The sequence below is a fragment of the Lethenteron reissneri genome, chromosome 28 (genome assembly GCF_015708825.2).
Source record: "Lethenteron reissneri isolate LAM-NWPU_2019-01 chromosome 28, ASM1570882v1, whole genome shotgun sequence".
In the NCBI taxonomy this organism is placed as follows: domain Eukaryota; kingdom Metazoa; phylum Chordata; class Hyperoartia; order Petromyzontiformes; family Petromyzontidae; genus Lethenteron; species Lethenteron reissneri.
In genome coordinates, this window is record NC_083806.1 from 9,650,101 (window position 1) to 9,778,609 (window position 128,509).

Genomic DNA, 128,509 nt, shown 5'->3' on the forward strand with positions numbered 1-128,509 from the left:
GTTTGGCCGTGGTTGATTAACATAATTCATGATTCTATGTTTGGCCGTGGTCGATTAACATAATTTATTATTCGATGTTTGGCCGTGGTTGATTAACATAATTCATGATTTGATGTTTGGCCGTGGTTGATTAACATAATTCATGATTCTATGTTTGGCCGTGGTTGATTAACATAATTCATGATTTGATGTTTGGCCGTGGTTGATTAACATTATTCATGATTCGATGTTTGGCCGTGGTTGATTAACATAATTCATGATTCGATGTTTGGCCGTGGTTGATTAACATAATTCATGATTCGATGTTTGGCCGTGGTTGATTAACATAATTCATGATTCGATGTTTAGCCGTGGTCGATTAACATTATTCATGATTCGATGTTTGGCCGTGGTCGATTAACATATTTCATGATTTGATGTTTGGCCGTGGTTGATTAACATAATTCATGATTCTATGTTTGGCCGTGGTCGATTAACATAATTTATTATTCGATGTTTGGCCGTGGTCGATTAACATAATTTATTATATGGAGTTTTCCCGTGCTCGATTAACATAATTTATTATATGGAGTTTTCCCGTGCTCGATTAACATAATTTATTATTCGATGTTTCGTGAAAACGTTTAAAGCAGGCGCAGTTCGTTCTCGTCCACCAGGAAAGTTGTCAAAACGCTGGGTTGCAAATATAGCAGGGTCACAGTCTACACGCTCTCGACTTTTGGCAGTGTCAAAGGGACTCGTGTTGTTTAAGGTGCATGATCAGCCTTTCGTTGATAACTCAAATTGTGTTTGCGTTAACACATTTTTGAGAAAAGGACTGACAGTCACGTTGGCAGATAATTCGGTATTGCGAGTTCAAGGGCAAGTCCCTCTCTGTATAAGTGTGGGGGGGACAAAGATGTGATGCGATTTTTTAGCTGTCTCAGATTTATCATTGTAAATGGTTCTTGGGGTCGATTTTTTCTGTACTACGCGCTATGTTGTTGATGTGGCAATATGATTGTTGGTTTCGCCATTGAGCGTTACTTTTCCATTGCTGAAATATGGAAACAGCCCACTCCTATAAATGTTGATCAGGTTCGGCTTAAGATAGCGGGTGGAGAAAGCAAAGATTCCTTGTTGGAATTGCTCGGGCGTTTCCCTAATGTATTTTCTGAACAGACAGGGAAGGCGGTAACCCTGTGTCACACCATTGCATTGATGAACGAGACCCCTATAAGGTCCTGCCCATATTCTATGAAAGAAAGAATTCATAAGAGGGAATATCAAAGATGACAATGGAAGGGTTCATTGAGCACAGTCGTTCTCCATGAGCTTCTGTCGTTCTGGCACCGAAAAAGGATGGGTCTTGGCGCTTTTGTGTGTAATTTGCGTGAACATTAACTTTTTGAATGTCATATTCTTGACTTTTCACGTAGAAGGGAAATAATAAAATAATAATAATAAATTCTCTTTTTCTATGTTTTATATTTTTATTATTTTATTATTTCCCTTCTACGTGACTTTACCGAAAGAACCAATCATATGAATCCCTGCAGTCACGAAAGCTTTAAATCTTTGAATGCCGTCAACTTTTCTGAATGACTGAATGCTCCGAAGTTAAGATTGACTGAATACCGTCAACTTTTCTGAATGGGGCGTGGTCACGTGACGCCCAGGGGGGGGTGGGGCGGGTGGGGGGGGGTAGGGCTGGTGGGGGGGGGTGGGGGGAAGTGGGGCTGGTGGGGGTGGGGTGGGGCTGGTGGCGGGGTGTGGGGCTGGTGGGGGGTGTGGGGGGGTGGGGCTGGTGGGGGGGTGGGGGCTGGTGGGGGGGTGGGGGCTGGTGGGGGGGTGGGGGCTGGTGGGGGGGTGGTGAGAGGGGTGTGGGGGGGGCTGGGGGGGGGGTGGGGCGGGGCTGGTTGGGGCTGGTGGGGGGGGTGTGGGGCGGGGCTGGTGGGGGCTGGTGGGGGGGGTGTGGGGGGGGCTGGGGGGGGTGGGGCGGGGCTGGTGGGGGCTGGTGGGGGCTGGTGGGGGGGGTGTGGAGCTGGTGGGGGGGTGTGGAGATGGTGGCCGCCGCGTTGGACTTTGAAACTTTCTCCTTCACCGCCCCTCGGAGACGCAAAGAGATCTTACAATCAACGCTTGTTGGTCGATGTCTTTGATTTATCGCACTCGCTACGTCTCCACACACACGCCCCCCCCCTACCTACCACCACCACGTCGTTGAAAGTTGCGACAGCGACAGCAACAGCAACAACGACGGTCTCTCCCTTCTCTTCACGAACAACAACAACGACCCCGGGCCGGGTGAGTGAGTGCGGTCATCTTGATCACGTGAAGCTCCTCTCTCTCCCCTCAGCGCCCCCCTCTCTCTCCCCTCAGAGTCGTCGTTTTCCGAATCGATAAATCGTCGCGGACTCCCGAAACGACGCCCACGGAAATGTAACGCTTGGCATGCCCCATGCGACGTTTTTAATGCGCTAAATGTAACGTTAAGGTGGCCTAAGGCGGGTACGTATTGCATGGAATGTAACGTAACCCTGGCTACACGGTAACGTACGGAGTATAACGTAACCTAGTGTACATTGTACTGCACTAAATGTAACGTAACCTACGGAACATGGTACTGGACTCAATGTAACGTAACCTGGTGTACATTGTACTGCACTGAATGTAACGTTATCAAGTGTACACGGTAACGTACGAAATGTAACGTAACCTAGTGTACACGGTACTGCACTGAATGTAACGTAACGCATTCTACACGGTACTGCACTGAATGTAACGTCACCTAGTGTACACGGTACTGCACTGAATGTAACGTAGCCTAGTGTACATGGTACTGCACTGAATGTAACGTAACCTAGTGTACACGGTACTGCACTCAATGTAACGTAGCCTAGTGTACATGGTACTGCACTGAATGTAACGTAACCTAGTGTACATGGTACTGCACTGAATGTAACGTAACCTAGTGTACATGGTACTGCACTGAATGTAACGTAACCTAGTGTACACGGTACTGCACTGAATGTAACGTCACCTAGTGTACATGGTACTGCACTGAATGTAACGTAACCTAGTGTACACGGTACTGCACTGAATGTAACGTAGCCTAGTGTACATGGTACTGCACTGAATGTAACGTAACCTAGTGTACACGGTACTGCACTCAATGTAACGTAGCCTAGTGTACATGGTACTGCACTGAATGTAACGTAACCTAGTGTACATGGTACTGCACTGAATGTAACGTAACCTAGTGTACACGGTACTGCACTGAATGTAACGTAACCTAGTGTACATGGTACTGCACTCAATGTAACGTAACCTAGTGTACACGGTACTGCACTGAATGTAACGTAACCTAGTGTACATGGTACTGCACTGAATGTAACGTAACCTAGTGTACATGGTACTGCACTGAATGTAACGTAACCTAGTGTACACGGTACTGCACTGAATGTAACGTCACCTAGTGTACACGGTACTGCACTGAATGTAACGTAACCTAGTGTACAATGTACTGCACTGAATGTAACGTAACCTAGTGTACATGGTACTGCACTAAATGTAACGTAACCTAGTGTACATGGTACTGCACTGAATGTAACGTAACCTAGTGTACACGGTACTGCACTAAATGTAACGTCACCTAGTGTACACGGTACTGCACTAAATGTAACGTAACCTAGTGTACACGGTACTGCACTGAATGTAACGTCACCTAGTGTACACGGTACTGCACTGAATGTAACGTAACCTAGTGTACACGGTACTGCACTGAATGTAACGTAACCTAGTGTACATGGTACTGCACTCAATGTAACGTAACCTAGTGTACACGGTACTGCACTGAATGTAACGTAACATAGTGTACAAGGTACTGCACTGAATGTAACGTAACCTAGTGTACATGGTACTGCACTCAATGTAACGTAACCTAGTGTACACGGTACTGCACTGAATGTAACGTAACCTAGTGTACAAGGTACTACATGCACTGAATGTATATTTAATTAAGTAGAACGTGTTGTCTATATAGTATTTATTTAAAGTTGCGCATTTGGATGTGACGTCACATTTCTCAACCCCCCCCCCCCCCTAGGTGCGTGACGTCATTTATGGACGGCCCCTAATCCAGTTAAAATTTTAACACAGACTTAGACGTGTCCTGATTAAGTACTGTACTTAGCTGACGGGTACTGTACATACAGAATGTCACGGACACATACTTAACAGAAAAAAGGGGAAACCCTATTCTCACATAAACCTGTTAAACACATACCTAACACGAATGCAAACTTTACACATGTATATACACCTGGTTTGGGCACACAACTAAAAACAGTTGCATACGTGCCACTCTTAACAACCTTAAAGTTGACAGCCTGGCATAAGCACTTCAGCGATGTTCACCACCACCACCTAGTGGTGATTTGGTGGCTATTGCTGTTGTTGGGGATAAGCAAATGTTGTGAAATTCCTCATGCTATGATTGCAATGATTCGCACTGAACATCCACACCAGACCAGTTTCAGCCCCTCTCGTATGCGTCGGTATGTCTCCCAAGCAGCTTGCAAAGGATGGAATCGGTGCCACCCGTCAGCCGCGTGGCTATCTTTGGCGGCACACATGGAGACGAAATGTCCGGGGTGTGCTTGGCGCGCCACTGGCTGTCGGACGCTGGCGAGGCAGCTGCGGAGATATCTCGTCCGTCGTTCAGCAGCACGCCTGTCGTGGCCAACCCCCGTGCCGTGCAGCGCTGCACACGTTACATTGACACCGATCTCAACCGCTGTTTCACGCACGAACAGCTCGCGTAAGTGAGAGTGCCCGTCATCCCATCGTGTGCCTTGTTTTAGCCTGGTTATGTCTTTCCCGGGGGAATCCTTGTAAGCGTCAGAACACCTAGATACAAGGTATCTGCAATTGCAGCAGGAAGTATGTTTCCCACTTCTTGTTTGGAATCCAGACATTTTGATTCTATGAAGTATTGACTAGGATTAAGTGGTGGGCTTGCAGCAATTCGTCAATTAAAATGTATTGTTATGCTCATAATACATGCATGGAATTTTTTGTAAAGAAAAACTTTATGATTTATGTCTTATGAAAATTGACACAAGGTGAGTTGATATTTTCTGTGTGGAAAAGTAAGTGGGATTGGGCAAGACGGTTCGCTAGCAGGGGTTGATGGCCAATGGTCGAGAGTGGTAATGGTGGAGTGCCAGTCAAAGGAGAGTACATGCTAGAGAGGATAACCACCATGGAGATGGAAAAATAAGATCAGCTCATAGGATTGTGGCATCACTGGGCTATGAGGATGGAACCTGGCTTATGTCTAATAATGAAACTGCCTCAATTATTGGCTAATGATCACTTGATAAAATGTATTATCAAAGTGAATATCAACTTTTCATCTGGTCACATGAATTTCAGCTAGTTGAAACTATTAACATGACGCCTTTTTTGTATTTTGTGTTTTTGATTCACAAAGGGTGGAAGTAAAGGAGGACACCCCGTATGAGACTCTACGAGCACAAGAACTAAATCGCCTGTTTGGGCCCAAGGGCTCGGATCAAGCCTTTGACTTTATAATAGACATGCACAACACCACGTCGAACATGGGCAACTGCCTGATTGTGTCTAACTCCGCCGACATCTTGGCCTTGCACATGGCTCGATACATGCAGGTGATGCATCAAACATGAGCTGTTTTGTTTATTCCAAAATATCATGCAAGATTCAATATTTGTATATATTTGAGAAATATATATTTTACAATTAACAAATGTAATATACCTTCTTGGTCATGGAAAATGTCAATCAACCTACTCTTTGTTTTTTTCGGTAAAGTCACTTAGGTAAAAAATAAAATAAAATAAATGAAAACAACTAAATTAAATCACGACGTTTCGGGCGCAACACAAGCGTCCTTCAGTTTTCATTTATTTTATTTTTTACCTACGTGACTTTACCGAAAAAACCAAGGAGTATGAATCCTTGCAGTCACGAAAGCTTTAAATCTAGAATTAACGTCAATCAACTTTGAATTATTCTTGTCCACCGTAACTTTTAAACAATCAAGAAACCAGTTGTAAAGTAACTTGCCTATGGGTTCTCACCGATGCTAAGGTCCTGCCAATAAGTCAAGGCATTTTTCGAATCGTGATTATTTGAAAGAGGCTTTGATCACATGCAAACTCAACATAAAAAATTGTGGCTTGTGAAAAGCGTATTTAATTTTAGGTTCCCACACCACTTTGCACTGCAATTGAGATGCAGACGGGCAGTGGTTGGTCCAACTCTGGCCAGTTACGGAAGGATATTGGTTAAATATCTTTGGTTCTAATTTAAAGGATATCCTAAAGAATAACAATCATGTATGGCTTAATCGTCACTGGAAGATCACCAATTTTCTTCAAGGCACTGCTCCAAAATGTGTTTAATTTCTACCTTTATATTTACTTCTGACCTCCCACAGGACATCTGTAAGAGTGCAATCAGCCCAGTGTTCTTGAATGAGATGGCAGGTGTGGAGAGGTGTTATGCAACTAGTGTATCCAAACATGGCATAGGTAAGGATGTCTATTTGCAGACTACACAAGGCTTGTTTAGACTACCCAACTGGTTTCACGTAAACAGGTTTTGTGTGCACAGTTTTAATTTTAAATTAACTGCATTAGACAAATACATTTGTAATTATACACTCAAAGATGTTATGTTAGACCTCGTTGGTGAAACTGATTGTGGATGTATAAACAAGCTTAAGTATTTGAGTTCTCAAGTGCTGTACTGAGATTTGTGGCTTAAACCATTTGTTTGATTCTTTCGAAATCCCACCTGCCATTGTCCAATATCTGTTATTTTTTTAAAACTGGTTTTATTGTACTACTGTTGACTGGCTTACATTTTGATTATCTTTCACCTATCCACAATAAGTTGCCTTTTTTCAACTCTTTTATGTCTGCCTTTTTCATGTAATCGATTTTCTGGTAAGCACGCTCAACTACCTTGTGGCTTTTCGCAACACCAATCTTCTCTCTTTTATTGAAAACTACAGTCTACAGGATTATTATCACAAATCCAACTGACACACCAGTACCTAAAGGAACTTGCAACCCAAAACACAATTACTGTTGTAGTTACACATCTATACTGTGTGTTCCATGCTATCTTGAGACAAATTTAAAGCTTTTTTCAGTGAGGATTAAATTAAACTTTGCACACACCTGCAATAGTGTTACGCCTAATGTAAGCTGCAAACACATGTTGGCCAGCCAATGACATATGCGTAGGTATATGTCTACTATATTAAACCGATAGAATGTTAGGTTGCTTATTTAACTCACAACATGTAGTTGGTTATGCAATTGAAGGCAGTGTTGCTAGACGTATCAATTGTAAGGCTTATTTATAGGTAAAGGTGTTCGGATGTCCATTTTTGAGAGGCTGCTGACCATACATTGCGAGGCACTGCATTCCGTTGCTTTGTAATGCTTTTTATTTCACTTTCTGTTTCTCCATTTGATCTTCAGAGCAAGTGCCAACCCATGCCATGCCCTGTGCTACTCACAGAGCACCCTGTGCTGCAGTATGCCACAGGGAGATCTGTAGCCAAGCATAGCCTTGGTAAGCAAACCTGACGATCTTCTTCCACAAAGGGCCTTTTTTAGGTCACGTACAATACACCAACGTCTGCTTTCTTAAGGATGATACTATGGACACAATTGAGAAATTATTGAGTGTCATGTTTTTTGTTACTTATTCACCCAAAACCATGACGTGCATGGTAGTAAAGAAATTGAAGTCTGCTTACATTTCGATTGAAAGCTTTCGTGACTGCAGGGATTCATCTTCTTGGTTCTTTCGGTAAAGTCACGTAGAAGGGAAATAATAAAATGATAATAAAAAAAACATAATAAAATTATTAAATTTCGATTTAAAGCTTTCGTGACTGCAGGGATTCATCTTCTTGGTTCTTTCGATAAAGTCACGTAGAAGGGAAATAATAAAATAATAATAAATAATAAATAATAAAATTATTAAATTTCGATTGAAAGCTTTCGTGACTGCAGGGATTCATCTTCTTGGTTCTTTCGGTAAAGTCACGTAGAAGGGAAATAATAAAAATAAAACATAATAAAATAATTCTAACGACGTTTCGGCCACAACGCCTGTTCTTCGCCTGAGGACGACTGCTTGCATTGTGGCCGAAACGTCGTGAGAATTATTTTATTATGTTTTATTATTTTATTATTTCCCTTCTACGTGACTTTACCGAAAGAACCAAGAAGTCTGCTCACATGTTTTAAAAAATGCCGATCCACCTCTGAAACTTCGTCTTAATCGTTTCTTGGACTGAAGCGCCGCTATCACGGGTTCGATATTTTTTGGAGCACGCTGGCCATGGCTTAAATGTGATTGAAATGGACAGCTCGTTTGAATTTGCTAATTTTAAAAACAAGACACAAATGCAATGAAAAACCAAGCATTTGGAAATAGGACATGCGCGTATTGCAAAGTAACTGCATATATTTTATAGTGTGTACGAAAAAATAGATACAAATTTTTGCTATTAGTGTATACTATTGTAGACTATTAGGTATGTGTAATAATGTATTACAACTTGCAACGATCATCTCAAGGCTCTTCGTCATCTACGTCCACTCATTACCATCGATATTGCGAACACCCTCGCCTGGAGTATAGTCGGGTCTAGCATCGACGACTGTAATGCCATTCTCATCATCATCAAAGAAACATCCTCAAATTGCAACGATTAGAGAACAACCTTGCTCCTGTCGTCCTTGGTGTTCATCATCTATATGACTCGACTCAGCCACCGCTGTCCATACTCTTCATTGGCTCCCTTTCGCCAGCAGGACAAATTACAAAATCGCCTGCCTTTGTCACCGTGCCTTCACCGCCAGTTCCCCATCATACCTCGCCTCACTACTGAAGCTCAGTGTAGAACCCTAGGCAGCGTCACTCAATCTGCTTCGAACACCAAGATCTCGAACTGTTACAGGCTCACGTCGGTTCTCTGCTGTCGCCCCCTTGGTGTGGAACTCTTATCCCTTTGCAAATCTGCAACATTAAATGCACTCTGACTTTCAAGAAAACATCTAAAGGCCTATCGGTTTGGTCAGGCTTTGGAGCCGCCCTGGGTTTGGCTTCATGCCTCTGAGTTGTTGACTTGTGTGCAAAATCTGGACCGTTACAAATGTTATTATTCAACTCTTTTTGTACATTATTCGGTAGATTTTACAAATGTCACGTGCTGAGGGTTTGGCTTGATTTTGTATAGCTGCCAGTTCACATCTAAAGAGATGTGAAGTATTAAAGCCCCAAAGCGGTTTAAGAGAAATCAAAAAGTTACAGTGGCCCAACAATGGGTGTGCAGAGGACATGCACAACAACCTCATTTATCCACCAGCCTTTAAAAAATGGTAAAGCAACATGTGAAAAATGGCAACTCTAATCCACCATTAATTATTGAGGAACTATTACACAACCCCCTACAGGGTGTCCCGAATAATGTATAAACACTTGAATTAGCCAAACTAAATTTCAGAAAGGGATGATGCTCAATGTGACATGTACCTAACATGTTACCGTGTCATGGACTGATCACGTGTAGTCAGGCAAACTTACCCATGAGGCAGTGCAAAACGCAAGATGGTGCAAGCTCTCTTGACCTGAGAACAACGCTTACGCCTTGCCTCGACACGTGTGAGGAGAGAATTAGAGTTTTAATATATACCATCACGGCTTCCAAACACAATTTTCCTTTAATTATCTTCTGTTTTATACTTTTATGATGCGTGTTTTAGCACTAGAGCTTGGGCCTCAACCACAAGGTGTTGCACGGGCAGATGTTCTCATCCGCATGAGGAAGCTGGTCACAACGGCCCTTGACTTCCTGCATCTTTTCAACACAGGTTGGAAAATTCTGCATTTTTTTTCTTCCCACGCACGGGACACAAATAAAATAACTTAATCCAATTTATGTGGGAAAGATCTGATGGACTCGTGTAGAGTGTCAATAACATCATGCACTCATTGGAAATTATCCCCATTTTTGTGTGGCTTTATAAACCATGTGGCTGGACAAAGCACAAAGGTTTGCACGAAATATTTAAGCCAGTGTTTTCTCGCACAGTTGACAATTGGCATACACATGAGTTTTGCTCATTTTGCCCCTTTTCCCATTGGCACAACAACTTTGCATGCAGCGTCCATCTGCACTTGCACAGTAGCAGAGCTTGCAGCACCCACCCCCATTCTGTTCGCACGGTAACATCGCCAGCTCTACTGTCCCGTTGGGTGTCTTCGCTACTTGCACCTAGCAGTATATTTTCCCTCAGTTTCCCATGTCATTTTTTTATGTTATGTATTTGTCAACGACTGCCAATCCAGTCTCTGAATATACAGTAAAATTTTGGATTGCGAGAATAATTCGTTCTGGAAACGTGTTTGTAATCCAAAGCACTCGTATATCAGTTGTGATCACGTGACGCTCAGCAGACAAAGCGTATACACGTACTACTCGTATTGCAAGACCTCGCTCGTTTATCAAATGAATATTTATTTTAAAAATTGCTCGTCTTGCAAAATACTCGCAGACCAAGTTACTCGTAATCCTAAGGTTTTACTGTATATACATTACGTATTAACAGCCTACATTGCTTTAACGTTGTGACGTGGCTTCTTGTTGGCAATGCGTGACGTAGGACACGAGTTTCCGGCTGGCAACTTGGAGGTGTGCCGTGTCACTGAGCGCATTGATTACCCTCGGGACTCGCATGGGAATTTGACAGCCGTCATCCACCCTGATCTACAGGTCTCTACTGCCTACACACTGCATTGTCCATCATCAAAAGGGTGGTTTTGCTCTTTTCGTTAATTCGCCTCTAACTTAAAAAACCATTGCAAACATTTTACACCTTAATATCTATGCTTTTTTACCCTTGCAACCTGTATTTTTGTCTTTGCAGTAGTCCCATATCTCTTTTGTAAAATATCTCAAAATAGAAATCCAGGAATGTCTTATCAACACTTTATCGATTAGTATCTTAATTTATAACTGAGTTATGTTTTACATGTTGGTATTTATTAAATACAAATTTTAATTAAAAATTATAATTTACTTCATTACATTTTTAAGTTTGAATTCCCTTCAGTATGGAGTTTACTTATGAATCCTACACTATTTCCCTCAGCACTGCTGTTGTCTTTAACCTCAACACACATACCACCACCCCAATTAAAGACGAGTGGAGATGTAATTGCATTGGTGCATTTTCTCCTTCATCACCCTCGCAGGATCGTGACTGGGAGCCACTGCATCCAGGAAAGCCTGTATTCCTCACTCTGGATGGAGCAACCATTCCGTACAAGGGCCCTAGTGTCACTATCCCTGCCTTTATCAATGAGGCAGCCTACTATGAGAAAGGCCTGGCCTTCTGGGCAACCCAGCGTGAAATGCTACACTTCCCAGCTCTTCGCGTGGATGGGCAAGCCAGCCAGGCTCATATTTAATTGTTGTGCCTTAAGTTGCTCTGCACTGTTAACAATCAAATTGCATCACACGTACTTATAGATCTATTTTAAAACTAAAAGTAATTTTGTACTAGCATTCGAATATGTCGACAATATAAATTGCCTAAGGTGTATCAATAACTTAGAAAATCTGGCACCGTATTTGCAAAATGTTTTCTACTGTAAAGTTGAAGATGAAAGCTCTGGTACTTGGCCTAGATTAGGCATTACATGCTGATGTTGCCTTATTTTTCTAAATGTGTAAATTCCCCACAATAGCAATTGGGAAATAATGATTCTTGAGCTTTTTGGGGCTTGAAATGCACTGGTTTCTTGGGTTTATGCAGTAAAAATTATTTAGCAAATATGAATGAACGCTAATCGATGGACTTGGACTGACCGAGATAGTACTAACCGAGTGCCTCACATCTTTGGTTTTATCTCCTAGTAATAACTAGTCGGGATAAAAATATATATAGATTTGCAATGCATTGGATGTGCTTAGGGATTGTTCATTATGTATGTATGTTGAACTTCTTACGTAGCTAACTGTACTAATCAGAGGTCCGGGGAAGGACAACTAAACTAAACAAAAATCAGTGCTAAAGAAATGAGTTTTCAATAAAGACTTGAAATTGCTTACTCCAGTGGCTTCATAATAGGAAGAGCGTTCCAGACGGCTGCAGAAGCGCATCTGAAAGTGCTCGATGCAGTAGTCGTCTTTTGCTTGATGGCTCGCCAAAATCCGCTGCGAGGTTGATCGGAGTTCGTGTGGTTTATGCTCATTTGTGAGACCAGCAAGATACTGTGGTTCATTTGTGGCAAGCACTTTGTGTGTATGAGTGAGACCTTATAATGTATTCGTTTGGCAACCTGGAAGGCAATACAACTCGGCGAGCACTGGACAGACATGGTCGGATCTTGCAGTACCCGTCAGAGAATTTTATACATGCAGTGAGTAGCAATATTTTAGTCTTGTCGATACTATGGTAAACACCGCGTTATTGGCTATGTCATGACTCAATAGTGGTTGAATTTGTCGTAGAGCCTCGATATGAAAATTGCAGGACTTGACTACATTCTGCATGTCGTGAGCAAAGTACATATTCTGTTCGAGTATGGTGCCCGAGGCTCTTTAGATGAGTATAAAATTGTATCCTGAAGTCCATGACCGCCACACCTGATCCACAATTTGCCTGAGTCCCAACCAGCCGAACCTCCAATTTTTCTGGATTAAGCAGCATTTTGTTTCGTGCAAACTACACGTGTACCGCTCACATGCAATATACGAGGTTACCGAGGCTCTCCAAATCTAACTTTAACTTCACTATGGTGTACAATTGTGTATCATCAGCATATCGAAGGAATTTGATGTTATGGGATAAGATGACATCGGACAGATGTATGTTGAAAAAATTTACCCGTAAAAACAAAGTTTTTCACTATAAATCCTTTATATGCGTGGCGGCTAGAGTCCTCTCGTCCTCTGGCTTGAGATGGCTGCCACCTATGGGTCAGATGATTGTCTGCCACCATTAAGCAATTGGTAATTAAATATTTTTAAAAAATTCCCTAAACAGTGTAAAATTTTGGACATTTTTTTTCACGAAAATTAATTGTCATGCACAACGAGTCTGTGTGCAAAATGTCAGTTCGATTGGATCACGGGAAGTGGGTTAAAAAACGACCGAAAGATTTGCACGGTCGCAAGCAAGCAAGCAAGTGAACTTAATATAAAGGATTTAAAAAAGGAAGGGCCTGAGGATGGATCCCTGTGGTACGCAGACCAAGCACGGCATCGGCGATGACTGTTCGTCGCCCAGCTTGAACTGTGATCGACCTTTTAGGTATCCATCCTAGTGCCGTACCCGATACACCGAACCTTGACCTTAGCCGCCGGATGAGTATCTCGCGGTCAATAGTGTCGAAGGTGGCTGAGAGATCGAAGCCAATCAATGCTGATCTTGTAGAGGTCATCGGTCATCTTTAGTAGAGCTGTCTCAGTGCTGTGGAACTTCCAGTACGCCGACTACAACAGTTTGAATCTGCCCGTTGCAGCGACATGGGGAAGTAACCGCTTCGGACACAGGTGCCCTATGACCTTTGACATCGTACTCAGGTTTGAGATTGAGCAATAGTTTGCAGGATTACTGGCACAAGCCAGCTTTTTTCAGGAGTGGTGTTACCTGCGCCATTTTGAACCGGTCTGGGAAACAGCCCTGACTGAATGAAAGATGTGCCAAGTGGACAATTGGCGGCGCAAGCACTTCCAGAGCACATTGCTTCAACAAGGATCCTGGGAGGACGTCGAGTGGAGATGACTTCATGTGAAGTGATGGAATCAAAGAGAAAACGTCTTTTGAAGACACCGGCTTGAACGTGGTTAGAAAGGTGTCCGGGTGAGTGCTTACAATTTCAGAAAACGTGAGCGGGGTACGATGGTGCGATGCGAGGGAAGACGTGCAGGAGTTTGCGATGGTGATCGGCTTGTTGGTGAAGTAAGTTTTGTAAGAGGTGCCAAGTTTCAGTGAGGCCAGGGGATCGTGAAGGTGAGGGACCATGTTGCTACCAAGATGTAGAAGATCCTTGAGGGTTTTCCAAAGGATGTGTGGTTTTCCAAAGGATGTGTGGTTTTCCGGTAGCTGTTTTGATGCGTTCTTCAATTTAGAAGGAACGTGAGGCAAGGATAAGTTCGTTGGTTCTCCTACAGACAGCTCTGTAGGCAACTCGATCAGCAGGAAGACCACTGTGGGACGCGATCCTTTCAAGGCGCCTCCTGATTCGCTGAGCAAGGATGGCGTCTCTTGAGATCCAGCGAGTGTCGTGGGAAGACTGCCTCGTGGTTCGTGGTTTTAATGGTGCCAGCTTGCTCAGCACCACCCTCAGGTGAGCTTCCAGTTGAAGAGCGCGGACAGTTGGATCTGATGATGGGGATTAAATTGAAGGCGAATTTTCGAGGAGGTGCTGTAGAGTGCAAAACTTGATACCCTTGAAATTACGGGAGTGGTGGGTGATTTTTGACGGTGATTGGCTTGGGAATTAGAAGGGAAAATAGTATGAGGTGGTGGTCTGAGTAACCAGTTTGGAAAACTCTCAGTGCAGAGATGCGACGATCCAGGTCAGGTTCCAGAACCAGGTCGAGCATACTCTCAACATTTGTTGAGGAAGCTCCGGTAATTACCTGAGTTGGTGATGACCAGGTTTTGACAGGCCAAGGTTGACTCGATGTGGCTATCATTGGAGGCTGGAAATTGCCGGGGCAGTTAAAGTCTCCAGTAAGCACGAGCTTGTGAGATGGGTTGAGAATAAGGTAAATAAATTCGGAAAGCTCGTTTAAGAAGGTAGTGATGCTACCATCTGGAGGGCGACAGATGGAAATGAGGGAAAGCAATCGGTGTTAGTAGTGAGGAACACGGACTGGACCTCAAACGTGGTGGGAGCCATCGGTAAATAGATCTGGCAGGAAACGGACCTAAGGCGGCTGTTAATCCGCACCGCATGGACAGCAGCAGCCAGCGTCCTCCAGGCTCGCACGTGGGATCAGCTGGCCACGTTCACCCGCACAGCCCCTCCAGCTGTGCGAGGCGGCAGGCAAGCCGGGCTGTGTGGCACCGCAGCAGCCGGCGTTTGTCAGCTGTTGCAGCGCCGCGGGGCTGCAACAGCTGAATAAAACAACAAGAAAGATGTATTTCGATTTAAAGCTTTCGTGACTGCAGGGATTCATCTTCTTGGTTCTTTCGGTAGAATGGAAATAATAAAATAATAAAAATAAAACATTGTGTTTAAAAACATAATAATAAAAGAATACAATTTAAACATGATGTTTTTTATTTTATTACTTCCATTCTACGTGACTTTACCGAAAGAACCAAGAAGAAGAAAGATGTAGTGGAAGATGAAAGTAAGAAGCGCAGGGGATAGCTCAGAAGGACGTGGGTAAGGTACCGAGGGTGTGGTCATAGTAAACCCGCTCGAAGTCCCATCGACACTTCGACTCGAAACTCTAAGCCGGACTCGGTAAGGGGCCGTCCATAAATGACGTCACGCGATTTTGGAGGATTTTTCACCCCCCCCCCTCGTCATCACACGGCGTCACAAAGTCAGACCCCCCCCCCTAAAATATGACGTCACAAAGCTCTGCCCCCCCCCCCAAATATAAAACATGCTTCAAATCGTATTAATATATTGTCATTGTAGTGCGTATTTAATGTGCCGCTGCACTCTGATGTTGTAGGAAAAAAACATTGATCAAAAGGTCCATTTAATTAAGTAGAACGTGTTGTCTATATTTATTTAAAGTTGCGAATTTTGATGTGACGTCACATTTCTCAACCCCCCCCCCCCCCCTCGTCACACGTTTATAAATAACGCGATCTAAACCCAAAAACGTTGATTATGAAATATTTGAGTAGATATGTAATGATCTACATGCTTGTAACAATTCACTCCATCCCCCCTCCCACCTCTATTCTGCAATCTCACAATTATGATTCGGGGTGATGATTTTTTTTTTTTGCAAATAAGAATAAATGCAATGATTTCAGTCAACATTGAACTGTAGTGTCACGGTTTGCACAAAAACCTTGAATTTGAATACCAGCATCACTGTAAAGTCGAAAGTCCTTTCCACAATGTAATTCCTTCCCAAGCCGTGCAAGCGAGGCGTAACTAAAATATGGGGTACTCAGGGGTAAAGTTCCACAATATGGAACTGGCCCAGCACCTGTGAAGTGCCGTGTTAAAGTGTTGTGCTTCTACGTAGGGCAGAAATGCTCCCGTGTTTAGTTAGCAATAATCTCAGATCAGTCAACATTCACTTCACAAATAGAACATCCTGAAAATCCGAACTTTCATTTATTTCTGCCAGTTTCTTGTGTTTGCATGTGGTTTTATATACTGTACCGTACTTATAAAGTCCCCCAGTCAAATAAAAGTCTATAAGTTTGTATAAAACTTAAAACAATAACACTTACTCATGCCCTCTCTTCTTTGAGTTCAATATTTTGCCAAGATAGAAATTTGTTAATCGAAAATGTGTTCGTACAAAATCACATTTTCTACAAAAATTCGGAGTATATTGTTCATAGACTTTATTACCAAAGGATTGGGAGACACATGTAATCCTGCGTAAGCCTGCACGTAATGGAATCAAGTGATTGTTTCTGATAAGCCGGTTCATCGGTTCAAGCACCCATTGCTGCGTGCCACTGAAATTGGCCTGTGTGCACTATTTAAAAACTTGCTCTGGCCATGGAGAAAAGTACGTCTGCAAAATCTATACACTAACCTTTTTGATACATGTGTTAATCTGTGATGTATATTTGTACCAATATTAATATAACCCTGAATTAAAAACTCTGGCAATATTTATGGAATTGGGAAACTTCTCAACTCCACATCGTGTTTTTTTATTGCAATATTTAACCTGGATAATTCCTTGGGATGGAACATCGCATTTGCAAGGGTGTGCAGGGGTTGGTGAAGGAGAGACATAACTGGTTCGAATGTTAGTTTAACACGTATGGGCAACGGGCATAAAAGGGCACTTCCCCAGCCGATCGGGACCAGTTGAAGACCGAAGCCGAAGACCAGCAAGACCCTGAGACCCGTAGCCCCCGCTGTGCTTATCAGGGCCGGGACTCTGTGCGGCTCAGTGGTGAGAGCCTGCGAACCCCTGGCCCGACGTCCTTGTAAGGGCCGGGTCCAGTGGGTCAGTGGTCGGAACTCTCACCCTGGCAAGGGCGAGTTAGAATCGCCTCCCCCTAGGCACCCATAGGACCCTGAGTGTAGTCCTGTGTGTTAGGACATGTTCGCCCGGAGGCAGTACCTCCCCAGACAGTGGAGTTAGCGCTGAGTGTCCTGGGACTGTACTGCCGAGCGAGGTGTAATAATAGTGTTGCCTCTAAGAACTGTCCCCGGCGTCTCCTGAATCCACAACACTACACAGACAATAACAGGTAGTCCTATCTTATTGCAACGCAAACGACAGGATGTACAAGAGCAATGTACATGCATAATGTACCCTTCCCAAAATTGTCATTTATATTCATTCATTAATCCCCCCCCCCCTTCACAAGAAGGGCTCACAAGTGACGTCATCACATCTACCACTATTTAAGGAACGAAACAGGAGGATTTCTCCACTAATCTGGCAGTCGCCTGATGAAGCTAGTTGTAATTACTGGCGAAACGTCGTACTCTGTAAATGTTGTTGATTTGCTCTCCAACACGTCGGTGTGCTGTACTAGTAACCAGAGGTGGGACAAAGTCATTGTTATGCAAGTCCAAGTCGAGTCTCAAGTCATCAAATTCATGACTCGAGTCTGACTCGAGTCCAAGTCACATGACTCGAGTCCACACCTCAGAGGTGGGACAAAGTCATTGTTATGCAAGTCCAAGTCGAGTCTCAAGTCATCAAATTCATGACTCGAGTCTGACTCGAGTCCAAATCACATGACTCGAGTCCACACCTCTGCTAGTAACTAAATGGCACGTTCTGTTTACGTGACAACACTTACTAATTGGCTGCGTCGGGGGGTGGCGGGTTTAACGACACATATTTACACGTTCTAACCCAAAAAAAACTATAATGTGGCTGGTTTTAATGTTACATGCCACTGTAGTTCGCTTTAGCCAGGAATTGAACTCTGGTTGCTGGATACCTCGTGCAGTGTGCTAACCACTATGTCACTGTTCCTTTTCTGTAAATGGCTGTTTGAAATTTCAGTTCTCTTTTACAAAAGAAGGTGCCGATTTTTCAGATTTGCAGTTTTCTGCGTTTGACATGCAAGTGGGATAAAGTGCATTTCTCATTCCAATTCTTAGACGTGAATCTGAACAATGTTTGAGTATTGCTGATAAGTGGAGTTTACGGGGTTAATTGGAACCAATGATCAACTGAAGTCCTCTTGTACCACAGGACGAAACCTTTATGGTGGTCAAAAAATCTCGAAATAACAAATATATTTAACCAGCATACTAATAATATAATTTGACACGGATTGGTAAATCATACTATTTGGAGAAGATTGGTAGACATTGTTCTGCTTACTTAGATTATTACCAATATTGCATGACTGATAGATGAAGGCAAGGAAATATAAAATATCCACATTCAAATGTTTAAAAAATCTTGACAAACCTGGTTAGAAAACGAAATAGATCAGATGATTGATGCAACCAATATTTTCCGGTTATTATTTTGACTCAAAAACCACACAACCTGCACAAAACGTGATGTTCTCTGTGCCTTACAAAGATGCCGTTAACTGTGGTCACAAGGGTTTATTTTCACCCCATTCAAGTAGAGACAACCGGTTTTTGGTACGGCTCCAACCTGGTGATGTGGGACCAGATCAGTTGGACTGGCTTGAATTAGATCCAGCTGAAACCCGTTTTGCAAGGAACAACCCTGGGCTCAAGCACGGCTCAATAGGGAAAACGATTTCAACAATGTGAACATTCCTTAAAGTAAAGTGAGAGTGCTGAAAAATCCCATGATGATTGACACAACTTATGGTTTATTGTAAGAGGTGATAAAAACACGTAAACGTGGCAGCAGCATGGAATTAACTTCCACCTCTTATACGTTTCACCACTGTCAGATTGACTAACTTAACACTAAGGACAGGGCCTTACTTTTCACAGCTGTTACCGCTGGTCGCTTTACTGTGTATATGCAATCTTGTTAAATACGATCAGTGCAATTATGTTTCAATACCTGCGTGTGACAATACGCTCAGGAGGTAAGTGCCAATGTCGAGGCCTGCTAGCCATATGCCGTGCCCCCTCAAACACCTTCCAGGGTCCCTTTGGCTCCTCAACATGCACCCCCCTCCCCCATGGCCACGTGTTCCCCAGCTACAAAGGCCAACGTACTTGGAGGACATTTCGTACAATCGTGAAAGCTTTCAAACTGCTGCACGATACCTGCACAATACCTACGATAACAATCGTGGTAACGCAGGCCAGAATGCCAGAGTTGCTTGTTCAGTATTCAAAGGACACTTGAAATCTCACAAGTTAAATACATTGTCTGATCTAAAATCACTATTTGAACAATGTCAAACTGTTCTCGCTGGAAAGTCATCAGCTATTGCTCAGCCTGCTTCAAAGAGTTAGGGTGTGTTTGTTAATTAAGTTATGCTGGGGCTGAGTTAGAATATTTAATATAAAAACGTGCGGTTTGCCGTGGTGTGTTTCATTATTACTCTCAACGGTGAGAAATTTCAGGCCTCGGGACATGGGCGGGTTGAGGAAAGAGCCAATGAGGTCATTGGTAAAGGGACTTTGTTGAGAAGAAATCTTCAGTTCTTGTCTTGTCATAATTGCACATTTTCTGTCACGATCACAACAATACCATGTTCGTGTTATGATGTTACGTTACATCCTCGTAAAGTGCTGGACATATATAAGTACAGATATAATTTGTCAAATTTGCATTAACAAATTGTCACCGTCGGAAGGCACGTGTTTTTGATGATATGAACACACCCGTATGTAAATGAAGTCCTCTCGTTGTGTTGATATTTAATACATTTCAAGAGTAGGAAGTTCCTGTGTTACATTGTGTTGTGTGCCTTTCTGCACGATAGCTGCTGCTTCTGCAGCGGAGTGTAGGGCATTTATTAGCACGCTCGAGTGCTTAAGCACTGCAAAAGTATGCCCATATAGTATGTTAGACACATCGAGAGATGCGATGGTGAAAACCTGAACTTTCAAAAGGCACAGCGGTAAACTGCAGCGATTAAGATGGACAAATAGTATAATTTAACCGAGAGCACAATATACAAATGTATAATACCAATGTTGTGGAGCGTCATTATGGACGTCCACATTCAGCGATGGGTAAGAACAGCAAAGGCACCGTCTCGCAACCATCGACCGGCTCTAATGTGCTTAAGCTAACTCGGGTTTTCACTCGGCATGCAATGTGTTTCAATTTGATTCTCGGTGAAAATCGAGTCGCCAACAAAGAAGACGTACGGTCGCGGTGAAAGGTGCACAGGTAAATGTATTTCAGCAGTGCACATTTTGATTTTTAGTAGGCATCTAATTCATAATATAGGTTTTTGGGTCAGATCGCGTTATTTATAAATGTGTCGTAACCCTCCACCACCCGACACGGCCAAACAGTAAAAAAATGTGTAACGTTTTCAAAGGACAAATTAATTGACTTATTTAGCCCACCGGTGTGCTGAAGAGAGAATCAACAGCATTAAAAATTTGAGTAGTACGACGTTTCGCTGATAATTACAATCAGCATCAATCGTCCGCTCCAGCAATTCATAACTCCCTTCCCGTGTTTTGCCTCCATCCCAGGCAGCCAGACTTGTTTGTTTCCTTGGCTATAAAGTCTCCGCCTAATCTGCGATTTTTCACACACTTGTTTTAAAACAACATGGCATTTGAATGCAATACTGTCTGTCCTCCTATAACGCGCTAGTTGCGTTCCTGAAGAACACCGCGGTTATGGGGAAAAAAATCGTGTTACAATAAATCGCATAGGGGTAAAGCACAGTCCGCGATAAGACGCGAGATGCATACGCAGGCTAAATAAAAACTGAGGCGCATGGGTAGCATCTACAGGGTTTCCCATAAGTCTAGAATCGTAGGAAAAACACAGCTCTGAGTTATTGGCTCGTGGTCTGGATGCAGCCTGTTAAATTCAACAGTGACCTCCCTCTGACTCAGATTTCCTACGAGTAGAATTATCTGGACTCGTTCTTTCTTACTCAGAGGCATCCTGGGCCTGCAGAAACAAAAACATATCAATGAGTTTTTTTCCCCCTACGATTCAAAACTTATGGGCCACCCTGTAGAACTTATCCAGCAGTATCCCAATGGATTGTGCGATGCTGCATCGAGGAAGCCGCACAACCGCTTATTCCTACTCGCACTATGTAGTTCTGTTTGGTCAATCGCGTTATATCCAATTTGCATCCTGCGTTATAAAAACAAAAAGTGTTCCTCAATACATTCATCGCGTTATATCTAATTCGCGTTATTAAAACACGCGGCGTCATAGGAGAATACACTGTAGTATTCTAAACGCACACAAAACATCCCCTTACAAATGTTCCTTTAATTACTCATTTGGAAAGTACTGTACTTAACAATCATCGTCTCCAACTGAGAAATCTCTGCAGGACCATCCTGCAAAAAATATTCAAAATGAGCGTCCGGATGTCCTGGATAAACGATCATATTCATAATAATACTATTAATATATAAATGGTGTAGCATGTTTCAAGTTATCCCAAACGATATCACGTGCACGCAGTGATAAGTCACCAAGCAGAATGTTATTGCACAGTATCATAACGAGAGCATAATAAGGACGAATTATATTCATTAAAACGAGAAGAGAAGATCCGTTTGTTTGCAGCAGAAAACTATTCTCACAATCCCATTACTCGGGACCATCAAAAGTAATCAATTACACCTCTCCCCAACCTATTCCGAAGTCTAGGTGGCTACGGGCAGCAGCCAGTAACAACAGAGTTGTGGTGTAAAGGAGCCCAGCCAGCCAGAAAACTGGAGGCATAGATTTAGAAAAATATAAATACCGTAGTTAAGTCATGTATACATGGCTGTCAACCCATACGGTTTAGCAGTAGTCTTGTACAGGGAAATTGAGTTTTCAGGTCCATACGATGTACAGCCGTTTCAATACGGACAAACATTTTTTTGTCTATTTGTTTGTGTTTCTCACTTGTGATGGGACTTTGTAGGATGATATTTATAAGGGCACGGGGTGACCAATACGGTCTGCATTCTCTTGGTTCTTTCGGTAAAGTCACGTAGGTAAAAATAATAAAAAATAAATAATACAATAACAAATTTTTCCTTTTTTTTCTTTTCTTTACCTACGTGGACTTTACCGAAAGAACCAAGAGTATGGATCCTTGCAGTCACGAAAACTTCAAATCTAGAACGGTCTGCATTGGTCTGTAATAAGCTAGATCATTGGTCAGGGGTTGAGAGCTATGTGTATGCAGTAAAATCGAAACGTCGTGATAATTTTTTTTTAATTATTTTTCAATCTACGTGATTTTACCGAAAGACCCAAAGAATATGAATTCCTGATTTTACCGAAAGACCCAAAGAATATGAATTCCTGCAGTCACGAAAGCTTTAATCCATGCATTATTGTTAGGCCTCAGTGGGTAGTTTTAAGGAAGACGATGATCTTCTATGGCTTGATATCTTAAGGATGAGCATTAAAATCCCAAGAAAAACCTAACAAATCCCATCCCCCCAAAAAAATCCATTCCCAATGCATCCCAATACAGCTCTCATCCTACAACCATGACTCTTGTGAAACCCAAGAGTCGCGAAGGGGGCGTGTTGAGTAAGGGAGGGGGCGGGGCGTAGAGAGGTGGGCGGGGCGTAGAGAGGGGACGGGGCGTAGAGAGGGGGGCGGGGCGTAGGGAGGGGGCGTGGCGTAGAGAGGTGGCGGGGTGTAGAGAGGTGGGCGGGGCGTGTAGTGGTGGGCGGGGCATGTAGGGGGCGGGGCGTAGATAAGGGGGCGGGGCGTAGATAGGGAGCAGGGCGTAGAGAGGGGGGCGGGGCGTGGAGAGGGGGCGTGGCGTAGAGATGGTGGGCGGGGCGTAGAGAGGTGGGCGGGGCGTAGTAGGGGGCGGGGCGTAGGAGAAGGGGGCGGGGCGTAGAGGGGGGCGTCCCCACGATGGGCGTGTCCCGGTGGCCCCCAACTCCTTATAAGGTGAAGGGGGCATGAGCCTCGCGGGTGACGTCACGGCCTCCATGCTGGTGTCCGAGAGCTTTCGAACACGTGTGTTCAAGGGTATATCGTTGTGCGTGTGTCACCCGCCCGACCGCCCGCCCGCCTTGCTGCTGCCTTGCCTGTACGCACCGCACAACCACTTTACTCGTCGTCGGCCGTCTGTCACTCGCGTTCACCGCAACACACGCACACGCGGAAAAGCACCATGGTGAGCAAAACGGAGGACAAGAAGCCGCTCTCGAAGCGCACGAAAAGTGCGGAGAAGGACGCGAAAAAAGACGAGTTGCAAGCGAACGGCTGCTGCGGTAAGAACCCCACCGGGTCCCGGGTGCAAAGCGGTTCGCTCGTGTCCCTTACGAAGCGTTCGCGTTGCGTTACACGTGGAGTGTTCGTGTGTTCATCCGCTGCGGCACTGTGTGTGCTGTGCGTGTACTGTAGTTTGTTGTTGCTGTCGTATCGAGCTCAGGTGTTCTTGCACGAGATGCGGTGCGAGCTTTGCCACGGCGTGCTGGTGTTGACCTACCCCGTCGTGGTGTGTTGGTGGTGGGTTATTGGCCACACACGGTGGGATCGTTTTAACCACCGTGGGGGGTGATGATGGTTATAACATTCCGGCGTTACACCTGGGCGTTTGTGGGGGGGGAGCAAGGCACGAGAGGTCAGAAAAGACTGCAAGGCAAGTGTGTGTAGGTCTTGTCTCAAATGTGGAGCAATCCCCAGCCCCCCCCCCCACTTCTCGATGATGGAAGATAGATGATGGTGAAGATGTTTAATGAAGATCGTGGATGCTGCTGGTGGGTTTTGTAACCTCGGTTGCATAAGCAGGGATGGTGGGTTGGTGTTGTGCTGTGTTTAATAACCGACTGCAGCTGGGCACAATTATACGAATGTGGTGAACTTCTCCCATGCAAACAAAACATTCGCCTTTCTGAACAAAAACAACGTTGCGTGTGAATGCTGTGCACAATCACCCTCCAACTTGTCCATCGGAAAATGTGACTGGCAGCTCTGTCGTGATGAGACGAAACAAGCTTCCTTGGCTTGGTTGGGTCTCACTGTCGGGCCCATATCACCACATTGCATGTTAACCGTATGTTGAACTTCTTTTGCACCGTACGTAGCCAACCGTGACAATTAGGAGGTGCCATGGGGGGAGGGGCCGGGCAACAATCTAAAGACAAAAAATCCGTTCTAAAGAAATGAGTTTTCAATCTGGACTAGAAGATGAAAAACTCTAGTGGCGTCCAAATATCGGAAGGGAGAGATCACATGCACATAACCATACAGGTGTTTAATAAACCTCTTGAGACTCTAAGCTGAGAGCGAAACTCTCAGTCAGCTGAGACAAAGTCTTTTGTTTTTAAACGGGACCTTGATTTAAACAAGCCTATACTAATAATGTCTGGGTCATTTACAAATGCCTGGAGCTAGCTATTGCCACGCCACGTCGCTTGTGTGACTTGTTTGACCATACTTCCCCACACCACGGGATATTTTTTGTTTGTTTGGTGCCAGTATTAAAGTTCCAAAAATAAGAATGGGTTTCACCCCTTTCTGGCAATGCAACAGGTGTTAAGATGTTTCAGGTACGCATTAACCACACGTCAATTATCCGATAATAATAATATATGCATTAGACTTTCAAACCGATTGGCCTGCATCTGTTAAGATATCGCTCGCCACTGATGTTAGCCGTGAGCGGGCCCAAAGTGCAATGTGCCCTACCCCCTTACAACATAGTACTGTACAGGGAGGTCCAGATGTATTGTGACCCCCCCCCCCCCCCCATTTACCACATGAATATGCAAAGCAGAGGGGGGGGGGGGAATGTTAGGGGTCAATACAATTTTGGGGTCACAAGGCATCTGGACCACGCTGTACCAGTACTGTACTGCACGTGGCCACACTGATAATGTCACCCACGCAGACTGCCTGCAGTGGTGCTGTTGGGGATGTTGTTGGGGGTGCTGTGTGTGTGCGTGCTACTTCACGCATGGCCCTGACCTCGTGTCGGCACGCGGACCTCAAGGTCACCAACATACCTCAAGGTCACCAACATATCTCAAGGTCACCAACATTACCTGCTGTTTGAAAGGCGAGCCGCTGGGTAGGCACTGTGCCGCCTCACCTATCACGAGTCACGTGGTGGTACATCAGGTGTGTGCGGGCACACGTGGCATTAGTGTGTTTGACCTGCGGTTTGCTAACGGACACCGGTTTTCATATCGCGAGATATGTCGCCACTGCCGTTGCCCCTCTGAATCGCAGGTCTTTTGAGCATGCGCTTAGATCTTAGTTTATTTGTTAAAACACATGTCTTGCTAATACGCGTTATGCTTACCTGGTTTTTTTTTTACCTAACATTTATTCCACGCAAGCGAAATCAACGTTACCTTTTTATAAGGCAAGCGCGAATGTTGATGCACGGGAGGTGAGTCGTTATAATTGATGGCAGAGCGACTTTGATAACCACTCCACGGCAGATGAAAACATTAAATGCACAGACCGTTTTGTCAATCCAACACCGTCGTAGGTCAAGGGGGTTGTGTGACCACACTTCACTATGATGCTCGGTGCTCTGCATACGAACCCAGCGAGCCGAGTTCGATTCGCGCTCACGGCCAACACCATTGACAATTATCGGAATCGGTCCTGGGCCTCCCCAAGTTCGAATCGGTTTCCTCAAATGAGTACCTGGTTTCGGTGTGTAAACATCGCCACTGGGGAGACAAAGGCGGCCGGGCGTGGTGCAGGCCACTCGCCCCCTCGTGTGCCGTGCCGGCATTCATAGGGGCTCGCTAACAGCACTTGCCCTAACAGTCTGTTCAGGCTGTAGGGGGGATGTTTGTCTTTTATGATGTTGAGTGAAGTGGAGGGGGCCCAGGACCGGTTGGGATATCATTCACCACTGATGTGAGCCATGGCCCAGCAATCTAACTCGGGTTGCCGGGGTTCATAGTGCAGTGCGCGAACCTCTGCACCGATTCTTCACCCCGATAGCAGATCGGGTTTTCCTTAATTATTTTCGTGCACCAACAGCACCACTGTATTGAGCCATTCTTTCACACGAGTAGCAAAATGTCCCTAGCATGTGGGTTCAAAGTGTCTGAATGTACAGACAGGGTGGTCCAGATGTCTTGGGATACCCCCCCCCCCACCCTCCATATGAATTGACCCCTACCTTTTTTTAAATCCTTTATATTAAGTTTGCTTGCTTGCTTACGACCGTGCAAATCTTTCGGTCGTTTTTTAACCCACTTCCCGTGATCCAATCGAGCTGACATTTTTCACACAGACTCGTTGTGCGTGAAAAAAAAATTATATTTAATTACCAATTGCTTAATGGTGGCAGCCATTCATCTGACCCATAGGTGGCAGCCATCTCAAGCCAGAGGATGAGAGGACTCTAGCCGCTACGCATATAAAGGATTTATAGTGAAAAACTTTGTTTTTACGGGTAAATTTTTCTCCCCTTACATATTCATTTGTTTTAAATTAACGTTACTTTTTAAAAGTTAGTTTTAGATAATAAATGGGTGGTCACAAGACATCTGGACCACGCTGTATAAAAGTGTTCACTTAGAGGACCCACAAGGGCCATCTTTTCCCATGTCCCTGGAGTTGAAGATGTGTGTGTGTGTTCTTTGGCAGTTCACTGATTTTCTGTTCCAACTGGACCGAGCTGGTGTTAGAAATACATGTGAATTCCTGCATTAAAATGTCGCAACATAGAACGTATCTGGAATTCTGGAAATTAGTTTTTTTTTTATACGGACCAGATGCGATTCATGTCAGTAACCATACTGGCAATGAGTTTTAATTATCACAATCGGGGCCTATATGACGAACTCTACTGATCGTACAACACATTTGGTTTCTTTTCACAGGACAGCATATTTTGTCCACACTTGCTTACATGTCACACGTTTTGTGCAGTTGCAAGTCTAAAACAATGTTGATCGCATTGTTTTTTTTTTGGTTGTGATGTGGAAAATGTACAACATCGAATTTTGAGTATTAGGTTGTACTGTATCAAATTGCACAACATATACGGTGCTGCAATGGTTAAGTACTATAAACCGGGCAAATATGCATCGTTGAATAGTGTATTAAAATACTTAGCCTTGTGTACAGTAGTTTGTATCTCTTTAAGACTTTTATCCATTATAAAAGTGTCGGCGTTCCGTATGTCCGTTTTTTGTCCGTCAACTAAATCATGAGAGCCTTTCAGAAGGCCTCAATCAAAAAGTTACAGAAAGTGGACCCCTCCCCCCCCCCTCGGATGTGGGGGTAAAAAGTTGATCCAACAGATATACAACAATTGTCAACCCCCCCCCACCCCGCCCCATTTAATTTTGTTGTCATATATACCTACACACCCTTCATACACCCTACATACAATAGAGTCAGTAGTATCTACTTAGTCGGTAGTATCTACTATAGAGTCATATAGACCTACACACCCTACACACAAGAGTCCGTAGTATCTGGGGGGGGAGGACAACAGTGGTGGTGACTGCTAGATGAGCCCCTCTGCAGGAGCTAGAATAAGGCCACAGGCTGCCGAAATTCTAGTATAATAAAAAAATACAGTACACTATTATTGGCAAGAGGCATAGAGGTTTAAAAATAAGCAAAGTCGAAATGGCACAAACGGAATGAGTGTCATGTCATTCCTAAAAGTGAGGCCTCCTGGGGCTCCTGAATTATGTGAGCATGTTGATTTGCAGTTGAAGAATGACCGATTTTTGCTTTAGAAAGGACAAAAACCTCGTTACTGTAATGTAAACTACGTTAGTTACATTTTGTGGACAGGATGTACTGTAAATAATGTTGAGGATTTTTGTAAATAATGTTAAACAGTTTTTTTTATTTTACCAGGTAGGGCCCACTGAGCTGCATAGCTATTTTTCAGAAGCGACCTAGCCACAAATGAAAGGTCAACAAAGTGGCTTATCACGTGGAAATTTTTTGCAGCCAAATACTCTAAACTCATGTTTCTAAATATGGAGGGGGAAAAAAACTGCAGGACCCGGAGAAACATCCACGCGACTACGGAGAGAACATGTAAACTCCAAATATACAGGCGGCAGGGTCGGGATGGAACCCATGACCTCCTGTATACCAGGCAAGGGAGTTAACATCTCGCCACCGTGGCATCTATAATAATGTGACCAACTTGTGCAGCCAAATTTAGACAGAATTGATGGTATAATTGTGTGCTGTATTTCTAGAATGTTGAAGGGGGAAGTTGTGAATCCTTTACTTGTACTGTCTACTGTGACTAATCATTCAGAAACACGGGCATTGACCAACACATGTAACAAACTGAAAATTGTGCAAAGTAGCGTAGAGATAGGCACGCTTGGAATTACATTGAGAGACAGAAAAGAAGAAACGGTAATTAGAGAACGTAGCTTGATTACACAATTGAAAATGTTAAGAAAAGTATACTATGTATGTTGAACTTATTTTGCACTGTACGTAGCAAACCGTGCTAATCAGATGTGTGGGATGTGGGACAACAAACTAAACACAAAACAAGCGTTTCTAAAGAAACTAGTTTTCAATCTGGATTTAATTCCATGCGGGGAACTCTGTAAGAATGATCGTCCTGCTTGGGCAGGGACACTTCGTTGGAAGGGATGATGGGCGATATACAAGAATAATGACGGAGTGGTAGCCAAGGAATCAAATTGCAAAGAAGATGTCCACAGGTAAAAGTGGAGCGATTAAAAGTGAGCTCGGGTGCAGGTGCACCATGGATTTTTTGACGTCACGTGATCGTCAAAGATGGCGACGGCTTGGGTTTTTAGCAATTTTCTGAGATTGGAGCTGTTGACACAGAGGTTTGATAAGCAGAGTAAAAGCCACTACATTCGTGGCCTAGAGGTCAAAAGTGGACATTTAAGTCAACCTTACATATGTACATACCCACGCGGCTTTCTCATGGTCCACACGGCTTAGTATTAGGGTGCGCTAACTATGCTGAGTTGGTAGCTCTCGGCTCCATATCTCTGTCTTGGTATCCGACATCCAGTCTCTATAAACCTCTGTGGCACTGGTGCTTATCAAGAATGTAATGATTCACTCCTCACCGTGCTCTCAGTAGGAACAAATGAGGGTTACGATTTGATTCAAGGAATTAGTTTTTTGTCCTGATTTGTTATCCTGCTTTCTTTGTATTGTATTACCTGTCTTATATGTTTAGTGGTCTCATCTTCGTGTCTTGTTGAGTCTATTATCCGAAAAGTACTTTCGTGAGTAATTTGCGTAGATTATCTTTTAGACACGCTGTTGAAATTCTTTCGCACCGTACGTATCCAACCGTGTTATTCGGAGTTGCGGGGTAAGGACAGCAAACTAAACACAAAGAGCAGTTTGAAAGAAACGAGTTTTCATACTATCTTTAAAAGTGCGTAGCTCCAGTGGCTTCCTAATATCGGAAGGAAGAGCGTTCCAGACGGCTGCAGAAGCACATCTGAAAGCGCACGATGCAGTATCCTGAGCTTACGAATGGATTTAAATGGATTAATAGTTACATTCCGAGTACTTACTGCAAATAAGTATTTGAAGTCCCCTGTGTGGTATTAAGCAATAAGCGTTTATTTGTCCTGTTACTGTATGCCTGCATTTGTTCTATAATAGCTGCAGTATTGTGAACTCCACATACGCAGTGATGCCTGCCAGAGTGCTGTTTTCCACAAACCTGAACTGACCGGGTTGGTGAAGTATGGTCAAAAACAACCAGAAAGACTGAAGCCGTGCGGGGGGGGGGGGGGTCTTCATCCAGCAATTGATTGACAAAGGTTCATAAATTATTGTAATATTTATCGGTGCATCGATTCGTCAGTTGTAATCGATACGCTCGCAACACATGCACCGAACTGTGATTATAAAGACTTTTTACATTTTGACTTGGATACAAGCATCGTCTGGGCACGGGGTTGCCCTTTGTCCCAGTGCCTCCAGTGTCGTGCGTGTGCTGCTATCAAATCCACTCGCTTAAGTGGGTATCTTGCAAAGTGCTGCCAAGTGACAATGCATTGTTTTTGTGCAGGTGACCAGTTTAACCACATACCAAGTGAGTGTAAAAAACAAACTCGCTTGGTGTATGGCAAAGCAGCCTCAACATAATCCAGTGTAATATAAAATGTCACGCCATTGGGTTATCTCAACTTAGTTTGTGATGTTCTATTCCTGTTATTACACATTTAAAGTGCCCTTTTAGGACAGTGCTGTATGTTTAACTCTGCACCTCCCCATTGTACACGTGACCAAATTGCCTGGAATGCTCCCCAATCTCAACATCTCGGAAGCCAAGCTGGATTGTGGTGCCTGGATTCGTCCTTGGATGGGTGACCAAGGCTGCGCGAAATACTTGTGTGAATAGACATTGCAGGCAGTAGAGGGCAGCTACATCAGGCCCTTTTTTGCCAGTATCAAAAGTATGAAAAAATTAACCCGTAAAAACAAAGTTTTTCACTATAAATCCTTTATATGCGTGGCATCGGTTTTATTTTGAGTGTGTTGACACATATCCAGAATAATTTTCTGTGTTTAGGAAAAATATATGATTGTGTTAGTGAAAATTTTTTTTCCCTAAAAAGTATAAAATTTTGGAAAAAATGTTCACGAAAATTAATTGTCACGCACAACGAGTCTGTGTGGAAAATGTCAGCTCGATTGGATCACGGGAAGTGGGTTAAAAAACGACCGAAAGATTTGCACGGTCGTAAGCAAGCAAGCAAACTTAATATAAAGGATTTAATAAGTTTAACCCGTAAAAACAAAGTTTTTCACTATAAATCCTTTATATGCGTGGCGGCTAGAGTCCTCTCGTCCTCTGGCTTGAGATGGCTGCCACCTATGGGGTCAGATGATTGTCTGCCAGTATTAAGCAATTAGTAATTAAATATTTAATTTGTTTTCCCTAAACAGTGTAAAATTTTGGAAAATGTTTTTCAAGAACATTAATTGTCTCGCACAACGAGTCTGTGTGCAAAATGTCAGCTCGATTGGATCACGGGAAGTGGGTTAAAAAACGACCGAAAGATTTGCATGGTCGTAAGCAAGCAAGCAAGCACGTAAGCGAACTTAATATAAAGGATTTAAAAATGAGTCTTTGTATTCGCCTTTTTGGCGTTCTCTGGTCTGGCACTGGTGAGACTAGGCCATAAAGAAGGCTGTCTCTGGTGTAGGCCAATCAATTTCAAAGACAATGCCCATCTATTATTAGAGTTTGTTTGCATGTTCACCGCGAGTGCTGTGTGTGGATAATGCAGGCTTTATTCCTTGCAAAGAGGTTTCCATTTGGTGTTTGAACATCTAGGCGAAAGCCTACGTGTTAAACTGATCTTAAAACCTGTTTTATTGCCAGTAAGGGTAAAAGCTATTCTTAATTTTCATAGTAGAGAGTAGTGCGAGCAAAATACGTTCTGCTGCAGTTTGACCAACTCTACACTTGACCAGCACGGTCAGGAATGATCAAAATATCCCTCCAAGGCTTGGAGAGGCCCCTTATCCAGATGTGGATTGACAACAAAACAACTGGCAGCTCTCATTGTACCCCACCCCCTAATAAACAACAAAAAAAAGCTTTGATTTGTATAGCATCAGGATGCTGCTGCCTCTCGAGAAGATGTTACAGAAAGTCGGATATCCGCAGCCACGTGTGCCGTTTTATACTGGCTCCTAAAATTCCATCGATTTTTACGTTGGCATCTCATTTCCTGGGACTGGTTTCAGCCTTCTGGCACAGGGAGTACAGTACCGTGTTTAGTGAAGGAACGTTAAACATTTACTCCGTTGCTAGCAGGCAACTGAAGGTAATTTATCCATGGCAGGTAACATTTTGCCATGGGTAACACGCCCCGATTGAGTAATGGCTCAACAGTAAACTGGATAAACTGGAGAAAATCCTCAGCTTAATGGCCTCTAGAACACTGCTCACCACAGCACCAGCAGGAGTAGGTTTCATGTGTGTGCACGTTCTATTTTGTCGCGGGTTGCATGCTGTACCGCCTGCGGTTGTGCTTTTTGCATTGCAACTTTTCCAGTTGGGGAATGCGATTGTATAGGTAAAAGCGAAAAAAACTCCAAACTGAAACAAATTCCCGGGAGATGTTTCTGTGTTCACCCCAAAACGAACTGCCGGCAAACTCCTCTGTTGGCCGCGGATGAAAAAGCCAACGAGGGTTTGTTTGAGCGGTACACATCGAACGTGTTTTGAGAACCCTCGGTTTGTCAAAACAACTTGTGCTGATGGTTCGATGTAGCACCACAATCTGAAGCAACCCAATGGCTTGTCGGTTCGGCGTGACCAATACACCTTAATTCCGCTGTTGTGTCATTCGGTGGCATTACCCCTAAGCGCATTATGACTTCTCTCGGCGTTTAGCAATCCAATGGAAGTGACGCAAGGGAACGAGCAAGTGAAGGTCCCTTTTTCACGGCCGTAACGTACATCATTGCATCTACTCTCTGCAAAGAGGGTGGTACGAAGGGTAAGGTCGATGTAGCCATGGCCGTGTGCCAGGTGAGAGAACATGTCACACTCCTATGACAGAGACCAGTCTCCTCCATAGGAACAATCGAGTTTGACCCACCTTAGCCTGGTATTGTTTTTTAAACGTATCAGAAGAATGATTGATTTCATGTGGGACCCAACTGGAGATTTGAACTTGGGGTTCTACAATATGTGAGTCAAATGGTCCAACGACAGCTGCTACCTGGTTTGAGACTGCACGATCTTCATTCCCTTGTTTAATCCACCGCTGGTCTTAAATAGCTTTTGCTTGAAATACTTCACACACTGCGTGGAGCAATTCACAATACAGTGGACTTATTATCATTCTGTTATTCTTTATTCGCACGAAAAAAAAGACAAGCAGAGCAAATAAAAAAATAAGTAAAAACGGTGGTGTGTTTGAGGTTGGAATCCGAAGAGGGCGTTTGTGAAAACCAGACCAAAAACAAAAGAACAAAGTATCTACAACACAGATTTTGCAATTAATTAAACAAAGCATCCTAATTACAATTAAACATGTTAAAATCGCTGTTCCAAAAACCATGTCTGTTTTTTTGTGTGTGTGAGAGTTGGGCAATAATAACGAATCCATCCCAGCGATTCTGGATATTGTCTCGATTTAATTTTACTCCATTCAAGAATCATTAACAAAAAGTAAGTACAATAGTGTACATTGCAAATTACGGTACTGTGGTTGCACTTGTGAATAGGAGATACCACTGTTGTCAGAACACAGTAGATGATGATGTATATTTTAGCAACAAGCCCATGAGCCAATAATGTATTGCGTCAGATGCTAACAACACGCCTGACATTTCAAACGATCCTATCTTGGCCTCATTTTAATAACTCTCAGGCCTGAGAGAGGGGCACCCAGTTGATTTGAATCCCCATGCATTTGAAATGCTTTTTATTGTCTCGAATTAATTTTACCGCTCAGCCTTGGCCGTGACGTGCACGTACATTGTGTCACGTACGCGCTTTGCCTCCGAAATCGAGGGATAACGCCTGGTAATGCGGAGCGGATGGAGACGGGATTGAGGCGGGGGGCGGCCCCATGTGACCGCTAATATCACTTGACCCCCAAGCCGCCGTGTCGTACGTCGGCTTATTTGCGCGACCTCGTCTCCTTGCCCCGTCGATCGCCCCCTTTTCTGGGTCGCATCAAGAGTTCGGCTTTTGGCACGCACTGCGGCAAATCTCGCCTCGCCCATGTCTCGCGATCCCCACTCGGAAACCGAATAAAATGATGAACGTGCATTTTTAAAACTCGCGACCCTCCCGTTTTGTCGGTGCGCGCACTGGGATATTTGGCTGTTGTATTTAACTTTTAAATTAGTTCATGGCCTTGTATGTCGTGAGTGTACAGCTTGCGTTGCTGTTATTATTAACGTTGTTCCTGTACTTAAAAAAACTAAAAATGAAGTCGGCTTTGGCGTATTCACTGCTGGATGGTGGTGGCCATAGCGCGTCACCGTTGTCCATCCCTCGTGTATGCTCCCGCTCTTGCCACAATCCGTCTGCCTCCCGCACGTGAGCTGATCCTATCACTCCAACTCCACGGTGGTCAGCCTCGGGGATGTCCCCTCCCTCCTCTCTCTGTCTGCCATTTTATCACCAATCTAGTTCCATCAGCCACCATCAACTTTACTCGTCTGGAACACTAATAGTCCAGCATGTTGCCTTTCACGCACAAATGAAAAAAACCCTCCGGTGTATGACTGCGTTCATCCACAACAGACCGTACAGCGTATAACGAACGACGCAATGCCCGATCCACACATATGAAGGAGACATCGTCACAGTGATACACTCAGCTACTCCTGGCGTGGTTATCTGGCTTGAACACCTGAATTTGAGATTGTAATTGTTGCTCTGCATCTACATCAGCAGCAATACGAAAGAAGATTAGGTTCCGTTTTTCAAACACATGCTACATCTTGCTTTCACTGAGAATGAAAGTGCATATAACTCTACTGTACTTACTATTTTTAACCCATGGGTTGGGAGAATTCACCTTCTGCATGCTCACTTAACGACAGCGATACGGGGTCACAATTCGAATCGTGAATGAATGTGTTGGTACATTTTACCATTGCAGCGAATTCAATTGAAAGCAACATGACCCTCGTGTGCCAGCAAGATAAACTCGGAACACCGATTAGAGGCCTCGCCATATCATTGTGGTGGTTTGACCATACTTCACCTTTTGGGGTTGATGAACTCTTGTTACCAGTTTTATCACGTAGTTCGCTAATCACCACATGCAACTATTTAAACGTTGTTAAACCACAACCGATTAATCCAGTAAACCGTTTGAATAATAATCTAACTGGTCCACAGTCAAGAACCGGTAATCGTTTTCGGTGGAATTTGAATAATGAACGCGCCGATTGCCACGCACGAACTACAAATGGCACGGCAGACCAAGTCCACCGCATGGCACACACATCTTCCCTCCTTTCTCAGTTTAAATCTACAAGTGCAACTTCCGCACCAGGAGATGGAATCAAACCGGCGACCTCTGGATTGGAAGTCCAGCACGCTCGTGCCATTTTACACCATGGCATCTGCCTTCGTTTTTATCATTTAGAAAGGTAAAAAAAAAGTGATTTGTTGCTAGGGCTTTTTCTATGTATGTGCAGATAACCAGTAACCGTTTTTTCTCTATTAAAAACACATTCCTGCGGAGGGAGCTGGTAGGAACGGTGGGTTGCTCGGTCAACGGCGGCGTGGTGTATTCCGCAAATATGGCCGACTGTGAGGGCGGGCACAAGCCGGCGTGAGTAGGTTAAACGTTGAGTTTTATAAGGGCACTACGGGGTACCCAGCCCCTCCCTCCCCACTCAGCCCCTCCCTGCACGACGGACACAATAATCCCCTGTGGGCTGGTGTAACCAGGAGGTTCCTACCAGTATAATAGACGTATCTGAGAGTATAGGAAGATCTGAGAAATGTTTGAGCTTGTCCAGCAGAGGGCGCACTCTTCGAGACCCAAAAATGTTTGGGCATGAGAGATGCAGTGTAAAATGCTTTGCCCAATAAAGAACCCTTCCCGTCTTGGTGCCCGTGTTTCCAGCGGCTTTTTAATTTACGGGTAGTCCATAAAGAATTAATGGTCTTTTGAGGCTGTCCGTTTATTTGACTGTCATGAAGTGTTAGTAAACATTTTTTTCTGGATTTCACCGGTGGTGGTTTTTGCGCCCCGCGTGGGCTCTGCTTTTTAAATCCTTTATATTAAGTTCGCTTGCTTGCTTGCATGCTTGCTTGCTTGCTTACGACTGTGAAAATCTCTCGGTCGTTTTTTAACCCACTTCCCGTGATCCAATCGAGCTGACATTTTGCACAGACTCGTGCGAGACAATGAATGTTCGTGAAATTTTTTTTCCAAAATTTTACACTGTTTAGGGAAAACAAATTAAATATTTAATTACAAATTGCTTAATGCTGGCAGACAATCATCTGACCCATAGGTGGCAGCCATTTCAAGCCAGAGGACGAGAGGACTCTAGCCGCCACGCATATAAAGGATTTATAGTGAAAAACTTTGTTTTTACGGGTTAATTTTTTGTGCATACATACGCCACTGCGCCGTGGTACAGTGTTTACGCATAGCCAACCGCTGAGGAGTGACTATCGCACATGATTAAACCGTCAATCCTGGGCCACACAATGCATCGCGTGGAAATCCAATTTTATGCTTTTGGTCATGGGAATTTGGAAGTGTTTTTTTTCGAGCGGCTCCAAATTTATGCAACGTGCCGAGAGATATAGTAATGCGAATTTTTTTTTTGTTAGGATTAAATTGGCGCATTGCAAAAGACGTGGACGATTAAATACCTGGCGGAGGGTCCGGCACGTTCGGTGCGTGTGGCTCGGATGCACGGTGAGATGAAAAAACGTGGTTGTTTTGGACAGAGCTGCCCCGCGCGATTGGTGCAGGCGCTGTGGCATTTTCTTTGGTTCGTCACGGACTCTGCGTGGTTGACCTTCAAGCGGTAATTTTATACCTAGAGGTCGGGGTGGGTACTCGTTTTTTTTTTTAAAGAGGCAAATATGTATTTGCCTATCGCTGCTGGAATGACAAGATCCATTTCACCATGAATTGATATATTGATGTGATACGGCTGCCTTTTGAACACAAATCTCACGCTGACATGTTGTAATGTACGATAAAATGTTGTGCTTGTTACAGTTTGAAGGACGCCTAAGTACAGTTCTACGCTATTGCATGGATAGTACTGTCCAGTCATGCATGTACCTTGCATACCATATTTAGGGGTGTGGAGGGGGTGGTTGGTGTAACATGAGTGGTTTATAACGATACTTTAGTAATGAGCTTAATAGATAGTCATGTTGGCACATCTATGGGTCAAGTCTCTTGTACGTTTATCATTTCGTGGTGGTAACACTTTTAGCTCGCAGGAAGGAAGGGCCTTGTTGGGCATGATTCCAGATGTTGTGGAGGTTCATGGTTCACATCCAGCAGTCGCCATGATTGTTACCGGGGGGTGTTTTAATCGTTAAAATAACCGCCGTCTGCTTTTTTACAGTGGACGTTAAAGGTCCCGCGACATCATTCGCAAGAGCTGTGTACCGGCGTCGAGGTCCAAATTTACAAAATTTGAAATATTTCCTGCAACTTACCCCCATTGAGAAGACACCTATAGCAACCATCGCCCCCTCCTGACGAGGCGCCGTTAGACTCTGCGAGGATTTGCTCGGGTCAACAAGCGTGACAATAATGTCGTCTGATAATTTCGCTTTAGGTGCGTTTTGCATGTTAAAAACTCTTTGCGATCCAGTACAGCACTGTAAATGAGCTTTAACTTTGGAACCTCATTTGCCAGTAAAAAATATAATTGGTATTTTACCCTTCTATCTGGCAGCAAAATTGACACCTTTTTTACAAGGAGTCATGTAAAAAAAAGGTGTCGGTTTTGTTGCCAGATAGAAGGGTAAGAAACCAATTATCATATTTTTTACTGGCAAATGAGGTTCCAATGGTGTAAATGCTTACCCCGAGCTCTCATACTCTGATGGTGCATTGTCTTTGAGTTGTGCGCCTTTTGGCGTCATCTGGTCCAACCCATGTGAGACTAGGCTCTAAGGAAAGCTGTCTCGGATGTGGACCAATCAACTTCAAGGACAGTGCATATATTATCAGAGTTATGTTTTTTGTTTGCATTATGGCTGCAGGTATTGTGGTCTATGCAAACACTCCTTGTAAAAACGGTGTCAGTTTTGTTGCCAGATAGAAGGATAAAAAAACAATTATCGAGCTGTAACTTCTTTGGATGGATTTTGTGGCACAGCACTTGCAGCGAAATGTTTTAACTGATAGATTTTAAATTGCTCTTGGGGAGTCAAGGGTTTGGACTCGTATTTCCCATTTTTAATTCTGGCCTTAAAAATGCAAGTCGAAGCAGATTAAATGAGGTCCACTGGGCCAAAGATGTGGGATTAGACCGTTTTAGGGGAACACTTTTGTTGGAGACTGGGTACCCGTTTCGGATTTAAATGGAGACACGACAGTATGGCAAGCGAAGCTCTTGCATGCAGGGTGTAATGTGAAGTATATTACGATGGTCGTTGCTTTATTTATAAATTTACATATTTACAGTGTGGTGGAATTCCTCGTATCCATGATCATATTATCTTTGGCCCTGAATTTAAGTTTAAAAACTCTTCTTCCTTCTTAACCGTAATTTTTTTCTTCCAAAGAAGTCATCCATCAAGTGTTCATGGTGGGAGGCTTAATTTATTCTGTAATTTACAATAATTGCCCTGGTGTTTTTACAAGACGAGTTTCTTCGACCCGCGTTTCAGAGTCTCACCACGGCGTGCTTGTAATTGTGATCATTTGCTCTGCTCTACGTGCGCTCGCTCCCCTCTAGGCGCACGCACTCCAAATCCTCCGGCGTGCGCACTCGCTGCACCCCGCGTGCACGCGTTAACCCGGCCTTCCAGCCTGCACAACACCCACTTTCTCTGCTGCGCACCGCCGTTATTTATTTATTTAGTTTCAAGCAGGCTTGTGCAGGACGCACCACGAGGAGGAGGAGTTGGCGAGGCAGCTGCTGGGACTGCACCAGTGAGTAATTCGGCAGTGGGCCGATCTCTGCGATGAACGAAATCGGTTATCTTTGCAGTGGTGAGATGGACCATGGCATTGCAGCAGTGTGGGGGGGGATCCCTTGAGGGATGGCGATGGTGTGCGGGGGGGAGATTTATCGAGACGTGCGTGGGAAAATGGATAATGACGGAGATCAAACGCGTGATACAAGAGACGGCGATGAAGGGTGACGCCTACTGCGATGGCTGTGTATTACGACGATAGTTTTCCTGCCATCGCCACATCTAAGCCACGGCTGATTTACGACGCAGCCGTATGGTGCGGTACGCTCAACTGCGATTGGGACCATACCTGGCAATGGTCCCCCTCCCCCCCCTACTGGCAGACTGATGCCCCAGGGCACTCTTGCAAATGAGACTCATATCCTAGTCTCATGAGTGTCTCGCCTGGTTAAACAAAATCAACTTAAAACACTGAACTTGCAGAAACTGGCTTCGCTGGCGAGGTTGTACGCGAACCGGTCCCTCGGCTCCTCCATTCCCCCTCTCCCTTCAAAGCGCAATTTGCCACTGCGTGGAGAAGTCCGTTTCGGCATCGTCTCCCGTGCGTGACGGGCGTCGTGAGAAGACGCGGCAATACTGCCGACGTGCGTGCCCTTTATGCAATACGGCAAAACTTCTCCAATGACTGACGTTGGTGTGGGTGGAGGGGGGGGGGTAAAACCTTCATCCAGCAACAATGAAAGCGCTGTGCTGCCTGCAGTATAAATAATGCATGGGGATGTATCGCTGCGGTGTTGCCTTTGGGTGCCAAAGTGTAATTGGCTCATTGGCCATGCAGTGCCATGAGTGTTTGTTTACTCTCCCAGCACGGGTTGGTGGAGGTGTCACTGCCCCCCCCCTCGTCTCCCACCTGCTTCCACCATCATCGACACCATCGCAGGCAACCCCAGTGGGTGCAGGGCTCGGGAATAATGGCCTGAGCTGATTCAAACGGAGCTGCAACTCCGCAACGTCACCGCTGGATTCAAGGCCTCGCTCCTTCCCCTCCCTCCCCACAGCGTTGTTTGCTCTCTCATGGTCCCTGCAATGCCACTGTCCACGTCACTCCCCCGCGCGTGAAGTTATCCGATTTGCTTGTGACGATTTGCCCCTTCCCTTGGTCATGGCCGTTTGACGAATTGGAGCGATTCGATGACAAAAACAACCCACGCATTTTTTTTTTGCCTTGGTTTTTGTCTTGTCTCTTAGACTCGCTAAACTTAAGAACCCACTTTCATCACGGGGTGGCTTTCTTAATTTTATCTGCGGCTTTTTCAATTTTATCTGCGGCTTTCGATTATCTGACACTGCTATGAGCCCTCCTTGGCCATGTAGCCACGTTGTGTATGCCACTGAGGTACAGGCTGTCTTTGTAAGGAAGACGTCCCAACTCGAATTACTACAGGGTAATCATTAATATTGTACTGTGATTACAGTTTCCTTTTGGTGTAAGCGACCTTGAGCAGGTGGCTGAAATTCCACATTCCCATGATGGGACCGTCTCTAACATGTGATGATCACTGTTGACTTTCTCTGCTCGTCATGCTACTCGGCTCTGTCATAACAGGAGGAGTCTGGGGCGATTCCATCCTCCTGAACCAAGATTTGAACTCTCAACCATTGCAATTGCGAATCACAAATTGGCACCGTACCGATGATTTTCACAAATTGGTCACATTTTATGTTGATGAAACCGAATCGTGGCGAAGTCGCTACATGCCTCCCCCTGCTGTTGCCGGGTGTTCTTGTTGAAGGCTCCACATTTCAGCTGCATAGAGCATTCGCGAACGCTGTGCCGACACGGCACGCTTGGCACAACAGCACTGCGGCGTGGTATGTGTCTCTCGCTGCGTTTTGGTATGCACGGTGCATCCGTAGAGCGAGAGCTTTACGAGCTCCCGAACCAGCTCATTAAGTGAACGGGGTGGCACCAACGATCAAAGGCGCCATCACACACCCTTGCCCTGCAGACAAAGACCCCCCCCCCCACTCACCGTATAGCCTATCAACAGACTGTTGGGGCAAGTGATGTTAGCGAGCACCTATGAAGGCCCGCGCGGCACACGAGGGGGGTGGATGGCCAGCACCACGCCCGACACATCGCACCGGGTTCTCGTTCTAGGCCGAGTCGACCTAGGGGAGGCCCGTGACCCGTTTCAGATAATCGTCACCGGTGTTGGTCGCGAGCGGAAATCGAACTCGGGTCGCCGGGTTCGTAGCGCGACGCGCTCACCGCCACACCGCCGCTCCCTCCTATAGAAAAGACAAAGATCCCCCATATAGCCTGAACAGACTGTAGGGGCAAGTGTTGTTAGCGAGCACTTATGAAGGCCGGAACGGTACACTAGGGGGGTGGGTGGCCAGCACCACGCCCGACCGCCTTTGTCTCCCCAGTGGCAATTTTTACACACCGCACCAGGTACTCATTTGAGGCTGAGTCGACCTAGGGGAGGCCCGGGACCAGTTCAGATAATCGTCACTGGTGTTGGCCGCGAGCGGGGGAATCGAACCCGTGTCGCCGGGTTCATAGCGCAGCGCGCCGACCGCTACACTATCGCTCCCCACCCTCCTATACAGACGCACGCACACACACGCACGTCTGCGTGCCTGCAGTTGGGAGGAGTACACGGAGTGCGCTCAATAATTGTATTAGTGCGAGCAACCTGGGGCTGCAAAGCAAAACGTTTTACATGTGTAGGGATGTTAGAGAGAGGGCCGTTATGCATGGCAGCCTATGGGAAAGAAACACAGTGGGCGGGGCTACGTGTGTGCACAGGGAGATGCCCTCTGCGACGTCCGAGCCAGACACCCTGGGGGGGGGCTGGTTCGGCGTTACGATCCCCCGGGGCCCCACCCCTCAAGGAGGGTTGGGTATAAAAAGGGGTCGTTATATGGGCTTAGTCAGTTATGTTATAGTTAAGCTAAGAAGTCGGAAGACGTCGTAGCTAGAGCCCTGGACTCCCCCTGATCGCCGCCCTTATCAGGGCCCCACGGGATCAGGCTCGAGCCAGCGGCGTGGTCCCGTGAACCAGAGCCAGTGCTCTGGGACTCCGGGTACCGTAGCCCGATTACCAGTGTCGGGCCAGACAGCCTCCCCTAGCTCTTTAGTGGAGGACTCAGGGGATAGGCTATGGATAGCTAGGGGTATTCCCTGAGTTATACGGGTGAGGGGGCCGCTACCCCCTCTAGTGCTGTCCTGTACTGGCAACTTGTTAAATAAATATACGTGTGCCTCAACTCCGTTGTCAAGCGTCCTCGACGGGTACTTCATCTGGCGTCAGAAGTGGTAAAAATGGAAACGCGCCATACAGCTCGGACCAGGGTACCACGAGAGGAGGACGCCGCGGAAATCGCCGAGCCCGAGACAGAGCAACAAGATGGGGTGCAGCCGGAGCCTGGCGCCTTCTCACCGGGACGTCAGCATGGAGAGGGGCCGCAGCCAGATGCACTACGACTGGCTCACGAACGGCTGGCGGAGCTACTTTATGCCGCTGCCGCCACACTGGAAGGCATTACGCGGTTGGGGGCTGGTGGTCCACCGCAGGGCGAGGAGAACCGGCGGCCGGAGCACTTTCCCGCCATTTCAGCGACTTCAAAATTTGAATTTCCCGCCATGGACGCCGCGGCTGTTCGGGGCGTGGCCAGCTTAGACATCGGCTCCGACATCGCCGTCGCCGGGGCTGCAGCGTCATCGCAGCCGAAGGATGCGTCATCGCTGCCGCGACAGGCGATGCCATCGGCCAGTCGCGCCGAGGCACCGCCAAAGGGAGGTGAAAGCAACCTGCGGGAGTCCACATCGACCGCTGCGCTTCACCAAAGACTGCCCCCGCTGAAAGAATTCATCGGTGCGGAGGGTGACTGGGGCGGCTTCCGGCGACGCTTCCTCGCCCATCAGGAGATGGCGCGGTGGTCCGACGAGGAGGCCCTTTGCGCGCTGCCGGCGCTCCTCGATGGGGACGCGCTCGCCGCACTCACGTCGGCGCCAAAAGAGAAGCGGGCTACACTACCAATGGCGCTACAGCTGCTGGCCGGGGTCTATGGACCTTCAGCCGAATGCCGTCAGCAGTTCTACGATCGCAGGCGGGGTGAAAAAGAGTCGCCTCTGGCTTTCCGGACAAGTCTTCTGGCGCTGGCAAAAACAGCCTTTCCCCGCATGGACGACGACGGCGTGGACGCAATGGTCGCGGAGAAGATCCTCCTCTTGGCGGACGACCTCGACATCGTCGTCATCGCACAAGGGGATGCAGAAATGACCTCCCTCCAGGCTGCGCGACTCCTCCACGCCAACCTTCTGCAGCAGCGGCGAAAGGCAAACAGGGCATCGGCTGGGCGTGCGGTGGCTGCAGCCACCCTTCCGTCAGAAGAACTTTATGCCGTCGACCATCGACGGCAACAGACGACGGGGGCGCGGCCGGGTCGGGACGGGTCGAGGCGTTTCGACCGTCCATCGTCTCCATCGGCGCTCCCGCGGTGCTTCAACTGCGGCATCCGGGGCCATGTCGCCTCGGGGTGCCGTTCTCCTCGACAGCGGGGGACGACGCCTCGACAGGACGCCGGCCCTCCTCTTCCTCCTCCCAAGCTCCAGCACCATGATCCGGCGAGTCGCGGCACCTCACATGTTTGGCCAACGCACCCACCTGTCGCACACTCTCGCACCGTAACGAACGGGGGGCCGGTGGGGCGCTGCGATGGACCGGCGCGGATCACTGCGGGGACTCAAATCGAGCCCGAGCGGTGGTCCGTGTTGGCCCATCGCGTGGTGGCCGCGGCGTCGGGATCGTCGGCCGTGGTCGGTTACATTGATGGGGTGGAGGTACGCATCATAGTCGATACAGGGGCATCGGCGACAATTATTTCGGAACTAATTTACAATATTCTACCGGTGCAGAGCCGTCCTTTGCTACCGGTTAATGTCCCTTTCTATGCCGCTAACGGGGGCTCTCTCGGCATCGTGGGACAGATTCGAGCGCAAATTTCTATCGGGGACATCAAATTGTCGGGGCCGATTTTTGTCTCCTCCTCACTGGCAGTTCCGTGCCTGCTGGGGACGGACTTCTTGGGCAGGATGCCAATTCGTATTTTGATCGACCAAGGATGCATTGAGCTTCCGTCGGGGCGACGTATGGCGTTCCTGCCTTCCCCTGTAGCGACTCGGACGGCGTTCGCGACGGTACCGGCGTTCGTCGTAAAAACAGTGCGTGTGCCGCCGGGGGCACAAATGCTGGTACCTCTTAAACTTCGTAGGCCCTTCGCTAAGGGTGTTGGGGATCAGGGTGTTGTGCTGGGGCCGTCTAGGGCCGGGGTTAATGGGCCTCATTTAATTCCGGCCCAGACCATCGTAAGGGGGGACGAGGATCCCTTCATCGCGGTCCTCAATGTCGGGTCGCAGACAGTAGTGGTTCCCCAAGGGACTGTGCTCGCTCACGCGACGCCGGTGCCCTGCGAGGAACCTGCCGTGAACCACATTGACACTGCTGCTCGGACGCACCCGCATTCGGACGGCGATGAAGGGTGGCTCGACGCGCTTTGTGCGGGATCGACGAACCTGTCCAATTTAGAGCGCCAACGGCTTAGATCGCTGCTAAAGGAATTTTCCGACGTTTTCAGTCGGAATAAATACGATTTGGGTTGTACTCACCTGCTGCGTCACCATATTGACACGGGTGACAGCGCGCCTATTCGCCAAAATCCTTTTCGGTTGAGTCCCGCCGAAAAGGACCATGTCAAATCGGCTGTCGATGACATGTTAGCCGCCGACATTATCTCTCCCTCTACCAGCCCTTGGGGAGCACCGATTGTCCTGGTTAAGAAACAGGATGGCTCGTTGCGGTTTTGCGTAGATTTCCGTCGCCTTAATAAGGTTTCGGTTGCCGACGCATACCCGCTCCCACGGATGGACGAATCGCTGGACGCCTTGGCGGGAGCGCGATTCTTCTCCACACTAGATTTACTTTCGGGATTCTGGCAGCTTCCTCTGGACGATGACTCGAAGCCTAAAACCGCTTTCCGTACACCGCACGGCCTGTTCCAATTCAACCGGTTACCGATGGGCTTACACTCAGCGCCGGCAACCTTCCAGCGGTTGATGGAATTGGTTTTGGCTGGATTGCAATGGGAATCGTGCCTGATTTATTTGGATGACGTAATTGTTTTTGGAAGAACCTTTGACGAACATCTCCAGAGGCTGCGGGCGGTTTTCCAAAGGATGCGGGCTGCTAATTTGAAATTTAAGCCCCAAAAATGCTATTTGTTTCGCGAGTCAGTGCGTTATTTGGGGCACATCGTGGGGCGCTCGGGTATTGCTACCGATCCCGCCAAAACGCAGTGTGTCAGCTCCTGGCCAATTCCGACCTCGGTGGGGGAGGTGAGGAGTTTTATTGGCTTCGCTTCATATTACCGACGGTTCGTCGCTAATTTTGCTACAATTGCCAAACCCCTACATGCTTTGACATCAAAAGGGGTTCGGTTCCACTGGGGTCGGGATGAGGAAGTAGCTTTCTGCTCCCTTCGGGATGCATTGGTGAAGGCTCCTCCTTTGACTTACCCCGATTTTTCGAGGCCGTTTTTGCTCGACACCGACGCGAGCAACACAGGTATCGGAGGCGTGCTTTCCCAGGTGGTTGATGGCGTGGAACGGGTGGTTGCGTACGGCAGTCGGGTGTTGTCTCCAGCGGAGCAAAAATATTGTGTCACCCGTAGAGAACTGTTGGCAATTGTTTTCTTCATCCAACAGTACCGCCCATATCTGTACGGTCAGCATTTCACTGTCCGTACGGATCATGCGGCACTGCAGTACGCCCTGAAGGTTCAACAGCCATCGGGACAATTGTCCCGATGGCTGGAGGTCCTCCAGGAATTCGATTTTGACACCACCTATCGTAAGGGCATTCGCCACACAAATGCGGACGCTCTGTCGCGCATGCCAACCACCTCCGAATGCGCATGCCTCCTGGGGTCGGGGCGTTGCAAGCCAGCTGGGGACATGACGGTTCCAGTCCTGGCGGCCGCCGCCGATGTTGACACATCGCTCCCCGATGAGATCGGGAAACAGGGAAGGGATTCCCTGCTTGGGTTGCCTGTGATTGAGTGGGGACGCCTCCAGATGGAGGACGCCTCCCTCCTCGCGCTGCGTCGTCGCGCCAGGGAGAGGGGGTGTGGGACGGGTGATGCCGACAATTGGGAAATACATGCAGGCTTGCTCATGCATTGGGACGGTAAATCCCACCGTCACCGGCTGGTAGTTCCTGCGGGGTTACGGGGTAAGGTGGTGTGGGCTGCTCATGAGCGCCTCCTCCACCTGGGTACCCAAAAGACCCTCGCCTCGCTCCAGCTGGATTTTTTTTGGCCGGGCATGACACGGGATGTCACGGATCTGCTGGCAGCATGCCCCCGGTGTGCGCAACGCAAACCACCAGCTCGGGAGTCGAACCCGCCGTTGCAGTCCATCACAGTCTCCAGGGTGAACGAACTCGTAGCGTTGGATATCCTGGGGCCGTTTCCCGCCACCCCTAGGGGCAATAGATATTTGCTAACAGGGGTCGAATACTTCACACGCTGGCCTATGGCCTGGCCCCTGGCAAATCAGTCGGCAGCAGCCATCGTGGACGCCTTTGTCCAAGGCTACGTCATGGACAAAGGTGCTCCGGAGCGGCTGCTGACCGACCAGGGTAAAAATTTTTCCGGGAACCTCCTCAAACAAGTCTGTGATCTCCTAGGTACAAAGAAGATTCGTACCTCTCCCTATCACCCACAAACTGACGGGATGGTCGAGCGTCTGCATCGTACCATCACGTCTATGTTGTCGCACCTGGTTTCGGAGTCACAGACCAATTGGGACTTGCAAATTCAAGGGGTCCTGGCAGCATATCGATTGGCCCCCCATGCTGCCACGGGATTTTCACCCTTCTTTCTCATGTATGGTCGCGAACATGACCCACCTGTTCGGGCACAGCTGCAGATCCCCGCGCCTCTAGGTAAAATAAAATTGGACGAGCACGTTAAATTTAACCTTCAAAAGCTAACTGAGGCGCGGGATGCTGCCATGCTCAATTCCCGCATGCGCCAAAAGGCGAATGAGCGCCTCAGACTCGCGCGCGCGCACGTGCTGCAGTGGAAGCCAGGGGACAGGGCATGGCTGCACTGTCCCCAGGTACCGCTTGCGACCTCCTCGAAACTGGTACGGCCATGGCGGGGCCCCGTCGAGGTGGTCGAGGTTTTGCGACCGCAGTGCGTTCGTATCAAGTGGGGGAGGCGCCGGTGGTTCGTTCACCCCTCTAGACTAAAACCCTTCGTTGCGGTGCGGGGCTCTGCTCCACACGCGCAGGGCCAAGCATGTGAGGGGTCGACCGACCCGGAGGGTCCGCCTCTGTTGATCTCACCTGACGTCTTGCCGGTTGCCCCGCCCCCAGGTTCTCCCGGAATGACGGGCTCGCGCACATCCCTCACGGGGGATGCCGAGGGTCCCGCCACTCCAATTGCGGACTCGCCTCGGATGGGACAGCGGCCACCGAATGGTCCGCCATCTGAGGTTGGCCCTTGTGACGGGCCTGCGGCAAGGACGCGCGCTAAAATGCGCAGACTCTTATAAAAACACTGGAACGCGAACAAGAAGTGAAAACGAAACGAAAATAAGAAAAAAAATTTTTTTATTTTTTTTGCGTTTTCTGGTACACTTTCGTGTGCTATTGTTACTGGACGCTGCGTTCGTGTGGCGCTCTTGGCGCGTTGTTGTATTATGGCTGTGTGTGTGTGTGCGTCTTGTGTGCGTGTTGTGTGTGCGCTGAGGGTTCCGGGAAATGTACATATCTTGCCTCTACGGATTTCGTATTTATTCGGGGGGGGGGGCGTGTCGGTTTGTTCTCCCTTTAGGGGCATTGTTAGTGTTGTTGTTCAATTCTCGTTCTGTTAAATGAAAAAATGGGGCACACACGGGGGGAGTCAAGGGGTAAAGATTCATTTGTTGAAATTGTTGCAGCCGGGACGGCTGCGAGCTATGCGGGGGGGAGTGATGTAGGGATGTTAGAGAGAGGGCCGTTATGCATGGCAGCCTATGGGAAAGAAACACAGTGGGCGGGGCTACGTGTGTGCACAGGGAGATGCCCTCTGCGACGTCCGAGCCAGACACCCTGGGGGGGGCTGGTTCGGCGTTACGATCCCCCGGGGCCCCACCCCTCAAGGAGGGTTGGGTATAAAAAGGGGTCGTTATATGGGCTTAGTCAGTTATGTTATAGTTAAGCTAAGAAGTCGGAAGACGTCGTAGCTAGAGCCCTGGACTCCCCCTGATCGCCGCCCTTATCAGGGCCCCACGGGATCAGGCTCGAGCCAGCGGCGTGGTCCCGTGAACCAGAGCCAGTGCTCTGGGACTCCGGGTACCGTAGCCCGATTACCAGTGTCGGGCCAGACAGCCTCCCCTAGCTCTTTAGTGGAGGACTCAGGGGATAGGCTATGGATAGCTAGGGGTATTCCCTGAGTTATACGGGTGAGGGGGCCGCTACCCCCTCTAGTGCTGTCCTGTACTGGCAACTTGTTAAATAAATATACGTGTGCCTCAACTCCGTTGTCAAGCGTCCTCGACGGGTACTTCACATGCGGAGACCGAAACGCAACTTCTGTATTGACAAAGTGATGTGTGCACGCTTGCCGAGAACACGCGGTGCAGTCTTGGTGTTTGATGTTCCTGTGCTACACACGAAACTCAAGTTTTTTTAATCTTAGCGGGTAAGGCCCACTCTGAGCTATATATAGCTAATTTTCAGAAGCGACTGGCTATCACAAATGATAGCTCGACGAAATTGCTTTCCACTTGGAAATTTATAGCAGCCAAATGCCCTTAAATGCATGTTTATTATAATTGGCGGGAGGGAAAGACCAGAGGACCTGGGGAAGAATCCACGCGACCATGGGGAGAACACGCAAACTCCAAATGTATAGGCATCAGAGTCGGGATCGAACCCGCTACCTCCTGTATACCTGGCGAGGTAGTTAATGTCTCGCGATCGTGGCGCCCATACTGGATATGTTCCATTTGAGTGTCTCCTCCTGTGTGCTGTGTTGCACATGCAGGTCGTTGGCGTTGAATGCGTTCCTCCGCCCAATTCGGTAACTGCAGTTAAACGCCCTGTTCTCTGCCCTTCCGCTTATTGGTGCAAAATCCTAATGACGGCGCAGGGATGTGTTCTTTTAACAGATCCTCGGAGCGGTCGTCTGCAAGTGGTATCGTGGCAGTCCTCGGTCTCAAGACATTCTCTTCAGGAGGGTCCTGCCCATGGACGTTTAACCAAATCTCTTTTTAACGAGTCTCTGAATGTGGAAGGAAAACGGAGAGAACGCGGTACCCAGGCAAAACAATAAAAACGGTCGCCGTTCGCCACTTGGTGACGGTGACGTCACCACAGCGCTTTGGTGCCAAGCTAAGTGCACTTCGAGGCCACGTGAAGTGGCGAGGGCTCACTGGCAGGAGATCACGGGACAGATTTAATTGCCATGTAGTGACTGATAGATGCACCACCTGTGCACCCCACTGTGCATGCTTGCTGCGTTTTATCCGCCCGCCGCTCCACTCGTTGTTGTGAACTTTGCACCCTCTGCCCTCTGTTGTTGTTGGAGGGCGACAGCCCCCAGCTGCCCAGGAGCAGCGTCCTTCACGAGCCTTCTCCGCGGGGGGCTAATATTGACACATCGGCAAGTCTAGCCAGCTCTGCATCCTCCCGTACCACAACAGCTCCTCTTTTCTCCACTGCGGTCATTTGGCCATAACTATCCAGCCAAACGGGAGCGACTTGGGCATGTGGTGGCTGGCCATGCGGGCTACATGACGCAGCCAATGCAGCCTCGCCATGCCGGAGGAGCTCAACAATGGGACGGCGTCCAGATCTTTGAAGAGTCTGCGAGCTCTTGACACGCAATCCAGCCTATGTTAAACCCCAGGATGGCTCGTGGGCAGGCCGTCCTGAATGTTTCAAACCGATACAGACCTTCCTTCGGAAGGAGTCCCAGGTGTTTTTCCGCAATCGTAGAGAAGGGAGGGCAAAAACACACACAGACGCGCGCATCCGTGACGGTACAGCGCTCTTACGGGTTCACAAACTCGCGTTTGCTCCACCTGCCATCTCTTGGCCACCCTTGTAGCCGAGCGAGGTTTGGAATCGCAGGATTACACGCGTGCTCCACCATGCCCGACTTTAATGAATGCTGTTGCGGTGGATTTCTATTTTATTTGCTTGTCATCACTTTCCGCCAATTTAAATCCCGACCGTGCCGTCGGCTTCACGGTACGAAGATGAAGTATCATTCTTGGATCTCTTGCAGAGCAGTGCAAACCTCTCCGCGTTGGAGAACGGCCCACGGGAAGCGGATATCACAGAGCTCTCTCCCGAGCTCACTTGCAGTAACCTCTGATCCACACACGGTAGAGGGACAATGCTTCTCTACATTTGAGATCCATCGCATGACGGTCAAACCGAAGTTTGTAATTCCCAGTTGCAATTCAGCCTCGGTAGTCGGTCTGTGAAACATTGTGAGCGTTGCAAATTTAATAGTTATTCTAAACGGAACCGAATATAACGTGTGTTTTTGGGGGGCAGTCATTAGTGACTTTGCCATGACATGTTTGTCTTATTGGATATCCGCTAATTGTCCATAATAGTTTTTTTTTATTCGATTGCGTAACCCACCGCCACCCAACACAGCCAATTGGTAAGGTTTGTCGTGTAAACAAAACATGCCAATTAATTACTCGTTCAACACACAGGTTGTGCGTTAGAGAATAAACCCACAGCATTTACAATTCGAGTACAATTTACGCGATCCAACCCCAAAAAAAAAAATCTCGACGGTTAATATTGGTCGCGAAGGCCTGCGTGTTAAGACTGGCTAATTGTCCATCGTTCGAACATGGTACATTCGGAATGCGAGTTGAAGAGTCTGCCTCCTGAGGCATACATGTCGTCAAGCTGACACATGGACATGTGCAGTGTAGAAAAAAAAGCCCCTAATGCGTTAGGTGAAGAGTTTAACTAAACATAGCCGCTGCCCGACCCTCGCGCCAGCTCGTCAACTTTGCCACCGTTCCACCTGTCGGTCCGAGCAGTTGTTGTCGTCACCTCTGACCTTGGCGGGGTCACAGTGAGTGGGAATTCTTTTGGGTGGAGGCTTGCGGGGAAAATAAAACATGCGCGCACGCGCACACACGCACGAAACCATGAGCAAAAAACGTATGGCCTGACACAAGTTTGGGTGAATGTTCCTGTCGGTCAAATTTTAGTTTCGAGCAGCAAGCGTGTCTGTTGCCATCAATGGGGCAAAACTGGCACGCCGATTGCTCGTGCGTATTGTCCGTTGTGTAAAAGTTGCGGGAAAACTCTGCACGTGCCAAGCACAGACGAGGCGAGCGGCACGCGCTTAAAGGCGCGTTTATCAGCGCGTGTGCACGTGCGTCTGTTCTTATTCGCTCCTCTCGCGCACCACTTAACGTCTTTGGACAGGAGCGTACATCGGCGGACACGCTCGAGGTGGGGGTTCCCTCGCTCGAGCCCTGTGCTTTTAATGACCGTGAAACCACCAGCCCGTCTGGCTCTCACGTGGTGAGCGCAAAACAATGGGGAGTATGCACAAGACGTGGGATATTGCTTCACTCTTCGTCGGAGCGCACAGTGGCTTGTGCCACGTATAGGAGCCAGCCGCGTTGAACGTATCCCGCACCGCAGTCGGGTGTGTGGGGAAAAAAAGAATGCAAAATTCCACCAACGTTGCATTGTGCTTTTCTGTATTGTGGAGGGAGGGGGGTGGAACAAAAACATCTTTGCCTTTAATGGTTTATAAAATGAGCGGGCAAATGAGGTGTTGTACTTGCGGTGTTCCCAAAATGTCACGCGTGTCTTGCCGTCTTCCATACTCTTTGGTTCTTTCGGTAAAGTCGCGTAGATAGAAAATTTATACATTTTTAAGTATTTTAAATTTTTAATTAATTTTCTACCTACGTGACTTTACCGAAAGAAACAACGAGTATGGATTCCTGCAGTCACGAAAGCTTCAAATCAAGATTGCCGTAACAGTTCATTACAGTTTCAAGCGTCTCGCTACTCGCCGTTTTTTTTCCCTTCTCCCTTCAATAAATGAATGAGCCACTCGACTGGGTTGCACTGTGTGAAGGCAGGCGGCCTGCTCGCAATCATCGGCCCTGTGTGGAGAGACCCCAAGTCGGCGGCCACAAGGCGGTGGGGCGTCGAATGAACGTTTTGTAGCGGCCGCATCGTTGACTGCGGTGCCTCCGTGCTCCGTTTTAAAATTCGGTTTAATTTCCGTCATCATCGTTTTGCTGAATCGGAAGAACGTTTGTTGCGCGTGGTGTGATAATGTCATTGGGAGAGCGGTAGCGTGCTGCGCTACGAACCCGGCGACCCGCGTTAAATACTCGCTCTTGGCCAACCCCAGTGACGATTATTGGAATCGGTTCTGGGCCTCCCCTAGGTCGACTCAGCCTCAAGCGAGTACCTGGTGCGGTGTGTAAACATCGCCACTGGGGAGACATGTGTTTGGGCGTGGTGCTGGCCACCCACCCCTCCGTGTACCGTGCCGGCCTTCATAGGTGCTACTCACTAACAGCACTTGCCCCAACGGTACTAAGCCTATAACGAGGATCTTTGTGTATGCGTCATGCCGTATGTGCATGCATCACGTGTTTGTTTTTCGTGTCGAGTGTTTTTTGCGCCACATTCCATGCGTTTAGCATTTTGCGTGTGTGCGCTTGTGTGCGCGTGTGCGGACGCACCGTCACGCCGCATCCCACAAAGCGCAGCAAAACTGTCGGCTCATTTGGTGGCAGGAAGCCAAATGAAGGTGTCATTACATCATCTGTTGGGTGCGGTCGTGACTTTTACACCTTGCCAGTCAATAGCAGGGCTTTGAGACGAGAGAGGTGGGGGGGGCTGAACTTAATAATTTGTCAACGTGCACGTGAAAATTTTTAATCGCTGAGATTAATGCCTAGATTGTTATTTGTCTTTTTACCCCTCCCATCTGTCCATCTGTATTCCACGTGTGCTGTTGGCATCGTGGAAGCGGCTACGACGTTACCACTTCTGAAGCCAGTTTTTCCTATGGACCTCTTTCAGGACATTAGGGCACGACTTTCATATGCCCTTCATCAAAGTATTTGTTTTTGTGACAATCGCACGGAAGTGTTTTTAATTCTCAGAGCTATTGTACGCTAAATTCACTTTGTAAGCCAAATATAGCACGTTTGGCTACGTTGCGGTGCTGCGTAAGAATAACATTCATACGTAGTGGTTTTGTATTTTATCCCATGTTTTTTTTTACGGTTAGCTGCGGCCGCAGCGTTACGTCTGTCACGGTTGCACGCGGCCCCCCGTCTGACGCACGTCGCATCTGACGGTCGCCTGCCAATTGCGCGTCCCTTGGACCTCAATCCCGTGTCCCAGCCGCAGCAGCCCCCGTGAGACTGCCACCGACCCAGACGGACACGAACGTGGCAGGGCCGTGACACGACCACAGCTGTCGGTGGTGGCGGGGGGGGGGGGGGCGGCTCGCGTTTAGCGCTCGTCAAACGTTCGGGAGTCCAACGATGCTTGCGGCCTTTTTTAATTTCAAGCCCAGGCTCGCGCGCCTGATTTTGTTCGATTACGCGATTTCATCGGCGAGCCGATGGCTTTGCAGTTCCTTAAAACAAAAACTCGCTGCTGCGTACAGATGTGGTGGCTGTTTGATTCGTACCTGACCAGGTTTGACCGTTGCTGTATAAGCCGCTTCGTTGATCTATCGTTAGTGGCCAGGTTGCTTCTGAAAAATAACTAATAGCTCGGTGACCTTTACCTAGTAAAATTAAATCCATTTCAGCAGGTCATTTATTTATTTTGAGTGATTCGCTTACCTTGCCTACATTCTGTGCACTCGTGTCGTATTTTTCTGTTGCTGTAACTCTCTCACCCGCCCCGGGTCGTTCTCACCGTTTACGTGCGAATCCATTTCACACCGAGGCAAATAAAGAAGTGGCCTGCTAATTGCTCCTCATTTCCCCCCCCCACCCCCGTCTCCCCAGAACGTGGAGGACGTCTTTGATCCCCCCCCTCGCCGCAAGCCCCATTCCGTTTCCGCTTTTCATACTACGAGTGCAGGATGGCCAATCGGATATCGAAAATATCCCCGTTCGTTGCGATAAGAGCTCGGCAACGGAGCGTGTCATTGCTCAACGAGCGAATCATCCTCCTCCTCGAGCCGCTAGTTTAAAGAGGGGCGAGTGGCCATCGGAACTAAAGGCGGGCGGGTTTATGCCATCACACTTCACCATCACTGCCTTCTGTCAAGATCCCACAGCTGTTGCGCACGGTCGAAACTTGGCCCGTCCAGTGGCTGCGCTTAGTCTCGGCACCGCCGCCACCATCTGTCTGGCTTTGGTGGCTGGCCTGTGGGTGTCCACTGCAGTGCTCGTCTCGATAAGCAGCCCTCCTCTGCCCGGCAAACGTGCACCACTCTCCGAAACCTCCTCTTACTGGTGGAACAAGAGGAACAACAGGAGGGTTTCCGATGTGAAATTGAGATTTCGTGTCGCTCTTATTGTGCCTTGAGCTTTGGCTGCGATTTTTTTTAAAGTCGTGGAATACGCCGGAGCTGTGTCCGTTACGTGTGGATAAGTGCGTCTGCATCTCATCTCAGTCAGTCGACCCGTGGCACCTGCAGAGTCTGCCCCGTGACCTCCTGCTGCCAGCGGGCGTTCGACACTTCACGTGGCCTCAAGGTGCACATGGCCTGGCACAAGCGTAGTGCTGACGTCACCACCACTTAGTGGCGAATGGCGGTTGTTGTTGTTGTGGGCACATTGTGGGTAGTGGAAGTGCAACGGTTAGCACGCTGTGCTATGAACTTGGCAGCCTGAGATTAGTTCCCGCTCACGGCCGAAACCAGGTGACGATTATCTGAATCGGTCCTGGTCCTCCCCGAATTAGACTCTGCCTCAATCGAGTAGCTGGTGTGATGTGTAAACATTGTCAATGGTGATACAAAGGTGGCCGGGCGTGTTGCTCGCCCACTCACCCCCTCGTGTGCCATGTCGGCCTTCGTAGCTGCTCGCTTAACAGCACTTTCCCCAACAATCTTTTCAGGCTATAGGAGGGATCTTTGTGTGCCCATTTCCGTGTTTCATAACTATTTCACACGTCTGGAAACGCACAGTTGAAAACATGATTGTTTGTTATGTAACCTTAAATAGCAATTTTCCCGTTAATGTGGGTCAGCGCCACAACTTGCCTCTCGTTCATTTAGAGCCGTTGTTTTTCCTCCACAATAAACGCGCTCCTTTAATGCCGAGTTTGACCCTAGGAGAGGCCAAGAATAGGTTCGGATAACTGAGAAAATGAACCCCGGTCACTGGCATCTTAGCAACATTCCAGTACCACTGCACCAACATTCTCCACCCACAAAGACAACGCCCCCCCCCCCCCCCCCATATACAGCCTTTAATAGACTATTAGGGGCAAGTGCTGTTAGCGAGCACCGAATGAAGGCTGGCACGGCACCACGAGTGGGTGAATGGCCAGCACACCGCCCGGCCGCCTTTGTCTCCCTAACGGCGATGTTTACACACCGCCGCAGCAGGTTTCCCGTGCGAAGGCCGAGGTTGACCTAGGGAAGGCCCAGGACCGGTTCGGATAATTCGTCACCGGTGTTGGCCGTGAGCGGGAATCGAACTCGGGTACGCCGGGTTCGTAGCGCAGCGCCACCGGACAGCTTCGCTACTGCCGCTTCTTCCCACCAACTACACACAGCTCAATGTCAAGCAGGAGTGTAAGAAGCACAATGTGATGAGTAAGGATTTCAGTCGCCTTTAACACGGGGGGAAATGCGCTTCGAAGAGCATTGCCTAAGACACGGAGGCCCAGGGCCGGTGTAGATATTCGTGGCCGATGTTTCCCATAAGGGGAATCGAACGCAAGCCACCGGGTTTATTTTGTAGCACAATGCGCTAACCAACTACACTGCCGCTCGGTAGGGCGATTATGGCCAGAACCATGATTCCTGGCCACCTTTTGTATTTTCTGGACCTGACGTTTATACGTCCAGTGCAAATGTGCTGTCATCTGCTGACCATCTAACATCTGAAAGTCGCAACACCTGGCATTCTCCCGAATCCTAAGTTCAAATCCTGCTTATTGCGTTCCAAGATCCAACCCAAGATTGGACCAATTTAAGGCGATTTTGGTAGGCAAAGGTAAAACTTCCAGTACGTGAAAAGGTATGAATGTACAATTGGTTTATATATAAATGGGCTATGAAGCCGGGTGCATTTTACTATATCGCCTACAATTTTTTTTACTTTATTTAATATATTTTTTGCCTTTTTATAAAGCAGCGTCAATAGTGTTTCATTGTACTGTTACATTGCAGAATATAACAATGCAGAGAATCCACATCGGCAGTTAAGGAAACCTTTTCCTTTTCCGTCGTACGTGAGCTGCATGTCTATCGCCACGTGTGGGAGGAGAGTGTCTTGAGCCTTGCGAGTATTCCTTTGCATCTTTTGATCATTGCGTACATGTGCAATTTGACGTCTTTCAAGATCGTGAATCGTCCTCGTTACTGTAGGTATGTGAACATTTTGTGGGCGGTAGTGGCACCGTGGTTTGTGCACTGCTTTCTGAACCTGAAGACGTGAGTTCAATACCCAACCACGGGTAACATTGGTGGGGGAGTGATTTTCTTTTGTATCTGGTTCTGGGCTTTTCAATTTGTTTGCTAGGCCTACCTGGTGTGTGTTTTATCAGCACTGGCCGGGAGTGGTGCACCGTAATAGGTGCTCGCAATCGGCACTTTACCAAACAGTCTCTAAAAAAATATATTGGGATGAGGGGGGTCAGAAGTGGTTTGTTTTTGTATATTTCAGGGCATACAAACCACGTAAGTCTGTGTGGGTGTTCGCGCCATTGAGTGTGAAAGCACACTTGTGTGTCTGGGGAAGCTTGCTTGCGTAAAGCACTGGATAAACGTCGATGCCCGTCCAGAATCTTTTTTAAATTGTGTCACTGGTGAGAGGGTGGCTCCATGCAGTGATCTGGAGCGTTTGGTAAACTCGACTTGGTGGATTGAATCCTTCCCAAACGTAGAATACGCAATACGATAACGTCCGTGGCGTGGATATAGCGCGATGAATGTATTGGGGAACGCATTTTTTTATAACGCGGACGCCAATTGGATATATAACCCGATTTTCGTGTGCACGGAAATGTCGTGCGAATAGGAATAAGCGTTTGTACGACTGCCTCGGCTTAGCATCGTGCAAGGCGGGATGCTGCTGGATCCTTGCAGATGCTACCCACGCGCCTCAGTCTTTGCTCAGCCTGCGGACGCATCCCATCCCGCGTGTTATTTACAACGCGATTTTTTTTTTCTTTTCCATAACGCGGTGTTCTTCAGGAACTGCAACTACCGCGTTACAGCAGAACGGACTGCAACCCCAGTTGTAACCTCGGGACAGTATTACACCGCCGTTACATTGTTTTAGCGCCCCGATTAGCAGGGAGCCCGCCGTACGGAGCCGCCCGCGGGTCGTACGAATCTACCCGTGGGGGCCGTTGGACTCCACCGGCGAGTCGTTTGCCGCTTTCGATTTGAGAGGCGCTCATTTTTCTGGCATCACTTTGTTACGGCTCTTGCGATGGCACTCTGCGGGGTACGTACTTTTGTTAAAAAAAGAACAATAGTTTTTTCTCTGCTCCTTACCACTGCTCTACGTGATCGATCGCTAAATCGGAGAATCCAGTGATATTTGCCCCGCCCCCCTCCCAAGCTAAATTAAATGCTTGACGTGTGCGTAAGGAGCGAGCGCCTGTCGCGGGACGTTCTACTCGGCGGTGACGCCACTCAAAATCAAAGTTGCCGCGGCGCGATTTGGCGGAAGGGAAAATATCTAAACCAGGGGTCGGGAACCTTTTTGACTGGGAGAGCCATAAAAGCCAAATAATTCTAAATATCTTTCATTGAGAGCCATATAGTATTTTTAACGTATAATAAATTAAATATGTCTTACTTTTAATGCGACTTCTGGTCACGGGACCTGTGACCCGTGAAATTTATCTTCAAAACTAATTTCTGTTTACTTTAAAATGACACGCTTATTAAGCAATATCACAAGTATTTTAAAATCAGTTCCAAACTGATTTTATTTTATTTTTTATTATTTTTTTTCAACTCAAAATTGTCTGGGAGCCATATGCCGTCACCGGAAGAGCCATATATGGCTCGCAAGCCATAGGTTCCCGACCGCTGATCTAAACCAATTCCTGTGATTGGTACCAAATGCAGGGCACGCGGCGATTAAGATGAAAACAAATTGCGGCATTGGTTACGGCTCGGCATAGCCAATGACGACGAGAGAATGTGAAGGGTTTGGGGGGGTCGCCCCCCCCCCCCTCTACTACCCCCAGCCTACATTTTTAACTGAGGCCACACTTTTTTCTCAACTGTCTTGCCCCCTTCTGAGTAAATCCAGATCCGCGTGAGGCTATACGGGACCCAGCGATGTCCGCAACATCAAACGATGGACTTTGAATATTGAGGTCTCGAGGGGATAACACTCGCACCCACTAATGACCATTCTTGTTGCATGCTTTGCCCTAGTATGTGCTTTTGGCCGCTGGGTGAAGGGGAGGGATAATAGAATATATATTGATATTTTAGAAGGCCTGGTGGTCAACGTGTTTATACAGGTGGAACCATATGCTCTCACAACGTTGCTTTCCCCTTTGTGAATTTCACGTCTCCAAAACTCCATTTGATAAATGAAATGTGTTTTCCCACCAGCCCCACCGAGGGAATGTCCTTCAGTCGACCCATCGTGCGTTATTGCGAATCTTTGCCGCGGCCAGTGCGGCGTTAATGAAAACTCTCATTCACTGTCGGTTTGAGCGCGATCAGTTTAAGGTCCCTCGGCTTCGAAGCTCCCGATTCCGTCGTCCAGGACATTGCCCGAGAGTGGCGTCATTCGTCCGCCTTGTCAAACTCCCGTATTTCAGCCCTTGAGCAAGCCAGGCGGCCACCGTGCTTGGTTAGAAGTCATGAGTTTGAATCTCGGTTAGGGGGAGACTCGACTTATTTATCCGTCCATGATGGAGACTGTGTTCTCCTACATACAGGCAATCCTCGTTTTACGCGCTTTTGCAGTACGCCATTTTGGAATAACGCGCGCTTTGCACCTAGGCCTTTTATTGACGCACGTGAGTCAATTTTCGGAATAACGTCGACCGCTACGCGACGCACGCCACCCTGGGCTGGCACGAGCCAGTGGCGTTGCCAGCCGCATGTGCGGTACGATAGCCGAGCGCACGCTACTGTGTACAGCATCTTGCCGTGTTTGCACCGACGCTCCTCCCTTTTGTCTCGCGTCTCTCGTGTTATATTGAGTGCACGTGTATTGTAGTGATGTACGCTCGGATAATATAGGCGAATTATGTCTGCGAGTGTGTGAGGGAAATCCCCTAACCCCCCCCCCCATTTCTACCATTATTTCTTCTGGGAAAATTGTTTTTGCCGTACGCGACTTTTGAGGTGCGCACTTTTCCAGGAACGCATCAATCGCGTATGTTAAGGAGTGCCTGTATACACGTGTAACGATTATTCCCCCCCCCCCCCCCCCATTGCAATTTGATTGATTGTCATAATCCCAACTCCGCGGGTACAATTTAACACCGTGGCGAATGTAGCACCTCCTCGTGGCTGGCAGGGTTCACGTGCAGCCCGGTTGATCGCCTACAAACCTACAAATCTGAAATGTGGTAAATCCATCGTGCGAGTGTAAGAATTGTATTGATGATAGAGATTTCGAATTTTGATTCGTACTGGAGCAATCCGATGAGCTGTAAAGCTCTTTCACAGATGTCCGTTCGGGGCGGGTCAGAAAGCCGCAACAACAAACAGTACAAACACACGATAGGAGTGCAAAGCATAGAAAAGGTAAGCAGATTGCTACATACTAAACGATTTTTAATTCATATTTATTTACCATGTAAAGCCCACTTGGCTATATTACATGCCACGTCAATGGAGGTCACTGCAGTCATCTGGAACACTCTTTTTTCTGATATTAGGATACCACTGGAGCCACTCATTTCTTTACAACGGCTTCTTGTGTTTAGTTTATTGTCCTCTCCCCCTCCTCCCCGCACCTCGGATTAGCATGTTTGGCTACGTACGGTGCGAACGAAGTTCACAACGTACATGCTGGTCGTCCTGTACAGAGAAAGATCCTCGCCATGGAAATGTGGAATTTCTACCAACGGCTCATGGCCACCGGCAGAGAAGAGCACCCTTCCCGTTACTTGTACGAGCTGCAAGTCACTCCCTACTCGAGCTCTGACAGCTCGAAGCTGGCGTTCGTGGTTTCACAACAGACATCATTCTGCATGCACATCCTCTGTAGAAGCGCGCGTTCATTGTTGTGTGCGTGCGCGTCGTCGACGTGTGGCCGCGCGTCGGCGACACGGCTTCAAGTTCGCGGCCTTGAAGGCGGCAAAACCTTTGGGCACATGCCCTGCAGCGTACTCGCACCAGCGAGCGCGCGTGCCGTCTGCTGTGACAGGGGCTTGCGTTTTCATTCACACTTTATTGCAGCACGCCAGCCGGCCTCATGTGTATGCGGAGCATGTTCCTCTAGCTCGCTATATTTAGGCGGTGTGTGTGTGTGAGCGTGTGAGTGCGTGCGCGTGCCTGCACGTGTGTGTGAGCGCGTGCGTGCGCGCGTGTGTGTGAACGTGTGTGTGAGCGTGTGTTTTGTCCCCTCGCACTTGCGAGCAGGCGTCCGTACGCGAGCGAGTGTTGCGACCGCGAAACATACGCCACTCGCTCTCCGTGTACCAGGGGATGGATGCTGTCTGGCCTGTTTAGTCGACAAGGCTTAGTTAGCCTCCAGCAACCATTAGCGTTGTATTAGATAATTGCATGTATCATTCACGTGTGGATTTTTATTTTCTGCTTTGGGGTTTTTGGTTCGCTTTGGGAAGCGGATGTAAATGATGTAATCGCTGGAGAGCGCACGCTCAATCAAATTGTGCGCATTCGCGACGTTGACCCTGCAGTGCCTTTCGCGGAGATTCGCGACAAAAATTCTACTGCAGGTCCTTTTTTTTCTCTCTTCCCTCCGTTCGGCTTTGTCCCTTAAGTTAACACGTGCGTACGAATGCATGAAGTGAAATAAGCGGAACGAAATAACCGAGAGGAGGAGGAGAGGACTACGCGCACATCTCTGTGGATTATTTCGGTGCAAACGGGCAACTGGGTGCTGAACGCGGTCGCGTCCTCAAGGCCCCCGTGGTCACGGATTGGGGAGGAGACGCGCGGGTGCCCGGTGAAGGTTGTGTGAAGGACGGCTCCCCTGCGCCGCTGCCGCCGCCGCCGCCATCGTCGTCGCCGCTGTGGATAATCGGCAAGCGCGGAGCCAGGAATACAAAATTGCGCGTGACCGCCATGAAGTTTGACCGTCTGCCGGTGGCGCTGGTGTCCCAGCGGGCTCGCCGCGGCCTGCGGGACGTGCGAGGTTAAGGCTCGCGCCAACAAACACCCCCCCCCCCCCACCACCATCCACTCCGCGTGGTTCTCCACGCCGTTCCCTGTGACGGACCGGACACTGCAGCAGCAGCAAGCGGCGGCGGCGGCGTCGGCGGCGTCGGACCTCCGTCTGGGTTCTCAGGAGAGGATGAAACGCAGCGCCTGCGGGAGCGTGACACAAAGCCTGAATCTAGCATGGTTTCGCTCGACTGTGTGGTTTTAAGCGCAGCCAGCGGCCTCGTTCTCGTCCCGCCCCGTGCCCGCTATCGCTCGGTGGTGCTGCAGCAGTTCGGTGGAAAACGACGAGCGCAGATAAGTGGCTGCATCGGTGCCCTGTTAAGGAGCAGTCTCGATCAGTATTGTTCTTTTGATTTTCTTAATGCAAGTGCTTTCGAGATTCAGGATTAATCGCCGATTTTGAAATTAAAAATACACGTGTGTTTTTTTGTAATCCGTCGCATGACGATTGTGAAATCCGAGCATATATATGTGTGTAGTCGCTCAAATGGTCCGATGAACTGTTTTAATCTAATTCCTATAATTAGCACGTAAAATGTAATAATGTGTCAAGTGAGACAATCTGCAAATGAAGCGCAGTCGGCAGCAGGAGAACCGCTGACAGTGCTGCTATGCAGATTGGTCGTTATGAAAGGAATCGACGCTTTCTGTAAATCTGGATCAGCCTTGCTTTGTTTGCAAGCGATCGGCCTATGATTCTGCGAGTTTTTCCGTTGTGAACCATTTGCTGGTTACGGCAATATCTACTACGATTTACCACATGCGGGATTTTATTAAAACTTTACTAAATACTTAGCTGTACTAAATCATATTGGTTTGTATAGGTTGTAAAAAAAAAGTCTAATAAACGCACAGGAAGTCGGTACCTCTGATGGGGTTTTTTTTTTATTTTGCAAAAAAATGCAACGTCCAATTTACTCCTGTTTTACAAGTGCAGCTTCTGGATATTGATTTGATGGTTTTGTGAAAGGTGATCACGATCGACCTTTCCCTATTGAGAGTGATGGCAGTTCATCGGTGTTTATGAAATAGGAATAGTGGTCTTCTGGTCGACCCCTTGCGTGGAGCCGCAGTCGAGCCCTACCTGAGGGGGCGGGGGGGGGTTCAAGTTGCAGACGCGCGCCGGTCCACAATGGGCAACGTGCTCTCCTGCTGCGTGCGCTGGTCGTCGTCCTCGCGACGTCCGGACCAAGAGACCGTGTCCCTCTTGTCCAACGGCTCCCCGGCGCCAGCGTCCCCGCGCTACGGCTCGCCGGAACACGCCACAGTCTTCGAGTCCCCGGGGGGTATTCTCAACTCCGGCTACGGCGGCGACATCGCGAACGGCGGCTGCGTCGTGGAGGGGCCCGCGTTTCACGGCGGGCGTCGGCTGAAGCGCGGCATGCTGGGCGACTTCCCTCCGGAGTACGCGCTGCACGGCTCCTCGGACCTGCGAGGCTTTGTGGTTGGGGGTGGCTGCTGCCGGGAGGACTCGGCGTGCGCCGCCGCTGCCGGGCCGTGGGAGTGCAGCGTCTGCGGCAGCGGCGGTAACGGAGCAGGAGCCGGCGTCCTTGCGCACGGCGGCGGCTACCCGTGCGGCCCGGCTGCCCGCGTGTCCTTCACAGGTGGGGACGGCTGACGGTGTTCGGCCCACGAGTGGGGAGCAGGCCGCGGGAGGGCCGCTGGGGCGCATGCCGGACGTGGTGCGGAGCGCAGCGTCGAGGAGGAGCGGCGGCGGCGGCGGTGGGGGAGGCGGCGGTGTTTTTCTGAGGGACACGAATCCGTTTGTGGGCGACTCGTCGCTCCGCCACCAGGAACCCGACCGGATCTTGGCGCACGAAGAAAGTGGCTTTGACGACTACGAAGAAGCGTTCTTCCTCTCGCGGAGGCCTCCCGCAGAGCGCCAGACGTCTCTGGGCCGAACGTCCCACGTGTACGGCGCCGCAAACCCCTTCTGCGGTGGCGCGGAGCTGCTGCCGCCCCCCCCGCACTGCTCCGGGGACGGCACGCAGCCGTGCTCGTACGGCATGGCGGCCTCGGCGCCGGAGTTTTTGCAGCCGTGCGGCATGGACAACTCGCAGGCGCTGCGCTGCAGGATGGAGTTTCGGAACGCGTCGCATCGCGCGGTGGAGCACAATCCCTTCGCGCAGAACAACTACCAGGCGATGCAGGAGTGGAGGCAAGCGTTTGAGAATCCCCCCGCGAAAAAGTACGAGGCATTCCTGAGTCCCACGAGTTACTGCGCCGCGGGAGACCCGGGTTTCCTCGGAGATCAGAACATGAACCGTCCTCAAAAATCCGCCGTCAACGCCGCCGACATGCAGTCCTGTGGCTTCTTTGACCCGGCATGCTGTCAGATGAATCAACATTGCCACGGCGGCTTCAGCTGCATCAACAAAGACCAGGACGGGGGAGGAGGCTGCTACGAGGGGCGGCCAACCGACTCGTACGGCGACGGCCAGGGCCGCTGTTGCGAGAGCGCCGCGTTCGCGCGGCCGTCGAGCGCCGTGCCTCGGTTGGACCCGGCGACGGCGTACTCGCGCGACGGCTCCGCCGTCTTTTGTGACGTCACGCAGGGGGGCTACGAACCGTGCTCTGCCGACGATTGCCGGCGCAGATCCTACAAGGGTGGCGGCGACTCGTTGGAGGGGAGGGCGCCGTTCGAGGACGACGACGATGACGTCGTCCATGATGACGACGCCGAGGACTTGGACCTGGCTCGCTGCGACCGCTGGCAGGTCTACCCCAACCTGCAGCAGTGTCCCACGGCCAGGTGCCAGCGTGACGACGCGTGCGCGCCTCGCCTCGCCACGCCGCTGGCGAAGAAGATGGGCGGCTTTGCGGGAGGCCCGGTCCTTGGGGGGCACGCGGCGGCCACGGCGGTGGCGACGGGCGGGGACGCTTTGACGGGTCTGGTCGGGTCGCGCGACGGGTGGCGGCGCGCTCCTTCGGTGCCCTCGTTGGGGGACACCTCGGTGGTGGCGGCGGCGGCGGATCGGGACGGCCGCCGTCGCTCCCCCGCTCGCTGTGACGCGGCGCAGCCGTCTCTGCTGCCACCTGCAGGGGGCAAGGCCAAGAGGAAGCGGAAGAGAAGGCGGGCAGCCTCTTACAGGAAAGGTACGGGAGGGGGTGGTGTGTGTTGCGCAATGCTCCATCCAGAGTGATGCCCGCTAAGAGTGTTGTCACGGAGATGTGTCGCGAGTGGGCGTGTCGATGCTTGAGAGTGATGGTGACGTTACATTAAAAATGTACGTTTGTATTTTCAAGGGATGCATGTCTGGATGGATCTATGTATGCCTGTCTTCCTTTGACAATGATGGTTTTCGAGTACTGTTAGAATTAAACTTGTAATCTCATTTGCATACACACTTATATATTGTTGTCTTTCCAGTATTTCTCCCTCCCGTGTTGTTGAAAACTCCTTAGATTGTCCTGTTTGTTTTCTATGGGGAGTGAATTAAACTAGTTTATATAAGCCCACCGCCTCCCACAGGTTAACTGTGACGCATAGCTCCTCGGCTGCCTGCGGCTCTGTGAAACAAGCCAAATAACTTTTTTTGTTTTTCTCCTATCGACGCTCGAAGTGGTGGAGGGTGGGGCTACGGTTTGGTTCGTTTCGTATCCCACACAAGTTCCTTTGCGTCCCTTTTTTACAAGGGCTGTCCCCAGCTTCCATCTCTCCACGCTCCTGTTCAGAATGACCGCGATCCCCGATCCGCTAAATTGATAATTCGCTCGCGATGAATGAAGTCGTCGGTTTTGGTCGGCGCGGTCGACGTCGATCGCGACCTTAAAAAAAAAAAGTGACCGCGGTTGTATTTTGCAAAAGCGCTGGGCAATTGTGCGGCTGAAATAGACGGGACAAGAACCTTCGCTGCGGCCTCCTTCGCTCGCGGACGTAATTGGCCTTCGGGCACCGTGCAAAGTGTTTTTTGCTGCGTGTCGAGCAATTTATCCCCGACGTTTATTATTTCACACCCGCCGAACTGCCTGGCACATTGAAACATCGTAGAGAAAGCAGCGCCACCTTGGTGACCGTTTTCGGGATCAGCGGCTTGATGCCAATGGATGATGACGATGATTGTGATTATTAACCATGCCCCTCGCTCTGTTTGGCTCTGAACCAGCTTCTGATGTATTTTATGAAGCCCAATGTATCATGGTTTGGATTTTGGCTCGGTTTGGCAAATCGGCAGTGGGGGGGGAAAACTCGTCCCCTTTTTGTGCTTCTTACCCATCCTGCTTGACATCGAGCTGCGCGTAGTGGATGCGTTGTTGCTGAAGTTGGTGAGAAGCGGTAGTAGCGAAGTTAGCCCGGCGGCACTGCGCTACGAACCCGGCGAGCCCCGAGGTTCGGTTCCCGCTCACGGCCAACGCCGGTGACGAATGATCTGGACCGGTCCCTGGGCCTTCCCGAGATCGACCTCGGCCTTCACACGGAGTACCTGGTGCGGCGGTGTGTAAACATCGCCACTTGGGGAGACAAAGGCGGGTCGGGCTTTATGCCTGCCACCCCTCCGTTTGTCCGTGTGTGAGCCTTAATCGGTGCTCGCGAACCACACTTTCCCCGACAGTCTGTTAAGGCTATAGGGAGGATCTTTATCTTTGTTTTGCTGTCGTTGGAGCAGCATTTGAGTCGTGATTGAAAGCGGCGCGTGTGCACATTTTTGGCTCTGAGTTGCCTTCAACCTGATTTCGCTAAAATGAGTTCCACTTCATGAAAAAGACTGCAATTAATTTATACGTTCATGTTAGTCGCCATATCGGCAAAGTCCATTCGATCCGACGCTGGTTTTGATAAAAATGGCACGTTTGATGCGGTTGGCTCTCGGGGGGGGGGGGGGGGGGGGTCTGATAAGCACGCTTGTACGTAATCGATTTTGGAGTCTATACCCTGCATTGTCACTGTGTTTTGAGGTACCGCACTCAATTTTTTTGGTATTAAATATTGTCACAGCCGTGATTCAATATCGCGGTCTGCGTTACGACCGTGGTTGCACACACCTCTCGCCGTACGCGAGTACTACGAATGGCAACGGAGTGCGGATGAGCCGAGTGCGCCGCAGCATGTTGCCTCCGCCGCTGATGAAGGTCGCAGGGCTGGTGAAAGCCGGCAAAATGAATCTCGTTGGGGGGGGGGCGGAAGTTTGGAGCAGCCCGACGTCATTCTTATCGTGTGTTCAAGGCTGCACCTGTGCTTGTTTTTAAAATAGAGGACGTGTAGTGATTACACATGCAGGGATGGTTTTTTTCCATTGTCTGGTCTGTAAGGGACTGTGTCTCAGTTTCTCAGTGGCTCTAGTCTGCAAGGGACCGTGTCTCAGTTTCTCAGTGGCTCTGGTCTGCAAGGGACTGTCCTCCGTGTCTCAGGTCTTGCAAGGGACCATCATCTCGCACTTGGCATCGTTTTTTGAATAACGCTTTATTTGGTTACTCGGGGTTGTTCGGGGGTACCAATGGTGCCCCTGAACAACGATTTACGGCCTTCAGCCAGGGAAGTCACGATAAAAAATGTGGACACGAACGACGCATTCACGCAAGCTCCCGATGCTCCGTTTTAGAAGTTTTAAAATTAAACCTCTTTGAATTGTATTACGTTTTTAATTAGATAATTGTATTTCTTCATTAAAAGCTGAAATCATTTTACATCTGGAAGACTTAATTGAAAAGGACATTTCGTGTGAATTCTCTCGTCGTTAAGTAGATGGCCTTGCTGGGGTTTCGGTTCGATGCGGACTTTCGCCAGTTTGGGATTGCGGGATCGAGATAAGGCGACATAGAGCTGCTGGCCGTGCGAGAAGACCGCCGTCTGCAGATCGATTCCAACGTAATCGAACGTCTGTCCCTGCGCCTCCATCGTTCATGCAGGGGGCGTGTAGGTTTGCAGCGCCCCCTGCATGAAAGCGACGGAAAGTGCAGCGTTCATCACAGATGAAGTTGTGCGCTTATATAAGAGTATTATCTTGACAGTTGTGCAGATTGTGTTACCAAAAGCAATCCCTGTGCTGTTTCTTTGGGAAGTAACTTTGGAAGAGACGCCGCTGAATTACAGCTCTGCTGTTACCGTTGCCATAATCACAGCCTTTTATTCAGCTGCGTAGATGAATCGCTCACTTTAGCTCGGCATACTATATTACGTAAGGTATTCACAGCTGGGCTATTTCGCATGCGAGTGTAATCTGTGCTCTATTAGTGACCTGGATCGGTGACCATGGTGGAACTTGTTTTAAATGTGAAACCGTTCGACATTTTAATACCCACTCCAGGCTCGATGCTAGGCCCTGCTTTTTGCCAGCTCGGTGTCCAAATGGCCGTGTCGCTCCCCACGGTAACCCCAAGGCCCCTTTTCCACAGCCCGTTGGGAATGGGGGTTGGCTTGGTGGGTTAGGCCCAAGAGAGCCCACGTTCCCCATGTCCAACCATCGCAGGTTAAACCCCCCCATGGTGGTTGGCACCAAGGCCCCCCCTCCCCCTCATTGTGACCTGTGCTAATAACTTTTTCCACTGCACAACTGTGCTGCGCTGGGGCCGTGCTGAGCCAGCCTCCCCCACTGCATTTCTGTAGCCGTGCCGATTTTTATGTCGCGCACAATGAAAGCTGCGACGTCGGAGTCGCACGTGCCAAATGCATGATGATGATTATTATTAACCATGCCCCTCCCTCTGTTTGGCTCTGAACCAGCTTCTGATGTATTTTATGAAGCCAATGTATCACGGTTTGGTTTTTGGCTCGGTTTGGCAAATAGGCAGTGGGGGGGTTAAAAAGCACTCCGAACGTGCTGAGGGGCCCCCAACAAGATGGCACGGCTTGGGATGTTGCCAATGGAAAATGGGGTCAAAGCCAGCGGTGTTGGTGTGGTTTTTTTTTTTTAAATACCGCTTACAGATTGAAATTGTGGGGGGTAGGTGGGTGATGTGTGGGTGGTGGGCCCACAGAGCCTCATGGCTTATGGATTGTGGGCTCTGCTGCTGGGCCAGAGAGAGCCCCCCGGGGCAATCCTGGGCCAGTAGAGCCCAGGAACGACGGAGGAGGCACCGGCTACCTCCATCAGTAGTAATCAAGTTTCACACTCGACGTATTGTGCTGCTGATGAATGGTGAAGGGGGGGGGGGGTGTTTTTTTTTGCTGTGTCCGCGAGCTGCAGTCGTGGAGGAAGAGCCATTGTCGTGTGCGGACTTGCCAGCTTCTGCAAGGCAACGCGGGAGCACGAGGAGAATGTTTTAGAAAGCCGCTTTGCCAGAAAGGGGAATGCCTGTGGCCTTTATCGCGCGCGCACTCCGCTTTCGGCTTGAGCAACGCGTTTGACGAAACAAAGAAAGGAGAATTCCAACTGCACATTTTTTTTTCACAAACTTAAAAAAAAATTGTCCCCGGGGCGAAACGGTGCAACTGCCGCCGCTGCGCATGTGCGTATCCCGACTCGCCCGGCAGCGCATCCACGCCCTCCCCTCGCAGTCCCTCCCCCGCACCGCGACCCCCCCTCTCGGTGACCGCCAAGCAGCGGAACGATAACGCTTCACCTTCAGCCTCGCCTGACTTGGATTTCGGCGGTAGCGAGTGTGTGTGTGCGAGCGTCAATCCTTAGTTGGGAGTGGGGGGGGGGGTGTAGCGGTTAGCGCGCTTGCGCTGCGAACCCGAGGTTCGATTTCCGCTCGCAGCCAACATCGGTGACGATTATCTAAACCGGTCCAAGAGCTCCCCTCGGTGGCTCGGCCTCAATCGAGTACGTGGTGCGATGTTTAAATATCGCCACGAGGGAGACAAAGGCGGCCGGGAGTGGTCCTTGCCACCCACTTCCACGTGTGCCGTATCGGCCGTTATAGGTGCACGCTAACGGCACTTGCCCCAACAGCATGTTAAGGCTTTCTGGGAGGGGATTTTTTTGTCTTTGTACGATGCGTTTTGGTGGCTGCACGGTGGATGAAGTCGCCACGATTTGATGCCAAGCCACAACAACGGGTCGATTTTTCAAGTCGTTGGTCATGTAAATGAAGCTCGCCAACGATAAACTGTTTAGGCTTATTATTATTAAGCGTCTCCATGTAACTGCTCATCAAGGCTATTTGACAAGGTGGAGGGAAATGTAATGTAATAAACGTAAAATATTTCTTTACAATTAGGCAATGTGTAATCCGAGTAGTTCACATTTGAATTTGAGACGCAATGATTTGGGGGCCCACACCATGACCTCATGTGCCATGGCAAGTCTTGACAGGTGTTCTCCTAAAAGCACATTACGTATGATATGCAGTGGTAGGAAGTGCATTGGGCTCTTTCAGAAGCTGCTCGACAATTCTTCTTTTTCCGCGTCGTCTGGCCAGCTCCTCGCCACGGATGACATTAACTTCTCGGTCCCGTCGTTGTGTCGTTGCCGTCGTTTTAACTGAGAAGTTCCATTTTTAAGATGATTTCAACTTAAAAACCCGGCACGGGGGTGCATTGCAGTGGCGATAACAGTTCCCCACTTAGCTGGGTCACACCGCAAAATGTAGCGTGTAATAACAGCTGTCGTGCGGCGATTATCCCGTTGCTGTGCAAATGCTCTTGTAAGTATAGGCTGCCGAGGTTGTGCGTTTTTTAAGGCCGCAAATAACGCAGGCCAATGAGTTGATGCTGCCCTACGCACGCGGTGATGACAGAAAATAACTTTAAGCCTCGTGTTGTTGATTGTTGACGGGGGCTGCTTGAGGGAGGGTTTGCGTGCAAACACAATCGAGCATCGTTTATAAATACCCAAGCTCAAAGAGAATGGTTTAACTTCAGTTGAAAGTAAAAGGAGGGGTCGGGGAGAGGTTGATCTGATCTCACGCAAGTTGCATCGGTGGGGTGGTTTTTTTTTTGGTGGCAAGAGAAAGTTGGGGATTGTGGGTGGAGTAAGGAGGCGGGGAGATGGACTTATATATGTGTATCTAAATAAATAAATAAAAGCCGCTATGTGTGTGTGTGCAGCACAGGTTGGCGTGCATTTGAGGGGGTGAAAGTCGCTAGACCGGAGTGTGCCACTCGTGCAATAGGCGTCGTCTTCATTAAATCACCGCCTCGTTGGCAATGGCTTTCAGTTAGAAAGTCGGCTGGTCTCGCGTCGTTTGTTTATCCATCGTATTTTCATACTCTCAGTCGACCTGAGGGGATCGGCAGCTTGTTGGGCCGGGGCCGTGTTTTAAGTGTGACCCTTGCAGCTCCGCCAGAAGATTAGCGGTTTAATTTTTTTAATAAACGCACTTTGGGAGAGGCTGTGCGGGCTCGCACGAGGGAAAAACGCAGTCTGCCCTCATTTTGCAGATTAAATGGACACCGCAGGTAAGGCGTGTGATGAGAGCTGTAGGGAGTCGCCCCAACGCGTTTATAATCGACTCGCCCCCCGTGCCCATTTCGCTCTCCTCTGTGGCCGATTTCCCTCCGACGTTCTGAGCGGCCTGTTGCAAACTACCTCTCAATTATTTTAATGACTCTTGTTCATTACGTTTGAACCAGACTTAAAAAAACTGTCGCCAAAGCGACCTCGGTTTGGCACGGTTCTCCGCTTTTTTTTTCTCTTCTTCTCCGCCTTTTAACCCGCCCAGCTCGCCGGAGAGGGCTCCGTTTCACCGAGACGTCGGCGCAGAATTTATCTCGGTAGCCTGGGAAGCGTTCCACGAAAGAGGGCTACACTTTGTGTGGCGACTTACAACAACCGAGTGTCCGAGAGAGAGAGGGGGGAGGGGAGCGGGAAACAAATCGACGCTTTCGCAACTCCGGATCGGCTCGGAGAGTCCCACCTTCAAAGGGGCTGGGATAAGGCATCGCTGTGCGGCAGTTCGTGCGACCTGTGCCGAGTGTTCGTCGAGGGGGCGATAAGAAGATCGGCAGGGAACGGCGCAATAAGAAACCTCTTGAGTTGCAACCGCAGCAGCAGCAGCAGTCGCGTGAAATAGTTTGGATGTTGAAACGCCAAACTCGAGCGAGTCTTAAGATTGTTCTTTTGAAGCGGTACGAAGCGAGGCCGAGCCATGCTGTCGTTGCTCCACTCGTGTGCAGCTCACGGGGAGGACGAGGCGCTCGCGAATGAGGGAGCGCCGGCTCCCGCCGGTGTGGGGGGTGGTGCCCTGGACGCGGGCGCCAGTGCGGCCCAGCCTGACGACCCGGCTCCGGAGTGCGTCTTCACCCTCAAGATCCACGTGCCCGGATCGGAGCCCTTCGAGCTGCAGGTAAGATGTCCGCCACGGGGGACGGCCACCGGCATCGTCGGCATTGTCAGCGTCGTCATCTTCGCACTCGGCAGCGGAATAAAATACGGTCGTCGTCGGTCGCCACCGTTCTTGCGTACCACAGAGGTTCGCAAACGGGTTTTGATTCCTTACCCGTACCCGGCCACACCAGGGTCGAAAATGGGTACCCGTACCCTACCCGATACCCGGCTACCCGTACCCGGCCGGGTATCAGGTAGGGTACGGATACGGGTACCCGATTGCGACCTCTGGGATGAAGCCATGTTGCAGGCGCGGGTGGGTTGATTCTAGGATCTTGAATTGTGAGAAGAGACAAGACGTTGGGAAATGAGTGACAAACGGTGACTCACCAGTGACTCACGGCCTACCCATACCCGTACCCGGCCGCACCAGGGTCGCAAACGGGTACCCGTACCTGACTGGGTACGGGTAGCCGGGTATCGGGTAGGGTACGGGTATCGGGTACCCGGTTGCGACCTCTGGCGTACCACCATCGGCGTCGTTTTCTGTTGTTTTTCTGGCGTCTTTATAAACGCACCTTTCCGCTTGTAAAACGGATGCACTACAATTTTTTCCGGGTTTTCCCACGTCGCCGCTGTGTTCCCAATAGGTGACGAAAATTGTAGTAAAAACATTGTTAAGTTAATAGGACTGAAACTAATGTTTGCATCCTTCCGGAAAATGTACCTTACACTCACAGGTGAATCTTTATTTATAATAATTAGCTTTATATATCTCCTACTTGTTAACGGAAACCCAGCAATACTTGCGTTATGAAAAGTGTTTTTATTTTGGTGATCGTCCTGGGTTTCCGGCAGCACGTTTAACGGGTTAATTTTCTCACTCTTGTGTGCGTGCGGGTAGTTTCCTGTGTACTCGGGTATTTTAGGAGGTCCTCCCCTGCCAATGTGACACCTGGCTAAATTGCATTTACACGCCTCTTACATGCAACGCCGTGCTGTAAACACATTCATACAATATCCATGTGTAGGTCCTTTTGGGGCATCCACTGCTGGATATAGGGCCTCCCAATTCCACGTGGGTCCTTGGGGCTCTTTGGCAGCACTTCACCACTCTGTTCAGTGTGGGCTGGTGAAGGCTTGGAGCAGTATTACACGGCAGTATAGAAGTACAGTACAACAATGGATGTCGCTTCCCTCTGTTGCCTCCTGCGATGTAGGCCCCTGCACTCCTACGACTACCTGTTTGGCATTGGTGGTCACCCGTGCAAGCACTTAACCAGACTCGGCTCTGCTTGGCTTCTGAGATGTGACAAGATCGGGTATATCCCGGATGAATTGGTCATAGGCAAATGTGTGTGTGTGATATGAAATGCTTTCTTTATGCGAGTTAACCTGTGTACGTTCTACGATTGCTCAGAGTTTCACTACCCCTTTGTGTGGATGCCTATTGGAGTCTCCTCTTCAATTGTCCTTGTTTGGAATGCTCACAATCAGAAAACTATCTATTCTCAACTAGAATTTTAGAATAAATGTTCACGTCTTTATAAAGTACACGCGTTGACGATCCAAAGCAGGCTTGCCGAAACTGTCACGATCGTCCAATTTACCGACAGTAGACATTTCGCAACAGCTGTTATGAAAAGCGGTAACGAAAAAAAAAGGGACGAACATTTCATGAGTTGGCATGTATTTCAAATTGAAGTTGATGTTTGACGGTGAATACGTGTCAGTTGTGGTCATCGTCGGATTTCCTGCATCCTAATGAAGAGGGCTCCTGTTTGAATGCTCCAGCAAAGCAGAATCGGAATGAGAGAATCTTTATTTGGTGACCTGGGGGAGGAATCCGATGAGCGAATGTAGCTAATTGCCGAGTGCTCCCTTGAAGCCACTTTGACGTCGTTCACAAGCTTAGGCCGTTGTGTATCGGTTTCGTCGTCACCACGTTTCGTAGGCAATTAGAAAAATGACTCTCAGTGATTGCTATAATTCTGAATTAAAAGCGCTTTATCGCTATGGGCAGGGCATCTCTGACAATAATCCTTAATCGCTTCCTAATACCAAATTAACATTTGCTTACGGTGTTATACCTTGTTGGAGTTGACACCCAGGGATGAAGGATCAAAGGGCAGTCGTTACATCCGGATGGTGAGATGCGACAAGAGCAGACCTGTATGAAGTTGCAAATCAGTATCGCAAAACCTCGTGGAATTCAGAGGAAGGAAGGACTATTTTGATGATTTGGTGTGGAGGCAATAGTGATATTGTCTTTGACTTGTTAACGTGACTTTTTTTATATATAAAGTTTATCAAACTGTTCCAGCATCAACCAGGGACGTTCCAGAACATCACTGCATACGCCTTGCCCCAGTTTCATTGCCGGCCACCAACTATCTCGGCCAACAATGCGGAAATCCCGAATCAACACCTCAGTTCGAGACCCAAACATCGCACCCTCCTGTCTTTAACATTCCTCGAAGACACTGGTGGTGTGACCATCAACTGCATCACATTATAAACAGGCCCGTGCGTGCATCTCCTTCACGAATGTAAAATTGAAGACGATCCACGGTGGCATTGCGACCACGCAACCAACAGGATGGACGTGATCTTTGACGTCGTGATCTTTGTTTTATTTTATTTTTATTAATTTTGATGTTTTACCTACGTGACTTTACCGAAAAAACCTAAGAATATGGAGCAAACCGCCGTGGCCTGCGCTCCTTCGGTGCAGGAAGAGCAGCAAAACTACACGAATTCTCGCTCCTGAAGCAAGCCCTCTCATCGTGGCTAACAGGCCTTGACTCCTGAACATATTGCTGGCGTCATGCGCACGAATAGTACAAGAAACTACGCAGTGACCGCCGACCTCCGACCCTTGAAAGAAATACGTCGCCGCACAGTGCTGCCGCTAAGGTGGCGACACCTTCCAAGTCCCTTTGCAAAGTCTTCCCCCCCTCCCCCTCGCTTAGCGAAGCTTCCGTCGCCTGTGTTATCATCATCATCGCCACGACGTACGGACAACTTTCGCGCACCATACATCGCCGACCGCGCTAATCGGACGCGCGCGCGTGGGCCACGGCAGGTGTCGTCGCAGGAGCTGGTGCAGGACATCCAGCAGGTTCTGATGGACCGCGAGGAGAGCTGCCACCGCACCTGCTTCTCGCTGCAGCTGGACGGCGCGGCGCTCGACGCCTACTCGGAGCTGCGCGCCGTCGAGGGGCTCGGCGAGGGCTCCCTGCTGCGCGTCGTCGAGGGTGAGCGACCTCCTCCTCTTCCCCCCTCTGCCCGCCACCCCCGCCACCCCGCAGCGTAGAGTCAGCTGTTTTGGTTGTCTCGCTCCGTTATGTAGCCCCTTGATGTAAGATGAGAATCGTTTTTGCCCGGGGTGGTTTTGTGTTTTGATTTTGTTTGATACAGGGTCAGGTGAGCGAGAGGATGCCGTCCGCGCGTGCGTGTCTTTGTGCGTCATCTCAGTCGGTGACGGGGAGCGGTGGTGTAGCGGTTAGCGCCACGAACTCGGCGACCCGAGTTCGGCTCGCGTTCACGGGCCAACACCGGTGACGATTATCTGAACCGGTTCTGGGCCTCTCCTAGGTTGACTCTGCCTCCAATGAGTACCCGGTGCAGGTGTGTAAACATTGCAACTAGTGAGGCGAAGGCGGCCCGGCGTGGTGCTGGCCACCCACCCCTTCATGTGCCGTGCCGGCCTTCATAGGTGCTCGCTTAACAGCACTTGCCCCAACAGTCTGTTAAAGGCTATACAGGGGATCTTTGTCTCGGTCAGTAAAGCCATGGCACCTGAGCCTGTCCCGTGACCTCCTACCATGCGGGCGTTTGACACTTCACGTGGTCGTAAAAGAGCACACTGCCTGGCACAAGCGCTGTGGTGACGTCACCTGCCACTTAGTGGCGAATGGAGATTGTTATTTACGGTGTACCAGGCGTGGTGCTGGCTACCCACTTTCTCGTGTGCCGTGTTGGCCTTTATAGGTGCTCTCGAACGGTACTTGCCCCAAAGGTCCGTTAAGGGTATACTGGGGGATATTTTGCACTGTATGGTACGAAAGAAGTTCAGCATACATACATTCTCTTCTAGTCTGTGTCAGCTTCTTGAGTCACGTCCACCATGCTGACATAGATGGCTATAGACTTTGAATATGGACACACAGGCTCGTGCACACTGATATGACCCATAGACTTGCATAGAGAAGCAGATACATGCATAGAGACCCATACACTTGCCATATTGCCTTCACGGACCATTCTGCCTTCAAATGTAATGGGAATTTTTGATTCAGGAGGGTCCTACAATTTGAGGTGGGCTTCCATGTTCCACTTTTGCCAGGTACCTGGAGAAAACCCAAGTGTACGACGGAATAATTTCAAAATTCTTAAATATTGCTTGGGAACCCGTTTGTTGTACCACCAATCTCTTGGCCACTTCGCAGTCCGGCTCGTGTCGTTAGCCCCTGGCGAACTTAACCCATGGCCATGACCCTTGACCTATTTGCGGGAAGTATTCTGGAGGCAGTCGATTTGGTTTTTTGTTCTGCATTAAATGTTGGCACCTACGTAATCCACAGGCGAGCAATCTCCTGCCCCCTCCCCCAACCGGCGCTTGCCAGCTACAGTCTTTCAGGCACTCTTAAAGGGGTCCTCGGGCAGCTATCCAAGCCGTAGTGTGGAAGGACCCTTGCGCCAAAAAAAAATTCGACGCAGCTCCTTTTTTTTTCTTTCAGCCTTTTTTTGGTTTCCCCAAATTTATTTCAATCACGTTAGCCGGCACGATGTGACGAGATGAAAAAAATGCTCGTACTGGAAACTCTTGCAGCAAGCATTGCCGCCTCGCCCCTGTGTGTTTGTAGAGAGAGCAGCCCCAGGAAGGCTGTCACGGACGTGCTTTCGAGAGCCCTTGGAATGACTTTTTCGGTGTGATGCGTGTATAATCGTGCTATCCTGCGACAGGGGAAAGGGAGCTCGATTTCTTTCGCCGGGTTTTTAATGAGCTTCACGATGCCCTCTGGCCTAGAAAGAGGGAGCATTCGCGGCCGGCCCATGGAACAATTGCGTCCAGTCTGATGACGAGGTTGTGCAAGTGTCGGGATATTTAGTTCCGTCTTCGCTCCTTGTTTTTAAAAGCCCTCTCTCCCAGTTTGCTGCGGTCACCTCGTTGGCAACGCCACCGTCCGTTAAAGATCCCAATGCCCACTTCACAATAGTTGGCCATTGTGTGCCCCCCTCCCCCATGGCCCGATCGATCAGCGGCGGTAAAGCGGCATTATTCCAACTACAAAAGTGGGCCACCTTGCTTGTAAAACCGCTGTCAAAGGATAATTTGAAACGCACGCCCACACGCGCGCACACTCATCCCCGTGTCACCGCAGAGGTGCTCTTGACACGATACTGTACACACGCGCACCAAAGGCTCATTCATATTTCCTTATCTCATGCTCGATTTTAAGCGGCTGAATCTGACGTCCTCCACAATTGCTTCTTAAAGTGTGTTCGTCGCCCACCCCGACGCCACCCACTGGCTGCACGCCACCGCTTGGCTCGCTCGTAGAAATCTCTTGGACGGAGCTCTTTGCGAGAATTTCTTTGCGCGAGCGCTTGCACGCGCCCAAGCAGGCCTTTGCGCCACTGGCAATCAAAGGGGCCAGGGGAGCTCGACAGAGATGACTTGTGAACGCCGAACTGGAGCCCCTAGGGAGCTCGCGGACTCGGATGCTGACGGCGTGACTGGCGGTGCGGGTGAGGGGTGGGGGGTGGGGGGGCACGCTGGCAAGTCCCCTCGACGCGGCCGTCGAGCTCGTCATCTCTTGAGCGTTCCTCCCCCGTCACGCGGCCGCAGACGCTGGCGGCAGGCAGGCCCGGGCAGACCCCCGGCGCGAGGGCTTGTGTGTGTGGGAACGCCGGGGCGCCCCCTCACCCCCCCCCCCCCCCCCCCCCCCGCGTCAAGGTGGTTGGCGGCGTGAGACGTGGCGGTTTCAGGGGCGACCGTTTCTGGGGCCGCACTCTCGGAGCGTCTTGAATCGGAACGCGAGTGGCATCGTCAGGAGTTTTGGCCGGGCGCGAACCAATGGAAGTCCAGTATTGAATCGCAGGACCCATTAACTACAGTGCAGTGTCGTGAATTGGAAGGTTTTTTTTTTATATCTTTACGAATTATTTCAAGTTGCTAGGTGTCTTAAGGACGTTTTCGTTTTATAATTAAGTCGAGCTATTAAATGTAATTTATTGTAAATTGGGAAGCTTTTGGGCCATGGGGAATTGGCGGTGTTAAAACTTCATGCGGTGGTATGGTGCACCCCAGTACATCAGAGGTAGATTTCACCCGACAGCACGGGCACAGCTGTCTGCCTCCAACATACCGGCCCTTCTGAGGTGTCGTAAAGTAGCGGGCGCTAGGCACAAGCGCCCGCTTGTGGCGGTGACGTCACCACAGCGCTTGTGCCAGGCAGTGTGCACTTTGAAAGCCACGTGAAGTGTCAAACGCCCGCAGGTAAGAGCTTACGGGACAGGCTCAGGTTCCATGGCTTTACTGACCGAGACAAAGACAAAGATCCCCTGTATAACCTTTAACAGACTGTTGGAGCAAGTGCTGTTAGCGAACAGCTATGAAGGCCGGCACGGCACGTCAAAGGGTGGGTGGGTGGCCAGCACCACGCCAGGCCCACCCCGTTTCCCTCTTCACATTCACACTCGGTCACTCTCGCCTATGTTTGCCAACCGCAGCGTTGGCCGCGGTGGGTCGCTGTTGGGTGGGTAAGTCGCGTGACGACCTAGGCCCAGGCTGTGGGATCCGTCACCTCGGCACGACGCGTAAAGGTGGGCCCACGCTCGTTTCAACGCGGTGAAGCGTTTTGAGGTCAAAACGTGAAACATAATTGCGGGTGTGTGTGTGTGTGTGTGAACGCAGAGGTAAACTGGAAGAAAATGGAGCAGTCGTTTGTCCCCATCCACACTGACAATGCTCCTAGTTCACTGGGGCTGATGTTCATTAGCTTACCCCACAGATGCAAAGTGCGGTATTCTGCGAGGCTACATGAAGAGAGACCCCTCTGTGTTCCTGCCTATGATAAAAATGTCTTCGGCGCTCCTCTCCATAGCCATCTTCTCATTTTTCTGCCGGGTTGTCTGATATCACCCAATCGGTGACACCGGCGGAGAATTAAAACAATGTCATTCTCCACTGCTCCCTCTGATGTGCATGACCAGCTCTTTCCCAGCATCTAGAGATTGCAGTGGAATTTTACAAGTCTTTTTAAAATAAATTATCAATGTAATTTTGCATCGCTAAAAATTCAAGAAATCGTCTGACACTGTGGCCTTTAAAGAGATAAAAGCAAATTAAGCAACGTTTCGGGCAATCGCCCTTCTCCGTAGCACGCAAAGGACAATTTGCGCGCACTACTGCCCCCCAACGCAGCATCACAAAATTAATAATTCAAAGCATTGTTTTGCTGGCGGTTGCCATGCCGAATTGCATGCATGTACCGTACGTTGAACTTCGTTGGCACCGTACCGCAGCCAACCGCTGCCCGGAGCCGCTGACTAACGTGCTCGGTGATGGTCGTTGTTCCGTTCGCCCCCCCCCTTCCACCTCCCCCCCCCCCCCCCCCACCTCCCTCCCCTGTACCGCTGCCCCGTGCCCCGCGCTCCGCGCAGAGCCGTACACCATCCGGGAAGTGCGCATCCATCTCCGTCACGTGCGCGACCTCCTCAAGAGCACCGACCTCTCGGACGCCTACAACGGGCAGGACGGCGTTTCGCTGTCCTTCCTCAACGCCGTCACTGACGGGGACGTGGCCGGTAAGGGGGGGGGGCCCGCGGGGTGCGGTGGGGGGGGGGGGGGGTCGGGTCGCTACCTCCGATTGGCCGAGGGCTTCGCCCGCCGGTGCTGCACGCGGGGAGATGAAAACCCCTGGGGGGCAGCAAGGCCTTTCCATGGCGGAAAATAAATTTCGATTTAAAGCTTTCGTGACTGCAGGGATTCATCTTCTTGGTTCTTTCGGTAAAGTCACGTAGAAGGGAAATAATAATAAAAAGCATTTTCCATAAATATGCTAAATGCCTCTGTTGATATGTAAATTCCTTTGTCAAGGCACTCCCCTCCGCTAACCCAGCTTAAATATACGCTGCCAAGCTTGGCAGCGTTCATTCGGACGCTGTCTTTCCAACAGCCCTGTTCTTCACCTGAGGGACGGCTGCTTGCGTTGTGGCTGAAACGTCGTGAGAATTGTATTGTGACTTTACCAAAAGAACCAAGAAGGCATATACATTGTTCCAAATGTTCAGTGTTATAGCAAAACGCACCATTATATCCAACTGGAAAGGGCGCGCAACTCCCCCCCCCCCCCCCCCCCCACAACACTGCAGGAATGGGCCGATAAATTGTCAAAAATTGCCGCTCTAGAGCATCTGAGTGCAAAACCGAGGGCAGGGAGGAAGCTTACCAGCAAACATGGAATTCCTTGACCATCTCTCCTGCAGTGGGCATTGATTCTTAAGAGCATTCATGATGACATTTATGCACTCCAACTTCCCCCCCGCCTCCTTTTTTCCCTTTTCCTTCAGGGGTTTCAGAGTTTAGGAAGATACCAGGGTCTTGTAGAGTTTATTGAAACCTGCGGTTTAGACAGGTCTCCATTTACACTGTAATCCAAACTGTGTGGTTTATGCTGGTTTCACAACCCCCTTTTCATATCCTCTGTGTTGTGTACCTGATTCGTCTTGTTAATAACAAAATACTTTTGGGGAATAAAAAAAAAACTGGGCGAGTCGGGCAATGTGGACGACGGACACTTTAAACGGAAAAGGGCCTTCGTGTGCGTGTTGTTGTTGTCGTTGTACTGAATCGGGTTGACGTGGACGGTTTGCACTTAATGTAGCCATGGCCAGCACTGCACGGGTATTAAAAAAAAGGACTCCAGAAATTGGTTTAAATACGATTTGTCATATTCAAGAAGCCCTCGTGATGCTTATTTTGGAATAAACAGTGATAATTAAACATGACAAAGCAACTTAAGAATACACAATATCCTGTTTCACCAAGTAAAAATTAATTTAATCTATTTTATTCGGACACCCTAGTCTGGACAATTTTTGTTTAATTTTCATGGCAAATTTACAAATGAGAAAATCTTGCCTTGCCATTTTATAGCTCGAAGTGTTTCCGCTGCCCTCCAAACTATGGTGGCAACTAATTGAGGACGAACGCACAATGTTTTACTTGAGCATAAACACAACAAAATAAAACTTTGCCGCGGTACGTGGTGGTGTGCTCCCTCGGCAACGGGTTGCGGTTACCACGCACTGCGCCACGATCCTCGCAGCTCCCTGTCGTTCCCGATGTAGAATGGAGACCGTCGGGACCACGGCGTGCACTAGGCCCCTACCAGTTTGACTCGGCTGAAGGAGGATACGACGTGCCGCTGGGGGGGCGGGGGGGGTGTGGTGGGTTGAGACTCGAGGCGGCCCCACCTTGCGTCGTCGGTAATCATTTACAGCAGGTCACGTGCAACGGGAGTTCTCAGCCGGCCGCCCGCGTGGTTTATGGCGGGGTGGGGGACGAAGACTGTTTGTGGTTTTCGTTCCAGCGGAAGGCGTGCGTCGCAAGCGCCGCCCAGGCTTTGAGCAGGCCGGCTCGGAGTCCGTGGACTGCACCCCTCCCGAGTACATCCTTCCGGGCTCGCGGGAACGCCTGCTGTGCCCCCTGCAGCCGCTGCCCCGAGACTACAAGGTGCCGCCACCCGTGAAAGCCGTCGGACGCTGTTCCCCTTCGAGACCCGCTGGCTGCGCTTCGCGGCTCTCTCTTGCTGCGCCGCGCCGCACGATAAAACCCGCTGTGCTTGACCGGTGCGCTTGCTGTGGGCGGCTGGGGAGCTGGGCGGTCGAAGATTCGGCGAGCAGAGCCGCTCAATGGGGTTTGGATGGCAATTGAAAATGCAGGCCCCTTGAATTTTCTTTCAGGGTGGACTGCTCTATTCAAAAGTTAGGTCGTGATTTCAAATTTCCATTGCGGGAGGGGGGTGGGGAGTCAACTTATCCTCATCATTCTTCTTTGGTTTGTAAATTAAGTACCGTCTTGTGGGAAGTTAACGGAGGTCATCCTACCGTAAGAATATGGCCCCTTGCCATAGGCATATCGAATTTCCGTCACTTGCTTGGGTCCACGAGTGGAGATGGGTGCCGTGCCATTTGCACATTTTGAGCAGGGAGTCACTTTGGCTCCGACCAGACTGCACTGCCTGTGCTTGAGCTTGATGCTGACCACAGCCACTGCCGCTGCACAGGACAAACGTATAAAAATTAAGGCGGGTGCGAGTTAACTTGCTTTCACGAGTAATTTCATTCCTGGCTGTGCCCTACCCATATTCGCACACACACTGGGCTTTGTCCATTGTTGTTGTTGCGTTTTATAAGCCCTGTTCGCTGGCAGCGGGGATGGTCGCCTGGCGCGTCGTATCGCCGTAACTTGGTGACGGAGCCCGTGGTGACTCGCCGCTTGGCAAATTCGAGCACTCTTTGTGGCTAATGAGGACAATTTGCCAAAGAACGAAAAGAAAAGACTTAAATAACTGAGGAGTAATAATAGTCGAGCTTCTATTTAGTTGCCTTTCTATTAATCTTCTACTGCTGAAAATCAAAAGGCTACACCTTGAGCTCCTGAACTGGCGGCTATGGCAGGCTGTGCGTAGAATATCTGCAAGAATGGTTACGCAGTCACCTTGACACGCAAAGCATGCTGGATCTTCCTGTCGTGCGTTTGCATTGTGAAATGAGGTGTGCGTGTGTGTTTTCAATCCACCACATCACAAACTCCGGTGAACCGAGATCCATTTCCGCTTGCGGCCAACATCCGTGGCAAATATCTGAACGGTTCCTTGGGCCTCCCCTAGGTCGACTTGGCCTCAAACGAATATCTGGTGCGGTGTGTGAACATCGGGCCTCGCCCTCGCTCACACCACCCCTTCTTCGAACTCTGTGCCGGCCTTCATACGCAAGCATCACTTGCCCCCTGCAGTCTGCTGAGCCTACCTTTCTCTCTCTGTCTTTTGTGTTGTCACTGCGGCCCGGCTTGGTGGCGGCACGCAGCCTCTGCAGTGCCTGAAGGTGCTGACGACGAGCGGCTGGAACCCCCCGCCGGGGAACCGCCGCATGCACGGAGACCTCATGTACCTGTACGTGGTGACGGCTGAGGACCGCCACGTGAGCATCACCGCCTCCACACGCGGATTCTACCTCAACCAGTACGTGTTGGGGGGGTGGGTGGGGGTGGGTGGGGGTGGGGGTGGGTGGGGGTGAGTGGGTGGGGGTGGGTTGGGGGTGGGTTGGGGGTGGATTGGGGGTGGGTTGGGGGTGGGTTGGGGGTGGGTTGGGGTGGGTGGGTGGGGGTGGATTGGGGGTGGGTTGGGGGTAGGTTGGGGGTAGGTTGGGGGTGGGTTGGGGGTGGGTTGGGGGTGGATTGGGGGTGGATTGGGGGTGGATTGGGGGTGGGTTGGGGGTGGGTTGGGGGTGGGTGGGGGTGGATTGGCGGTGGGGGTGGGTGGATTGGGGGTGGGTGGATTGGGGGTGGGTTGGGGGTGGGTGGGGGTGGATTGGCGGTGGGGGTGGGTGGGTGGGGGTGGGTGGGGGTGGGTTGGGGATGGGTTGGGGGTGGATTGGGGGTGGGGACAGCTGAGTACAGAGGGGAGGGAGTTGAGGTGGTGTCGTGGGGCCAGGTGGGGGCTGGCGGTTCGTCCGCATTGCTCGGCTTGACACGTTTGCGTCGCGTGGCGCTTTCGGATGCGCCTCCGCGGCCGTCTGGAACGCTCTTCCTTCCGATGTTAGGAAGCCGCTGGAGCTATGCACTCTTAAATGTAATTTCTTCAGGACTGCATTTTTAGTGTTTTAGTTTGTTGTCTTTCCCCACCCCTCACCTCCGATTAGCACGGTTGGCTACGTGCGGTGCGACAGAAGGTCAACGTGCGATACATCTCTCCACCGCCACCGCTACTCACCGTGACCCCCATGACCCCCCCCCCCAGGTCCACGGCGGAGGTGTTCAACCCGAAGTCGGCGTCCCCCAGCCACCTGTCCCACTCGCTGGTGGAGCTGCTGGCGCTCATCAGCCCCACGTTCAAGAAGAACTTCGCCATCCTGCAGAAGAAACGGTGAGGGGCTCCGTGCGTGTGTAGGGCTGTTATGGAAGGGCTGTTGTACATAGAAGTAAACGGCGAACAAACACAGTGGGCGGAGCTCCGGGAGTAAACGGGGGGGGGGGTGCCCGCAACGATGTCCGCATCGGGCTGCCCGGCGGTTGTGATCTGGGAGGGGGTATAAAAGGGGATGACAGAGAGAGCTCGGGGCTCAGTATTAGAACGAAGAAGGGAAGACTGAAGACCCGGGTAGCTAGAGCCCTGGACTCCCCTGAGACGCCGCCCTTGTCAGGGCCGCGCAGGACCGAGCCAGCGGCGTGGTCCCGTGAACCAGAGTCAGCACTCTGGGACTCCGGGTACCGTAGCCCGACTCGCCAGTGTCGGGCCAGACAGCCTCCCCTAGCCCGTTAGTGGAGGACTCGGGGGTAGGTCAGGGATAGCTAGGGGTGTATCCCCAGTTATACGGGTGAGGGGGCCGATACCCCCTCGAGTGTTATATGCCCACTGTTGTACTGTAAAATAAATACACGTGTGCCTCAACCTCGGTGTCAAGCGTCCTCACCGGTACTTCACGTGCGTAGGCGTGCGTGCGTAGGCTGCATGCGTGCGTAGGGGCCCCCTCCTCCCCCCTTGCGTTGACTCGGCCTTAAATGAGCAGCTGGAGAGATGTGCAAAACGTCGGCACTGGGGAGACGACCTGTCGTGGTGTTGGCCCTCATAGGTGCTCGCTAACAGCACTTACCCCTACAGTCTGTTAAAGGCTATAAGGGCTGGGGGGGGGGTCTTGTATAGAGGTTAGCGCTACGCTGCGCTACGAACCCGACCACCCGAGTTCGATTCCTGCTTACGACCGACACAAGTGACGATTATCAGAACTTTGTGTGTGTGTGTATATGTGGATATGTTTGTATGTAGGTAATTGATTCTTATACACTGCATCAAATCGTGCGTGTACGAATTTCTTTATAAGCAAGATGCAAATTACGCACGGCTGTCTATTGGAGCAAATAAATCCGTCAAATATTGGAAATCCCCCCCTCCCCACCGCAATAACTATTTTATCGTCACCATTAGGCGTTGCAATTCCATTCAAAGTTCAGTTTTTTTTTGTTTACTGCCTTGTTCGCGTCGTTTCTTGTTTTTGCCTTATTTTCTCATCGTCTTTAAACATTAAACACTTGCCGCATCGATTGCAAACTAATCTTTCTCACGCGGACTTGTTCGATGCACGCATCGCGACAGCAAGAGTCGAATTTACGCTCGCTCGATCGACAAAAACACTTTTAAAAAATGTTAATTAAATAAACGCGTGCCCAGCTCCGACCTTGAGCGCTTGAACCCCGTTCTGCCGTGGCAAACTTTGACCCCTCCCCCCGCACCACCACCCCCACCCCCACAGGGTGCAGAGGCACCCGCTGGAGCGCATGGCCACGCCGTTCCAGGTGTACAGCTGGACGGCCCCGCAGCTGGAGCACACGGTGGACTGCGTGCGAGCGGAGGAGGCCTACACCTCCCGCCTGGGCTACGAGGAGCACATCCCAGGGCAGGTGCGTGTCCTCCCCCCCCACCCCTCCCCGCCTGGGGTGGAGGAGCAGCGCTCCTACGCTTGACGAGCCGCATCGCTTGCTGTCTTCGTCTTGACTCCCAACGTGGAACCGTCACTGTCATGTGCGGTAATCGGCCTAGCCAGGCTCTCTCCTCCACCGTTGCTTGTCAACCGGTGGAGTTTTAACGGTTGGCGCTACGCTGCGCTACCACGCCGGGGACCCCAAGTTCGGTTCCCTTTCACGGCCACCAACACGGGTGACAATTATCTTGAACAGGTCCTGGGCTTCCTCCCCTAGGTCGACTCGGCATCAAATAAGTAACCTGGTGCGGTGTGCGTAATCATCGCCGCTGGGGAGACAAAGGCGGCCCGGCATGGTGCTGGCCACCCACCCCGCTCGTGTGCCGTTCCGGCCTTCATGGATGCTCGCTAACAGCACTTGCCCCAACAGTTTGTTAAGGCTACACGGGGGGTCTTTGTCTTTGCGGGGGTGGTGGGGGTGTGGGGTTCTTCTCCACAAGGTCCCCTCGTCCTCTGCTTGCTGCTGAGCGATAGCTCACGCTAGGGGGGCGGCGGGGGGTGGGGGGGGGCGACATCTCCCCATGAAGTTCTTCTTCTGATGAACGTCGACTTTGCCCAGGGAGCTTCTCCGCTTGGATGACATCCACATGGGTGCTGTTGCTGCCGAGTCATCCCTCGCCAGGGGTCAGCCGCCCCGTAGCGTGTCCTGCCTCAGAAGATTGTGTTCTTCATTGGGGGGGCACCGAGATCCCCTCGGAGTATGTACCGTGTGTTGAAACTTCTTTCGCACCGTACGTAGCCAACCGTGCTGATCGGGAGGTGCGGGAGAAGGACCACACAAGATAAACACAAGCAGCAGTTCTTAAGAAATTCGTTTTCAGCCTGAGTGCTTGAAGGCACTCCTCCTCCTCCTCAACCACCTCCCAAAGTCTTGCCGTTGTCGGCGCCTCGTGTGTCACGCTGTGTGGTGCATCGTGGTCGTCGCATGACGTTGCCCACGGTGTGTTGTGGGATCGTGCTGCGTGGTGCCATTGCTTCGTCTGCTTGATGTTGTGCGGCGATGTTGCTTTGTTTTTGCCCGGCGTGTGTCCTTCATGTCGCGCGTGATGCTGAAGTGGTGTTGCGAGGGTTGTGTGACGCTACGCTGTGCTGGGACTGTGTCACGTGGAGCTGAGGCGTCGCTGTTCCGCAGACACGCGACTGGAACGAGGAAATCCAAGCGACGCGAGAGCTTCCTCACAAGAACCTTACCGAGCGATTGCTGAGAGACCGCGCCATCTTCAAGGCACGAGCGTCCCTGCACACGCTCACCTGTACACACTCGCCTTGACACACTCACCTGTACACACTCACCTGACACACACACTCGCCTTCACACACTCACCTTTGCACACTCACCTGTACACACTCACCTGTACACACTCACCTGTATACCCTCACCTTGACAGACTCACCTGTACACACTCACCTTTACACACTCATCTTTACACACTCACCTGTATACCCTCACCTGTACACACTCACCTCTATAGACTGACTTCGCCATACACACTTGCTTATACACAGTCACCTGTACAGATCTACGCACTCACCTGTACAGATTTAAACACCTGCACACACTTGCAAACCTTTCTAGATTCCCCTATACTGACGTGTACCCATCGTATATCCACACTGGCAGTCCCTGGTCACGACCCTGACACTGGGGTCATACCTAAATAATATTTCGGGCATGCGGCTAGATTCTCTACATTACTGCTAAAGTGTTGTGAGCCTCGTGCCGGCTTGGCATGCCGGTTTCGCGTTGACGCTCTCGGGAGCTCCCCGGTGAAGTGTCGTTTGGGGCAACGGTTGACGATGCCGCTCCGTCGTTTGGTCACAGTCTCCTCGGTCACATTGCGGACTCTCTTGTTGACCTTCCACTTGCGGAGGCGGGAGACCCTTTCACGTGGTCCTCCTGTTAAAACGGTCCGAGTATTCTACCGTCGACGGGGGCGGCGGTGGCGGCGGCGGTTCCCCTCGCGCTTCGAGGATGACGTCCGTCAGGTTTTGGGTGGTGGCTCTTCAGGTGGCTGAGGAGTCCCAAGATCTTTGGGCATTGGGGGTGCGGTGGTGGGGTGGGGCACGTGGTCCCAGATGGAAGTGAGATCCGCAGTGGCGCGGGGTTGGCTTCCTTTCAATAAATCTTTTACCCCGCCGCCGGCACCGTCCTGAATCTCCCGCGCGCGCTCCAGGTTCAGAGCGACTTCACGGCGGCGGCGGCGCGCGGCGCCATGGCGGTGGCGGACGGCAACGTGATGGCCATCAACCCCGGGGAGGACGCGCGCACGCAGATGTTCCTGTGGAACAACATCTTCTTCAGCCTGGGCTTCGACGTGCGGGACCACTACAAGGCAAGAGTGGGGGGGGCGGGGGCGCAGGGAGTGATTCCTCCGCATGCTTGGCGGTGGGGGGGGGTGTGTTTAAATCCCAACCCACGGTTCAGAATTCTCGTCTCTTCAAGAAGACGTCGCGCTGCGATGCGCTGTCGCCAAGTTTGCAAGCGCTCTCTGAATGGCAAAAACGCCGATTGAATTATTTTCACGTCATTTGCCTGTTCGCCGCTCTCATTCAACGGGGGGAATCGTTTTGTTTTTGCCGAAACTGACGGAACGTGTTCGTGGAATGTGGCCTGTTACATAAAATATAGATGCAAATGTTGTAGACCTTTTGGCATTTCACTGCTGGTCGAAGACCCACGCCATGCAGTGTGAGGCCTTGGGGGGGAGGGGGGGGGGCTATTTAAACAAACTTCACCAAACTTCACCGCGTTGGTCGGCGCAGGCTGGTGAAGCTGTGGGAGCGCCCGAAGCTATTCTGATATCGCTTGCGTTAACTGTTTAGCGAATCGGTCCGCGGGTTCATGAGCTCGACGCTGCGAACCACTCCCTATGCCGCCGCTCCCGCAGCGTAACCTGGCAACGGTCGCCAGTGACCATTTCTTCCACCCGTGACGCTCCTCCTCCTCCACGACGCGGCGGGCACTCGATCGACGATGTCAACTGCGCGTTTTTTATCGATAAGCCGTCGCCCGGCGACTAACCTGGCTCCCCCCCCCCCCCCCGCCCCCCCGCGCAGGCGGTGGGCGGCGACGCGGCGGCGCACGTGGCCCCGGCCCTGGACCTGGCGGGCGTGCGCGCCGTGTCGGCGCTGGACCCCGAGGGGCTGCACGTGCTGGCGACGGCGCTGGTGGACTACCGCGGCTACCGCGTGACGGCGCAGTCGGTGATCCCCGGCATCCTGGAGCGCGAGCAGGAGCAGGCCATCGCCTACGGCTCCCTGGACTTCGGCGCCACCGTCGCCTGCTCCTCGTCGTCCGGCAAGCTCACGACGGCCGCCACCACGCGCAAGTTCACCACGCTGCTGGAGCGAGTCGCCAAGCCGCTGCACATCCTGCGCCACAAGGTGTCTATTGTTGTCGTTGCTCGTTGATGTTGTTGTTGTTGTTGCTACTCCTTGTATTATTTATGATCGTTACTGTTACGCTTGTTTACCGAGGGAAGGCCTCGCAGAGTCCCCGTGTTCGCTTGCCAAGTTTGCAAGGACATTTTTCTTGTTGTTCAGAATTGGGAGCTTTGGCCAATGCCAAGTTACATTTATGTGGCGGGTTTGTTTTTTTTTTTTTGCTTTGGAGAGGAAACCGGAGAACCCGGATGAAACTCATGCGGAATACGGGGGAAGGGGGGTGGCAGAACACGCGTACAGACTTCACGCGCAGGAACGCACACCCGAGTTGTTGAGAATCTTACCCCGGGGGGGCTTCTTGTTCTGGCCGATCAGGCCACCAGTGTTACCACCGTGCCACCCTGGCCCGACATTGTGAATCGGCTCGCCTGCTCGTGCACGCGCACGTTGCTTGTGCGGGTCCGTGCATCTGACTGATCTCGCCATTAACACTGAGGCCTCCTTTACCAGTGGCAAAATATAGTAATAGGTTTCTACCCTTTCAACTGGTACAACAACTGACACCTTTATACAAGGCATCATGTTTGCAATAACCACAACACAAGCAGCAAAAAGAAACAACTCTGATGATAGTAAGGACAGTGCATATCATTACCATCATCAGAGTTGTTTCTTTTTGTTTGCATTTTGACTGCTTGTGTTGTGGTTATTGCAAACATGATGCCTTGTATAAAGGTGTCAGTTTTCGTACCAGTTGAAAGGGTAAAAACCTAATACTATGATCTCACCATGCGTGGGGATTGTACGTGCGCACTTGGCGGTGTGCACGTTGGCGTGTGAATCTACGTTCACGGTTGTCGGCGCATCCAGGACGTTCGTTGTGCATGCTGGTACGCACGTGAGACGGGTGTGCACCTACAGGGTGCGGTCCCGTAAGCGCGTGCATGGGCACGGCACGACGGTCTGTTACCCGGCGCGGGCAGGACAGACGTTTGGACTGCGGCGTCAACAACTTTTTGGTGTTTGCCAAGCGAGAGGAGGGAGCCGATAAGTGCCTGGAGAAAATTCACAACCACGATGTGCACAGACGGATCGGGCCGCTGGGATCGGCTGCCGCCCTCCCGCCCTGCTGTGTGGCTCCTCTTAGTCACACTGGCCTCCCTCTAGCACGCTGTGTTTCTGAAGCCACAGTATTATTGTTGCAAGCTTGTACTACCCCCCCCCCCCCATACGCAGAGAGGGTGTTCAACCGAAATACAGGGTGCTTAAAAAAAAGTGTGTTTAACACTTCTGAGAATTTGCAACAACACCACAATAAATGTGCCTCCCGGGCTCTGGAGAGACCACCTGGAGAAGATTCCAGGCCACGCGTTGACAACGATGGCGAACAAGTGGAGACTCTTTGACCTTTTGAAGCTATTAACATTTACATTTGGTATCACGTTACAGTGTATTATTATCCGTTTTTTTTGCCCATGAAAACGATAGTCCCATACAAGTGTTAACATTCTTTTGAGACACCCTGTATACATGATATTGACGCAATAAAAACAAACCCTATTCTCTTGCAGGTTCTCAACGAGAAAGACGAGGCCGTGGAGCTGTGCTCCTCCGTGGAGTGCAAGGGCATTGTGGGTAACGACGGCCGCCACTACATCCTGGACCTGATCCGCACCTTCCCCCCCGACGCCAACTTCCTGCCGATGGCCACGCCCGAGGCCACGGACGACGTCCGGGCCGCGGAGGGCGACGGCGAGGAGACGGGGGCGGCGCAGGAGGAGCAGGGGAAGAAGGAGGAGAAAGAGGAGGATCAGGAGGAGGAGCAGGGGAAGAAGAAGAAGGAGGAGGAGGTTCCGTTCCCGGAGGTGTGCACGAGCCTCGGCTTCCCAAGGGCGCATCGACACCGCCTGCCCTGCCTGCGTCACGAGCTCGTGGACGCCTTCGTACAGAGCAAGTGAGTAGTAGGGGGTGGGGGGGCGGGGATGGAGCAGAGTGGTTGTTATGTAAACTACGACTGCCAACGTTCGCCGCGTCCCGCAGTCATTAGCAGCGGGAGTAGTCGTTCGTGTCGTACGGCGGTGGCCTGTCATTCGCGCGACCGTCGACGTGTTGGTCAGGAGGTGGCGGCGGTGGCGGCGATGGCGGTGATGACGGTAGCGTAGCGGTGATTTGTTCACCCTTTCCTGTGCCGAGAAGACTGCAAGTTGCAGGGTGGGTGTACCGTTCGCCGCCAAATCAGAATTTAGAGGCATAGCGCCATTCTTTTTAAAGACATGGCATTCACGGCAGAGAACTTCAGTAACACGACCGCCACTCTGATAGCTGGCACCAAACTGTGCCACACGCCCTCCCGCGCATGGCCTCGTTACCGATTAAGTTTAGTTTTTTCTTCGGGAAAGTCACGCAACTGTGTGTGTGTGTGTATATTTTTTACTTCTTTTGCACTGTACGTAGCCAACCGCGGGAATCCGAGGCACGGGGGAAAGACAACAAACTGTGCTACATTGGGTCACGTGACAATGCTACGTTGGTCATGTGACGGCGACGCCTTTCGCGCGACGGCGTCACGTGTGTCCAGTCGTCTTGGCGGCGGCGTGACGACCGTACGACGGTCGCGTGATGGGGCCGCTGTGCGTGGCCCCTGTGATGGCGGTGCCGTGCCGGTCTCGCTGACTCGGGGTGTGCATGTGCTTGCGTGTGCGCGTGTCAGGCACCAGCAGTTCATGCACCTCGCCATCTCGCAGCACAAGGCGCTCAAGAAGGAAGGCGCAGACGAGGCCCAGGGCACCGACGATGCGGGTGAGAGGGGGGGGCCGCCTGTACACCACCACGGTCAACTCCGCACGCGCGCGCACTGCTGCACGGCGCTATGGTTCACTTACTCGCGTGCCGTGGTCTTGTATTTCACTGCTGCTGCGTGGATTTTTCTCCCGGGTCCTCCGGGTTTTCCCTCCACGTTTAGAATCGGCATCACGCGTTTTGGAGCATTTGGCTGCTGTCAATTTCGACGTGATAAGTCACTTCGTTGAGCCATCACCTGTGGTAGCCAGGTCGCTTTTTAAAAACAGATATATAGCGCGGGGTGGGCCTTACTTACCTGATCAAATAAAAAAATAGTTTTCGTATTAGTCCAAAAAAATCTGCTGCTCCTGCTGTCTGGAACGCCCTCTGTGTTTGAGGCCCGGCTTTCTTGATTAAAGTCTCTGCCCTAAGCTCAGTCCCTCTCCTTCTCTGCTTATGACTCTGTGTTATTGATCGTGTAACTCATAGATGGCGTTTATAACTATGTATTCTGCAATGAATGATGAAAAATAACTCGTTGTGTAAAGAATAGATTGCGTTTATAATTTTGTCGCGCTTCGGTTGTGCAATTGATCGATTGTGTAAGTAAAGAACCGTTAAGTTATTGCGGAATTATCGTTTTTTACCACTTGGTCGATCGCGCGATGGTTGTTTTGCTAATTAATTTCGTGGCTAATGTTGAAATCTTTTGGATTCGTGTGATTGCGCAACGGACCGATGGCGGCAGAGATGAACGGCCACGACGTAATGCGCAACGCGTGCCGAGCCGTGGGCTCCGTCAACGACGCGTTCTTCGACATCCGCTTCAACCCCGACGTCTTCACCCCCAGTGAGAGCGGAGCCCACCGTGACCCCACCGTGACCCCACCCCGACCCCACCGTCATCCCCCCCACCGTGACCCCACCGTGACCCCACCGTCATCCCCCCCCCACCGCGATCCCCCCCCCCCACCGCCAACCCCTCCCCACTGTCATCCCCCCCCCCCACCGCGACCCCCCCCCCACCGCGACCCCCCCCCACCGTCACCCCCCCTCCCACCGTCACCCCCCCCCCCCCCACCGTCATCCTCCCCCTACCGCGACCCCCCCCCCCCCCACCGTCATTCTCTCCCTACCGCGACCCCCCCCACCGCGACCCCCCCCCACCGTCACCCCCCCCCCCCCACCGTCATCCTCCCCCTACCGCGACCCCCCCCCCCACCATCATCCTCCCCCTACCGCGACCCCCCCCCCACCATCATCCTCCCCCTACCGCGACCCCCCCCCCACCGTCATTCTCTCCCTACCGCGACCCCCCCCACCGCGACCCCCCCCCACCGTCACCCCCCCCCCCCCACCGTCATCCTCCCCCTACCGCGACCCCCCCCCCCCACCATCATCCTCCCCCTACCGCGACCCCCCCCCCACCATCATCCTCCCCCTACCGCGACCCCCCCCCCACCATCATCCTCCCCCTACCGCGACCCCCCCCCCACCATCATCCTCCCCCTACCGCGACCCCCCCCCCCACCGTCATCCTCCCCCTACCGCGACCCCCCCCCCCCCCCACCGCGACCCCCGACCCCCGGGTCCGTGCTCGCCGAGAGCACTTGCCCCTACACGTCTGTCAAGGCTCTGCGGGGCGGCACCTTTGTCTCTGTGTGTGCAGCCGTGCGCTTCCCGGAGTCGGAGCGCGAGTCCGTTCAGCACCAGAAGCGGCTGCTGTTCGAGGCGGCCGCCTTCCTCGTCTCGGTGCAGATGCCGGCGTTTGTGAGTCCCCTCCTCCCTCCCCTCTGTCCCCTTGCTCCCTCCCCTTCCTCCCTCCCTCGCTCCCCTCACTCCGTCCCCTCCCTCGCTCCCTCACTCGCTCCCTCCCTCCCTCGCTCCCTCCCCTCCCCCCCCTCCCTCCCTCCCTCGCTCCCTCCCTCGTGACAATCTTGTCGGGTGGTGGAGGGCCGTCGACAACAATGTCACTGTAAAACGACCACGTGGGCCTCGCCCAAAAACTAAAATGGATCCTTGCATTGGCTACGAACGCCTTCGAGTTTATATTCTTTGTTCTTTCGGTAAAGTCACGTAGGAAAAACAAAATTTATTTTATTTTAATTAAAAATTTATTTTATTTTCTATCTACGTGAATTTACCGAAAGAACCAAGAATATGAATTCCTGCAGTAACGAAAGTTTTAACTCTGAATGTAACCTTGGAGTTTCAAGAGTATAATGCCGTTGCTGGTGCTGGTGGTGGTTGTTATTGCAGCTGAAGGACTGCATGGAGCAGCTGGTGGTGCCCATGGACGGCTCGACGCTGGTGGAGGCTCTGCATCGGCGTGGGATCGGGCTGCGCTACCTGGGCACGCTCGCCCGGATGATCACTGGCCTGCCCGACGCTCGCACGCTCTCCTACCTCCACGTGAGTCGCTCTCGACGCTCGCACAAAAGCCCCTGGCGCTCTTGAGGATGCGAGTTCGTGACGATGCGAGTTCGTGCCATCCGTGGCCAGCGGCCTTCAGGCGTGTTCTCTCTTTGCACATCCGTCTCCGTTGTGCAGAGCCTGGTCATCGTGGAGATAATCACGAGGTCGGCCAAGCACCTTCTCAGGACCTACCTGCAGGTAATCCGTCGGTCACGACGGGCGGGCGAGCGATGTCACGTTTGCGCCTGTCGTTAATCGTAACGGGGAAAGGCATCCGCACGCTCTCCCGATCGGCTGCTTTGTGGCGTGCTCATCGCTGTCTGCAGCCCCTGAGTCTGCGGTGGAATTTCCACATTCCCATGACAGTGGTTCGGTCTCTGTCGGGAAGGATGACGAGCCGAGGTCGGCGCCTGATGAGATTTTTGTTAAGCAGTCTGAACCGTCATTCCATCTGGCTGCATGATGCACGACGAAAGAGACTGGCTACATGTTTTGAGAACAGGACTTTAAACGGCACACTTTCTTAACGCACGCGCGCGTGTGTGCGGTGCGCGTGATCCTGTGCGCGCGTGTCTGTGCATGTTGCGATGAGCGTCGCCCCCTGGACAGGTCCTGGGCCTGGCCTCCCCTTAGAATTACTCGGCCTTAAACGGGTACCTGGTAGCGATGTGTCGACATCGTCACTTGGTGGAGGTGTGGAAACAAACGCGGCGGTTTTGCCCCCGGTGGCTGCGTGCCCCGGTGTTTGGGGGAGCGGTAGTCCAGCGGTTAGCGCCCCGCGCTACCAAGCCGGCGACCCGAGTTCGATTCCCGCTCGCGACCGACACGTGTGACGATTGTCTGAACCGGTCCTGGGCCTCCCTTAGGTCGACTTGGCCTCAAATGAGTACCTGGTGCGGTGTGTAAACATCGCCACTGGGGAGACGAAGGCGGTCGGGCGTGGTGCTGGCCACCCCACCCCCTCGTGTACCGTTCCGATCTTCATAGGTGCTGCTGGCTAACAGCACTTGCCCCGATTGTCTATTAAGGCTATACGGGGGATCTTTGTCTTGGCGGGGGGGGGGGGTTGAGCACGGCGGGTGATATCCACGCGATGCCATCTCCACGTGCGAGCGTGCACTGCCTGTTTGCGTGTTCCATGTTGCACGCGCCCCCCCCCCCCCCCCCCCCGCCTCCCCCCGCAGAACACGGACCTGTCAGGTCTCTCCATCGCCGTCGCTCACTTCCTCAACTGCTTCCTGAGCGCCTGCTCCAACCCCGGAGCCCCCTCCTCGTCCTCCTCTTTGTCTTCCTCGTCGGGCACCGCAGCCCCGGGCGCCGGGGGTGCGGGAGCCGCGAACAACAACAACTCCTCCGCGTCGAATGCGCAGGTAATGGCGACCGACGATTCGCGACGCCTGTCCGGGGGGGAGGGTGCGGACGAGATGGCACATTGACAATCATTCCGGTTCTTGCTCGTGGTCGTCGTTCGCCCGTGCCGCAACAAGAACCGCACGAGAGCTCGCAGTGTTGGGGCGAGAACGGATGCTCGCTGCGTCATCGCCAGTGCATCGGTGGTCCGTGTCGCACCCCAGATGTTGCTTGGAGCGTCGCACGTGTCGGTCGCTGTGGACCGGCTCGTCCGCGCGCGGCACTGCCACAGTCGCTGAACCGAATTTTACGAGCGAGTCGCCGAATGAGTGAAACTACGAATTAAACGCCGAAATAAGTCGCCGAATGAAACTTTGAATTAATCGGTGAACGCATCACTGAATGGGTCACTGAATTAGCGTAAGCGAACGAAAGAATCGCTGAATAAATGAATTGCTGAACGAGCCACTGAATCAATTGATCGACGAATCGCCGAACGAATGCGCAGGCCTCCGAGGACGCGGCGTCGTCGGCGCCCAAGGGCAAGCGGCGCGGTCGGAGGCGCAACCAGCGCGGGGGTCACGGCGCGGGCACGGACAGCGGCAGCTGGGCCGCACTGTCCCCCCAGCAGCTGTGGAAGAGCATCCGCACGGAGGCGCGCGAGTACTACGCCATCGACCTCGAGTGGTGAGTGGGCGCACCAGTGGACCGGATCTTAGCCGGGCGCTGGCGCTGGTGGGAGTGGAGTGGTTAGCGCGCTGCGCTACGAACCCGGCGGAGACCAGAGTTCGATTCCTGCTCATGGCTAACGCCGGTGACGATTATCTGAAGCGGTCCTGGACCCTTCCCTAGGTCGATTGTTAAAAGAAAAAAAAAAAATGAGTAACCTGGTGCGATGTGTAAACATCGCCACCCACCCACCCCCCCACATGACTGTGCAAACCCAGTGGCTGTGCACTGCTAAGGGTGGGAGGGGAGGAGGGAGTGTGCAAATGGCCGTCCACTCCAGGTGCGAGCTGGGAGAAATAACGCGGGTTTGGGTTCGTCGTTGATCCAGTCTGGCCTAAGTCGCAGCCCGGTCTCGTTGTGGCAGTGATGGCGTGGACCAGGCCCTGGAGAAGTACGGAATCCAGAAGCTCGCGCTCCTGCGGGAGATCTGCCTCAAGGGGGGCATCCAGGTGAGTCGTCGTCGCGGTCGTCGGGGGCTGTGGCCGCGAGCGACCAACATTGGCACCTCCGATCAGCACGGTTGGCTACGTACGGCGTGCGAAAATAAGTTCCGACGCACATACATCACAAGCAAGGTGGTGACGCGTTCAGGAGGCAATGGGGGTTAGGGGGGGGTTCTCAAGTTACTCAGTAGTGGTGAGAACTTGAACATTGATGCTGTGTAAAAGGGATAATTGAATTGGCCTTTAGGCTGTTAAAGACGGTGGGTAGGGGTGATGATGGTGACGGTGATGATGGTGACGGGACTGAACTCTGGGCAGGACACGACTTCGGGACTTTCTAAATGGGAGCTCAGCTTTTCTGCAAAATGCGACGCGTCACGGCTAAAGCAGAGACATAGGTAAAGCCAGTGCCTCCAATGCTCAAACCATCCTGTTGCTGTTCTTGAGCCTCAAAGTCCACATTCTTATGCAACCGGGCAAACACAAGACTACTTGGGCAATTGTTTTTTTGACTTTATCTATCCCCAAGGGATGGTGGTGACGATGATGATGGGCCAAGGTGATCCCCTGACCAGGATCTGAACTAAAACAACCTTCCTATTTTGAGTCGGGCAGTCTCCCGTCGTGCGTTTTGTCGAGGGGTTTTGCTGAAGAGCCCCCTGGGGTAACGAGGGATTGGTCCTTGTGCTTATTCACTCGGCATGTTGTGATGCATCGGTTAATCGGGTCGAACTCTCGCTGTACATGCATCGAAAGGTGAATGTGAGATTCGATTATTTGCCTTTCGTGCAGATTATATCTACATCATTCGCTGTCGTTACATTCCGAGAATTGGAGTTTAATAAAAACCGTAAATAAAAAAACGATTCGGCAACATATGCGAAACAGGTGCGTACGAGATGATGCTAAGCATTCGGCGAAAAGTAAATCTGATCCAGATTTGAATTGCGGCAAAATTAGAATCGCTTGTGGCGGGTTGGGCGCCGGGGGTGAACCCCAAAACGCCGATCGCGTTCTCATTCCGTCCGGCGTAAGACGAACGAGAGCGCGCGGAGGCCTCCGTGCGTTTTACGTCCCACTCGTCCGCTCGTCCGTCCGTTCGTTCACATCCGCTCGCTCGCGGGGAGGGCCGGACAACGCGGTGCTCAGCGCGCGTCCCCTTGCCGTCGCGCGTCCCCAGGTGCTGCTCCGGGAGTACAACTTCGAGGGGCGGCACAAGGCGACCTTCACGGAGGAGGACATCCTCAACATGTTCCCGGTGGTGAAGCACCTGGACGCGCGCGCCACGGACGCGCAGCGCATCTTCCAGACCGCCCAGGCGCACATACAGCAGGGTGAGGCACGGGCACGCACGGGCACACGCACGGGCAGTGCCGACAGGGGAGGAACTTCCCCGGATTGGTACGGATCACGGGGATTCCCCGAGTAGTTGCCCCCCCACATTGTCGCCGCGGCAACGAAAGGGAGCCTGCCCCCCCCCTCCCCCTCGCGCGCACCGTGCAAACGAAGCCATTGGCGACGACATTGACACGCGCGGTTTGTGTGTGTGTGTGTGTGCGTGTCTGTGTGCGTCTGTGTGTGTCTGTGTGTGTCTGTGTGTGTGTGTGTCTGTTTGTGTCTGTGTGTGTGTGTGTCTGTTTCTGTCTGTGTGTGTGTGTTTGTTTGTGTCTGTGTGTGTGTTTGTTTGTGTCTGTGTGTGTTTGTGTGTGTCTGCGTGTGTCTGCGTGTGTCCGTGTGTGTGCGTGCATGGGGCCGGACTGTGTCGCCGTGCAGGCTTCTTCAAGGAGGGCTGCACGCAGCTGGGGGAGGCGCTGAACCTCTACAACGGCGTGTACGGCGCACTGCACGCCGAGATCATCGCCTGCCTGCGTCTCCTCGCGCGCCTCCACTACATCCTGGGCGACCACGGAGAGGTGCGTGGGGACGCGGCGCCACGCACACGCCGGCGTGTGTGTGCATAGCCTGGAACAAGCGCCGTGGTGACGTCACCGCCACTTAGTGGCAAATGGCGGTTGTTGTTGTTGTTGCGGATGTGTTTTTGTGTACGTGCAAATGTCTTCATTTCTCTACGCATGTCGACTTGACGTCCAATGAGTAACCTGGTGCGTCGCGTGAACATCGCCACTTAGGGAGACAAAGGCGGCCGGGAGTGGTGTTGGCCACTCACCCCGTCGTGTACCGTGCCGGCCTTCATAGGTCCTCGCTAACAGCACTTGCCCCAACAGACTGTTAAGGCTATAATGGGGGCTCTTTGTATTTGGCGTCGCAGTTGGCGCGCTGCGCTACGAACCTGGCAGCCCAAGTTCAATTCCCGCTCACGATCAACAGCAGTGACGATTATCTAAACGGATTCTGGGCCTTTCTTAGGTTGACTCGGCCTGAAACGAGTACCTGGTACAGAGTGTAACAAAAATATCAGCATTGGGGGGACAAAGGCGGCTGGGTGTGGTGCTGGCCACCCACCCTTCTCGTGCGCCGTGCCGGCCTTCATAGGTGCTCGCTGACAGCGCTTGCCCCAACAGTCTGTTCAAGGCTATTCGGGTGATCTTTGTCTCTGTCTCGTACAATGTTGCAGGCTCTGAGCTGCCAAGAGAAAGCCACCATGATGAGCGAGCGAGTCCTCGGCATCGACAGCCCGTACACCATCCAGGAATACGTGAGTGTACCTCCCTGCACTCGCACTCTCTCAACCAGGCCGCTAACCCTGTCGTGTGTCTGTAGTTTCTATCCATTCACTGCCTCCCCCCAAGCGATTTCATAAATTGTCGGATCGAGACGACGATTTCGTGGGTTGCGACTCGATTGAAGAATCAATTCTTTAACCGTCTCGGTTGGACTGTCTTATCGCAAATGTCCCGTCTTGTTCGTTTCCACTAACCGAAACGGTACGTTCGTCGCGTACAAATTGCGCTAATTGTAAAACAATCGGCCCTTGGCCGTGGCACACGATAGGTGCGTCCGTTTTGAGTTTAGGAACGTTCTTTTGAACGGGCGAACGGTAACGGTGGCTGGCGGACGCGCGCCGTGCCCTCCGCGTGACGCGCGTTTCCTCGCCATCCTGCCAGATGAACTTTGCCCTCTACTGCTTCACGAACGCGCACATCTCGGCCGCGCTGAAGCTCCTCTACCGCGGGCGCTACCTCGCGCTGCTGCTCGTGGGAGAGGACCACCCGCAGATGGCCGTTTTCGACGTAAGCACCGCCTCGTGCAAAACACTCATAATAATGATAATAAACACGAATATTAATAAACTAAATTTCGATTTAAAGCTTTCGTGACTGCAGGGATTCATCTTCTTGGTTCTTTCGGTAAAGTCATGTAGAAGGGAAAAAATTAAATAATAAAAATAATAAATAATAAATTTTCGATTTAAGCTTTCGTAACTGCAGGGATTCATCTTCTTGGTTCTTTCGGTAAAGTCACGTAGAAGGAAAATAATAAAATAATAAAATTAAACATAACAAAATAATTCTCACGACGTTTCGGCCACAACGCAAGCAGCCGTCCTCAGGTGAAGAACAGGTCTGTCGGAAAGACGGCGTCTGAATGAAACACAACCAGGCTTGGCAGCGTATATTTAAGCTGGGTTGGAGGGGGAAGAGCTTAAATATACGCTGCTAAGCCTGGTGGTGTTCATTCAGACGCTGTCTTTCCGACAGACCTGTTCTTCACCTGAGGACGGCTGCTTGCGTTGTGGCCGAAACGTCGTGAGAATTATTTTATTATGTTTTATTTATATTATTTCCCTTCTACGTGACTTTACCGAAAGAACCAAGAAGATTAATAAACTAATAATAATGTTTCTAGATTTGAAGTTTTCGTGACTGCAAGGATTCATACTCTTAGGTCTTTTCGGTAAAGTCACGTAGGAAAAAAATTAATAGAAGTAAAATAAAAAATCACGACGTTTCGGAGGCAACTCAAGCTTCCGTCTTCAGGTGGAACCGTCACAGCACGATTGCTGTATCAAATAAATAGAAATTCCAAGAGACCCGACCTTGCCTCAGCCGCACCAACCCCCCTCAACCAGTGTATACGCATTGGGACAACGAGCAAACTTCCTGAAAATATAATCTTTGGTTGACCTGCGTCTCTCCCGTCGCGCGCAGAGTAACATCGGGCTGATGCTGCACGGGGTGAGCGAGTACGAGCTGGCGCTGCGCTTCCTCGAGAAGGCGCATGGCACCAACGTCAAGTACGCCGGCGGCAAGTGCCTCCGTGCCGCGCTCAGGTGACAGCCGCTGCTGCGAACGTCGTCGTAGTCGTCGCCACCACGCGCAGTCACGGCGTCGTCAGACGCGTCGTCGTGGTCGTCATATGAAGTGGAAGCTATCGCAACGTCGTCGTCGTCATCGTCGTCACCACAACCACGCGCGCTAACGGCATCGTCAAATGCGTCGTCATGTGAAATAGAAGCGAGCGTATAGTCGTCGTGATCATCGTCGTCGTCGTCATCATTATTTTCATCAATCGTTGTCCTCGTCAAAATTGTAATCTACAGGCGTCGTTATTTTAGTCGGCGGTGTGATCATCAACGTCATTCTCGACATCGGTGTCATGATCATGACGATCGTCTATAGTTCATTCATTATTGTCATTAAGATTGTGCCGTTATCAACATCGTTCCCGTTTTTATCAACAGCCCCCCCCCCCACCCGTTGTCTCATTCCCAGCAATGTCGAAAAATGGGTCCTGAATTTTCTTTTACCGAATCGTTTTCGTTGAACTGATGCACTCCCAGAAGGTCATTGGGCCGATGGGCTGCGGTCAAAGGGATTTACGAAGCAGACCCATTGTGCGATTAAATTTTCATTTATATTCACAATGACGCGAATTATTCCGTGTTATACTTCAATAAGTCAATTGAATAGGAGTCCCTCTAACACCAGATGGCGCTCATGGAGTTACTGTGTAAGTGATTGCCTATAATTGTGCTGCTCCTTGTGTGTGTGTGTGGTAGTGTAGCGGGTAGCGCGGCGCGCTTCGAACCAGCATACCCTAGTTCGATTCCCGCTCATGGCCAACACCAGTGACTAATATCTGCTCTCGTCTTGGGTCTCTCCTAGGTCGACTCAGCCTAAAATGAGTACCTGGTGCGGTGTGTAAAATCATAGCCACTGGGTCAGACAAAGGCGGTCGGGCGTGGTGCTGGCCACCCACCCCTTCGTGTGCTGTGCCGGCCTTCATAGGTGCTCGCTAACAGCACTTGCCCCAATAATCTGTTGAGGCTAGCCGGGAGGGGGTCTTTGTCTTTGTTTTCTGTGTGCGTGTGTCTGTGTGCACGCACGTGCACTCATGTTCCGTGCATGCGTTTGTCTGTGTGCACGCGCGTGCGCTCATGTTCCATGTGTGCGTGTGCCCTGCAGCCACCACCTGCTGGCTCGCGTCTTCTCAAGCAAGGGAGACTTCCGCTCGGCGCTGCAGCACGAGAAGGAGACGTACACCATCTACAAGGCGCAGGTGCGCGAGCGGGCGGGGAAGCGGGTTTTGCGCGCGTCGCGAGTTCTAAGCGCGCGGGTGGTTAATCGTTTTGAATCCGTGCGTCGCACTCGTTCGGTACGCGCGTAAGTCCCCCCCCCCCGGCGTGTGCTTGCCCGTGCGCAGTTCGGGGACGTGCACGAGAAGACCGTGGGTAGCTCCGAGTACCTGAAGCACCTGACCCAGCAGGCGGTGGCTCTGCAGAGAACCATGAACGAGATTTACAAGAACGGGGCCAAGCCCAGCATCGCACCCCCGCAGGTGAAACCGCTCGGCCTGATCCCGGTGATCGCGTTTGTCACCACCGTCGCTTGTGCCACTTGGAGGGCACGTGAAGTGACCAAGGGCTCGCTGGCAGCTAAGGGGGTCGGGGGGGGGGGGTGGTCACAGGATGGAAGCCCACGTCGTGGATTAACCGACTTGAGAGATGACTGCTGACGACGCTTCTACTGACGTACGTGCTCGCGTAGACGGCACAGTCGACCCAAGTATCAAATAACCAGCGAATCTAATCGCAGCCGCCAAAAATCGTGACCCGGTTATTAAATTGTGAATCATTGCGGGCAGAGTAAGCGTCAATCGCGGGCACCCCGTGCGACGAAGTCGGTGACTCTGCTGCGCGCCGTTGCTGTTGCAGATCTCGGCGCCGAGCATGCAGAACATCCTGGAGCTGCTCAACGCCGTCAACGGGATCGTACTGCCAACGCTCGGGTGAGCGCCTGTGCTGCCACTCCTGCTGTGACCCCCCCCTGCCCCGGGTGGCTGCGTGCAGAACCACTGAAAACACCGATCGTAGATATTTTGTCAACGCAGTGTTTCGTCAAACGATGACGGTGACCGGAAGAAGAAAAAAATCCTGAAAAGCGCTTTGTGTGTTGAACTCGCGCTTGTTTCGCACCGCACGTCGCCATCCGCGCTAATCGGAGGTGCGGGGGAGGACAACAAACTAAACACAAAAAAGCAGCTCTAAAGCAATGAGTTTTCAATCTGTAAAATTAGTTTTGAGTCTACGACTATGCACCAGAGATCTAATGGTGACTGACTGTGACGGTGCGAAATTAACGAGTCTCAATGAAGGCGCAGGCGGGAGGTAATTTAAGTAACTTTATTCGGCGATCAGTGAACCGAGAAAGGACCCCGCATGGTCACTGGTAACTCGCCGATTGGTTGAACTGACAATATTGACGAGGGGACATATGCGCACCAAGCACAACGACATTTAACAACTGAAAGAGTGGATCGGAGCGTCGTTTGGCCATTGCCACTTGGTTAATGTGTTTGGCTTTGTCAGAGGAAACCGGAGAACGCGAAGGACAGCCTGTGCGAAGGGACGTAACAATCAATCGATCCGTCTTTAGTTTACGTGCCAATCAAGGTAGGCATCGGCAGTGGCGGATTATCCTAGTAGCAAAAGTAGCTACATAAGCTATGGGCCCCGCATTTTCTTTCAAGGGCCCCGCGCTTAATGCTTTCAAGCTATCAATTCCGGTTCAGTGGTTCTGCACTTGCTCTAGTACTATAGTACTATACTGCCTTCAACTTTTATGAACGACCGGGTGTTTAAGGTTAGCGATTTGTCACGCATATAAATCCTTTATATGCGTGGCATCGGCTTTATTTTATTATTCATTTCTGTTTTTCTTGAGTAAGAGTTTCATTTTTATCACATTAGGTATTTTAAATTAAATATGAAAAAAAAAATTTCCTAAAAAGTGGAAAATTTTCAAGAAAATAAATTGTCACGCACAACGAGTCTGTGTGCAAAATGTCAGCTCGATTGGATCACGGGAAGTGGGTTAAAAAACGACTGAAAGATTTGCACGGTCGTAAGCGCGCAAGCAAGCAAGTGAACTTAATATAAAGGATTTAAAAATACAATTTGCTATGCAAGTTAAACATTTGTGTTTTTATTTTATTTAGGGCCCCTTTATAACATATGCTACAGGCCCCGTACTAGCTTAATCCGCCACTGGACATCAGTGCATGTGAACGGCACAGGGGGGCACACGGCAACTGGAGTGATGAACAACTCCCGCCACGCCCTCGGCGGCTACCACAGACTGGGTGAACTAAAATTGCAACCCGCGCAAGGCGGAGATAATTGTTGCTCTGCCATCCAAGTACAAAGCAGGCCCAAGTCCTGCTTAGCTTGACAGGTCCAACAAGATCGGGCACTCTCAGGATTATATTTGTACATAAGATTTAATTTAGAGGTTTGCTTATCTCATAAATGAAAATATTTTATTCTAGAGGTGAAATTCTGTGGAGCAATGCTGCCGTTGATGTATGTTTGTTGAACATCTTTCGAACCGTACGTAGCCATCCGTGCTAATCGGAGGTGCGGGGGAAGGACCACAAACTAAACGCACAAAGCAATTCTAAAGAAATGGGTTTTCAATCTAGATGATGATGATTTAAAAGTGCATAGCTCCAGTGGCATCCTCATATTGGAAGGAAGAGCGCGTTCCAGACGACCGTCTTTGTTCGATGGCCGGCGGCCAAAAAGCCGCGGCTGTGATGATGACCGGAGTTCACGTGACGGTTCATGCTCCTTGACGAAATGAGCAAAGCATTGTGCGCAGAGAGGGCCCTTGTGCCTCGATACCGTGACGCGCGTGACGTTAACACGCCTGCGTTTGTCCTGTGGCTGTGCGCGGGGGTGGGGTCCAGGCGGGACGACATCATTAAGCTGAAGGCCGAGGTGCAGCAGCTGGAGGCGATGGTGACCTCGCACAAGCAGGCCTTCTCGGAGAAGGGCTTCGTGATGCCGGAAGACGAAGCGGCCGACGACGACGATGCCGCCGCCGCCGCCACCTCCTCCTCGGCGGAGGCCGCAGCCAACGGAGTGGCGGCCGCAAACGGAGACTCCCATGAGCCCGAGCGGCTGGAGCAAGACGAGGGCGTGCAGACGGCAGAGGCGTCCGCCGCGAACAGCTAAAAAACGCACGTTTTATAATTATTTAAAAGAACCTCCGCCCCTCCCCCCCCCCTCGGAAAAGAAATACAAATACCAACGATGTGTATTGCAGAATTTGCGGAGGGCCCAAGTGGTGTGTCTGTGAGAGAGAGAGATAGTGAAGTGTGCGCCCGAGGGCTTTTTCTTTGTTTATTTTTGTTTGTTAGATTTAGCAAGCGGCACTTGTTGAAATGCTTTGGCTGAGGCGTGCCAGCCATTAAATACAATGAAACGATAACGATCGTGTTATACGAAAGAGAAAAAATCCTTTAATTTAACAGATTAAGCAACAACAAAAACCCGTTGTCATATCTTGCCGATGTTGCTAATTGCTACGAATTATTGCTTGGTGATGGAATCCTTATACTTTTGTATGTGCTGGAGAGAATTTAAAAACCTTAATGGCTTTAATTAACATACCTTTATGTACGTGTGTATGTATGTTGAACTTCTTTTGCACCGCACATGGCCAACCGTGCTAATCGGAGGTCCGGTGGACGGACAACAAACTAAACCCAGAGCAGTTCTAAATAAATTCGTTTTCAATGTATCAACTGCTAGGCAGTGTTAAACATTTGAACTCAATTGCAGGCTTCTGTGAGTGGTGTGGGCTCTTTAAATGTGTTCGTTGTTGCTTGAAAAATTCGGTCTTCGCTAAGTCCGGATGCTTGCTTGCTTACTTGGGAAAGAAAAAGCTTAATCGCAAGTAGAATTAAAAAACTGATAGAATAATAATTTTAAAGTCAACTGTTGAGCCCATTAGATATATTCAATTGAATTTACGGCAAAAAAACGAAGAGTTATCGTTACATCAGTTACTACGGATATCGCTTACATCGCGCAGAGTTGAACGTTTCGGGGGTGGAGGTTTGCGATTTAAAATGTTGAAGTCAAAACATTGTACTTTTTGATACAGATCAAATCACCATTTGCAAATATGAAACGATACCAAGAATTAAGCGTCGCGTGAATACTGACATCAAAAATCGAGCACAGTTCGGTTGAGATGGCGTCTCCCCGGTCCGTGATAACCGAAGCGTTAGTTCTGTCACCGCTGCCGCGGATGACTGCAAGTGCTCGAATGTTGGGATGACATTGAGGTGAGACGGGAGAGCGTCCAGGGGGGTTGGTGCGACTGTGGTTGTGCTCCCTGTGTGGAGCGGGTGCGGGCCGTTGCGATTGCACAGTTTTATTTCTTTCGTTGCCCCCCCCCCCATGGTGGAACGTGTGCCCCCTTGAGCTCGATGGGACGCGTTAAAAGGTTTCCAAACACAACGGCCGTACGCACGGCGTAAACGGGTCTTCCCCGCCCGAACTGCACGCGTTGGAGGAATGTACTGGAGCGTAATTCGTTTCGGGGTCGGTGCGTGCGTGTGACCTTTAGGATTAAGACAATCGGTTGAACGTGTGGACACCTTTGCTGTAAAATTGCCTAACTCGTTAAGGGGTTATACACCCGCAAACGATTACCCAAATCCGTTGACTTCCAAATTCTACATTTTACGTTTGTGTACTGATAATCAGACCCGCGCAACTGTTTACCATTCACTCATGTATATTAGATAACAGTACAGCGTACATTGTCTCGTATAATCCTGCCGTGTATGTACATTGCACACGCAAAGTCATTCTCCTGTTCGCAGGCACGTATAAGTCATAAACAGAAGGCCCCCATGGGTCATATTTGTTCCAGGGTCTGTCAAAAACAAAAATCTTATTTCAAAAGGAACGTTCAGGAGCACCTGAATCTCGGGGGCCTTCAGAGTGCCAGCGCATCACAATTGACATCTCCGGAAAGAGTATTACGTTATGAGTTAGCCCAGCAGCCTTGTGGGGTGCGGCGAGTGTCGTGAAGAGCCGTTGGGTACAGCGGAGGAGTGTGGAGCGGGGGGGGGGTTCATCCGTCCGTGCGTGTCAAGTTGTGGGCTGGCCACTAACCCCCCCTACCCCCCCCCCCCCAGGTGTGTAATGTTTGTCTCACATGGTGTGGCTGAGCCGTGCTAATAATGAATAAAGTGGTGTGGGTCACGGCTACACGCGTACTCTGCTTGGGCTTGCCTTCACCGCGCAAGTGACAGACGCCGCTGGCTTGAGGTCCACTTTGCCTGCATTCACGTTGCCAGTTTGAAATGCACGTGTACATAATAGGGGGGCATGCCCCCCTTTTCCCACCCCATAACGATCGCCACCATGGCTACAAGAGCAGTAATGTTTCCCACCGCCTCCCCCCCCCGGAAATTTGTACGAGTTTTCACGATCAAATGCCCAAGCTGCCATTTCACAATCGGTTATATATATTTTGTGTCCTGTTGTATTTTTACCGATGAGTTTGCAAATTGTTTTATCTTCACAGTGTTCGTCGTCGCGCGAGCACAACTGCAAGCGTCGCAGCGTATCGTTTTTTTTTACGTCACACTTAAATCGGAACATTTGCTCTCTTGCGCACGCCCACGATTCGGCGCGTGAATCGTGAACTTTTGGACCAGTGGTTCTCAAAGTGGTGATCACCCCCGCACCACCGGCGAGGTATCTGCCACGTCCCTCCAGGGTGGGGCCTCCAGGTGGGCCCGCGGTGGCTCGAGCCGGTCAATAATGACAACGTTCAATACCTTTTATTTTATTTTGGACATTAATATTTTACTTATTTAATAAAAAAAATGGAACTTGGGATAAACTTACCCCGCTTTTGAACTACCCTAAGATATAAATGGCCACCCCTAAAAAAAAAAACCCGCTATAGTTTTTTTTCCGGTAATATAAATCGCTTTTGTATTACTAGTATTTAGATAAGCGAATGTGTTTTGTCACCAGGGGTGATGGTTGGGTGGGGGGGGTCCGGTGGCTGGGATGGTCCGTGGGGAATGTATGCATGGGCTGAGTGGACCGTGGGCCAAGCAACCCAACTCTTGAGAAACACTCCCGTTGAAGAATCAATGTGAACGGGGCTTTCGGGGGGGGGGGGGGGGTGCCACGTTGAAACAGGTCGAAGGAAAACGGAACGAGCCGCGGCTGCTGTTGGGGATATTTCGTCCTCCCTCCCTTCTCCCCCCAGTTCGAGGCCACGTGTTCTATCCCCACGTCTATAATCTTCTGTGCGGTGTCAACGCTGCGACGCGTCGCGATTTCGCAAATGTCTGTCCATGTGTTTTGTTCAGGGTCTCTTCTCCCCCCACCCCACCCCCCTCAAGTCTCTGCCGACGTTCACAAATCTGTTCGTTGGCTGCCTGGCACTGCGACTTGCACACTTGCACATTTGCGCGCGTGAACGTGCCCACGGTGTGCACGTGCAGCACGCCGGAACCTCGAGGGCTAGTTCTGAACGAGGGCACACTTGCTAACGGGTTATCGGGCTATTTCTTCGGACATCTGAATGTTAACGCGTCTGTATTTATGGGGTTGATGGTTTGTGGGACTTGGCTGTGGCTACTAATGTAATGGGGTGTTGTTGTTTTTTTTGCTCCCCCATGAGAAAAATTTGGTGAATATTTTTTGTTTGTTTAAGGGGGCTGATATTTGGGTGTGATGTTGGCAAAACGGCGCAAGGAATCCGCTTTGGAACGGGGCGTGGGTGGCGGTGTGGAGGTCAATCACGGGGCGGGGGGGGGGTCCCCCCTTCCAGTGAACATATCCACACAGGATGGATTCTGCTCGACACGGCTAATTGAGAGCACCGGTTTGTCGTCACTGCTGCAGCCAATAGAGAAACTGTTCTACCCATCCGGGAAGGGGGGGGGGGGGTGAGACTTTAATTTCGACTGTGGCGAGGGACACCTTTGTGTGCGTTCGACGGCTTGGTAGAGGGAGAGAGAGACGCGGCGTTGTGCACGTATCTCCATAGCTCAAAAGCAAAAAAAAACCGTAAGCATGTTTTGTCTGATTTTGCAATGAGAGTTGGGGTTTTGGCGGCGGTGGTGGTGGTGTATTTTGTGTGCGTGGAACGAGGGCCTTAACGGCAAAGCGGTGTGAGGCCCTGGAACAGCATTGAAGCGGTCGACCCATCCCCAAGAGGACCGGGGCGTGGGGGGTGATGGTGGCATCGTAGGTTTCTTGTGTCGGAGAACACTTGCAACTGCTGCGACACAAGCTGCTCACTCCCGCAAAGCTGTAAATGCTCTCTGATGGGTGCATTGTCCTTGTACTGTTCGCCGTTTGACGTTCTCTGGTCCGACGCTGGTAGTTGAGACACTAGGCCATGAATAAGGCTGTTGTTGTCTCTGGTGGAGGCCACAGACTGCGAATATTGTCAGAGCAATGTTTGTTTGCATGCGTGTGTGGTGGATGCAGACTTGATTTCTTGATTAAAGGTTTCTGTGTGGTGTTCGAACATCTTGGCATCTGTTTTGTTGCCAGCAAGGGTAAAACGTATCATTATTTTTCTTACTTTGATACTGGCAAAAAGGTCCCATGATACTTACAGGTTGTGTACACAAAAAAAACCCGAAATAATTGTGCGGCTTGACTACCCCTGTTCATTATCCCGCCCAGAGCAGTCTGAAAAATAGTGTGACTGATGTTTTTGTGTGCGATTTTTTTGTAAATGCGTTTTTATTTGCTCGACGTCTCATCTGATGCTGGGGGGCCATGCGGTCTGCCCCACGTGGATTTGAAACCTTATCGCCCACAGGGAGGCGCAAAGTAAGCAATAAATGAACGGCATGCGTGTCCACGACCACCACAAGGCCCTATGAGCACTCCATTAAGACCGCAGTGGCACCAAACATCGAATGCGTATTCGAGGTGTTTTTAGTCGTGCATACCCATTATTACAACAGTCAGCGCTAGTATCCTCCGAAGAAATCCCACCGAGAAATGTAGGGGGGGGGGGGGGGCAACCCCTCCAGCAATGAGAATTGATAGAGGAGTTGTTAGTGAGTAAGGAGTTATATTCTTCTTCTTGGTTCTTTCGGTGAAGTCACGTAGAAGGGAAGTAATAAAATAATAAAAATAAAACATAATAAAATAATTCTCACGACGTTTCGGCCACAACGCAAGCAGCCGTCCTCAGGTGAAAACCAGGTCTGTCGAGGCGACAGCGTCTGAATGAAACAGCACACGTGCTTGGAGCATATATATAAGCTGGGTTGGAAGGGGGGGAAAAGGGCGCCTTGACAAAAGAATATGCATATCAAGAGGCATTTAGCATATTTATGGGAAATGCAGGTATGTGATTAGTACTACTCATATCACGTAGAAGGGAAATAATAAAATAATATTAAACAATAAACATTCTCACGACGTTTCGACTGCAACACAAGCAATCATCATCAGGTGTGAAATCCACAGAATGATAATTTTTTTAATTTTCAAATTTTCTTTCTGTGACTTTCACACCTGATGATGATTTATTGTGTTTCAGTCGAAACGTGAGAATTTTTATTGTTTTATGATTTTATTATTTCCCTTCTACGTGACTTTACCGAAAGAACCAAGAATATGAATCCCTGCAGTCACGAAAGCTTTAAATCAGGAGTAAGGACTTGTCCCTTGCTTTTTATTCGACGCGTGTGCGGCGATGGCGCAGCCGTCGATCGAGGGTCGATTTCGAACCGCGTCGTGTGATCGGCATCGCGCTCGCTGAAGGTGTTGATGCCTTCAGGGAAGTCGTGGACTGTAGACGCAACTGCGCACAATTCTGTGAGTCACTTATAACCGTTTTGCCGTTACTTATTGCCAATTATGGACTCAGACTATTGTCCTATCATCTTATAGAGTCCCTGGCATGTAATAATATGCTGCACAGTGGCAGTGGGGGTCACAGAATGCCGATGTATTACTAATAAACCCCAATGATCCGATCAAAATTAGGGATTTCGATCGGATCATTGGGGGGGGGGGGCACGTGCCACCCCACCCCCCACCCTCCCATTGGCTCCGCCATTGCCACCAAGAATCTGCTCGGACGAGCAATGCGATGTGCGCTCGTCGTGGTCGTGGTAATTCCACGTTCCCATGCCGGGAGCGGCGGGTGGGGGTTGGTCAGCCTTGACACCAAGGACAACTCGCGTTCGACTCTCCACAGAGTGGGTACTCCTTGTATGAGCCCTGAAGCTGCACTGACGACACCACGTTTGCTACGCTGAAGTCGTTCCACGCAAACTCAACCACGTTACGCCTCTCCTGCATTGTGGTTGTTTCCATCTTTCTCAATCACAAGTCGCCATTTACACGCCGCACGCCTCCTGATGATTGCCCAAACGCTTCCCACTCCCCCGCGTGTCTTGGAGAGGGAGAGAGCCCCCCTCGTTTGAATCGGCGCTCGCTGCACGGTCTGATTGCATTGTTAACTATTTTGTAGTTTGGGAGATGTGTGACCATGGCTAAAGGTGAGCCGTGGTGGCGCGCTGGGCTTGAGTGAAAAGCCTGGACCACCCGACACTCGAGCAAAGCCTCGTGGATTAATCGCCTTCACCTTAGCTCCTTTAGGAGAAAAGAAGATCGGTGGAAATCGCCATCATCATCATCCTCCTCCCATGAGCTAATCCCAGCTGGGGCCACTCACCTGGAACTGCCCCATGAGCTGTCGACCTCGAGGCATCAAATCGCCACAGGCCGTCTCTTCGTCATCATCATCATCTTTTTTTAAGGCGTTCGAACGTCATGAAATACAAAGCTTCCGAGCGCCAACGCACATTGGTAGTGGCTGTTCTCTCGTCTGCGTTCGGAGCTGCGCTCTCATGCATCGGCCAGTCCTCGCTCCCACGTGCGCGCAAGCGGTTCGCGTTCACCAATCATCGGGTGTGCGCTCGATCGCAACGCGTCGGCGGCTTGCAACCCGGATCGAAATTGGGGAGCCGAGCAAGCCCCCCCGCTCCTCCCCCCGCATAGGGCGCCGCAGTGTTGACCAAACACGGGGGGGGGGGGGGCGGTATTCCCCGTGTCGACAATAAATTGTGCGTGCTAAGAAACCCCCGCTGCCCGAATTGACTGCTGCCTCATCGCGTTGTCCTTGCGAATGGTGAGGGTGGGGGGTGGTTGGGGGGGGAGTTGGGGGTGAACTTTGGCGACCTTGTCAAGTCCACGTGCCGTCGATCCCCCCCCAGTCGCTTTGTGTGCCAGCACCCGCGGCCCAATAAAGGAGAGGAGCTGATCTTGTGGATTTCTTAAGGACGTCTGCTCGGTGTATGTACGCCAGTGGGGGGGGGACGACGACACACACCTCTATACAGATTCTAGATTTGAAGCTTTCGTGACTGCAAGGATTCTATACTCTTTAGTTTTTTCGGTAAAGACACATAGGAAAAAAATTAAATTAAAATTAATAAAAAATAAAATAATAAAAATCACGACGTTTCGGAGGCAACACAAGTCTACGTCATCAGGTGGGACAGATTGCAAAAAAAAGTAGGCTTATTAAATCGAAAATAATAATTTTTAAATACTTACCAAAAAACCACAGCTAAAGAAATGTTCTGAAACTTTACATGCTACTTAGCGGAACCCACGTAATGAAGGAAATCGTGTGTGTGGTGCGGGGGGGGGGAGGATGTTTAACCCCCCCTGCTTTATAGTGCATGATGTGAACTCAATCTGACAATAATAAGACATTAATCGGGCGCGGTCACAATCCCCAATCTCCTCGCCGCGGCTGCTGGCGAGATGGGGTGGTCGTGGCCAGTTCAGCGGGCGTCTATCCAATTGTACTTCAAGTTAAGTAAGGGGGGGGAGGGGACCCCCTTTCAAGGAACAGGTTGCACAAACTGGCATGGCCACGTGTCTTCTGATAAACAATGTGTGTGTGTGCAGCAATACATTGTAAATGGCGTTTAAAAACAATTATACAGCGTGTTTGTGTTCGTCTCGGTTTTTGGTGTCTCTCGCATGGCTCACCCATGGCCAGCTTTGGCTTCACCACACCGAGGCTGGGCAGCGGTCGTGGTGAGCGCGCTGCGCTACGAACCCGGCGACCCGAGTTCGAAAATCTGAACCGGTCATGGGCCTCCCCTAGGTCGGCTCGGTCTCAAATGAGTACCCGATGCGGGGTTTGGAGATGTCGCCCACTGGGGAGACCACCCACGCCCTCCTCGTGTGCCGTGCCGGCCTTCGTAGGTGCTCGCAAACAGCACTTGCCCCAACAGTCTGCTGCAGGCTATAATACGGGGGGGGGCATCTTTGCCTTTGTGTTGGGGCCACAGTTTTGGTGTCTCGCACGGCTCGGCCTGCGCTGGATTTTGCTTCGCCACGACTATAAAGGCTGCTGGGCAATGTCGTCAAGCCGGGAGGCATTCGAATGTTGGTCATTAAACAACAATGACCCGGGAGATGAACGAGCACAACGAATTTTCGCGGCTCGGCAAATATTAATTTGGCATTGAGGCCCCCCCCACCAATCATCTGGCCGCCTGGCCACGGACGGTTGCATGATGCTGCTGCTTTGTAGAGCTCTTGCCATCGTAAACTCGATTCGTATAATGTCGATGTTGAATGTTAACATACCCGAGGAAGTGTCTGGAGTTTTTGTTCGTTTTAAAATTGTTAATATTCGGGCGGATTCCAGCCAGAGGCCCTTTAACCGCCTGTGTCCAGCTGAGAGGGGGGGGGGGGGGAGGAGCGGGGAGGGTGGGTCATGGGGGTCGACTGTGGGGACACCGTGAAGCCCTGGGGGTTTGTTGTTGTTGTTGTTTGCGATCTGCCAGGGAGAACGTTACGGAGTTTGTTGCTGGCATCAATGGACGCAAATTGGCCACCTCCCTAAGGAAAGAAACGAGGAGTGACCTCGTGAAAGAAAAAAAACTCTGATCCCTTTGCACATCTCCCCATCGTTCCACGCACACACACGAGTCTCATCGGTCGCGCCTCCAAACGGATGAATCTCGCGAGTGCGTTTTTGGAGAAAAATGACCAAAATATCCGTGGTGGTATGGGGAGGTTTTTCGGGATGGGAGTCTTTTTTTGTTTGTTTGTTGTTGTGGAAGTGTACATCTTGTCAAGGTGGTCGTTCGGTGGGACGCGCTGGGAGGGGGCCGTGTTCCATGCAACACTTACGATTGTACACAGCAGTTTGTGAAATAAACACTGCCACGATCGTGATGGGACGCACGGTGTGTCATGGTCTGATATCCGGACAGCGGTATGTATTCTCCTGTTGTGCATTTTATCCTCCCCCCCCCCCCCCCCCCCAGTCTTTGAAAAGTGTTTTTTTATTCATAATATAGGGTTTTGGGTCAAATCGCGTTATTTATAAATGTCGTAACCCTCCACCACTCGACACGGCCAAACAGTAAAAAAGTGTGAAGAGAGAATCAACAGCATTTAAAAATTTGAGTAGTACGACGTTTCGCTGATAATTACAATCAGCTTCATCGGGCAATAATGGTGAAACTCTCCTGTTGCTCCCGGTCTTAAATAGAGCAGCAGCAGGGTGACGTCATCATTTAATTCAATTCAATCTGGTGCAGCGATTCGAGGCAAGGAGGGGGAGGGTATCGTAATTATATAGATTGGTAATCATTCAAGCCTCCGTGTTAAATTGTTTTTTATGTTTTAAAAAGAGTTTACATGGTCCAATCTCCAGTGGCTGTAACCAAATAATAGTAATAATTTCAACATGTGTAATGCCCACACAAATATTCGCTCGCTCGTAGACGGAACACCTCCGGTCCAATTAACCTCGGACAAGCAGGGAAGCAGCCACGCGGTTAGCCAGCCCCAACAATTGCCCAAGCTCTGCGATCCGCGATGTATTAAGGTCTTAGCAGCCAATCGATGAGTGCTTACACATGTGGAAGGAACCCTGAGCATCCAGAGAAACCACACGCGTGCAAAGGGGAAACGCTCTATCCCATAGAAGACTGGGACAGGAGCTGTCCACATATTTCTCTGCGCTGCCTTCAAGCGAGTCGGGGTTTGTGGTACCACGTCACCCACGGGGGATTCGTCGTCCGTGTTTTTAAATCCTTTATATTAAGTTCACTTGCGTGCTTGCTTGCTTGCTTAGGACCGTGCAAATCTTTCGGTCGTTTTTTAACCCACTTCCCGTGATCCAGTCGAGCTGACATTTTCCACACAGACTCGTTGTGCGTGACAATTAATCTTCGTGAAAATGTTTTTCCAAAATTTTACACTTTTTAGGACAAAAATATTATATTTAATTACCAATTGCTTAATGGTGCAATGCAATCATCTGACCCATAGGTGGCAGCCATCTCAAGCCAGAGGACGAGAGGACTCTAGCCGCCACGCATATAAAGGATTTATAGTGAAAAACTTTGTTTTTACGGGTTATACTTGTTTAGGGGGATTAGATCGCGTAAATATAAAAAAATGTGTCGTTAACCCGCTACCACCCGACAATACCAACGAGTAAGGTTTGTCACGGTACACAAAACGTGCCAATTAGTGACTACTTAAGCCCACCGGTGTGTTGAAGAGTAAATAAACATTTACAATTTGAGTATCGTGACGTTTCGCTGCTAATTACATCCAGCATCTTCGGGCGATTTGCCAGGAATAGTGAATTAGTAACCGATTGGCGTTTTATTTACGTGACAAATCCTTTAACAATTGGCTGTGTCGGGTGGTGGAGGGTTACGACACATTAATACGCGATCTAACCCAAAAAACATTTTGGATATTGGTCGCGTGTAAGCCAAAAAGGCCCCAATGAAGACGCGAGACAAAACGGCGTGCTCACGATAAATGGAGATGATAATTCCACCAAGAGAGAGAACACCAGGAGCAAGCTACGATCAGATCTCCGCCGCCGTACCCTTTCCGTCACGGAACCAGAGCAGCTACAGTGCAATGTAATATCTGGTACAGCCGCGGGGATATGAAGCACGATTTCGTCGAATTTCTAAAACTGCGGCCCTTGCGTTTGGCAGTGGCGACAGCATCGTTCCTGTTCCTGGCTTTGACTACCTTACTGAAGTGTTGATTATACTGGTAGGAACCTTCTGGTTACACCAGCCCACAGGGGATTGTTGTGTCCGTCCGTCCGTCGTGTATCCAACAATGGGAGGGGTGGGGCTGGGTGGAGAGGGGAGGGTGGGGAGGGGCTGGGTGGGGAGGGTGGGAGGGGTGGGGCTGGGTGGGGAGGGGCTGGTCACCCCGTGGTGCCCTTATAAAACTCAACGTTTAACCTACTCACGCCGGCTTGTGTCTGCCCTCACAGTCGGCCATATTTGCGGAATACACCACGCCGCTGTTGACCCTGGCCATTGACCGAGCAACCCAACGTTCCTATCAGCTCCCTCCGCAGGAATGTGTTACCCAACTCGGCCCAATGATAGATAAGTCACGACCTGACCAGAGTTTGAAATTGCTCCAATATATTCGTGAGCACTTTTACATCGGGCTGGATAATTATTTAGCACTGCAGCCAATCAACATTTCAACCATCGACGAATGCGCTGCAAAAAAACTTTAAAAGTGCAACTAAGAAGAAACAATGTATGGGTTTAAAGACATTTTTATTTTAAAAATTAAAATTTATACAGTCACAGATAAGGAACAAAACATTTGATTCAACCTTGTTCAGCGTCCTGCATACAGTGGCCCCCAACGCTGCTGCTCGCTCAAGAGTCGCGTGCCAGCCCCGCTTTGATGATTTCAATCTCTGCCTCGTTAGGCATTCCTCTTCTCAAACGCCACAGGCAAATACAGGACGCACACAGCATGTCAAGCTGGACTGCAGACACCAGTAAAGAGCAACATTTTTACGTCAAAACTTTTTTTACCACTCGATGACTCTACCGTTGCATTGTTTTAAATGTACTTATTTAAAGTTTACATTTTATTCACTTGGGGGGGGGGGGAGGTAAATCAAGCATTTTATGGAAGGCATTTGCAGCCAATCACAGACAGCCACTATTAAATGCTTTGTTTAAACGGTCCTGAATACTAAAGAGTTGCGGCATGAATAGTGGGTGTGACGAATACGACGATATGAAGCTGTTACAATACCGCTATGCGACTGCCTGCGTGGCCATTTAATTCCGATACAAGGGATGATCTGCATCAGAAAGCAATGTCGAACCTCAGGATATTCAAAAGCAACGAGAGGCATCGCATGAGCATTAGCGGAACCTCGAGAGGGCAGAGGGCAGACCCAGCGGTGACAGGGTGACCTACGTACTTGCTTGAAACCCACCCAACCACTCAAACGTTGGGGGTGGTCAATTTGTTGACTTTATACCAGTGCCTAACCCTTCTTAACTGCAGCCTTGCACCCCTTTGGTTCTCAAATGTAAATAAATGTATTCAGTGATGTTAATATAGAGTTTGACGAAACAAAGTTGTAACTTGTGTGCCCGTGCTTAATTTGTGTTTTCGACGATTTGCCTTCTGACAAAAATCTGGCCGTGGTCTCGCACCCACAGAAAGGGCATCTTGCACCCCCAGTGGTTGTGTGCACCCAAGTGCAGAAGCACTCGCTGCCTTTATACCGTTTTGACAGCTGGGGTTTATAGATTATAACTGCATGGGACAGCGATACAGATGACAAATTGTAACGTTTTCAAATGGAATTTGTTTTAGCTAAAAGGTGTGAAAATGCTGTGTTACCAAATTTACCGCACATGCACATCAACCAACCAACCACAGCTCCCCCATCATTGATCAGTTTCTGAAAACTTCATAGAATGCTCTTTACTGCAAGGATTCAAAACCTGTACAAGGGCCCCAATTAAAAACACAAAACTGCGTAGTGTAATTGTTTCTTTTAAGAAGTACTAAAGGATTGTTATGCCTCCACAGGGTGACATGAGGTTAAACACATTTTAACATGGAGAGGGAATAACCGAGATGAGAATAAAAAAACACATGTGCAATGATGAACGTTTCATTTAAGTTTCCCAGCTGGGTCATTTCAAGTAATTTTAACCAAAAAAGACCCAGGGATGGTACTCGTGAAATGCCGATGCATTTGTGAGTCTAAATGCTTTGTCGTTAGATATTCGCGTGTGTTGGTGTGGAGTAAATACGGTAACTGGGCGTTAGCATGAGTCTCGTTGAGACGCTTCAAGTCGCCTTCAAAACATTCCTGTCCAGATAAGACGGATGTCCCCAGAGGCAAGCGCATTTCATGTACTTTAGTTTTATTTTATACCTACGTGACTTTACCGAAAGAACCAAAGAGTATGGATTCCTGCAGTCACGAAAGCTTCAAATCAAGATTGTACTTTCGTTAATTGAAAACTGGTCCATACATGTCGTACGTATAATGACATCATACTAACACAATCTATCCCAAAATAAACTAATTCTGAATCATATTGGTTGCCAATGCCTACATATTATACAAAACAAAACGATGTTAGTTTCTCATTCGTTCTGGTTATATACGGAACAATACACCAACCACACCATGCCGTGTTTTGATTGGCTACATAGATGTTACCCACACCAAAAGTTGTCCACAATTGCCATTTTCAAGAACTAGTCTCTAACTTTTGAATAAGTTGAAGGTAAAGTGTGAGAACAAGATCATGGGACCTCCTTTGCCAGTACCAAAGTATGAGAATAGATTTTCCCCTTTTTTTCTGCCAACAAAACAGGTGTTAAGATGTTAAAACACCAAAACTGAAACCTTTTACAATGTCTGCATTAACCACAATATTTTTGTCAGAATGCAAACAAAAAACTCTGATAATATATGCATTGTCTTTTAAACTGATTTGTCCACATCAGAGCTTTCTTTTGAGCCTCGTCTCAAAACGGTGTTAGAGGACGCCAAATGGCTCAAAATAAAGCTGTCTGGTGTTGACCAATCAGTTTCAAAGACAATGCATATTTTAGTTGTTTTGCTTGCATTCTGACCACAAATATTGTGGTTAATGCAGACATGAATCCTTGTAAAAGGTTTCAGTTTGGTGTTTTAGCATCTCAACGCCTGTTTTGTTGCCAGAAAAAAGGTGGAAAACCTATGTGACAAAGATGTTCTCGTGTGTTTGGGGCAGATCTAACCATACATATGACCATTCCCGTTAGGCACAAAGTCAAATCGGTGCCGGTGACAATGAATTGTCCTTAAGTGCAGGAATCCACGTACAAAGTTCAATTGATAGCGGTGGCGGCAGTGGCTTATGGAGCTATCCATAGTGTAGCAATGCAGCAACACTCATCCTCAAACAGCAGATCTGAAACAGCCGTTGAATTCCACATTGCTATGGCTTAGTCTCTTCCATAGGACTGTTGATATCACATAAAGTGGTATTCGTATATTATGGTGGCTCACTTTGGAACTGATTAATAGTGGTACTCCCAGAGAATGCTTAGTAGGGGGGGGCATCTACATTTATGCAACAATTAGTGGGAGCCAACGCTATATCAAATGATAGCATGCATGGAGATTTATTGATCAGCTGCTACGATTAAAGAAGTAGCTGGGCAAAAGTAACAAGTGCACTTTTCTTTCTCCAGATGCAACACAAGTTGACAGATGGCTCCATCTGTGCTCCACACCCAGGCCTTATGATTCCTGCTGGGAATTCAGCTTCCCACAGCAGCCACTCACCGTCATTCATATGCAAGATCTTTCATGACATACATCTGCCGAGTGGTAGACAAAGTAGCAGTGTAAAAAAAAACTAGTTTGGGTTAGTTAAAGTTCTGCAAATTCAACTTAAGGTTTAATCTTTAAAAAAGATATTTGAAATCCTAGGTACAGGTGGAGGACGACGAACCTGTGGTTATTTTTGTACCCAAAACTTAAGACGCTACAAATTTGGTTTAGAGCTTTTTCAGCAGCTTAACATTTTAACAGTGGGTCCGCTATAAATGTCAAAAAAAAATGCGGCTGTGGCGCGTGTACGAGCGCGACCCTGTGGAGGCATGGCTGATGGCACGCCAGTGTACAACTTGTGAATGGTTTACAACGCAACTCCGTACAGGCCCTACCAGGCACTTTCAGGGCTAGAAAGCAACTGGCGGCACAACCCTGCCTCAAGGCCGTTGCACACTCAACAAACCCGCACCGTGTTGCAGCGTACCGAGCAAATGCGTACTTATTTCTGGATCAACTTGGGGTACTGTAATAGCCTTAACGATGCAAAGACAGAACACGGCGAGACCAATAGAATAATTTGACTTGGCGAAGTTGTTCCTAACGTGTCGGCCGCGATAGGACCGCTGGTGCTCTGTGATACCGAGCGACGCAGTCCACGGGAAAAGAAGCCACGGTGTTTTTTTTTATTCCAGTGGTCCACAAACAAAAAGTGGGGCATTGACAGTGGTTCCACAGGCCTAGAAGGCTTGGGAACCACCGACACCTGTGAGATTTTCATAATTTCATATTTAAACCATGGTCTGAATTTGTATTTGTCATGTCATTCCTAATTCAATTCTGATTTTTTAAATCATAACATGTGCTGTAATAAACATAAATAACAGCTATCAAGGTTTGTATTAAAGGACTTTTCGAATGCATGTGCTTAATTGGCAGACACGTTGCATTGTATCACCAGAGCAAAAGCTGCTCGAGTAAAACTTATAACAGGCCAGATTTGGAAGGGACAGCTTTGTGATAAAAATGAGGTGGCTTGACAAAGGTAAGATTAGGGTATGGAGCATTTCAAATACCATCTCCCTCCCAGGCAGTACATCACACGTAGGCAATCAGCAAATAAGGTCACCTACCAATAATATAAAAGGATGTTTAAGACGGTACACTCAAAAAATGTACACATCACATCAGTACTACTGGAGATGGATAGCTGGGTTGTGATCAGATGCGTATCGAATATAAATTCTCATCATGCCAAACCCTTTGTGATCTCCATCCTTCTCTTCCCCCATCTCTCTCCGCGTCGCATGTGCAACAGGTCACTTGGTATCCCGGTCTGAGCGAGTTAAGGAGGCATGTTGCTAAGTTGAGCGACATCGTTGCTAAGTTGAGCAACCTGCATCTTGACCGCGAGTCTGTTTCACGTCCCCGCGATAATGGATAACGATCGTAAAGAGATAAAAATGTTTCGCACGAACATCTCTGAAGATCGTGACACGACAATGCTAACCATTACAATTTCAAAATCCACACATTGGGTCCAGTGTTCAACAACATCACCAATGTCGGTCAGAACCACAGCACGTTGCCAAATGTATTTACGGCAAACCAAATTGGCTCGAAACTGCACCAATGTCCGACAGGGGAAATGGCGACCACGATAACGTTTAGGGCGGACTGTTAGTGGCCACGGAAGGATGTCAGATGATGTTAAACTTGAACCGTTCAAGAACTCGGGTAAGTCTCCCCGTGCACATCTCACGATTTAACAGAGCGGCATGTTCTATGTAAATCACACTGACCCATTGCAACTGTTGACCTCTTCATGTGCAAGAATGTATTAAATTACCAAACAAACCAGATCATTTCCTCCATGCTATAAATCTCATCAGATGTCACATGATGCAGCAGAGGACTGTGTGTACATTAGCATTGAGGTACCTACAGTAATGTTCACAGGTCGATGAGGATATGCACACTGCAGTTTAAGCCACCTGGGTATTTCTTTCTGGGTTGCCTACATTACATTTAGGACGCTGAAATTTTTGAAATGGAAAAATTATTTGAGTCACCCTTTTTTTTAATGTACACACAAAAGCATATATATGGCGGCAACTTTTGACTTGTATAAATTTTGGTTTTGTTACATTTAGTTCGATACATTCAATTATTTCAAACCTCGACCAAAATGTTAATTTAAAAGTTGGCAAGGGTAAGCATATTCGCCGTTGCAAGATTTTTTTTTTAAGCATGCAGCCACCTATAGTTAGAAAGCCAACCAGTGCATAAAATGGTTTGGAATTGACAATGAGCCAGCCAGCAACTGTGACCGATAAACAAGCTAAATGTTTAAAAACACTTCTACACTAAACCATATACCAAGGTAAGTTAGTTGGGCCGACTTCAGCTGGCAAATAAAGTTACAGAATATAAACTGTGACAAAACTGTAAAAGTAATGTACAACAGCGGTCAGCATACACCACGGTAATTCGATTACTTGTGAATGTAAAACATAATCTTATTTTTACTTCTCTACCTTGAGGAATAAGCCATGATGGACATTAGACGCCACACTGTCATAAAAGAATGTTGCAGGTGCACTATGGGTACACGAGAAGCGATATTGGACTTGTTTCCACTCCCCCAGGCCACACCACCCCCCCCCACAAAGGTAAGCCACTACTTCCGACTCACAGCCCCAGCAAGTCCCAGTTTCAGTCTCCCAAGTTGTCACAATGTGAAGAAACACAGAACATGTTTTACCAACCCGTAGGCATCAGCAAGCAGAAGGGACTACCAAAGACAGCACCACGCGCCAGTTTCCTCGTAGCCACAGACACGACTTTTACTCACGAGCACTAACCTTTCCAACACCTTACAAGGCCACTGCCAGCTATGCCCGCACGGGCAACACTTTACGCGGTACACCGAGCAAAGGGGGGCGTGGGGGGAGGGCAACAGCACTGCAAAAGCGAGTAAAAGCATCGGCGTAGGGGAATTCTGCAGTCCTTTATTATTTAACGATACATTGGTTTTGAGAAAGACGGGAATTGGCGTACGATTAAACAGCATCCCTCGCTTTCCAACAAGCGGTCATCTTAAACCAGGGATGCATTTCGGTTCTCATTAGCGCATCAGATTTAAACTTTACAACGTACATTTATTTTTTTGTTAAATTTGTACACAAGAAAAGACAATGTAAGGCATATTAACCTCCCCCCCCCACACATTCCCTCTCCCCTCCTTTGTTAATGCACTGCACAAGAACATTAATAACGTGTGCGCACATGGCCGACTTTGACAAAACCAGGCCAATAAATTATAACCAAAGTTATCAAGTTGGATTTATCGAGAGACTAACTCGGACGGTTGTGCACAGTAGAGAGCAGTGCTTGCTCACGTTATTAATCACAATAGTTGACATTTCCCCTCAGCTTTTAATTTGGAATTCGATGTAGTACAGACGCAAAGAAAACACAACGGAGAGAGAAAAAAAAACTTCATTTGCTACCCTTATTGTGGAGGTTTCATGTGCCATTTTAATACCAGCTCACCTATATTCACCTACAGTAAAGCCCTAAAAAGCAAGACAAAAACACATACAGGTACATATTTTTTTTACACGTGTCAACAACTTTAAAGGCTTACAATCCAATGCGTGTGGGTATATACAAAGCACTGTATGGACTGCTCTGCGAACGACGATACGGACTCGCGTATGTGCCCGCCAGGACCCGCCGACTAACCACGCACCTCACACGCTCGCGCCAACGACGCTGGGGTGGCGGCACCTGCGCGCAGGACGCGAGCCCACGCGGGCCGGTGCGTCACGAGTCAATCAGCACGCACGCTCGCGCTCTCTCGTGAATCCCCACCGCGGCCAGCCAGTGGCGGGCACGGCTTCCAGCAACGCGCCGCGTATTAGCCTTTTGAAAATTCCAATGGGAGGGGGAAAACAAACATACGATATAGTGCAATGCCTCAAAAGCAGCGCCGCCAATTGCAGTGAAGGGACGTTTGCCAATGGTTTAATATTCGCTATCCTGTGGAGAAACATCAAAACCCTCTAAACGTAGTGTTATTAAAGGGTTTTTTTTTCTTTAAACATGCAATGCCATTTTTAACCAAACCCTTTAAAGCACTTGACCGTTACACAACCGTAAGCTGCACTTAGAGAGGTTTGTACCACCGTCCAAAACTCCTGCACAGGAAGTGACAGCTTTTCAAAAGGCTAATATGCACGTTAATTGTTAAAACGTTGAACCGGGGACGCAATGGAAATGTTTCTGCAACGTATGGGATCAGAGGCATCAAATGCAAACTTTGGTCGCTAGACCCCTTCTTAGAACACACCTGGGTGGTGGCTCAGCTTTACCTGGCCGAGAATAATTTGCCGAAGAGAAAAAAAAAAACCCTCTAGACGCTTCTATGCTCGCACAATGCAGCAATACGTGTGAACGGCGAGAGTGCAAACTTAAAACGAGCTTACACACAGAGGTAAGGTGCGAGCGATCCACATGTACGTGCAAATGGGAGGGAGGGGGGAGAAAGCATGAGACAACATGTCTCGCGTCACGTGCAGCAACTTGTTTTTCCAGGTGACAGTGAGCTGCCCCCCCACACCCCCCCCCCTACAGAGCCGTTGGTATCCATGCACAAAAGCCCATGATGCCCATCGACGGCACAAGCCAGCGAAGTGCGTGAGAAAACAATGTTTCGCTGCTTCCCAGATGGAACGGTTCAAAGCGGATGTCGCGCACGAACCGCGGGCCGAAGAAGCGCACCCGCCGCTGCACCGCGACACGCTCGGCCAGGCAACTTCACAATACAGCACGCGCGCGCATTATGCTACGTCACATTACATCATTTAAACGCAAGGCAAAACCTGGCCAAGTGTTTGAGATTCTAATAATAATATACACTCAAGTTTAGCAGCCAATTATAGTTGTTTTGAGTCCAGGTTCAAATTGATGCTGCACCGGAATTTAACGTTTGTAAAACTTTATCTTCTTTGACTTTTTTCGTAATCCCCCCCCTCCCCTACATCCAGAACTATAAAACTTGTAAATGAAACCGCATGTAAGTTTATTCAAATGGTTTGGAGAGAAAAAATGTACAGTAACAAAGTTAAATGCACAGGTTTCACCTTTCTGCAAGTATCCAGATACAAAGGATGCTAGTGTATATGTTGTCCTGTACGGCTCTTAAACGAGTCACAAAAAAGCACGTGGATTTAACTATCGCACAAGCCCTGCTCCGAAAGCTGCAACTGTGCACTTCATGCACGTATATGCGCGCACAACTGCCCCAAAGCCTAGCCGCTTCACGCATCCTCCTGCTGCATCCCCCAGTCTGAAATGTCCGTGGTGGTCAGTGCAAGCCCTATGCTTGAAAGCAAATTGATTCTTTTGCACATACTTGCCATGACCTTGAAAACACCACACACTTTGCAGAGATTTTTTTTGGTTTGTTACTGTTGGAAGTCCGTGAAGACATCATAAAACTCGACTCCACTTCAAGGCTACATATTTCGTCCCAAAAGAGATGTAGGCAACAGCCTTAGTTGAGAGATGATTCCAAACATAGCCTATTAAGTTTAACGGAGAGATGGGTCCCGCAAAAAACATAGCATGTCCAAACAGAGACCAGTGGACATGCGCCATACATACATCTTTGTGGTATTTTCACACAGCTTGGCACAAGTTTCGCAAAAAAAACACACCAAGCCAGATGTGGCATAGGAGATTCCATAAAACCTAGCTCTCCACTCACGGGCATGTGATTGCCCCGTGAGCAGGATCTCAAAATCACTGCAGGGGCATTGCTGGGGCCACAAACAGGCAACCACGCTTGGGAAGAAACTGATGCTCATCATTAGAACCAACAGCTGCCCGAATGCTTTCTTTTATTAAAAATTAGGAGGGACCGTTTGCGTGTGTTTTGCTGTTGAGAAGTACAAAACCAAATAACGCTCCCACCTTTATCAGACTAGAAGCGGCAAACCCACATTTCATTCACAGCCACTTCCCAAAACATTTGCCTTTACCATATCTTTGTCGGTGACCACCGTACGAACAATCCAGTACTGTGTCGCTAAAGCTGGCGAATTGTGTTGGTTTGTACTCCTACACCACTGCCAAGAAACACAGTCTCAATTTCTACCGGTCAAAAGACCTGCAACGAAGCAAATTACACAAACCTGTCACCATCATTTGTCTCGGTCAAATACGTTTTAGATAAAGGTGACAGATGTCACGCTGTTACGATAGAATAATTTCCCAAAAAGGGGTGAACAGACTGGGGGGGCCCTCTGGAGTTTGGGAAGCTGCGGTCGGCTCTTGCAGACAGACCGTACGAGAGGTGGCAACTACGTAACGCATGCGTGAAGAGTCCAGGGTTGGGTCCAAACGACAGGGGCACGGTGACACGGAGATCTCTCAACACACCATGCAAGGCAAGTGGCAACCGCGATAATCTGTCAACCATGTACAAGCCGCTCATAGCCAGCCGTGTTCCACCCGGCGCTGTTCACTGCTTTGGACCAAATGGATTATTGAACCAAAATGGAAATAAACAAATAAATAACAAATTACAATTTATGCCATGCACAAAATATGTCTGTACATAAAAAAAATGACAACAAAAATTCCTTGATGTAAATAAAAATGTCTAGTTATAGGCCAGGGTTGGTTACTATTTGCAATAGTGGGAATAATAATGCACACTCTACATAACGATGATGTATATTGACTACATATTCACACAACACAGCGATGGCAGCTTCAGTTTAATTATCACCCAACGGTAGTTGGATGGACAGCGGAGGTGACAGACAGCAGACAGAAAGGCCACGCCATCTGCAGGCGTCAAAACACCTTTCCCGTACAGGCGGGAGGGGTGGGACGACGCGTAAATGCAAGGACCTCAGAAACAGCTGACCGACCCCCCCCCCTCCGTCTAAGCGCTAGCTTCAGAATTCACAAGAATGACAAACCGCGTCATATATATACGTCATATACACGTACATATCGATATACATGTCTGCTAAAAGTTAAGCTACCATGCAAAAAAGAAAATAAAACAAAAAAGAAATGAAAATACACAGCACGTATTCCCGGGAAACGCATTTTTAATTTGGGTTATTTTTTTTTATACTTTATTTTTCACTGTTATTTTATTATTTTATCTTGAACTTACGACTGAATAATTTACATAAAAACATAATTTTTTTTTTCCTCTTTATTAAATGTGTACGAGGGGACTGTAGAAGCGAATGCAGCGGCGGGAAAGGGTGGGAGTGGGGCAGGGATTTCGGGGACCTTGAGGGGTCACGGAGGGTCGCTGAGGACTCAGCGACACTCCCACACCTTGACCGATTGGTCCACACTCCCCGTGATGACATACGGAGCCGTCTTGTGGAAATCTGGACAAAGGCAAAACAATAGAAATATGTGAAGAGGTCATCACGGTTCAAGTTGCCGATGTCACCACACCTCCCCCATTCTCTCGTCCTCGCCTTCAGCTAATCAACTATTCCACAACGAATGTACAAAATTATTCTGTGCCGTCATGGTGAAGTATAGGTAAGAGACAACGATAATCAACCCGTGCAGCACATTTAACAGACCATACGCCGCTGATTAATCTCAGAAAATCTACATCAATTCAGTGTTTGCCTGCTTGAACTGCTGCTGGAAAACAATGGTTCAGAAGGTTTTAAATTGGTAAAATTGGTGTTCATCCACGAATTGTTTTGCTTCACATGAGACACTTAACCAAGGTCTGCTTTCGTCTCTTTCATCCCTACTATCTGGCTTTCAAGTTTCCCAAGTCGGCAAAATCTGGTGTCACTCCATTACCCATCCTGTCACCTGCCCTCCATCCTCTACACACATCCCCCCCATCCAACACACCTCATATTCCTACGAATGCAAAATTCATTTTAAAAGGAGAAAAAAATACACACCATTATCTTCATCAGCTATAGTGCGTTAAAACAGACACGAGTGTGCATTAAAGATTTTGTTCATCATGCCGACGCACAGTTTCATCAAGAATTTGGCCTTGTTTATCCGTTTGCAGAAACGTTAGTTGCCATTGACAAATTAGCTGAAAACATTGTTGGCTCTCTGCACCCTCCCTCCCCCCATTGTCTAACGCACTCGCTTTACTTGCGCTAATTGTACTTGTGGCGCTTTGCTCCTACATTGGCGCTGGCTGCCCCGCCCATGCTGTTGACGCCGCACAGCTTTGCTCACTTTGAAATCCCTTAGAGGCTTGCCCCCTCTTCTCTCCGCCTGATGACGACCGCTTGTGTTGCGATCGAAGCGTCGTGGGTTTTTTGCTTTCAGTTATTTTCAATTTATAATTTTTATGCTATTTAAAAAAAATTCTATCTACGTGACTTCACCGAAAGAACCAAGAATATGAACTCCTGCAGTCACGAAAGTTTTAAGTCAAAATGTTGGCACTTTTCTTTCAGATTGGCCAAGGCGGAATTTTCCTCAGTAAAAAAATATTCCATCGTGTAAGAAATAACTCGGGTGCCTTGGCAAAAATCACCAGGGAAAGGAACCCTTGAAATACCAAGCGTGTAAATTGTCAGCTGTAATCCATAGCAAATCAGTGCATTGCACTCGAACTCTCCCAGCAGCCACAATCGGTCAGTTCTAGAGTAGGTGGACAGGAGGGGTGGGGGCAGGAGGGGTCAGGGGGTGGCATAGAGGGGGAGGGTTCGAGGCAGTGGAGGGGTCAAGGCGGGGGAGGGGTCAAGGCGGGGGAGGGGTCGAGGTGGGGTCAAGGCGGGGGAGGGTTCAAGGCAGGGGAGGGGTCGAGGTGGGGGAGGGATCAAGGCGGGGGAGGGATTCAAGGCAGGGGACGCACCCAAGGAGGTGACAAAGTGCTCGTGTGCGGCCAGGCTCTTCTGGCAGCGCTTGTTCTTGTAGTCCCACACGCGCAGAGTCTTGTCATCGGCGCAGCTCAAAATGAACTTTCCACCCGGGTGGAACAGCACTCCACGTACCCAGTTGTCATGCCCAACCTGCGAGCGACAACACGGCAAGCGGTGGAGCTTGCACAATACCATCGATGCGGTAGTGCCACAAAAGTGGTTGGAATTACCTAAATCGTGGCC

At 49.9% G+C, this 128,509-nt stretch overlaps 3 protein-coding genes across 6 annotated transcripts in view; 2 read left to right on the forward strand and 1 right to left on the reverse strand.

Moving 5' to 3' along the window:
• Positions 1-2,002: 2,002 nt before the first annotated feature.
• Positions 2,003-12,161, forward strand: LOC133348934 (aspartoacylase-like). Of its 2 annotated transcripts, none has more exons than XM_061562072.1 (7): positions 2,003-2,286; positions 4,556-4,801; positions 5,477-5,672; positions 7,518-7,611; positions 9,816-9,923; positions 10,716-10,825; positions 11,308-12,161. In XM_061562072.1, exons 2-7 carry the CDS (start codon positions 4,566-4,568, stop codon positions 11,521-11,523), a joined length of 960 nt encoding a protein of 319 aa, XP_061418056.1. In that variant the 5' UTR covers positions 2,003-2,286; positions 4,556-4,565; the 3' UTR covers positions 11,524-12,161. The 2 variants fall into 2 exon arrangements, with proteins under 2 accessions (XP_061418056.1, XP_061418057.1); XM_061562073.1 differs by lacking the exon at positions 7,518-7,611 and adding an exon at positions 6,464-6,557 and having other exon boundaries at positions 2,005-2,286.
• Positions 12,162-23,285: 11,124 nt separating this feature from the next.
• On the forward strand, positions 23,286-109,775 carry CLUH (clustered mitochondria homolog). Of its 3 annotated transcripts, none has more exons than XM_061562075.1 (29): positions 23,286-23,574; positions 71,479-71,648; positions 74,715-74,886; positions 79,301-79,444; positions 81,232-81,374; positions 82,730-82,884; positions 83,662-83,787; positions 85,172-85,319; positions 86,532-86,624; positions 87,574-87,732; positions 88,457-88,783; positions 90,355-90,737; positions 91,494-91,582; positions 92,313-92,414; positions 93,234-93,334; positions 93,824-93,976; positions 94,115-94,177; positions 95,164-95,349; positions 95,838-96,016; positions 96,423-96,507; positions 97,682-97,835; positions 98,275-98,414; positions 99,077-99,157; positions 99,567-99,692; positions 100,611-100,732; positions 101,868-101,961; positions 102,106-102,240; positions 102,617-102,690; positions 104,650-109,775. In XM_061562075.1, exons 1-29 carry the CDS (start codon positions 23,475-23,477, stop codon positions 104,915-104,917), a joined length of 4,272 nt encoding a protein of 1,423 aa, XP_061418059.1. In that variant the 5' UTR covers positions 23,286-23,474; the 3' UTR covers positions 104,918-109,775. The 3 variants fall into 3 exon arrangements, with proteins under 3 accessions (XP_061418059.1, XP_061418058.1, XP_061418060.1); XM_061562074.1 differs by lacking the exon at positions 23,286-23,574 and adding an exon at positions 63,021-64,577; XM_061562076.1 differs by lacking the exon at positions 23,286-23,574 and adding an exon at positions 70,412-70,761.
• Positions 109,776-120,149: 10,374 nt separating this feature from the next.
• Positions 120,150-128,509, reverse strand: part of PAFAH1B1 (platelet activating factor acetylhydrolase 1b regulatory subunit 1) — a 29,890-nt gene continuing 21,530 nt past the window's right edge. Inside the window, exons 9-10 of the mRNA XM_061562077.1 lie at positions 128,260-128,508; positions 120,150-126,799 (exon numbers count right to left, since the gene is read on the reverse strand). Of these exons, the coding sequence (XP_061418061.1) occupies positions 126,726-126,799; positions 128,260-128,508 (323 nt within the window). The 3' untranslated portion in view covers positions 120,150-126,725. The remainder of the gene's footprint in view (positions 126,800-128,259; position 128,509) is intronic.

What these genes read in the sequence shown, in the direction of transcription:
- LOC133348934 (XM_061562072.1), top strand. Translation starts at nt 4,566, where the DNA reads ATGGAATCGGTGCCACCCGTCAGCCGCGTGGCTATCTTTGGCGGCACA. An exon ending in CCTGCATCTTTTCAACACAG is followed by an intron (nt 9,924 to 10,715) that starts GTTGGAAAATTC and finishes TGCGTGACGTAG; the next exon opens with GACACGAGTTTCCGGCTGGC. An exon ending in TCATCCACCCTGATCTACAG is followed by an intron (nt 10,826 to 11,307) that starts GTCTCTACTGCC and finishes TCACCCTCGCAG; the next exon opens with GATCGTGACTGGGAGCCACT.
- CLUH (XM_061562074.1), top strand. Translation starts at nt 63,152, where the DNA reads ATGCCGGACGTGGTGCGGAGCGCAGCGTCGAGGAGGAGCGGCGGCGGC. An exon ending in GAGACCGCGCCATCTTCAAG is followed by an intron (nt 86,625 to 87,573) that starts GCACGAGCGTCC and finishes CGCGCGCTCCAG; the next exon opens with GTTCAGAGCGACTTCACGGC. An exon ending in TTCTCAGGACCTACCTGCAG is followed by an intron (nt 94,178 to 95,163) that starts GTAATCCGTCGG and finishes CTCCCCCCGCAG; the next exon opens with AACACGGACCTGTCAGGTCT.